The 144,179-nt window shown below is 36.9% G+C and overlaps 3 protein-coding genes across 8 annotated transcripts in view; 2 read left to right on the top strand and 1 right to left on the bottom strand.

The window, feature by feature from the left end:
- LOC306859486 (bone morphogenetic protein 7-like) overlaps positions 1-33,535 on the top strand; it is a 47,289-nt gene extending 13,754 nt beyond the window's left edge. The window contains exons 2-7 of the mRNA XM_079400526.1: positions 18,400-18,592; positions 23,464-23,612; positions 25,723-25,926; positions 29,032-29,108; positions 31,582-31,692; positions 32,375-33,535. Of these exons, the coding sequence (XP_079256652.1) occupies positions 18,400-18,592; positions 23,464-23,612; positions 25,723-25,926; positions 29,032-29,108; positions 31,582-31,692; positions 32,375-32,524 (884 nt within the window). The 3' untranslated portion in view covers positions 32,525-33,535. The remainder of the gene's footprint in view (positions 1-18,399; positions 18,593-23,463; positions 23,613-25,722; positions 25,927-29,031; positions 29,109-31,581; positions 31,693-32,374) is intronic.
- A 22,053-nt stretch (positions 33,536-55,588) lies between these two features.
- LOC306859463 (protein phosphatase 1 regulatory subunit 12B-like) lies at positions 55,589-86,682 on the top strand. Of its 6 annotated transcripts, none has more exons than XM_079400493.1 (8): positions 55,662-56,207; positions 75,198-75,214; positions 75,331-75,463; positions 75,754-75,858; positions 76,230-76,280; positions 76,584-76,634; positions 78,638-78,708; positions 85,072-86,682. In XM_079400493.1, exons 1-7 carry the CDS (start codon positions 56,103-56,105, stop codon positions 78,668-78,670), a joined length of 495 nt encoding a protein of 164 aa, XP_079256619.1. In that variant the 5' UTR covers positions 55,662-56,102; the 3' UTR covers positions 78,671-78,708; positions 85,072-86,682. The 6 variants fall into 6 exon arrangements, with proteins under 6 accessions (XP_079256614.1, XP_079256619.1, XP_079256617.1 ...); XM_079400491.1 differs by having other exon boundaries at positions 75,328-75,463; XM_079400490.1 differs by having other exon boundaries at positions 75,328-75,463; positions 78,635-78,708.
- Positions 86,683-91,541: 4,859 nt separating this feature from the next.
- Positions 91,542-126,723, bottom strand: LOC306859462 (synaptotagmin-2-like). The gene is made up of 9 exons (XM_079400487.1): positions 126,473-126,723; positions 108,148-108,369; positions 104,109-104,269; positions 96,060-96,185; positions 95,420-95,587; positions 95,165-95,332; positions 93,872-93,989; positions 92,803-92,936; positions 91,542-92,724 (listed from the first exon to the last, which is right to left on the bottom strand). The coding sequence occupies exons 2-9, from the start codon at positions 108,341-108,343 to the stop codon at positions 92,509-92,511; spliced, it is 1,287 nt and encodes a 428-aa protein (XP_079256613.1). The 5' UTR covers positions 108,344-108,369; positions 126,473-126,723; the 3' UTR covers positions 91,542-92,508.
- Between the last annotated feature and the right edge of the window lie 17,456 nt (positions 126,724-144,179).

The raw sequence follows: 144,179 nt of genomic DNA, 5'->3' as shown, positions 1-144,179 counted from the left end.
GACATGTTGTCTTGTGTAACCGAAGTGTTACTTTTCTACCACTTGGAGATCATAATCGCTGCTTTCTATTTAATGTATTACTTTTTGCTTTTGTTTTATCGCTTTTGTTGCTTTTCCTCTTTTCTTTTGTCTTTGTGAGGAAAATCAAGCACAACCTGCCTGTTTGTTGTCAGTCCGAGTGCAGTTTTTTCTTACCCCTCACACAGCTCCAGAGCATCAACATTGTGTAACATTGTTACAGAGAAGCAGGCCGCATATCTTGCTGTGCTGGGAAATATCAGAAAAAGCACAACAAAAGATTCCTCAGCTGTTTTCTTTTGTCCAGTTGACACAATATAAAAAAGGACAGGAAGAATGTGGAGAACAACCAAAAGGAATATCAGTGCATTGATGGCAGTTTTGCAATTCATTGTTCCCTCACCCCCCTCATGTCATTGCAAAGTTAAAATGATAAAATATAACAGAATACTAGAACAAAAACATACGCTTAAAATAGAAATCAAACAAATAAAACTTTGTCTTGTAACTTTATATATTTATATATTAACACTTTTTGCAATGGCTATTATTTGTATTGAAGCCCATCATGCTTGGATAAATCATGATTTTTTTAATGAATTACTTGATATATTGGGGCTACCAAAAGGCCATTAACACCAAACAAACAAACAAACACATTTTTGGTTAATAACTATGAGATAAAAAGCCAAAATTATGAGATACATAATTGAGATATTTTTTTTTTTTTTTAATTAAGATACCATGTCACAATAATGCAATTAATGTCAAACTTCCTGGCATAAAAATGTTGCAATTTTTGCCATAATTATGATTTTTCTTTATCTCATAACAATTCAACTTTTAATTTTTTTTTATTTCAACTTTGACTTTTTGTTAAAAGTATGGTTTTGATCTTTTAATTGTTACTTGTCATAATTTAGACTTTTCATGTCATAAATATAAGTCATCTCATCAGTCTGACTTGTTATAATTTTGACGTTTTATCTCATAATTGAATTAGCATCACAATACTGACTTTGTACTCTCATCATGACAGCATCCCATAATTAATTTTTTTAACCATACTATTGACTTAACTTCACTATTGTGACTTAGTATCTCATACTTTTTAATTTTTTTTTATCATTTTTATCTCATAATTGTTTAGCTCATAATTTATACCTTTTATTTTAGAATTATTGGCCAAAGCATGATTTTTTTTTTTATTATTATTATATATTTTTTTTAATGTGGTGCAAAATGAGCTTCCATACATTTGGTATCATATAATTCATTTGAATATTTTTTCAAACAGCCCTACTGACTAATACAGGGAAAATATTATTTTATTATATTATATTTTATAATTTGAAATTTGAAAATTATATTTTACAATTCAAAAGTTACCTTAGTAATAAATAACATTGAGATATTTGGCTCAGCCTGACATGGGCTCCTTTAGTTTCCAAACAGACTTGCAGGCTTAAGACTCACTCAACACTGCAGAGAGTCCAGAAGATGGCTAAAACCCATCCAGTGACCCGATAACCGATTACAGGCATTTAAAAACACACACACACACACACACACACACACACACACACACACACACACACACACACACACACACACACACACACACACACACACACACACACACACACACACACATTTAATTTATTTAGATCCAATTAAAAGAAATACTCTACAGGGACATAAATATTACAGATGCAGTTGAATACAAGTACAGAAGAAAATCATGGACCAGTGGCATACAATAGATATTCACAGTATTAAGCATATCACTCAGTTATTATGGATATAAATAACAACGTCTCCACCATATATGACGGCTACCTATGATAACAGACAGAGCACAGTACTTTGCCAACCGTTTAGCCCTCTTTTTGGGCATCCCGAGTTTCTGAAACCCTCTCACAACCAGCCTGTGTGTGTGTCCTATAGCTGCCAAATACAAAAACAAATAATCTACCCCGATAACCTATCTCTGAAATAATATTTAGGAGTGGTTGGTATTTGATGACTTTGGTCATAAAAGCTTCCTCCATGCTAGAGTCAAAAGTGCATGCTACCTCCAAAACAAACACTTTTCTACACTCCTCATTAATCACAACAACATCAGGTGTATTGGCAGATAAAGAAGAAAATATTTCAGAATTATCATTTCACACACACACACACACACACACACACACACACACACACACACACACACACACATTGGTTTTTGTGGTTTATGGGGACTCTCCATAGACGTAATGGTTTTTATACTGAACAAACTGTGTGTGCTATTGCCCTACACCAACCCTACACCTAAACTTAGCCCTCACAGGAGACTTTGTGCATTTTTAGATTTTCAAAAAAACACCATTTAGTATGTTTTTTAAGCCTTTTGAATTACGGGAACATAGGCAGTGTCCTCATAAACCACCTTCATATTGTAATACCTCTGTCATACCCATGTCATTATACAAATTTGTGTCCTCATAAACCACATAAACACACACACACACACACACACACACACCTTTGACTTTTCACAGTTGAGAGGAGCAGAGATGTATTAGTAGCACTGTTTGTGCTCAGATGCCTGCCTCCTTGAACTGATGCCAAACCAAACCATGAGATCTGCACTTCATTTAGAAGAATTAACTTTTTAAAATGAAAAGGCTTCCACAAAGAGAACCTCTGTTATACTATCAGTGCCAAAACACAAGAAAAGATCATTTGTTTGAAAAAACTATAACAAAATGTGTGACATTTTGTGACAGAGCGTGTGTGTATTTGCATGTATTTCTGCATGTGTGTGTGTGTGTGTGTGTAAACAGGATCTTTTTATACACAGAACCCCATAATGCATCACAGGACGTTAGCACATGCTAATGAGCCAAATAAAAGCCCATTACTTTAAGGCCAAGCAATAACTGCAAACCATCGTTTATGAGGACTTGAAACGTGTGTCAAATTACTCTGAAAAAGGAAAATGGCAAATATTACATCAGTTTATTTAGGAAATGCTTAAACTGCAGGCAGCTTGCAGCTAAACGGGATTCTTTCATTAATTCACTTAGAGTTTCTGGATCTAATTAAACTAAATGAACAACAGTGCAACGGTACAATGCAAACAGACTGTGATGTGTGTGATGGGGCCTTTGCTAATGCGGATTGTTGTTTATTTTGCATTTCTGTGCTTATGTTATTCATCTGTACATTTGTGTGCATACTAATGTATCGGCTATTGGTGGTCTCCAGGCGATGTTTTGGTCTCAGAAAAGCACCTGCTGGTTTTTAGCATGTAAGGTGTTTGACTAAAGTGATTTCAGTGGCTGTGGCATGGATATTCTTTATAATATTAATCTTCTCTGTAGATGACATATCTGTCCATCAGTCGGTGTTACCGTACATCTGTTATAATTATTTACAAGCTAATGAGCCAAAATTTGATATCAGTCCATCCCCAGTCTGAAAAACCTCACTGATGAGTTTGAATTTTGAACATAACTGATTAGATGAGATTTGGGATCAACAATGAGTTTAGTGGCAGAGTCTAACATACAGCTCTGCAGGAGGGACAAACAAGAGCAGATGAATGTAACATGGATAGTGTAAAGGACAGAAAAGCTGAGAAAGAAAGAGAGAAGGATGGAGGAGTTTTCAGGTGTCCTGCTGAGAAGAGGAAGAACACCGGTTGGGGCGGGGGGTGTGAAGCGGGTGACAGGCGTGTGCACTAATCTGTTGTGTCACCCGGCCTCTCCTCTCATCCTGCCTCAGAGGTGTTAACCTCCTGAAACGTGTCACACTTTGACAAGGCCCCTTTTTGACCCTCCTACATGGCCCACAATGCTTTGCTACAAATAAACCACTCACTTGTTACACTATTCACTCTCAATGTTTTTGGAACACTCTAATGCTCACAAAGTCTGCATTTATTTGATCAAAAATACAGTAAAATTAAAATAACTGTTTTCTGTTTGAATATATTCTAAAATGCAATTTATTCTTGTGATCTAAGATTAATTTTCAACATCATTAATCCAGTCTTCAGTGTCACACGATCCTCCAGAAATCATTCTAATATGCTGATTTTCTTTATTATCTTTATTATCCATTTTGAAGACAGTTGTGCTATTTTTGTGGAAACTGTGAAGCTTTTTTGATTAATAGAAAGTTAAAAAGAATAGTATTTATTTGAAATAGAAATCTTTTATAACATTATACATATTTTAAGGTTACTTTTGATTCATCCTTGATAAATACAAGTATTCAATTCTTTTAATTTCTTATCAAAAGTGTTATCAAAAATGTGAATGACTTGTGTAAGCACACAATTTGTTTCTTCGTTAGCACAGATTTAGAGAAATGCTCACCAATGGATGCTCTGCAGTGAATGGGTGCCGTCAGAATGAGAGTCCAAACATCTGATAAAAACATCACAATAATCCACACCACTCCGGTCCATCCGTTAACACCTTGAGAAGCAAAAAGCTGCGTGTTTGGAAGAAACAAAATCATCATTAACCGTCGCTTCTGGCCAAAATACGAGTCCATAATCCATAATAATGCTTCATCCAGTGAAAAAGATCATCTCTTGTTGTCCTATTGTCTATTTGTTTAGAAATGTTTTGGACTGTTTTCACTTGTATACAGAGCTTGATCTGTGCATATTTCTCTCCTGGATAACTTTGCCACTGGAGAAAGCAATATCGTGGATAGGGGTCTTGTGTTTTAGCCACTAGAAACAGCTTGAAGTTAAAAAAAAAAAGTCTTGATGAATTTTCTTCTTACAGACAAATTCCAGAGTTCTGGCACAAAACTCTAGATGGCGCAGTCTGATAGGTCTAACTCAATCTGACCTAATGACATCACCATCACATGGCACAGCTAATTGGTTCTTTCCTGTATCAGGAACCAATGAGCTCAATGCTCAACATTCAAATATATGACTAGTGCTTGCTGTAGCAGTTTGCAGCTTGCTTCAGAAACCCTCCACCTTCCTCAGCTCCAATTGTATAGATCTGCTACGAGGTGATTCATGTATGCTATATGGGGGTTATGTCATGCATGTTATATTTGCAGCAGCAGTATTTCTTACATGCTCACAGCAGCATGTTGAGGATGTACTGGCAGTAGCTAGTCTCGGTACTTGCTCTGCCGCAGCAGCAGCAGCAACAGCATAGCAGCTCTTTTCCGCCAAGACCAAATACATTAACATTGTCATGTACATTACCATGCCAGCCCCTATGAGAGCTGTCATGACAGAACAGCTTTTCACTTCTAAAGATGTTAACTGATGGACTGGAGTGGTGTGGATTATTGTGATGTTTTATCAGCTGTTTGGACTCTCATTCTGACGGCACCCATTCACTGCAGAGGATCCATTGGTCAGCAAGTGATGTAATGCTACATTTCTCCAGATCTGTTCTGATGAAGAAACAAACTCATCTACATCTTGGATGGCCTGAGGGCAAGTAATCTTTCAGCAAATTTTCATTTCTGGGTAAACTATTCTTGTAATTCAGCATGCATTATGGCTGAAAATTGTAGTATACAGCAAAATAAAATGTTTGAAAGAGAAAATGTTATAAAATAGCTGAACGATATAAGGACACAGCACAGATGTGACTGCCCCAGAATGCCTTGTTACGAACTGGATTTGAAAAATGGGGTGTTGTCGGGCGATCAGGAGGATGTTGGTGAGCTGTTTGGTGTAGGTTGTAATTGATGAAGAGTGACATCATCTCTGCGGTTATTCTGTGTGTGTGTATCAAGAGCAGCTGCACTCAGTTTAAGTGTGAGAGGTCCGCTCGTAATCCCACAACTAAACAGGGTGTGTGTGTGTGTGTGGAGGAAGTGCTTGGTGAGATGCTCAACAGCTCCAGTGCTTCTTTCCTGTGGCCAACACATGTGAGAGACCGAGAGTGCCTGCCAAATTGAGAGGTTTGAGCATGTGCCCTTTAGAACAGCTTATTATGGCAGAAAAAACACAGACAGGAAATGTACCTCATACTTTATAAAACAAAAACAATGTAGCGACAGTAATTTAATAATAACAATGAGGAGAATGTAAGTCTGTGTATGATAAAGAGACAAAGAGATTTAGAAAGACACGAGGGATAAATAATGCGTGTTTTCATTTGTCTACGTTTGACGGTATGTTTCCAATTAGAGGTCACATTCATCTCATAATGCCTTCACACACACACACACACACACACACACACAGAGTGTGTGTGGTGAATCAGTGGGGTTTGGTCTGGCTGTATTGATGTGGTTCACTGGAGGAAGGAAAGCTTGATTTCTATAGTAATTAAATGCAGCACATTACAGGAAAATGAAATTTGTAACATAAAACAAAAAGAAAATGTTTTCTGTTAGTTACAGATTTTCTCTTAAGTACACTGAAAAAGATTAAAAGTCATTGCATTAGTACTCATCCAGATACTTTTGGTCTTCTGTTTTGTAAAAAAATATGAATTTGGATATACTATGTTTACATCCTGTTTTTTTGCCTTCTGTATAGTTAGTTCCAGTCCTCAAATTTGATTGGCTGAACTGGTTCCAGACGTGCTGTTCATTTATGCATTAGTTGTGGGGATTTTAGGAATTAATTCTGCAGGTTATATACATCGATACACCAGTAGTGGTGACAATAGACTATATAATGAATGAGTCATTGAATCATTCACTCAAATTCATGCCAACATATTGATTCATTCAGTAACGAAGCACCAGTACTGTTTACTCCGAGGTGGATTATTTGATTCTTTTTTGACTTTGTTTCAATCTGTTTTTCTGCAAAGAAAAAGTAGTTAATGAAACTGACAGTGTTGTATCATATTAACTTATTGTATGTTGGACTGTTGTATAAAATCAATTTCACACTCACAGTTATGCTGTTTGTACTGACATGACATATTATAATTGTATTATATTATTGTATTATGTGATATAATATAGTAATATGATTAATAAAAAATATGTAGAAAAGAAGAAAAGGTACTGGTAATTTTATGTGGAAGTTATCTGTTAAAACACCTGTGAAAAATCAGTATGGAAAGTTCCTTCATATTAGCACAGTAAATTAAATAAAGATAAACATATAAAGATATAAATTATAAATAAACAGTTTATTTGTTTTTCCCAAAACAAGGTGTTAAAACACTTTGTGGTTGTCAAACGATAATTTAACAGTTACTGTGTGAACTTGAGGAGAACGGACTTCATACATCTACTAAAAATGAACGAGTTGATTATACATCATCTTGAAATGTGTTGCTGAAGATAAGTTAAGGCTGCTCTGTGCCTGCTCAAACTTTGGTGTAAATACACAATGTCAGATGAAAGCCAGACTAAATTATGCCTGCTCTGATCCACCTCAGCCACTAGTATCAAAGTATACAGTTTTAATTGCTGTGTAAATGCATTCATGCCACCTCTGAGCAGCATTTAACAGTCTGTGTGAAGGTACCTCAATGCCACTTCAGAAGCACTTCTGTGCCACCTTTGCATTGTAAATTTGGCTATAGTTGGGTGAAAAGCTGTAGCATTGTTTATGTAGCACGTTTGTTTTTCTGATACAAGTTTGTTTATTTTTTAATCTATTGCAAATTTACCCTGCAAAGGTGGCACAGAAGCGCTTCTGAAGTGGAATTTAGGTGTCTGTCTACAGTTAACGGTGCTCAGAGGTAGCATGAATGCATTTACACAGCAATTACAACTATATACTAGGGGCTAAAGTGGGTCAGAGCAGGCATAATTCAGTCTGGCTTTAATCCAGCATTGCATCTTAACACTGAATTTTGTGCAGGCACAGATAAGCTAAAGATGCATTTAAAAAATGAACAGTCGTAACAGTAGTCTACTCTTTCTAGTCCAAAGAATATAGACAAATCAAGAAATCACAATTGTTTCATTTGTGACTATCACTGACATTTACGATGACAGAATTATGAAACCATATCCACAACTATTACTTTTACAGAACTACGAAGAACTTTTACAGTGCTCTTTAGGTATGAAACGTATAAATGTTATAGGTAAGGGGCATGTGTGCTCAATCTGCAGAGCTCCAGGTGGGCAACAGGTTCAGCAGGCCTGTGGGGTCACCATCATTACCTTGCATGCAAACACTGCGTATGCTCTGCACGTGTGTGCGCCTGCAGAAGCAGGATTGATGCAGGCCATGAGTGCTAATGGGATTGTTTGTGTGTTTGCGTGTATTGGGATGAAAAGGAAAAGCAGTGGAAACAGGCAGCTGTCTGTGGATTGAGTTTCCCTAGCTGCTGATATAAATGCTGTCTCTCTCTCTCTTTCTCTCTCTCTCAGTAATGTTTATTTAACACAGGTAGGGCGAACATGCCGTTAGCCACTTGTTTCCTCCCAGAGGAAGTCATAAATGTGCCCGCTTGGGTTTAACTGTGCCCAGCCCCACTGCTAATGACTGCCATATATGTGCGGAGGAAGAGAGATAGAGAAAGAGATGGAATGGAGGGATGATAAACATGAAGAGGTGATGTTTTGGAAGCTGCTGCCATCACAGAAAGATGAGGAGATTATTCAAAGGGATTTGTTCTGGTCTTCATCCAGAAACAACATGAGGTTTTAAACCAGTTTCTCATCCAGGCTTTTTACCTTTTCTAGAGGAATTTGAGGAGTTTGCCCTGTTCACAAAAAAAGCATTCAGTTTACCTTAGGCAGAAGAAACATGCTTACTAGATGGAGAAGACGCTTAAGGCCCCTGATATACTTTAACTGAAACTGAATGCGTGACATCATTTTGAACAAAACCTGGCCAGAATGAGGATACTTTTGAGTGTGCGTCGGTGGTTTGAAACTACGGTGGCTAAAAGAGCTCAACGCGCTGCAACTTCAGAAAATGCATGCAAATATAAAAAGCACAAGCAAATTAAGAAAACATATTTAACAGTTTGACAACACATGTGCTGCAAATGCTCACAAGACACAAAACAATAAGAAATGCCCAAGCAGACCACAACAAAATTACTCGAACAAAACGAATATGAACCATGTTTTTGGCATATTGATTTCCATTAGTATAACCATAGGTGTACAAATACTATGGTTAAACTATGGTCAGTGTAGTAAATTAAATTCATTGTTATTTTTTATATAATAAATGTATTTATTAATTAATTTTAATAGTAAAACCATAGGAAATGGTTAATTTTTGTAAGGGAAGTTGTAAAAGTATGTTAGCCAGCTTACATTACCTTTTAATAATTATGTATTTCGTTAGCTTATTTAGGTAATGATATCCAATAAATAAATAAAAACAAGAAATTGTATGAGCAAGATGTTAAAATAAACAAAAATCTTACCTTTCAGAGCAAACATTGATAAATATGTCCCAGCCATGCTTGTGTCAGTCCTCTGTCATGTGTGTCTTGTGTTCCCGCCTCATGTTTCCATATTTGGTTGGTTTCCTGTCCTTGTTTAATGTGATTATTAGTCAATTCTGTTCAGCTGTGTTTGTCTCATTATCTATGATATTCCTGTGTATTTATAGTCCTGTCTGTTCAGTTTGATTTCGTCTGGTCTACTCGTTACTCCCCGGTGTTCCTGTCTGTGTCAGCCTTTCCTTGCCTGGATTTCATTAAAGACTGTTCTTTTGAGTTACATCCTCGTCTGCGTGTTCCTCGTTCATCCCTGCTGTGTGCACTGTGACAGCTTGTCACTTTGTGGTTCCCTTTAACATTTTCCGAGGTGGTCTATGCCTATTTGCAGCACGTTTCTGTTTTTGCAACGTGCTTCTTCATTTGTTTGTGTTGCAGCGTGTGTGTTGTCAAATTGAAGAAGCCGTTTTCTTAATTTGCAGGTGTTTTTTTCATTTGCAGAGGGTTGTGCTCTCTCAGCCACTGTACAAAACAGCATGCAAGTACAAACTTTGTGGAAAGCTCAAGGTAATCTCCAGTTCGTTCCTATGAGATATTCTTTAGCTCTAAATTAGCACCTGTAACCAAAGGGGGCGGAGCTTATCAAAAAGGTAAATTACAATGGATGGATCAATTTGACTGGTTATGCCCAAATTATACTTTGTTTTTTATGTGTACAGTAAAGTATACATACAGTGCATGTGAGGTAATTCCAGAGTACACATATGTGCATTACTTTTGTCACCTGGGCTGGGCTAGCTTATTAGTTTTTTTAAATTACAAAAACCCAAAAGTTATATATTTTTGGCAACTGTAAAGGCCCTTTCACACCAGTAGTTAAATTAATAAGCCTCAGGCAGAAGGAAGTACCTCTGCAACTCACTCCCAATTTCTCTCAACACTGAGAAATTGGCAGAAAAAACAGGAAAGTTGTCAATGAATAAATGGAAAAACAAAGTAACTTGTATTGCTTAAAAAAAGTAACGTCATTGTAAATTTAAAAGTACTAATTACTTGAAAAAACATAATCTGATTACAAAACTGGCGTTACTGTTATTGTTTTCCCCTCAACACTGGGTCTCAGTCCGCTTCCAAATGAACTCTGGTGCAGTTTGACTGATATATGAATGCAGCGCAGACCAAAGACCTTTAAACGAACCAAAAATAAGATGTGATATCACAAGATGCAACCCTAAAGGACAGAATACTAAAGCATACCTGGTTCTTTTGATTATAGGAGTATGTTGCCCATTACAGTTAGTACAGGCATCTGAATCACTGTCTCTTTGCAGCAGATCTCTGTGAGCAACAGAGGAAATCCTGCCACTGCTCCTTTACACATTTTATATGATCAGCTGGTAAAAATAGCACCATTTGAACACTTTTGAGCCATTTGAGCATATTTACATAACTTATTGTATGTTGATCACATAGCATTTTTTTGGATGTTCTGTCACAAAAATATATGTCTTAAAAGCTGTCTGTTAAGGTTGTGACCATATCCTTAAGCCAAGACCAAATCCATTAAGTTTTGTATCTTTAGGTTTGGTGTTAAAAATTAACACTAAGCGAACCAGGACTAAATGTACCATTTTCTCTTTTGGTTCAAACCAAAGGAACTAAGAGAATCTGCAAGGTGTGCACACACCCTTAGTCAATATTTCAGTCTTTAAAAATGATACAAAACAGCATCACAGGACTTCTGTGAAAGAATTGAAGACTGAAGGAGGCTGGAGAGGAGGGTGCTTCACATCTGCTCCACACAGTCCATGAAGTCCTCTTTAATGTGGAAGCCTTGACAGAGAGATTAAGAGCCTGCCGCAGCCCAAGCTCAGGGAGGGTGTGTTTGTCCGCAGTGGGAGTGCACCTGCGCTGGGACACGGGTTTGGGGTACAGCCTGTATTTTGGCTTTTGAGGGCTTTATGGATGGGCGACGCACGCTTACTTGTGTCATCACTTCTGGCTGCTCTGAGCCTGGAGATCTTATTTATTGGTTACAGGGTGGAACAGAACAACTGCTGCAATCATTCACTCTGTGTGTGTGTGTGTGTGTCCACGTTTGCAGATGTTTCTTAGAGTAGATTTGCCATGATGTATCTGTAGCCACGTGCACTGTGTTTGTAGCCATGTGTTGTTTTGAGTGGATGTGTGTGTGTGTGTGTGTGATCCCATTTACTGTTAAGCCTCACATGTGCGCAGACAATGATGCCAAATGAACTAGGGGAAAAATGCGAAGAGGCTCTTATTAAATAGCTCAACTATGACACTCCTCTGGTCTCGCTCTGCTGATGCCATTGATGAACAGGTGGCCGTTTGAATCATTTGTTTTTGGTTCGGTCAAAAGCATTCAGAACACTGTGTAATTTTGAAGAGGCAGCCAAATTGCCGTCACCTAGATTCCAGTTCTCATGGGATCTTCTCTAGAAATGCAAAAACACAATGGATAAAAAAGCATTTGGCCACACTAAAAATGAATAGAATTAGATATGGCATCTGCAAATGATTCTCAGAATTCTCAGATTCTCCAGCTGGTTTTGTTAGAGGATGTATGAAGTCAGTTCTCCACAAGTTCACACAGGTGTCCTAGTAGTTATGTTGCCTTCACATTTGATCAGAATTATTGTAAATAGTTTCCTAGTCAGAAATTGGACACGAACAGCCTCTCAGTTCGTATTTATGACTGGGAAACTCATTTTGAGTTCCAAGAGAACTATTGCTATAGTTTCTGTTAAGTTTTATTCATTTTTAACATTGCTTCCTCTTGCCATTACACTCACAACCCCATGTCACAAGAAACGTAAGCGTATTATTTCGTGAGGTGTTGATTTTGTATGAAATCGTACAATGATGTACAAAAAAGTAATGACTGAGATCATACACATTTTTATGAATTAGTCACCAATTCTGCAAAACTTAAAAAAGTTACAAACTTTCATGAGATTGTGTTAGTCATGTATATTTATGTATACAAATAATCATACTGTAAGCCATAATGCACACAGTATGTATTTTTCAGCGAAAACAGCATTAATTTAACCAAAATTTCAGATGCGATAAATGTATTCAATAGCACAGGTAACATTTATACAAAAATGATTCTATTGTGAATTTCATTTAAAATACATTGGATATTGACTAAATATCTTCTGCATTTAGGTCAACATTTAGGTGAATGTGATAGACTTGTAATTATGACTTCAGAAGTGGGAAGCAGGAAATAACAGAAGGGAGCATTAGTTATAATAACTTTAAACATGTTCCACAACTTTTTGTGTTAGTTTTGAACAATATATTTAGCATTTGATCATTCAGACTTAACAAACATTTTTTACCATTTAAATGTTTTTTTTTTTTTTTTTAAACCCACTTAAAATCATATTTTTAATTGTGGTTTAAGTGTGTTCCAGTGCTTGTTGGGGTGATTGAATTGGTGTACACATGCATGCAGCATGCAGCACTCTATGGGTGTTTTGCTCTGGTCTACATTATCAGGAGTGTGTGTGTGTGTGTTGTTTAAGAACATTCCTGGAGGTATGTTTAAACGGTGTAAGGCTGAAGCAATGGCAGCTTTGTGCACGTCATCCATTAAAATCTACAGAGAAATGGAAAAGCACTTAGAGCAAACTGTTTGATCTTCCCTGACAGAAGTACAGAAAGACTCAGGAAGAGACAGAGAGAGGAAAACAGGAAGTGAGATATGTGTGTGTGTGAGAGAGAGTGAGAATGATAGAGATAGAGTTAAAAAAGTGTTGCTTTGATACACAAATACAATAAAAATTAAATGTTGACTTCAGAAGGAAATAAAGAAAGCAAGAAGAAAGGGAAGAAGAAGAAGCTCTGTAAATGAACTATACTTTTACTTTTGAATGCATAAATCATATTTCCCTGCTCCTCAGTTGGTTAAAGGGATGCTTAAATCTGCATGCACATACTAGATCTGTATAGCCTTATATGAGCAAAGTGAATTCAGATTTAGCTTGCAACATTTTCTGATCCCATTTCTCCCTCTTAAATTGGCCAACATCTGTTGGATCTGTGGCTTAGCAGTAAACATGTATTCCAAAATACATGTTCGTCCATGGTGCTCACATGGGCAAAGTGAGTTTGAATCTAGCAAGCAATCATTTCCTCTCTTTGGGGGCAGTCGTGGCCTTATGGATAGAGAGTCGGACTTGTAACCCGAAGGTCGTGGGTTTGAGTCTCAGGTCCGGAGGGGATTGTAGGTGGGGGGAGTGAATGTCCAGCGCTCTCTCCACCCTCGGTACCACGACTGAGGTGAAACCCTTGAGCAAGGCACTGAACCCCCAACTGCTCCCTGGGCACTGCAGCATTGGCTGCCCTCTGCTCCGGGTATGTGTGTGTGCACTTGGATGGGTTAAATGCAGAGCACAAATTCCGAGTATGGGTCACCATACTTAGCCACATGTCATGTCCTTTCCTTTTTTTATGGGGTAGTTGTGGCCTAGAGTTATGGATAGAAAGTTGGACTTGTAACCCAAAGGTCGTGGGTTTGAGTCTCAGGTCCATACTTGGCCACACGTCACGTCACGTCACTTCGCTTCACTTCTCTCTTCTACAACAATCTAAATGTTTAGACTAGTCAAATGAGCCTACTCTACTGTATGTCACTAGAGCATTCTGAGGCTGGCTTCACAAAAGTCTTCTTATGAAAGATAAATTCTTAGAAGTTTGAAAGAATGTTCATAAGGAGTGAAATTCTTGAAGTTCTTAAATAATTTCTCAAGAAAATCTAAATTCTTCTTCATTCTTAAGAATAAATTTACAGGCTTTGCAGTTATCTGATTGTATGGCAGACCATGCTGAAAATAACCACAGATCATCTTTTTGCTCTGCCTGCAGATTGCCGTAATTATAATGATAAGGTTGCATATATTTTTGTCGCAACTGGCTTGACAAGAGTTTATTACTGTGTCATGATTTTAATTTGCCTTGTCAAGGAAAATAATGGTATGGCATGTTTAATATAAGAGCTCAGATTCAGATGTCTCAAGAGCAGTCTTAAAGTGCCCCTATTATGGATTTTTCAAAATGACCTTTCATGCAGAGTGTTACACAGCTGTAAGTGAATGAAAACATCTTGCAGTTTTAAATCTGAAAGTGCACCGTGTATAAAGTTATTGTCTCTCAAAAAAAGAGTCGACTCTGAATCATTGAAATGAGTCGTTTTTAAAACGAATCTTAAACGTTTCTTGTTGATTTCAAAATGAAACATTAGCATATTGCCCGATCACTTGTTGTTTGGAGTGTTAAAAATAGCAGTTTTCGCGGTAACGCTGTACACAAATCAGCACTGCTCACAATCACAAACACTACCAATCGGACCAATCACCACAGATTAGCTTCACGCAATGGAGGAGCGAGTCTTTTGAGCGAATCGTTTGGGAGTCGTTGAGCAAACACTTGTGGTGTAACCAATGAAATAACTGACCAACAAAACATTTCTTATGCTGTCGGCTATTATTACCAAATAAGAGATTTACAAGTATATTTTAAAAGGCCAGTCGTTTTTGACACTAAATTAGGTAGTAGTTAGTTTTAACAACACAAGGGTTAAATGCTTGAGCTTTGATTGGTCAGTGTCTTTATTATTATAGTTATCACCTTTGGTGTGAATAGGCCATAGACTGATTTATTCAACTTTTTGTAGGTGTGAACTGATGAACTATGGGAAATGTGTAAATCCAATTCCTTGGAATCCATTTCAGCATATATTGAATGATACAGGTTAGAGCAGCTGTCAGATGTGCAATAACTCTATAGGGTTTATTTTTCTTCTGGCTTTGAACCCATAAAGTATTGCATAATAAGAAAGAGCCATCATTGTTTTGGAGCCTTAGAGCTGCTGTAGAGGTCTGTGCGTCTCTGTGAGAGGCATCGCTGTGTGCCAAGCGGGCACAGGTGGCCCTGGTGTTGCGTCTGCCCTGTGAGGGGGCACCCAGGGGGTTCAATGGAAGGGCAGCTCTGAATTAGAACGGTGTGTAAACAATTCCAGTCCTCTGAGAAGTGCGGGACAATGAGACACGGAATGCCCCCTGCTAATCGTCACTGCTGGGTAACCGGATCCATGCGCGCTCTGCCTCGCTCTCTTTCACCTTACTGCACAGTAGGGCCTTTGTGCTGTTTGCTGCCGTTCTAATGGCGCTATGAAAGGAGGATGAGGACAGGTAGTCGTGGACAGAGAGGGCAAAGGATGGGTGGAAAAGATGATGAAAGGATCTGGAGGAGGAGATGAGAGAAAGGGATGGAGGGATAGAAAGTCACTGAGGATAAATGAGGTGAGCAGGGAATAGTGCTACACAACTGGTGGGTGTTCTGTCATAGACATCAGGGAAATAACAATCCAAAATGCAAATAAGCTGCACAAATAAATGAATGAATGCATACATAGGATGGCAAAACAGACTTGTCAGCTGAAAAGGAGGAGAAAACATTTATCATGTTTTGTTTTTGATATCAAAGGCTTTGTGCACTTTTTTTTCTGTCAAAGATGTTTCATTCATTTTTATTATTAGAAATTATATGTAAATAAATGTCAGTGTGTTTAGATTTGATAAATGAGTCAAATCTTTTATTTTAACATTTTTACAAACAACTTTGTAACAAAACTTCTTCATTGCTTCACAAGTTCTTTACAAGTGGTGCAACCAACAAAGTCATGTTCAAAGACAAAGTTGGCCAACATGCAGAAAAATACAGAAACTGGACATTTTATTTTATAAAAAAATATATATGATATAAATAATATGACCACTACAGACCCTCATAACTGTCAAAGTCAATAAATGTCTTGTAATATTACCTTGTTTGGACAAGGCAATGTTAGTTAAGGATGTAAAATGTCATGTGATCAAACTTTAAAATTGTATTAATAGTTCATGATATTTATAAAAAAACATTTCACACATTTCACTCGCACAGGCAGACGCACGCACACTCACACACACACAAACACACACAAACACACACACACACACGTGTGAAATGTTGTCATGATCGCATGACATTTTACATTTTACATGTGTGTTATTACCATTTAACCGTAATATATTCAAATTTAAAATTGCTTTATTGCATGACTGTAAAAAATACAGTATTGCCAAAGAATATAAGTGCAGTTGGAATATAGTGCACAAATATAATAATAACAATGAAAAGATCAAAATAATAGAATAAAGATTATAACTTATGATATATATATATATATATATATATATATATATAATATTTTTTTTGAAAATCAACATTACTGTTTACACACACATATATATTCAAATTACCACATGACATTTTTATGCATTTAATTTTGAACCTCTCTTAAAAATGGTATTAAAAAAAAAATAAAACCATATTATAATAATATGAATACAAAGAACATATTTCTAAGAACTATAAAAGATATATACTTTTAATCATGAACTGTCTTGTATGTCATTGACCCAACTTATTTTGGCACGGTGTTGGGTCGCAATCTTGTGTTGGGTCGCAATCTTGATCCTGAAGCAAAAGCAGTTGAGAACCACCAGAATAGATCCCACTCTGGAACGGTCTAAAGAGAAACATACAGCTTCATTTTCACACAGTGGAGTCTCTTCAGACCATGATTCACGGCTCTCAGTAGAGGTATGAGGATGACAGCTGCTCTCACTGGCTCTGATGCACTGACTGAAGAGTCAACAAGGCTGCTATTGTCTGTCTCTCTCTCTCTCTCTCTCTCTCTCTCTCTCTCTCTCTCTCTGTGTGTGTGTGTGTGTGGCACTCTCACACAGTGATAAAAGACAGAACAAGAGCCAGAGAGACACAGAGAGCTATCTCCAGTCCCTGACAGAGCTTATCAATCACTGAAAAGTGAGAGCTCAACACATTGTATACATAGACAAGTTCTTCATACATCATCTTATCATGTATATGAAATATTACTGTGCACATATACAGTAAACACATTGCACACCAAATACATTAGGCCTGTACAGCATATCAAGCTGTAAAGTTCATTATGTGTAACTAGTAGAATAATAATTACAATAAAAAAACTTGACATTCACTGAAAGGCAGGTTCTTTGGAACCCAAAAATGGTTCTTCTATGGCATCTCTGCAAAACCCCCCCTTTTGAAACTTTTATTTTTAAGTATACAGTGTTGGTAAAAGTGCAGAGTGTAAATCAGTAATGATTCAGTTTTAAATGGAATGGCCACTCAAAAATGAAAATTCTGTCAGTAATTATCATGGTGTTCGAAATGTGGAACTGCACATTTACGGAGGTGAAAAAAAATCTGTGACTAATTAGCCATTAACTGAAAGTTGTATGGAGATTTTTATGAGACTTGACAGGCCTTCTGTTTACTGTAAGCTTGTATATGGAAAACAGCAGGATGAACATTCATCAAAACATCTTCTTTTGTCTTCAACAGAAGAGGGAAGATCATACAGGTTTCTAAACACATGAGGGTGAGTGAATGATGACAGAATTTTCATTTTGGTTTGAATGATCCCTTTAATTCGAGTTCTTTGGCTACCAAAACACTCCAGGCTCAATGTCAGAATCTGCCCTCTTTGCGAAAAACATTCAGTTTTCAAGACGATAAAATGTAAACACAATTTGGTCAAGTTTGAAGTCCCAAGCTCACAAAATGTGAGAGATGCCTTCTGCCTCACAGAGTCCAGATGATGGAGGCAGTAGTGAAAAAGGGCTTGAGAATAAGAGACACATAAAGCTGTCTGTAGGACTATGTCTCAATCAGTGGCTCTGGAGAGTTCAAACATCTGTCTAGAAATGTGCTCTGTGTTTATGCATGAAAAACCAGAAAGGGGCGGCTTGACTTGCTTGCAGGCGGCAATAGTGCAAATGAAGGTGACATTTGAGTTAACGGTGTAAATGTCAAGCTAACCTTTCACTCAACGTTTTGACACTGTTTTGAAGCGCTGATATAAAACAGACGCATCTCTTTCACTGTTTGTTTTATACAGTTGAACATGATAAGGAGTTTTTGCCTGTGAGGCGCCATCACAGAGAATTCCGATTTGACCTGTCCAAGATTCCGGAGGGTGAAGCGGTGACTGCTGCAGAGTTCCGCATCTACAAGGACTTTGTTCCGGAACGCTTTGATAATGAGACTTTCCGCATCAGCATCTACCAGGTGCTGGAAGAACATTCAGACAGGTACATCTACACAATATACCACAAATATTTATTATCAGTTATATTTAAGGCTCTTAGGCAAGCAAACATACAACTGTCAAACACTAGGTGGCGCTATAATAAGGTCCTTTGCATATTCTATTTGAACTCCATGAGGGCCAGAATCTATTTTGTTTAGGAACAAAATCTAAAAATAATGTTCTTGGCAGATTAATTCCCTGCTATAAAAATTGTATGCTATTGTTTGCGATTTAGAGTGTTTTTTTTTTTTTCATTCAGGCTGTTAATCCGATCCTCACCAAATTTAGCATACAACAGCTAGGAACATTGCTGGCAAGAAGATCTCACTCGTTTTTTACAAACTGACCATTATCTCCTGAATGCAATGTCCAACCTTAACAAAATTTTATGAGCATAAACCAGAAGGCATTGAGGACGCACATTACAAGTAAACTTTTCGGCCATTGAGTTTTTTGAAAAGGCAAGGCAAGGCTATTTATTTCTAAAGCACAATTTAAAGCAATAGTACGTTTGTCAGTCCTGTGCCTTGTTTTCCCCTCCTCTCGTGTCTATATCTGACCTTCCTCTTTCCCTGTCATTATGAGTTGATTAGTCCCGAGCCATGTTTAATTACTCCGCACCTGTTTTTGTTCTTCCCCTTTGATTTCCTAGTGTTTATAAGCCCTGTGTTTCCCAGCCCCTGTGTCCGGTCTGAACGTCATACATGTTCGTCTCTCCCCAAGCTCCTCGTTCCTCGTCTTTTGATGTCAATAAAGTGTTACATTTGAATCTCCACGTCTCCTCGATCCTTGTGCCCTGAGAGGGAACTGACAACGTTGACCAATGTGCTGTACAGATTCTAAAACATAAATAAACATACAATACACACACATCTGTTATACAACACATACATAAAAAATATCAGACAAAAACAACAGGTTCTAACAACAAGCCACCAAACTGCATTCTGCAAAAAAGCCTGGGAAAAAACATGAGTCTTTAAAAGAGACTTAAATGACACCAATGTAGAGGCAGTTCTTGCATCACTGCAAAAGCATGGCCCCCCACAGTTACTATATGTCTCACCCTAGGAACAATCAGGAGTTTCTGGTCAGAGGACCTGAGTGATCTTGATGGTGAGTAAGGTTGTAACAAATCAGAAAGATAAGATGGTACAAGGCCATTTAAATATAAAAAAAACAAACAGCAAAATTTTAAAATCAATTCTATAACAGGCCGGTAACCAATGTAAATATGACAAAATGGGTGTGATATGGTCCTGGTTCCAACAACCTGTCAACAATCTAGCAGTGATATTCTGGACAATCTGTAATCGTGACTGCATAGACTGACTAATCCCTAAATACAGGGTATTACTGTAGTCCAGGACACAAGACACAAGCATGCATCACCCTTTCAAAATCACAAAAGGATAAAAATGGCTTGACCTTTGCTTAAAAAAAAAACTGATCTGACAACACCATTAATCTGGTTGTCAAATTTCAAGCCATCAAAAATTACACCTACATTTTTTTTTTTTTTTTTACCATAAATAGATAAAGGGCCTAAATCAATATTAATTAAGTGAAGTGACATTCAGCCAGGTATGGTGACCCATACTAGGAATTCGTGCTCTGCATTTCACCCATCCAACGTGCACACACACACACAGCAGTGAACACACACACACCGTGAACATACACCCGGAGCAGTGGGCAGCCATTTTATGCTGCTGCGCCTGGGGAGCAGTTGGGGGTTTGGTGCCTTGCTCAAGGGCACCTCAGTCATGGTATTGAGGATGGAGAGAGCGCTGGACATTCACTCCCCTCACCTACAATCCCTGCCGCCCCGAGACTCGAACCCGCAACCTTTGGATTACGAGTCCGACTCTCTAACCATTAGGCCACGACTTCCAATGGACCCAGTCTCAGTTTTACATTAATTTAGGTGCAGAACATTCACAGCCAACCATGTTTTCAAGTCCTTTAAGCATCCAAGAAGAGTCCCTAAAGGAGTTGCCTTCGTTCTTTACTGTTACATATATTTGCATATCATTGGCAATGAAACAATTTTCTGTGTTTACTAATATAGACCCATTTGGAAGCATGTACAATAAAAACAAAATGGGTCCCATAATAAATCCTTGAGGGATCCCACATTTAAGAGAGGCCGACTATAAGGTTTCTTGAACCTGTCCTACAGTAGGCCAATGGTCTGATTTGCTCAAAACTTGGAGCGTGTCATTTAGACATGCTCCTGACAAAAATGTATCAAAAGAATTTGGATTCAATTAACTGTTTAGCAGTTATAGACCGGTATGTTTATAGGTCAGGCTCTTAATGACTAATTAGCCTATATCTTGTGATCATATCATCCAAACTTCAGAAAACTTTATATATATATATATATATATATATATATATATATATATATATATATATATATATATATATATATATATATATATATATATATATATATATATATATATATGGACAAAAGAACATTGTGAGGAAACATTCCTGTCAAGTATCTACTTTAAAAGACAAAATGCCAAAAGTCTAGGTCAGTTTTTCTGCTACCTTGTGTAGGTTTGTTCATATTTTATGAGGATGCAGACAAGCCACTCGACAGTTGAATTTGCACTAGAAAAAGTGATTGGACTAACAACCTTTGACGTCAACAACAAAAATATGGAAAATGTCTGCAGTTTTCATGTGGGCCTGGATATACTTTACTATTTTTTATGGTGGGTGTTTCTTGCCTGTGACTTTTTTTTTCCAAGGAAAATCCTTTCCTCTTGAGGGCTGTAATGCTCTCAACCCCTCTGGTCTGTAAATGCTGGACACATTTGATTTGTGTTTCCGTTCCTTCTATTTCTTTTTGCCGCACACACAGTGCTCACTCTATCTAAGCATCCCAATGAAAACTTTACTGTTGCACCACACCATGTTTCCTATTCCCACTCAGCAGCTCTCCTCTCAAAGAATCAGTTGTGCGCCACAGGGCTTCCCTTCACCGCACGTTTGGGACCTTCTAGAATATCGGCGTGACCCGCTCTGTGAATTGGGTTCAAGAACGTCTAGCTCCTCCTACGTGCTGCTCGACCCCTCCTGAAGGCCTCAGTTGCCTCGACAGGTCTGTGGGGAACAACACACCCCATTGTGCTCCCATCAGGTAGAGAAAAGAGACAAAAATGGAGGGATAAATGAGACTGGATTAGGCTGAGGCGGCAGATGTTTAGCAGAACAGGTGTTTGGATCACACACACTGAGAACCTGAACTGCTCTGAGTCTTTGAAACGTCTGAAGTGTGTTCATGTGGTTCAAATCGCTGTGCTTTCTCTCCCTGCAGCGGTTCCCTTGTCTTTTGTTCTATACTGCCTTTCAGTCTTGTTCTTACGTTGTCGTCTTGTCTTGCTCTAAATTCCTCTGTTTGATTTAGTGCAGGGCAGCCACACTGTGCCGTTTATAAAGCCATTATTGTCAATTAAGGAAATGAAGTGCTCCCCAGGGTCTTACCATCTGGAGCAAGAGCTCTGTTTCTCGCTCTCCCATTTCTCCTCTTAATTCACTTTTTCCCTCTGTATCACTTTATCTGCCACCTTTTCCGTCTTTCATTATAAGGGTCATTCCAATCAGTGCCTTGAAAATAATTAAGTTTTTAATTATCAGTGGTTAAATGTACAACAGTTCATGAAAAAGTGGTTAATGTAGTGAGGTGAAGCTTGAAACATTTAATAATTTTTGCAGTTCATCAACATGTACAGTATAATTTGCCTTGACACTTTAATTCATTTCAGTTGTGGTAAGACCTTGTGTTGTTACTGTATGGAAGTCACCAGATGTTTTTCACAGCTATAATATAATATAATAACTAATTATATAATGTGAATTAAATATTATAATATTATTGTCCACTAAAAGCTAAAAATATATTCAGTAAAAATAAATACTAAATATTTTTTATTTCCATATATTTTTTTCTAATTACAATGTGAAAATGTGTTAATGCAGCAAGTTGAAGCTGTATAATATAATAAACAAACTATAAGATGAAGTCATAAAAAGGTAGAAGTGAAAAAATGAGAGTGAAGTTTTAGGTTTTTAATTTATGCAACTGAAAATCATTTCATGCAGAACCTGTGAATATAACTTTTAAATAAAATATGATCTAAATTATAATATTATATTATTACTAATTATATAATGTCAATAAAATATTATCCAGTAAAGGCTAAAAATATATTTAGTGAAAATAAATACATTTTTTTTATAATTTTGATATAAATTGATAATTTGATTTCATTGACAAATACAAAGTTTGGGGGTCAAGTCCTTGGGGAAAGAGCTGGATACAGTTCAGCTGACACAAGCAAGATAGCATCATCTGAATGCCTCTGATTTTTTACCTTTTTGACTTAAAAACAATATTCAAAGCTCCCCTTCCATATACAGCAAGATATTTCTGCTGTAATTATGACAAAGTTTCTTGTTTTAAAACCTTTTTATTGATATGTTGAATTAACTAATGTGCTTATTTTTTTTTAATATATTGAATTATCTATATGATTCATTTTGTGGTATTAGAAGTTACAGTGAATGAATTGATATAATTTTTTGTTTGTTTTTGTAAATGTTTTGGAATTAGATTTTTGCATTTTTGTTTGTAAGTTTTAGTATTTTTTTTAATGGGTTTAGTTTTAGTTTTACAACAGTAATGACTCTATTTCTGACACCGCTAAAACACTGAAACCCCACATCTTCATTTATAAGAAATGAAATAAAACATAAAATATGCTACTTTCTCTTGTGCAAACAGCTGTATATGAGATGTATGATAGGCTGGTGTTTTCAGCAGGATCATATGCCCTCTCTCTCTCTCTCCATCAGGGACTCAGATCTGTTCCTGCTGGACTCGCGGGTGATCTGGGCAGCAGAAGAGGGCTGGCTGGTGTTCGACATCACAGCCACCAGTAACCACTGGGTGCTGAACCCAGGCGGGAATCTGGGCCTGCAGCTCGCTTTGGAAAGTTTGGACGGTAAGTGGATGTGCACATGCCGCAGGTCACAGAGGTCATAATGTGAAATATGAACATTGTGTTGCATCACAAACAGAGACAGCAGAAATGAAACCATTTCTGAGGCCACACTGCAGAGCACTCGTTAAGTTCAATGCAGTTCAGTAAATGTTTACAATGTCTTTGAAGGGCGATTTATTATAATGCATTTACAGGCCATTCAAAGAAAACCCAAAAGTCTGAGACCAGGAGAGAAATGCTTCTATTATTACAACTGTTGTTTAAGACCCAAAGAGCATTAGCTTGTGAAAAAGCAGTGCACTTTAGTATAATTTAAAAAAGAGTTTTTACAGAAATAATGTACTTTTTAAGATTATACTTAGGTGAGAACTTAATGTAATGTATTAAATGCAATTAGCTGAAATTTAGAGTTCTTATCTGAGCCACTTAAATAGGATTTAAGTACATCTTTATATGTAATTACTTCTATTCATAATTACTGTATTTTTCTTGTCTTTGAAATATGGTTAAAGTGAACTGCTGAATGCACTGACAAGCTTTGATGAATTAAAACATCCTTAGTGTCATTTTTATTAGATTTACATTGCAAATATATTTAAATGGCAGCTTAGTACATTTTAAATGTATTTACTTTAAATGTAATACCAAATAACACACAGCAGTTCAAAATATAATCATATACTTTACATGTGCTTTAGTATGTTAGTCAACACATCAAAACAAGTATTCTTTACAGCATGACTAAAGATTGCTAAAACATGATGATTTAAAATGTACTTTAACTCTTAATTTGACATTATCACAAAGTGTACTTTTTAAAAGTGTCTTTAAGTGTGTTAAGAAACAGTCATGATAGTGACATCTCTTTAAGTACACTTAAATGGCCTTTTGTTTCATTCATATTTTACATTGGATTATTGAATGCCAAATTTGGAATTCAATTTGATTCTCAGTGTAGACTCAAACATTTAGAGCCAGCTGTACTGTATATATAATCTTAAAAAGGAAGATCCAGTCAAATGCGCACACATGAACCTTGACAAGCACTAATGGATGATCTGACTTTTCCTTATCTACCCTTGAGAATCAAGAATAATAATACAAGATAATGCGCAGAACTGATCCGTCCTAATTCAGATGTGTTGATTACTAATGCTTTGTCTGGACTTTCAGCAGAAATCACTATTAAAGGTCTAATTTAGTCTAAGATCAGTGCTTGGTCTGGATGTCCTAAATACGTTCTCACTAATGCAGAATTGAACCTACTGTTTTTCATACTTTATTGCCAGCCGCAGTGGGAGTGTGTTTTGTACCATATCTGCGTGAGTAGGACGGTGTGTGTGTACAGGATGTTACAGGTTTTAAGTGTTAGCATGAAAACAGGTGCAGTGTATTATGGGGCTCGCGGAGATCAGTGAGCTTGTCGAGACATGCTTGCGGGACGCCTACCCTGTCGCCGTAGGCAACCGGCAACCCGGCTTTACCTCGGCGTGGAGACAGAGAGAGCATTCCTTCCTTTTTGTAAGAAACACACGCACACACACACATTAAAGCCGGTGTGTAGGTAAAAGGAGTCCAGAATGGCACAGAGACAGGAACAGATGTAAGTGCAGGAATTTTCTGAGTAAACAGCAAACTAAAAGCGCACTTGAGAGCGAGAGAGATTACACAAAATAAACATCAAAAGTTGCATATTCTTGGAGAACACACACACACACACACACTCTCTCTCTCTCTTACACAATTCTCTTGATTTATAAGACCGTGACCGACACAAACTTATTATTATATAATGCATATTACACGATTTATTAGGCCACAGGGCTCTAACAATATAAAAGCTTGCTAAACTGTCCCGTTGAGTGATATGTGGGTCTCTCTTAGGAACCGATTCACAGAAACACAAACGGAAAAATTTCCCTCCTGCTACATAGGTGAAAAATGTCTTTCAAGAGGCCTGTATAACTTCTCTTCTGGGATTTGTACCTGTCAGCATTTCCACTAACAATGTATTTCTTTCCTCTCAGATCTCAGTAATGAGTAATTAATTGTAAATTAATGATACACTGTGTCTCTGTATGCGCTGAAGTCTCTCTGTCTCCACCTGCAGGCCAGAGCGTGAACCCATGGGTGGCGGGGCTGGTGGGTCGCAACGGCCCCCAGAGCAAACAACCCTTCATGGTGGCCTTCTTCAAAGCCACGGAGGTCCACATCCGCAGCATCCGCTCCGCACAGGGCGGCAACAAGCAGCGCAATCCCAACCGCTCCAAAACCGCCAAGGGCCAGGAGGCACTGCGTGTTGCCAATATCGCAGGTGTGTGTTTTTAATATATTGAGCACAGAAGTGTGAAGGCAGGTGAAGAAAGACAAATGCAAGGATAGAAATAATAAATCAGAAAGAAAGGTACTTAAAAGAAAACCATATGTCCACGTTAAACTTATGGGTCCATGTCCAAAAACATGGAAATACCATGATAATTTTTGCTTGATGATTTCATTATTAGAAACTAGAAATCCCTTGTGAAAAAGAAGTGCAATTAATTACATTGAATGTGTACTTTTCAAATCTTTAAAGTATATTATTTAAGAAAACAGCTGTACTTGCAGATAATACAATATAAATTAAATAAAAGGCCACTTAAGTGTACTTAAAGAGAGCACACTCATATCACATTGTAATAATGCCAACTTTTACTTTAAAGTCCATTTTGGGACATTGTTTTTTTTATATTGGTATTTTTTTATTTTAAAGTACACTTATTTTGATGTTTTGATCAACATACTAAAGATCATGTAAAGTACTTGATTAAAATTTCAACTTTAGTGTTAATTTTAATATTAAATTAAGTTTGAATAATTTTAATATTACAATAAACTGCAACCATCATTACTAATGTGTCATTACAAATATTTGCGATAACATGCAATAAAAGTTATTATAGAAATGACATTAAAGTATTTAGTTCATCATAAATGCTTGTCAGTACATTCAGCAGTTCATGTTGACCATATTTCAAAGACAATAGAAGTAATTATAAAATTAAACATTGTATATGTATGTGTATATGTATATATGTGTATATACACTGTATGTATATGTATGATATATGTGTGTGTGTATGTCCTGCTGAAATGCATGTTGTCTGGAGGGGAGCATATGATGCTCTAAAACCTTTAGATAGCTTTCAGCATTCATAGTGCCTTCCAAAACATGCAAGCTGCCATACCGTATACACCTATGTACCCCCATACCATCAGAGATGCTGGCTTTTGAACTGAATGCTGATGACACGCTGGAAGGTCTCCCTCCTCTTTAGCCCAGAGGATATGGTGTCTGTGATTTCCAACAAGAATGTCAAATTTGGACTCATCTGACCATAGAGAACTTTTCCACTTTGAAACAGTCCATTTTATATGAGCCTTGGCCCACAGGACACGATGGCGCTTCTAGATCATGTTCACATATGGCTTCCTTTTTGCATGATAGAGCTTTAGTTGGCATCTGCAGATGGCACAGCGGATTGTGTTTACCGACAGTGGTTTCTGGAAGTATTCCTGGGCCCATTTAGTTATGTCAATGACAGAATCATGCCGATGAGTGATGCAGTGTCGTCTGAGGGCCCGAAGACCACGGGCATCCAACAAACGTCTTCGGCCTTGTCCCTTACGCACAGAGATTTCTGATGATGTTATGCACTTTAAATGATGAGATTTGCAAAGCCTTTACAATGTGACGTTGAGGAACGTTGTTTTTAAAGTATTGCACAGATTGGAGAGCCTCTGCCCATCTTTACTTCTGAGAGACTCTGCCTCTCTCAGACATCCCTTTTATATAATCATGTTACAGACCTGATGTGAATTAACTTAATTAGTTGCTAGATGTTCTCCCAACTGAATCTTTTCAAAATGTCTTGCTTTTTCAGTCCTTTGTTGTTCCTGTGCCAACTTTTTTGAGACCTGTAGCAGGCATCAAATTTGAAATGAGCAGTGGCTAAAAGTGTAAAATTTTTCCATTTAAACATTTGTCAAGTTATCTATGTTCTATTGTGAATACAATATTGGCTCATGTGATTTGAAAGTCTTTTAGTTTTAATTTGATTCAAATTGAAAAAACGTCCCAACATTTCCAGAGTTCGGGTTGTAGATTATCTTATCACTAACCAACACTGTAAGGGCTACTCTGGCATAAAAGTGAGAGTCAGAGTTTTAACAGGATAGTTCACCCAAAAATGTAAATTCTGTAAGTATTTACTTACCCTTATGTCATTCTAAACCTGCATGCTGACACATTTTGTATGCAAATAAAATACAAAATCTCAAATTATTATCACAGCTCAACATCAATTAAAAAGTCCAAAGGAGACAATTAAACAGTCTAAGTGAAATTTAACGGCAAGCAGGCTTGGACCCAACATGATTTGAGTAAACGATGACTGAATTTTCATTTTAAGGTGAACTGTCCCTTTAAGGCAAAGGCAAACCACAGCTAAAATGTATGTGCGTCAGTGTGTGTGTTCATGTGGTTCCTATTACTGTGTAATTCTCTGCAGGTCATTTTGCACAGTAATAGCATTACAGTGTTAAATTGATATTAAATGAATCTGGGTCGATGTTCTGCTTAGGTATGAGGGTTATAATGATTCCAGGCGACTTCAGTGACCTATTCCTCATTTTTCTCCATGTCACTCACAGTTTAGCATTAGCTTCAACACCCCTTCACACATTTTAAAAGTCAGACAGTGCCCATATTTGAAATACTGTTTGAGCAGAAAATGTCTGTGTAAAACATTCTTCAAACAGCAACGACAGCATGCGGACTATACATCCCATAAAATATCAAATAGCCTTTAGTTTATGTCACAGCCATGAGCCATGATTTGCAACTTGCTATTGCCAGTTGGTGACAGGTGGTATTAGGAGAAGGAGACGTTCTCATTTTAGATAATATTTATTAAAAAACAATCAAAATATTTAATTCTAAATGAATATTATAATATTAAAAAGTATTATGTTATAATATTAATATTTAAAGTAATATATTATAATATTACAAAGTATTTGATCACAAATAATCATAATAATAATTTATTCTAATAATTTTATATACACTCCTCTGGACAAGATGACTTATTAATACGTAACCCTAGTTAATTTTAAATGCGCATATCTGCTAAACGTATATTTTGTCAACATTCAACAGTAGGGAGACACTAGCATAGTGTTTTTTTTTTCTCTTTACATTTTTTATTCAAATTATTATTGTTGGAAGATCACTGCACTTGCATATGACCTTAAAATTAACAGACATAGATCTAATCATGCAAACTTTTGATTTCATTGCATTTTAAACACAATCATAAGGGATTATCATTTCTGTAAAAGGTTTCTCTACAGCAATTCTTTCTCTTTTTGTTTTTAGAGAACAGCAGTGCGGATCAGAAGCAGGCCTGTAAGAAACATGAGCTGTACGTTAGTTTTCGAGACCTTGGATGGCAGGTGTGTTATTCTTCACCCCTTCATCTCTCTCTTCTCTCTTCTCTCATCTCTCTTTTTTGTTAGTTATCTCTCCCATTCTTATTTTCTGCTTTTTAAAATATAATTTCCCCTCCTGTATACGAAGCTCTGTCATGAAACTCTAGATGGCACTGGCCAATATTTTCTAACATCATCATTCACACAGCGCAGCTGCTTGATTTCTTTCACATCAGTAGCCAGTGATCTTGCTGTTCAACATTCAAATACTCAGCTAGTGCTTGCTGCAGCAGTTGCAGTGCGCTTTAGAAACCCTCCACCTCCCCAGCTCCACCTGTATAGATCTGCTATGGGGTAATTTCATGAATGCTATATATGGGAGTTATATCATATGCAGTGTTGAGTAAGTTACTTTCAAAAAGTAATTAATTACAGTTACTAATTACTTCATCAATATTGTATTTAAATTACTTTACTAATTACTCTATCTGAAAAGTAACTTAGTTACTCAATAAGTAACTTAATTATTCAAATCGCTAATTAGGCTACATCTTAAAATCCCTATAAACCTTAATATAAATTAAACTCTATATTCTTTCAATTCGAGTCAAACATAGAATAGTTTAGCCTTTTAGCTTTAAAACAACTGTAATACTTAAAAAAAATTATGAAAAAAATTTAACCACCTTTGGTTAACAAATAGAAATACTCTGCAAAATATCTGAATAACAAAAAGGCTTAAAAGTTAAACAATACATTTCAGTTTGGCAAGAGGTTCAGGAAAAGCCCAACTAGTAAAATCTGTACAGGTTTATGTCAAAATAACACGTTAACTAATGTAGGAAAGAATAAATTACAGAAATGATCTTCTCTGCTGAATAATGTCAGATCGCGCTGTTCTTATGAGGTAAATTTCTCATAGCAGGTCTTCTTTCAAAAATTTTTTTTTCAAGAATTTTTTTTTTCTTAATATTTTACATTTTTTTTGTATCTAGGTGAGGGCATATGCACGCAGGTGACTGCATATAATGAGCTCAGACACGGGAAAGACTGTACCTTGCTTTAGTTTCATACGGATTGCATAATCAGAAACATTAGTTTTTAATTTGAATTCGTTCAAGTGTCAAGTAGACACTTCAAGATTTTTAGATTCTATTGATTTTAGTCTTATATGTATCTGAGTCAGAGCCGGCGCCAGGGCACCTCCATCAGAGGGGCATTTGAATTTCTGGGGGGGGGGGGGCACAAATCACGTTTTGTGTGTGTGGTGGTGGGGGGGGGGGTCGGGGTGGGATGGGAAGCGTGCAATCTGTGATTGCGTGCAGTTTCTGACGCTCGCTAAAGCGTGCAATCGCTTTCTTATGTGCGCTGTTTTACCGGTTTCACTTTCGCTTTCGAAACGATCACGTTCAGCATGAAGGGGAGAGGATGGAAAGTGGGGGGCACCGTAACTCTGCCCGCGAATGCCCCCTCTTGGTGCCGGCCCTGATTTGAGTATTTAAGGTTTCTCTGTGAATCAGGAAAATCTGAAAGTGAACGCACCCGCACGCGGAGGGTTAAAGCCGTTGCATTCAATATCTTTAGACGGTAAATTTAGATTTCAAATTCAATATTGCTTTTAGAACTGTTGAAATTATTTACTGTATGTAACGCAAGTACTTTATAAGTAACTGTAATTAAATTACCGAAAAATGAACAGTAATCCCTTACTTTACTTTTTCAGTGGATAAGTAATTTAATTATAGTAACGCGTTACTTAGTAACGCGTTACACCCAACACTGATCATATGTTATATGTGTAGCAGCACATGCTTACAGCAGCATGTTGTGGATGTATTGGCAGTAGCAAGTTCAGTCAATCTGCTTAGGACGAATAAACCACTAGCCCAGAAACAATAACAAACCAGCTGAAATATTCCAAAAACCAGCTTAATCAGGCTTAACCTAATTTGTTTTCCATTAGGTTTCCTCTCTCAGCTCTGTTCCTTCTCTTTCTCACTCGACATTCCACTTTATCTCTCACTGTGCTTATGGTTCAAACCGTTTTATGAGTCTGTGTAGCTCAAGTCAGTCTCTCCATTAGGCTGCATTACCTCAAGAGTACGAGCACCAGCAGTCAAGCAGAGATAGGAGAGCCTCGTTTCTGTTTACACACCCATAGTCTTGCCACCTGTAGCATATCTGTCTCTCCTACTGGATCATAGCACATAAACACTCACTCGAACCAGCTGGCGAGGACACTGAGACCCTGGCTCTAGCATGTGGGTTTATATTACCCTCAAATTCCCTTTTGAATCATAACATTTTACACATACTTTAACATGAGGGCAGAATACGATTACGCTTTATTGTGATCTTTTTGTTCACTATCGGAGTGATTTGACGTGCAGAATGCATTATGAAATTGAAGACCATCTGTTTGGGAAAGATCTAGCTCAAGCTTTATGACTGAAGGTGGATGTCGTGTTAACAGATTTGTGCTCTGTCCATCTTTCAGGACTGGATTATAGCTCCTGAAGGATACGCTGCATATTACTGTATGGGAGAATGTGCCTTTCCTCTCAATTCTTACATGAACGCCACAAACCATGCCATTGTACAGACTTTGGTAAGTCTGGTACTTTTACCACAGCTGTCAATAACAAATATTTCTAAACCTGCATCTTGCATTATTTTATTTTATACTTTTATTAAGCAACGTGCATTAAATTAATCAAAAGTGACAGTGAAGGCATTCATAATGTTACAAACGATTTTTATTTCAAATGTATTAATGTTTCTTGAGCATATCAACATACTAGAATTAGATTTCTGAGATCATGCTGAAAATTCAGCGTTGCTTCACAGGAATAAATTACATTTTAACATATATTCAAAAAGCAATCAGTTCTTTAAAATTGTAATAATATTTCACAATATTATTGTTTTTAGTGTATTTTTGATCAAATAAATGCAGCCTTTGTGAACAAATCTTTCAAAAACAAACAAAAAAATCTTGCGTACCCTAAATTTTGAGTGGTAGTGTATATAGCTACTGTGTGTGTGTGTGTATAAATATATATATTCATAAGAATAAAAATATTTTTAAGATATTTGTTTAAATAAGAAGGTACACGTTAAGACGGATTTTAAAATTTCTATTTGAATCAAGCACTTCACAAAGGTTAGATTGTCATTCTTACAATTTGACTAAAACCATGTAATATTGTCATTCATAAAACTAACATCTACTGTAAGTAAAGTACTTTTGTTTAGACCTTCAACTTTGACCTTTGTGTTTTTTTTCTCAGGTTCACTTCATCAACCCTGAAACAGTTCCAAAACCATGCTGTGCCCCTACACAACTCCACGCCATCTCCGTCCTGTATTTCGATGACAGCTCCAATGTCATCCTGAAGAAATACCGCAACATGGTGGTCAGAGCGTGTGGCTGCCACTAGAATCCTATCACACACAAACACAAACACACACAAACACACACACATATCTGACTGCTCCTCATTTGCTTATAATAAGGAGCACCAACAAGTTCCCAGCAAAACCATATGAAGATCTCAGGCCAATTCCAGGATTTCATTTACCAAGCACAATATGCCAAACTGTCTTATATGTACAAAAATGTATGATTAATGTTTAAATATGGCAAAAAAGTGAAAGGAAATTTCCACAAGTAACATCTCTCTTATACAAACACCAGCATATGTATGCACACATATACACGCTCACATGTACACACTTCTATATGATACTTGTGCTTTCTACTGTGTAAATAGTTTTTCAATGAAAGAAACAAAAGTGTATTTATTTTCCTGTTCTTCCAACATGGAGTCGAAAACATCCTTGTCGTCTGGTGTGTTTTTTAATGTGTCCGCACTGTTTTAAAAAAGACATTGTCCAAAACATTTTTGAAAATTAAATCGTTCCATGATATAACATTACAAAATTACCGGCTGCCAAATGAAAAATCTGTCATTTATTCACCCTCATATTGTTCCAAATTTCTTCTGTTGAAAGATGCTTTGAAGAATGTTGGTAACCAAACAGTTGCCGGTAGCCATTGACTTCCATATTATTTTTCTCCATACTATGGAAGTCAATGGCTACCGTCAACTGTTTGGTTACCAACAATTCTTCAAAGTATCTTTGTGCTCAACCGAAGAAAGAAATTCATGCAGATTTGGAACAACTTGAGGGTGAGTAAATGATGACAGAATTTTCATTCATGGGTGAACTATCCCTTTAAGAAAATGTACTGGCTATAAATACTTCTTTATAATAAGAAGATGAGATTGATTTCCTGCCATTTCATTCGCTTGCCTTAAGTTAAGGCAGAGTACATTCCCTTCTTCTTATTTCCACAGAGGGTCATTTATTAGGAGCATGTGAGGTAAGGATATCATTCCAGACTCTGATAGTGTTTTACTGCAGGCTTAGCCCAATAAATAAGTTTGAATAAACACAGACTGTTCTCTCAGTACAGCAAGCACCTCATAGCCCAGCGGTGACCTGAGACCTGCGGCCGCCACATGTGTGTGTATTAGCGAGGACACGCACACAGAACATCTCTCAGTTTATACTGCCCACTTTTCCCTTGACATAAAATCCTAAAGGTATGCAAATGGCATTTCTATCCATATATAATTTGCAACTAACTCTTATAGGATCAAACCAGAATCCTCTAATAGTATCTTAGAAGCAAATAAGATACTTTTGGATAAATTGAAACAAGGAAATTCGGTTTATTCAGGATGATCTTTTTTCTGTATTGTATTTCTGTATTTCTTCTTGCTCTCTTCTTGGGCAAAAGGTGGTGTACAAACACTAAAGAAATTTGAAACAAACATGTAGGCTACTACTAATAATGGTAACATAACTTAAGGGGAAAGTGAGAACTCAAGTGTGCCATTTGCATGCAACATGGTTTCTGTGCTAATCACAAATGCATGTTTGTGGAGCATCAGGAGAACTGGCTAATCCGGCCTTGTCACCGTAAGCTTGCTCCAGCAGTGCTTTAGTGTGGCTTTAGCAGTAGTGCCGACAGCAGATTGCGCACATGTGTGCAGTCTGTGCATTCATAAGAAAGCTAACTACTGCTAAACATGTGACTGGGGAAAAGTTTGTCATTTCAACTGAAAAAAGTAAGACGGCTACAGTAGCTGTACAAACTGCATTAACTGTATTGTTAACCGTATTAACTGTACCAGTTGATTAGTTAATTGGTTACAGTTAACGACAACATGTTAATTGGTTTATTTGTAGGGGAATTCTATACCATACTGTATTTAACAAGACAATATATGAACATTCAAAGTAAAATATTTTGAATACTATTTTTAAAAAGTACTCACTTTTGCTTGTGTGTGTGTGAGAGAGTATAAAATATAAGAAATAGTCACCTGTTAATTCAAATTGTTAAACAAAGTCACGTTATGAGAAATAGTCAGAATAATGAAAAATAAAGTTGCAAGAAATGAAGTCACAATTTTGAGAATTATTTGAAATTTTGAGAAATGGTCACATCATGTGCAATATAAAACTCATAATTGTGTGAATGAAGTGAAGAGTTGCAATCGTGAGAAAAATATTGCAAAAAATACAGTTTGTGAGAAATAGTTGCAACAAATTGTAATTGCGGAATATAATTATAATTGAATATTATAAGATATAGTCACACTGTAACATATAAAGTCGCATTTATGATAAATAAGAGAATCAGAATCAGAATCAGAAAGAGCTTTATTGCCAAGTGTGTTTGCACACACAAGGAATTTGTCTTGGTGTTAGGAGCTTCCAGTACAGAAAGTACAACATAGTGCAGACAACATATAATTAAGGTGATAAAGAACACTAATGAAGAGAATATACAATAATTAAGGATAACAATAGTAATAAAAATAAAAATATACAGAAAAGAGACTTGGCCATAGACAGAACTGTGAATGTGCATGTGTCCTATGTACAGATGAAGGTTTGATGGGTTATTTATAGATGTACAGTACCGGGGTGTGTTATGTGTTGTTCAGGTGGGATACGGCCTGGGGGAAAAAACTGTTCTTGTGTCTGGCTGTTCTGGTGCTCAGTGATCTGTAGCGCCGGCCAGAGGGCAACTGTACAAAGAGAGAGTGAGCTGGGTGTGAGGGGTCCAGAGTGACTTTCTTAGCCCTTTTCCTCACTCTGGAGGTGTAAAGTTCTTGGAGGCTGGGCAGAGGGGCACCGATAATTCTCTCAGCAGTCCTAACTGTCCGTTGTAGTCTTCTGATGTCTGTTTTGGTAGCTGAACCAAACCAAACAGTTATAGAAGAACATAGGACAGACTCGATGATTGCAGAGTAGAACTGTTTCAGCAGCTCCTGAGGCAGGTTGAACTTCCTTAGCTGGCGGAGGAAATACAGCCTCTGCTGGGCCTTTTTCGCAATAGAGTCAATGTGATTGTCCCACTTCAGGTCCTGAGAGATGGTGGTTCCCAGGAATCTGAATGACTCTACTGAAGTCACAGTGCTGTTCATGATGGTGAGTGGGGGGAGAGCAGGGGGGTTTCTCCTGAAGTCCACTATCATCTCCACAGTTTTGAGCGTGTTCAGCTCCAGGTTGTTAAGACTGCACCAGACAGCCAGCTGCTCAACTTCCTGTCTGTAAGCAGACTCGTCACCGTCCTTGATGAGGCCTATGACTGTAGTGTCGTCCGCAAACTTCAGGAGCTTGACAGAGGGGTCCTTTGATGTGCAGTCATTCGTGTAGAGAGAGAAGAGCAGTGGGGAGAGAACGCAACCCTGAGGGGCGCCAGTGCTGATGGTGAGAGTCCTGGATGTGAGTTTGCCCAGCCTCACTAGCTGCTGCCTGTCTGTCAGGAAGCTGGTGATCCACTGACAGATGGAGGAGGGCACAGAGAGCTGTCTCAGTTTGTCTGAGAGAAGGTCAGGTATGATGGTATTGAAGGCCGAGCTGAAGTCCACAAATAAGATCCTTGCATAATTCCCAGGTTTGTCGAGGTGTTGCAGGATGTAATGCAGTCCCATATTGACAGCGTCATCCACAGACCTGTTTGCTCTATAGGCAAACTGAAGAGGATCCAGCAAGGGTCTAGTGATGTCCTTCAGGTAGGCCAGGACCAGTCTCTCAAGTGACTTCATGACCACAGACGTGAGTGCGACAGGTCTGTAGTCATTAAGTCCAGTGATTTTGGGCTTTTTGGGGACGGGAATGATGGTGGAGCGTTTGAAGCAGCAGGGAACTTCACACAGCTCCAGAGATCTGTTGAAGATTTGTGTAAAGATGGGGGCCAATTGGTCAGCACAGACTTTTAGACAGGCAGGTGAAATACCGTCTGGTCCTGAAGCTTTCCTAGATTTCTGTTTTCTGAAGACCCGGTTCACATCCTCTACACAGACTTTAAACGCAGGTAGAATGGTGGGGGAGGGAGTAAGGGGGGTTGCAGGGGGGGAAGGTGAATGTGTGAAGTGCAGATCAGAGCGGGTGCTGGGTGTCAGTCTGGCCTTTTCAAATCTGCAGTAGAACACATTGAGATCGTCAGCCAGTTGTTGATTCTCCACAGACTGTGGGGGTGGTGTCTTGTACATGGTGATGTTCCTCAGACCAGTCCATACCGACGCCGGATCGTTGGCTGAAAGTTCTTTTTTCAACTTCTCAGAGTAGTTCTTTTTAGCCACTCTGATCTCCTTTGTTAGTCTGTTCCTGGCCTGGTTATACAAGATTTTATCCCCACTTCTGTAAGCGTCCTCTTTGGCCTGACGAAGTTGTTTGAGTTTCCCAGTAAACCACGGTTTATCATTATTGAATAATAAGAATGTCCTGGTGGGGATGCATATATCCTCACAGAAACTGATATATGATGTTACAGTCTCTGCGAGTTCATCCAGATCGGTGGCAGCGGCTTCAAAAACACTCCAATCAGTGAGGTCAAAACAAGCTTTTAAATCTTGCTCTGCTTCATTAGTCCATCTCTTAACAGTTCTTAATACAGGCTTAGAAGATCTGAGTTTTTGCCTATAGGTCGGTATGAGATGAACCAAACAGTGATCAGAGAGCCCCAGAGCTGCCCGTGGGACAGAGTGATATGCATCTTTAATTATTGTGTAACAATGATCCAATATATTACTGTCTCTGGTGGGACATGTAACGTGCTGTCTGTATTTTGGCAGTTCGCGGGAGAGATTTGCTTTATTAAAATCTCCAAGAATGATTAAAAAAGAGTCCGGGTACCTTTGCTCTGTTTCAGATATTTGTTCAGCCAGCTGCTGCATCGCGGCGCTCACGCACGCGTCAGGAGGCACGTACACATTCACGAGAATGAAGGATGAAAACTCGCGGGGTGAATAGAACGGCTTACAGTTTATGAAGAAGGCCTCCAAATTAGGAGAACACATCTTCTTCAGAGTTGTTACATCTGAACACCAACCTTCATTTATGTAGAAACATAGTCCACCACCTCTCGTTTTCCCCGTTAGCTCCGTGATGCGGTCTGATCTGAACAGCTGATATCCAGGCAAATGAAGCATGTTATCCGGGATGTTTTCACTCAGCCAGGTTTCAGTGAAGCACAATGCAGCAGAGTTTGTAAAGTCCTTATTTGTGTGGGTGAGGAGAAGTAGTTCATCCATTTTGTTAGGAAGGGATCGGAGATTCGCTAGATGAATGCTTGGGAGCGCAGTTCGGAAGCCGCGTTCGCGGAGTTTAACCAGCGCGCCGGCGCGCTTCCCTCTTTTCCGTCTGAGCGCGCGTTTGACTAGGACCGCTGCCCCTCCGACCAAAACATCCAACAAAGCGTCTGAATAATCAAAAACCGGAAAAAAATTGTCCGGTGTGTGTTGCCTTATGTCCAGTAGTTCGTCTCTGGTAAAACTGACAGTAGGAGAATGACTAAACACAGAACAAACAAACAAAAACAACAAAAGTACGGGAGCGTTCCACACCACAGGCCGCACTTTTTTAAATTGCAATTTACTGAAATTAAGTTGCAATTGTGAGATATATTTACAATTATGAGAAATAAATTTGCACTTGCAAAAAACACAAAGTTGCAATTAAAGTTACAATTGTATAAAGTCGCATTGTGAGAAAAAGTTGCAATAATAAAAAATAAAGTTGCAATAATGGTAAAATGTCGCAATTACAAAAATCTAAATGTTGCAATTGTGAGATAATGTCACATTATGAAAAACGGGCCCGGCCTCATGAAAATGCGTATAGTACACCAAATAAAAACAAAAACTTGTATTGATACACAAAAATGGACTTTGGCGTACACATGATACGAACGTGTTTGGCGTGCATATAATACGCAGTTTTCAAGTGCATATGATATGAAATTTGTTGGCATGCATATGATACGCAGTTTTCGCGTACATACGATACACATAATCCTACCCATCGCGTAGCATATAGACGCCAACGTCCATTTTTGCGTATCAATACCACGAGTTTTCATTTTTATTTGGCATGCTATTTATACGCACTTTCATGAGATCGGATTGGAGCTAGCTACATAAACACTGTGGCATAACATTTGTAATTTTGAGAAAAATTCAGAATTGTGAGATACAACATATTCACACTTTGAATTATAAAGTCACAGTTATCAGAAATAATGCTAAAATTAATTGCAATTACAAAAAAAGTGACAATATGCAATTGTCAGAAATAGTTGCAATTATGAGATATAAATAAAGCTGAATTAATATGTAAGTAAATAAGTAAGTTTAAGTAAATAAAGTTCAAATTATGGGAAAAAAAGTTGTGAGACTTCAGATCAAACTGACACCCTTATCAAGACAAGCTCTTCCTCCTGCTCACCTTCTTTCCTCTTTCTCTCTCTCCCTCTCTCTCTCATCCACTCTCTGACATCCTGTTTATAGCGGAGGCTGTTTCAGATCAGCGCTCGCTCCGTGCCACCCGCAGACATTCAAATGTAGACCATGTGTGTGCGCGTGAGGTCACGGGCCACACTCCCACTTTCTCTTTCTGAGGCTAGGGGCACATTCTGCCCGAGAGGCCTCCTCTTCCTCCTCTCATCCCCCTCGCTCTGCCCTCCGCTGAACGCCTGCTCCCTCCTCTGCTCTCGGCAACACGGGGTCAGAGGTTAATGGGGTGGTAATGTGGGACTAAGAGGGAAAATCTCTACGTTGCCCCCCCCCACCCCTCACCAACCCCTAGAAACCATTAACATCGCAGTCTCACAAATACTGTCATCTTTCAGCACGCCTAACGTGGACTTCCTCTCGTGTCATGTTGTTTTATGACCTCCTCTTCTGCAAACCCATGGGTCTCCTGCTCGCTCCCAAAACTGATGAGGAGAATGAGAAATGGTGGGTATTTATTTCCACCTCAAGCGCTGATCCTTGACCTCTACACACACACACACACACACACACATGTTGGTTTTTGTGGTTTATGGGGACTCTCCATAGGCGTAATGGTTTTTATACTGAACAAACTGTGTGTGCTATTGTCCTACACCAACCCTACACCTAAACTTAGCCCTCACAGGAGACTTTGTGCATTTTTAGATTTTCAAAAAAACACCATTTAGTATGTTTTTTAAGCCTTTTGAATTACGGGGACATAGGCAGTGTCCTCATAAACCACCTTCATATTGTAATACCTCTGTCATACCCATGACATTATACAAATCTGTGTCCTCATAAACCACATAAACACGCACACACACACACACACACACACACACACACACACACACACAAACACACACACACACACACACACACACACAAACATGTGGTCATACCTGGCTCAGAAACACAACATTTTTTATGCATCGATTATTAATCTCTATTTAATTTACAAAAAAATTTGAGAACTATTACCTGCCAATAAAATCATAAAAGTGTTTGATCTTTGTGTTTCTTAAGGTGCTGCTATGCTGTGGCTAACATGGATAAGTTATGGATGGTTGCTTAGTGGCGCAAGTCAAAAGATTCTTATTATCCAAGTTAAAATTGTGTTTATTAGCAAGTATACGCTAATTACTTACAAAAAGTAATTTTATCCGAGAAAGAATATAAATGCACACAGTAAAACCTGGCACTTGTTTTATCCAAGGTAAACGGAATATAAAACTAGTATATTTAAAGTACTGTTAAAAACTGTTCAAGGGTGGTCAAATTTAATATTTTAGAAATCTCTTAAGCTCAACAAGGCTGCATTTATTTGATTAAAATGCAGTAAAAATAGTACAATTGTGATATATTATAATTTAAAATAACTGTTTTCTATTTGAATATATTTTAAAATGTAATTTATTCCTGTGACGCAAAGCTGAATTTTCAGCATCATTACTCCAGTCTTCAGTCAGTGTCACCTTGAAGGTGATCCTTCAAAAATGCTTAATATACTGTATATTAATCGTAATGATACCAATTGTAAGTCGCTTTGGATAAAAGCGTCTGCCAAATGACTAAATGTAAATATAATATTTTTGTATTTCACACACACACACACACACACACACACACACACACACACACACACACACACACACACACACACACACACACACACACACAATGAATCAATGAATACAGAACAGCATTTTTTTTAAATCATAGATGTTTTTTCTGTCACTTTTGACCAATTTCATTCATATTTGTACATTTCTCATAAACATTTGTACATTTCCAGGTAGTAGAAACTAAAGTAGCCAGCCAAATCTTTTCACAAGGCCATGTTACCAACAATTTGTGTGTGGAGGGAATAATGCTGACCTCTACTGGCAATTATGTGTCATTACATGAACTCTAGCATCATGTTCTTGTGCTTCACTTAACAAGATACAAAAGTATCCGCAGACTGTCTTTCTTTTTTCTATCTACAGCAGTTTACAAGTTCAGTGTCAAAGAAAAATCAGTAACAAATAAGGATGTATCAGAATGCAAAAATATGGAAAGTCATTTCTGTCACAATAAGGAAAAGAAGTAAATTATAATTGACGTAATTACAATTATGAGATAAACAGTCAAAATTATGAGATAAAAATCTTTAACTGATGACATTTAACTCATCATTTCTTTTTGTTAGTTTCGAATTTATGACCGTCATAATTTAGACTTTCTAATTTCATAATTATGACATGGTATGTCACGTTTTTTTTCTCTATTCGTTATAAATTAGATTTTTTATTTCATTTTTAAGCTTAAATACTAGAAAACATTTTTGAAAATAATGATTGCATTTTAATTAGTAATTCAGCAAAATATGGCATTACTTTGTACTTTATGCTTACATAAATTGTGTCATTCAAAGAAAATTTAAGTTAGTTTTGTTTTTGTTTTTTTAAATAGCAATAAAAAAAATTATATACTTATACCAAAAATGTCAAGAAATTGAAACCATGAGACAGAAACTGAAATGACAAACATTCAAGCCATTGTGAATTGCATTGTTAATGTATTTTTGAATTGCGTAAATCCGGATACAATGAGCATCCTGTGACTAGTCTCTATGCTTGTATCTCTCTGTCAGATACAGTCTGTTCTGTCCTACTGCTATTTAATCTCCTCCCTTGAAAGTCATTGTATCCTGTGTCCTGTCTCTCTCTCCCTCCCACTCCATCCATCCATCTCTTTCCCTCTCCTCATCACCGCTGCAGTCGCTCTCCTCCGCTGGCATCGGCACGAGTCGTGTAGTATCAGGCTGGACGATGCAGGACTGTCTGCTCAGGTACAGTATTCATCTGCTTTATCTCCCTCAAACAGCTGCATGCTGCTCCTTTATCATCGCTGACACACTGTAAGAGCGCTGTGCTGCTGCTGTTCACTCTGCTGTGTCTGTGGCCTTGAGGAACTAATGATGTCTTCAATACTGTGCTTTTACCAGGAGCTAAGACACTTTGCTTTAGCAGCATGTTTGAGATTAGCATGGTCTGAGACTAGGTTTTATAGGACAGATGAAGTCTCTTGTAACTTTTTGAAGAATTGTGGAGCTCAGAGGGAATTGGCATTCATAATAATAAAAATATGCCATAATTAATACATAATGTTTCGTTCTCTTTGCATGTGAGCAGTTTGAACGGTTAGTATAACATGAATGTTAATCAGACTACTTATTTATTTATTATTATAAGTGTGAATGTTATTATAAGAAGCACAACACATTGGTGACCATATAATCATCAATAATGGACTATTATTAGTATTATTATTATCACTGTTATTAGTCTGATTAGGGTGATATTAGAAGCAGATGATAATTTTTGCAATGTTTGCTACTGTATATTATAATGCCATTGTATATTAAAATTGTAGATTAGAAGTCCAATACATATATTGTGTACTGGACAATACACACACACACACACACACACACACACACACACACACACACACAATATATATATATATGTATTGTATATTGTGATTTATATATATATATATATATATATATACTTATACAATATTGGTATTATTATTATTATTTATATACTAGGTACTAAAATCTGACAAATTGGAAATTGTTTTTAGTGCATTCAGAGAGATGTACTAAAATTAAAGTGTGTTTTCAGAAACACATTTTTATTTTATTTCTATAAAATGTATAATTAGATGCAGGTTCTAATTGTCAACACATGCAGTTGGAGAATGAGCAGATGGTAGGTAGGGCTAAATAGTTTTAATGAAATCGAATGTAAATGAATCATCACATCAGTAATGCTCTGATGTGGTTCTGGAGGCTCATGGCCACATGTCGAACAATAACTCTGCTGGATAGGAAGGGTGGAGGACATGCGGAGTGCTAAGTGGTCTGATTTGGCCATTAGTCAGAATGCTTACTCATCTCTTTGTTCTCATCTGAGTGGGACAGTGTGTCGTCTGGCCTCTAGTGCTTTCAGTGGGGAAATTCAACACTTATAGATATTGATCTTCTTGTGCAGCATGAAACAATCTGTTGAGAGCACAGACATCACTGGATGAATCTCACAAATCCTGTCAAGAACATGTCCAGATCATATTTCTGCCCCAAAATAAATTGGGTAGGGTTAAGGGATCTAGAATACGGTCATGCAGAATAAGGCATTGCATGTGCATTATAAGTAGTAATAAGCAGCCAATAAGCTAGTAATATGCATGCTAATAAGCAACTATAGTGAATTTTCCCTAAAGTGTTACCATATGTCTGTGCATGTGTATGTATGTGTTGTATGTACAGAGCATAAGGATGGTGTCAGTAACATTTTATGTTTTTGAAGAAGTCTCTTCTGCTCACCAAGGCTGCATTTATCTAAAAAAATACAGCATATATAAAACACAGTAGTGATATTGTGAAATATTATTACAAATATAATTCTTTTCCATTTGAATATATCTAAAATGTAATTTCTTTGATGTAAAGCTGAATTTTCAGCATCATTACTCCAGTCTTCAGTGTCACATGACCCTTCAGAAATCATTCTAATATGAAAAAAAAAAAAATTTTTTTATTATCAATTATGAAAACAGTTAAGCTGCTTCGTATTATTGTGGAAATATTTGATGAATAGAATGTTTTAAAAAACAGCATTTATTTGAAATAGAAATCTTTTGAAACATTATAAAAGTCTTAACTGTTGCTTTTGATCAATTTATGCATCCCTGCTGAAAAAAGGCATTTATTTAGCATTTATTTAAAAAAGAAAAAAATCGAATTGACTTGTATGTTCGATATTAGAGTTTATCCCTGCACCATGCACATCTTATTTTTGATGAAATTGAGTTTTATAACTACTATTTTGAAATTACAAATGGTGAAGAATAGAAATTTCAACTGCGGTTAATTCTAAAACAAATGATCCATTGATACTTAATCAGGGGCAGAAATAAGTAAACATTCTATAATTGGGTATATTCTTATCCTTTTTTTTACTGTGAAGATGTATTCTCAGTGTGTTTAGATTCATCAGTTCTTCCTGTATCCTGTCTCAGGACACGCATGATCCCAGTGAGGGATGAGGAGGCAGAGTCTCAGAGGAAGGCCAAATCACGGCAGGCCAGACAGACTCGACGAGCTACACAGGTATGATGTACATAGGCTCAGTCAAAATCACAAAACACACAGGAAAGGAAGAATATGACTCTTCTGTATGCTCTGATTAGACTGGATTATGTATACTCTAAAATAAGGGTTAATGTGTAGTCAGCTGGTAATTATCATAAAAGCAAAGCTTAAAGGGATAGATCACCCAAAAATGAAAATTTGATGTTTATCTGCTTACCCCCAGGGCATACAATGTAGGTGACAAAGATTTTTAACTCTTAAGACGTTGCAGTCTGTCAGTCAATAATGGCAGTCAATGGGACCCACGGCTTTGAGAGAAAAAAAACATACACAGACAAAACCAAATTAAACCCTGCGGCTCGGCGATACATTTAGGTCTAAAGACACGAAACGATCGGTCTGTGCAAGAAATTGAACAGTATTTATATAGTTTTTTTTTACCTCTGATCCACCGCCATGTCTAACCGTCCTGAGTGCATCCACAACAGCCCTATAATTGCAGACTTATAATTGCATTACCGCCACCTATCTCTCAAATGGACCATTGACACTATATCTACAATCTCAATTAGGAGTGTAATGCACTTATCAGTCTAATGCAAGAAGAAGAAGACGCCTCAGGTGCCGGCTGTTGTGGACGAGCTCAGGAAAGTTAGACATGGCGGTGGATCAGAGGTAAAAAACTACATAAATAATGTTCAGTTTCTTGCACAGAACGATCGTTAAGACCTCAATGTATCTTCATGAGCCGCAAGGTTTAATTTGGTTTTGTCTGTGTATGTTTTTTTTTCTCTCAAAGCCGTGAGATCCATTAACTGCAATTATATGACTGACAGACCAGAACGGTTTGAGTTAAAAATCTTAGTTTGTGTTCTGCTGAAGAAACAAAGTCACATACATCTTGGATGCCCTGGGGGTAAGCAGATAAACATAAATTTTTCATTTTTGGGTGAACTATCCTTACAAATATCAGTAAGAAAATCATTGGATCAAGACAAATGCTGCAACAATAACATTGTTAATATAATTTAAATTAGCATTTTTTTTTTAAATCTCAAATTCAACAAGTCTTCTTTTATTCATGCCTTATGCTCAATAGAAAATGAAAAGTCAATCCTTTGAAGCCATTTTAGCAAGTCAGTAGCTATTATGGATGGCAAGATGGAGCCAATTTGCTAGTTTAACTAGCAAACACTGGAAAGTTGCTCAGGATGCTGTCAACATGGAATATGTGATGGCTTAGTGCTGCATTTGATCATTCAGAATTATAGTGTACACCTGTTTTAGATATTGTCACGCTCCCTCTGGGAGCAGGGAAAGGCAGAGGCGAGCAACTTCTCTTCAACACAGACTTTAATTAAGCAAACTTCGGAATCACAGGAACCGTGGAGACAGCAACTGAAGAGAGGGGTTTGACGGTCAGACTGGACACAGAGGCAGGGAAACACAGGGTTTAAGAACACTGGGAAATTAACGAGGAACAGGTGTGGGGGACTAATTAAACTAATCAAACACAGGGCTAGGGACTAATTAAACAATGATGACAAACGAGGACAGGAACAGGAAGGCCAAATATGGGCACGAGAGGAGGGGAAACACAAGACAAGGACTGACAGATATACACTGCCCTCCAAAAGTTTGGAAACACCCCTGGCAAAGTGTGGTTTTGGACGATATCAGCATAAATCCTTATCATTTTTTGGTGCAAATACATTAAAGTAACTTGACATTATCATTGAAGACCAGCAATAAAACACAATAATGGCAATATATACATGTCAAAGTCAGACATGCCCCTTTGCCAGCTGTGATGGCTGGTTACTGGTTTAAACTTGGCCCAGGTTTTTAAAAGATTTTTGGGTCAGCACACCTTTATACTGATTGCCAATTCAAAGTCAATGTTTGAATAAACTGACAGCTCGGATGCCCAGATTATGCAGAGCTGTAATAGCTGCTAATGGTGGATATTTTGATGAATCCAAAATTAAAATTTTTCTATGTATAAACGGTTTATGTAATCAAATATGTTTTCATAGTTTGTGTTGCCCCTTATCAGTGCAAAATTATCACTAATTAAACAGGATTCATGCCAATATTGTCCAAAACTTTTCCAAACTTTTGGAGGGCAGTGTATCTTCTTATTTTTAATTGTCTTATTGTTAGGGAGTTACCCTCTCAGAGTTGTTGGAGGCAAAGAGATCCTTCAGTCCATCAAAGCTGGAGATGCATGCAAGCGAGGCGTGTAGATCCGCAGAAGGACTGTGTCTCCAGAGAAGAGTCCCAGAGGAAGCAGCAGAAACCAGCCTGTCTCTGAGGGAGGAACAGCTGTCTGACAAACACCTGGATGAGGTGACAGCACAACCATTTGCAATTTACTCGTGTAAAACAGTGACAGGTGTAAATAATCAGCACTATCAAATCTATTCCAAAGTCTAAAACCATATGTAGTGACCCCAAAATTATTAGACACGTAAATCACACTTTAAAATGCTTTTTACTGTAAGAAGCATCATTGCATAATTTACTCAACCTATTAGACATTTTGAAAAAGAAATGCGGTAAATTGTATTGAATGTACACTTGTCACCTGTAGTGTACCACTTCAAACCTATGTTAGCAGATACTATAATAACACCTAAATATAGGCCACTTTTATTTCTGTACTTAAAGAGAGTTCAGTTTTATCACACTGAAATACACTTGTAAACATTTTTGAAAAGCTTTACATTTTAAATTCAAATGGTTTAATAATATATTGTCATTTGTAGTACACTTAGTTTGATGTGTTGACTAACATACTAAAGTACATAACATGTAAAGTATTCAATTATAATTTGAACTATAGTGTGTTATTTTATATTACATTTAAGTTAATATATTTTAAATGTACTAACCTGCAGCTTCATTACAAATGCACAATTACTGATATATTTAAATACATGGCATACAAAGAGTAAATAATATTAAAATATATTTAAATTGATCATAAATATTATGTTTCAAAAGACAATTTAAGAAATTATGAAATTACACATTTACATTTAAACTAAAGTATATTTTATTTTAATTTCTGTATAAACATTCAGCTGAAATTCATCTGAAAAACACAACATTATATTCACACTTAACTGTATTTACATGGATATTTCCCTAATATTTACTTTTAAGTGTTTATACAAGTATGCTTTTCTCATGTGTTACTTGGAGATTTTCATTGCTCGAACAAAAATGGTAGTTACTGGCAATATTACAGTATGTTCAGTGTAAGTTATTCATGATTAACTTTATTAAATGCCTGTATAAAAGCAGTATCACACCTGTAATCTGCCGTTGACTGAAAGCTTTGACACTAAAGTGTGACTTATAGATTTTTTTTATTGTGGTTTTTGATTCATTCCAAGCTAGGAAACTGGAAAAGAAGACCAAGAAGCAAACCTGAAAGGTCATCTTTTTGCCTCTCATCAGTTAAAGGAGCGTGTGGTTTCACCCCGAGTCTGAATAGTCACAGCACCTCCATTGGTATTTCTGCACCTTAAGCTCTGACAACGTGTGCACTGATTTATATAAGCATCATCATCATACTGATGTATGTCTTGTCTAATGATTACAGAGTCTGAGTGGACAGATGAAAATGACAACATCCTTTACGGTTCCTCGGAAGCGTCTCTGACACAGCAGCTGACTGAAGTCCTTGATCTCAGCACTGAGGTACCACTAGTGTGTTTCCTTCATTGCTGTTTCAAACGTATATTTTTATATTTCATACATTGCTATTCTTGTGCTTCCCACTTGAGCAATGTCAATAACCCGATAACTAATTTATCACTTACTGCAGTGAATTTGAAGGCAACAATTTGACATTTTACTCTTTTCATTTAAAGCACTTGTTTTGGTTTTTACGAATCTTTCTTCTTTTTACCCATTTTACTGCATGCGCGAATTGGAGGCTGAATTTTTACAGCCACTTGTAATTTTAAAGGGATAGTTCACCCAAAAATGAAAATTCTGTCATTAATTACTCACCTTCATGTCGTTCCAAATCCGTTAGACCTTCGTTCTTCGGATGCAATGTAATTAACACGATCGAAGTCCAGAAATGTAGCAAGGGCATCTGTAAAATAGTCCATGTGACATCAGGGGTTCAACCGCAATTTTACGAAGCTACGAGAATACTTTTTGTGCGCATAGAAAATAAAAAAACAATGACTTTATTCAACAATTCGTCTCCTCCGCTTCACTCTAGCGGCGTTTTGGAGAATATCACATACGTAAACGTGTCTTTGTGCACAAAAAGTATTCTCGTAGCTTCTGCAAATTATGGTTGGACCCCTGATGTCACATGGATTATTTTACCGATATCCTTGCTACGTTTCTGGACCTTGATCGTGGTGATATCATTGCTGTCTATGGAGGGTCAGAGAGCTCTCAGAATTCATCAAAAATATCTTAATTTGTGTTCAAAAGATGAATGAAGGTCTTGCAGGTTTGGAACGACATGAGGGTGAGTAATTAATGACAGAATTTTCATTTTTGTGTGAACTAACCCTTTAATTTTCCTGTTATGTAAATTGTATTTGGAATTTATCACTACAACACAGTCTGTCACCTAAAGTGACAGGTTTTAGTTACACAGTTGCTGAAAACTGATCAACCTGAGTTGAATGTGAACAGTCAAAAAATTATTATTATTATTATTTCTTTTATTTTTTTTAAGTGTAACACTGTCAGGTTTTGGATCAGGATATTGGTTTCAATTTAAAAACATTGTGTCCTATAGAGACAATATTAATAAATATATTAAATATAGTTTGGGGTTAGTAAGATATTATCGTTTGTAAAAGAAGTGTCTTAATAGAAAGTTCAAAAGAACAGCATAAGTTTGAAATAGAATATCTAAAATATCTTTTGTAATATTATGAATGTCTACGCTTTTGATCAATTTAATACATTCTTGCAGAATAAAAGTATTAATTTCTTTAAAAAAATCTTACTGACCACAAATGTTTAAAAGGTAACATTCTCCAAGACTATTTTTGCTACTTTGAAACACTTTTGACATGTACCTTTCACTCTCTTAGGCAAAACTAAATGTGGATACGTTTGTACTTTCACTCAGATATATTTTTAAAGTGTAAATTAATCATGACTCATTGTGAATAGAGAATTTCTACATTCACTTAACTTATATTTTTTGATTATTATTTACTTAATAATTTTAAGGCAACGGGTTCCCTCGTTTTTTTTTAAGTTAAGTCAACTTATCACTTTTTACAGTGTTTGTCTCTCTTCAATATGACAAAAAATAAAATAAAAAATGAGACATACGTAATGAGACCATCTTCTCAGTATTTCCCAAGAAGGTCAATAATAACCTTGACCATTTGGTATTTCCTTTCTCAATCAATCAATCAATCAATCAATCAATCAATCAATCAATCAATCAATCAATCAATCAATCAATCAATCAATCAATCAAAAAATGGTTATTGTGCTTTCACACCACTAGATGGCGCTGCTGCATAGTTCTTTGTAGTCTATATAGTATGAAATCTTTGTCCCAGTAGAAGATCTGTTTTAAACAAATCTAATATCCTATATATTAGGATATTATATCCCCATTATACAATTTTATCAGGCTAAAAACAGGTTTTCCTCTGTTTATGTATACAGATGGTAAGGCTCAGACTTGAGTTTGGTGAAGCGATCTTGCTATCCGCCCTTAATGAACCCCTGAAGAGTGTGAGAGGTATCCTGACATTCCATACCATGTAGGGCAAAACGAGCCGTCTACAGCCTCTCTTCCCACTCCTATTCTATTTCCCCAAGCCTTCAGCACTATAAGCTTAATACATCACATAAAGTGAGGGAAACGAACGAAAATGAAAAAGCCTGCACTGCATAAGAGACGTGTAGGAGAGAGAGAACAAGGACTAAACCTAGATGTGGCAGTGGAAAGGTACAGTGAATCCCTGTCTCAATCCGTCAGCTGGCTCTCGTCTGATTCGAAGCACTGAATGACTCTGGGGAAGCAAGTGTGTAATAGGAGAAGGCTTCTGTGCAGCTGCGGCCTATATCGGTCACTGATAATTAACACTGATGCTCATCAGGACAGAGCCTGCTTCAGCATGCCGCATGAATGTAAACTGAGTCATATTACTGTTACTGATGAGGGAAATGTATGTGTGTGTGTGTTTAGTGCATCTGTTTTTTATGGGCAGCAACGCTCATTGCCAGCTTGATGGAAGATGTATCGCTGTAACACTATCAAAGTGTGTGCCAACATCAAGCTGATTCAATTCATTTTCATTATTAAATCTTAAATCATGCATTCAACATTCATACCAACAAAAGAGAAGCTTTAGGGCTACTTGTGGTTTTCCATAAAAAAAAAAATAAATAAATAAAAAATAAATAAATATATATATATATATATATATATATATATATATATATATATATATTCTTTTTTTTGTGTGGTTTAATGTTTGAAAATAAAGTAATTAAGATGTATTATGTGATAAATATTAGTTTTTCAATTTTACAGTAATGCAAAAAATATTTTATTTGTATTATTTCTTTATTTATTCTTATTACACTTGATTTTAAAAAATTTACAGTGAAATACTACAATAGTAATTTTTTGTTTTTATTTATTAATTTGTATATTTAGTAGTAGTAATAGTAATAGTAATGATAATAAGTATTATTATTATTATTATTATTAACATTAGTAATAAAACTGATGACCATGACGATGACAATGAGATGATTATTATTACTATTATTTTATAGCCATATTTATATATAATCACAAAAATTTGACCAAATTGTGCAGCCCTGAAAACAAGCACAGTAGGCCTGGATTTCACATTTTGTGTAAAATCACAAAATTTAAATTTTACTTATTTTTAATCACATTTTCTTTGTATTCAAAATTTTTATTAACATTTTTAAATGTAAAAATTGGGTTTTTATTTTTTATTTTTTGATATTTTAATCCGAAAACAGGCCTTCAAGAAACTTATTATTATATTATATTATATGATATTATACTACAGACAGGTATTTATTGTCCATATACTGTACTGTGTGGCTTAATAGTCCATATACTGTAATTAAAATGAATGAAGTCATATGTAGTCATATGGAAAATGCAAAGATTAACTTCAAGTTGAACTTAAATCTTAAATGTCATATAAAATCATAATGTGACTGTAAAAATAACTGATTCCAGTCGAACTTTTTCTCATTTTACACAATAGAGTTTTTGCTCCTTAGTGAGACATGGCCACATTTATGACTATATTGTTTATTATTGTGTAAAGACACAAGCTGAAAGGGAAGACTATACTAGGTGCTGTAGGTTTGAGATGGAGTATTATTATGATATGTAAACTGAGATCTTGGGAATGAGCCAGAAAGCTACAAATCAGGGATGCTGTGGTTAGCCAAAACTCTGCCTCTTCTCATTAAAGAGCTAAATGATCTGACAGTGTGTGTGTGTGGACTGTAGTATCTCAGTATGCATGAGAATGTTTGTTTTATGCAGAAGCAACCGAGTTTGTTTGTATTTATTATAATCTGTTGTGATGGTGTATGTCTATATTTGGTTATTGTGTGTTTATTGTGCTATAATGGATCTGTGTGTGTGATTCTAGGAATAGATTGCACAAAGTGTGTGTGAGTGCTGATGTGTGTGTGTTCATGGTGGAAACGGCCTCTTTTTGACCCCAGCAGAGAGCAATGGAAGTTTACTTTCTGCTAGAAGCATTTCCATCCTTGTGTCTCTTTTTTTCCACACAGCCCTGAAAACTCCTGCTGTATCGTAAAACATACATCTCTCCTCTGTTTTACATTGTAATTGTTGTGTTTCTTTTTTGAACCTTCATGGAGCCATGACATGTTGTTTAAGCTGGCGATAACATGCCACACCACCCATTCTATATAGTGTTGAAATACAGAAGACATCAGCCTTCATAAAACTATGTGTTTTCATTAAAACTATATGTTTTACACACAATATAGTGTTCTTTTTGTGAGAATGTGAGGGCTAGCTGTCACACAGAGAATTCTTGAGTGGTAATCCAAATGAATCACTGAGTTGGAGTTTAAATGGACTGTTGAACTGATTCACAGAAATGAATCAAATCTCAAAGATTAGTTTGTGTCCTGGGTCGAGAGGACAAGTAGAGGACACGCACTGAACCCGAGCGCTCGCGGATATGAATGTTCCATTTGGAAAGTCATAAAAAGAAGACTAGGTCAAGTCTGCTTAACCCGAAACGCAGATGCAGCTATTGAAACTTTGGCTTCCAGACTGAAATCCACTGTCTTAAACAAGTCTCCCAAGACCAGTTTCCACTGGCTTACTCCGTCCAGGCCAGTGGAAAAGGAAAGCGATTGTGGCCGATGTGATGAGGTGCACTTTATGGCTTAGGTTCACCTCTGCAGATGGCTTTGAGTTCTCTTGCATTATTAGCCAGAAACAGAAAGGAAGAAAGCATGGGAACTGCTTTTAGAGAGCGGACCAGCTCCAAAACGTATGCGCTTGAAAAGGATTTGGAGAAACTCTTAATATTAAATACATTAATATTAAACTTCAGTACATAATTCATTCTGCAACGTTTATGCTGCAGACATGAACAACAGGGAACAATCTTGAAAAACTGTACAACTACAGATTTAAAGCAAAATATTTCCAAAAAGTAATTTGTCAGGTTTTAAAAGATAAAACAATAGATATACTGCTCAAAATTAAAGGAATAGCTCACCCAAAAATGAACATTTGCTGACAATTTACTCACCCACAGGCCATCCAAAATGACTTTTTTGAGAAATGTATTTTGGAAAGAGATTTGGAGAAATGCAGCATTCCATCACTTGCTCCCCAATGGATCCTCTGCAGTGAATGGGTGCCGTCAGAATGAGAGTCCAAACAGCTGATAAAAACATCACAATAATCCACAAGTAATCCACACCACTCCAGTCCATCAATTAATGTCTTGTGAAGTCAAAAGATGCACATTTGTAAGTAACAAATCCATCATTAAGATGTTTTTAACTTTAAACCTTCGCTTATAACCAAAATACGAGACCATAATCCATAATAATGTTTCCTTCAGTGAAAAATTCCCTGTTGTCCCCTCATTTCAAAATCTACCAATGTATTTGTTTAGAACAGTTTTTTTTTTTTGTTTGCAAACAGCGCTTAATCAGTGCATATATCTCTCCTGATTCAGACTAGATGACTTTTTCCCTGAAGAAAGCAATATTATGGATAGAGGAAGCAACAGTTTGAATGATTTTTTAATGATGGATTTGTGGGATGCGCTGCTTCCCACAAAATCTGTTTTCTGCACAACAATTTAATGTACAGAATGTGTGTATATATATATATATATATATATATTTTTTTTTTTGCACAATTCCATGTACAAATATGTCTTTTGTACAGTATTTCATGTACAGTATTTATGTAAAGTTCTTGTACAGTCTCAGTTTGTGTATGTGTAGTCAACTAGGTATAGTCAGGTATAGTATTTATAGTATATGTATAGTCAGATGGTTAACTGTTGCATAGCTCTATTGTTTTTCCTATACTTGCATTGTTGTATGTTTATCTTATGTCTAACTAGTATGTAGCACCGTGGTCCTGCGAGACACGACAATTCGTTCCACTATATGTCCACACATGTAGCAGAAGGACAATAAAGCTCGACTTGACTTGACTTACAGACACAGTTTTTGCTTCACAAGACATTAACTGATGGACTGGAGTGGTGTGGATTATTGTGATGTTTGTATCAGCTGTTTGGACTCTCATTCTGACGGCACCCATTCACTTCAGAGGATCCATTGGTGAGCAAGTGATGGAATGATACATTTCTCCAAATCTGTTCTTTACTTTTACTTTTATTCATTTAGCAGACGCTTTTATCCAAAGCGACTTACAAATAAGAAAAAGTAACTAAAACTAAAAGTTAACACTCTGTAAATAATCTATACACACCCATTTAAGAAAATACAGAAATTAAATAAAATTGACAAATGCAAACAACAACAACATTTCAATAGTAAACATAAAAAGGGGAAAAAAAAATAAAAAGCGATACTTATATCCTTTGCCGGTGTCCTAGCCCGGTGGAGTCGCACGGTAGAGTCGATGGTCTTTACACTCTTTACTTTACTGTTCTGATGAAGAAACAAACTCATCTACGTCTTGGATGGCCTGAGTACATTTTCAGCAAATTTTCATTTTTAGATGAACTATTCCTTTAAAACAAAATGAATTTGCTTTCATTTTTCGCTTGCCTTGCTTCAGTGTCAGTAATCTGTCATATTTAGTTCGGCACAAATGCTAAAGTTGAATGGAGGGAGTGCGGTACACGTGATATGAACTGAGCTTCACTGACAGAGCATTAACTCACATAAGCTCTGACAGTTAGCCTCTTCATTCAAATGTCATTTCAGACCAACTCTGTGACATATACGGCACGACTGGAAAATGCTTGTGGGCAGATGGGGGGAGGAATGCTGTAGGCAATTTTTAGGTTCGGTACAAAATTTTCATCATGGATTCATCATTGTTTCCAGTATGTGTCAGTCATATACTGTTCAGTTTTCATATAGTGAAACACTGTCAAAAATGCTTGTTTGGCACCTGTTTATTTTACATTTCATAACTGCATATACTGTATAATGTTAAAATTACAGACTACTGTACTTGAAAAGCATTGATCTGTGCTTAACTTTTAGATATACTGATAAACACCAGTAACATTAACCAAATAAAATAAAATGTCAGAGAGGAAACCCTGATAATAAAACATAACAATTTAAATAAAATATAATCTGAGAGCTTTCATTTAAAAAAAATACGTAAATTAAAAAAGTTTGAAATTTAACCAACAAAAATAATTAAATCAATCTTTTACTGTAACAGTACATGCATTGTTTGCTAAAATATAGATTTTCACTGTACATTATAAGGTAATACTTTATTCTTCCACATTTATTTTAAAGCCTATAAAAAATATTTTAACAATATTAGGCTACTGTACAATGAAGGGGGGCTGAGAATTCAAGCTGGTACTTCATATTACACATGCACTATATTTCAAATTCTCTGCAGTCAATATACAGTATAGCAAAAAAGTTTTAGCATCCTTTTAAAGCGTGAACTCTCCCATATTAATTGTAACTGCGTGGAAAAGAGTGACCAGTACTTTTTTCAAAATCTCTCCTTTTGTAATTTACAGAAAACAGATTTTAGAACAATATGAATGTGAGCATATGATTACAGAATACAATTTTTGGTGAACTATCCTTTCAACCAATGAGCAAGTTTTTTTTACAGTCCGTTTCTGTTTAAAGTACTCAAATATAATATATATAATAGTGATCTAAACCACCTGGCACTGAGCCAGAGTAAGTGCAGAAGGAGTATGAGAGAACAAATAAGTGAAAGGACTGAGATTTATGAAGAGAGAAACTGTGTGTGTGTGTGTGTGTGTGAGAGAGAGAGAAAGAGAGACAGAGCCGAGTGGGTCCGAGTGAAAACAGTTTTGTTCTTTCAGTGTTTGTGTGGAGTGATTGTAAGTAGACAGAACAGTGAGGGAGGCTTTCAGCCATCTGTAAAGTTAACAAAGCAAAGTCCTCTCCTTATTTAGCTCTCATTATGCATCCGTATGAATGAGTGAGTGTCAAAGAGAGAACGACTGTTGTTTCTGTGTTTGTGAGTGAGGGAGTGGGACGGAAATAGAGATAGATAGAGGGAGTGGAGATAGCAAAGCGGAGAGGTGCTTCTAATTGTTTTCATTTTTCTGTAATGATCGAGGAGGAACAGGAACACAGATCGGCTGTCAGTCTCAGCGCACACCGACTCCTCTGAACGCACGCGCGCGCGTTTGCACCTGTTGAGCGTATCTATTCACGTCCAGCAGTCATGGCCGTCTCCATAGCTGTGTGAGAGGGTACTCGTGTCTATCAGGGGTCTTCCTATCTTACAGGAGAGAGATGTCATCGCTCTATTCGCGCAGCAAGGACCTTTCCTCTCGCTCCAGAAAGTCCCTGTCGGACTCGCCGCCCTCCTCCCCGTCCCCCAGCACCAAAACCTTCAGAGTAAGAGCCAGCTGTGTTTGCTTTGTGTTTGTCACAATAACACTGACGTTTCAATAGGCAGTATTGTGTTTGTTGCAATGTAACTTTGTCATTTGTCACTGGAGGATGCAGATGTTCACGTATTCCAATGTTTTAGGCTATATTTGAAGGTTTTTGATCTTCATCATTAGTCAGAAGCAACCTAACTTTTTGTTTTCAAGTGCTTATTTGTTCATTTTGGTGATTATACAGTGGAGTCCAAAAGTCCACGTTGAAAATCTGGGATTTAGTTTTTCATTCAAACCTGGAAATAAACAGTGTTTCTGAGCACTTTTAAGCAAAGAAATGCATCTTAAATTTCAGATTTTGCAGTATTTCTAGGTCACTAATCAAATTAAATTTGTGACAATGATCATGTGACGGTTTTTGAAGACTGTTGAGAATGTGATCATCAGGTTTCATACAAACTTATGGAGTTCATGCAGCTTGAGTGCTGCCCTCATTAACCCTCATAAAACAAAATCTATATACATTTTAAATAGGACAGTTTATTGAAGCTTTATGCAAAATATAAAATATAAAAGTCTAAAATATATATATTTTTTTTATGTATCATATTTGATACATCAAGCTTACTGTATATGACTCATATAATATAGTGATAATATGAAGCTCATACTCCAGGAGGAAAAACATTTCATTATGCAATATGGTGCAGTTTCTGATATTTATATGCACAAAAAGTAAAATTAATTTCTGATCTTAAATTACCTTAAATTACATCTTTATAACAGGATAGCACATTAAATGCAATATATGCATATAATCAGTTGTCACTCAATATAATGTTTTAATAAGATGATATTTAAGTGCATAGTTTTATGATCAAAACTTTGTGCTGGTCAAAACATATAATGCAAAGCAATACAATGATGATGAACAGTAAACATTCCTTAAAAGCCTTATGGATCATATTTGATTTTATAACATGATTTTTCAGTAACACTTTATTTGAGGGTCTTTTAACTAGTTGCTTATTAGTATGCATATTACTAGAATAGTAGCCATTTATTAGTAGTAATTAAGCACACATTAATGCCTTATTCTACATGACCTTATTCTACATACGTAATCCTACCCAATACCTAAACTTAACAACTACCTTACTAACTATTAATTAGGAATTTACTGAGGGAAAAGTCATAGTTAATAGTGAAGAAGTGTTCCCTATTCTAAAGTGTTACCGATTTTTCTAAAAAGTGATGTATAGATAATCAAATAAATTTAAGCTGTTTCAGTCCAGTAAGTGTTATATTACTAAACATACAAAAGTTATTCTTCAGTTTATTTTTCACAGCAAAAAGACACAACTGTACTTGCTAAAAAAATATGAATCATCAATCATTCGACAGAAGGAATGTGGTATATTGTGTACAACAGGTTTCTCAGCAACGCTTTGTTCATGTTGGTTATTTAGAAACCGACCGTATATATATGTGACATGATACAGTTGGTTTTATAGGGTTAAGGCAAGCAAAAGCTAATTTTATTGGTAAATCAGTACACAGTATGAACAAAGTTGCATGAAGTAGTCCTTAACTTACAGCAAACAAATCAATAATCATGTTGTAAAGGAAGTCGTGGTGCTTGTATGACAGCAGAGTGTCTCTGAGCTCATGAGATGGTGTTGTGGGCTGTGATTCAGGGCTGACATCAGCGACTGAACAGAGCTTCAGTGTCCCTCATGTAAACACTGATTCAGGATGTAGTGGGAGTCAGTCCCAGCCATCACGGTTAACTCAGTTTTTAAATGACTCTGGCCGCATCCCCCAGTGATTTGCTAATAAGTACTGCAGAGCATAAACACTTTGCAGCACTGCCAGAAGAAGAGGCAAAAGACTTAAGAAAATTATTTTCAAATGCTTAGTATATGGTACAGTATTCAGACGATGGAATAAAGTTGACAAATGATGTGAAGATTTTTAGGAAGTTCTTGTCAGGTTTTCTAGAAGATGTTTGTTTATTCATGATGCTAGAGTTTTGTGGATGCTGCCAGTGATTGCGTTGTGGTTGCGTGAACATTTCTTGGTGCTCTGGGTGTTTCTTTTCATCATCCACCAGACAGAAATCATAAGACTGGTTTAGGTATGCGGTAGAAGTAACAGCACATCTCTTCTAAACAAACCAATGATTTGAGGAATCATTCAGCATAAACAATTAAGTTTAATATCTGTTCAGATCCTTAATCAATGTGTAGATACTGAGGCTTGTCTTAGCAAACACTACTAAATATGAATAAATATGTGTAAGGAAAAGTGTATATTTTTGCTCAAATAATTGTGTATAGGAAAAGCCTACTGTAAAAAAGTGGTAACCTGCAATTGTTACCTTAAATATATTTCTACCTGGTCGAAATTGGTCTAAATAATGTATATAGGCTGATTCATTGATGATAAATAGTATTTTAGACTTGAATAAAACCAGTAAATTTCTTGGGCCTACTTGGCTCATATTCTGAGAAATATAGTGTGATAATTGATATCACATCACTCACAATTCATTCAGAAACTTTTCTCAGTTGGTGTACTGTAGTTTGTGTTTCGATCTACACACTGTAAAAAATTACTGTGAATTTAATGGTAAAAGACTGTAAAAATGTTAAAAACCTGTTAAATGGTTAACGGTAAATTCCCCTACTATATATGGTGAAAAACTGTATTGGACATTACATTTCACTGTAGTATTTTTGGAAGTGAAAAAGAATGTATAATTTACAGTGAATAACCGTAAATTGACATTCCCAGAATTCCCTGTTACATTTCAAATTTGAGGATTTTTTGTTGAAATAACTATGTTTCTTCTGAGTTTTTTTCTTATCAGTTTTGAACATTAGGGTTGTATGTTACACCTAATGTTGTTAAATTAATATTTCTTGCATTGTTTCAGTTTCATGTGTGTTGTTTAGTGTTTGTGTGAACGACACTGTGCACCTTCTATATATGTTATTATTTAAAAACAACTTGTGATGGGCTTTGGGTCATCGTGTGTTGCTACCGCAATTTTTACGGTAAAATTCCGGCAACCATAGCTGCCATTCTTTTATCTTAAATTATACTGATTTTTTTTACAGTGTAAAAAAATAAAAAATAAAATAAAAAAATAAACCAAGATGGCGCCGCTGATGGCAGCTATTGTGCGTTGCTCACCAGTGTTTATACTGTTTTTATTTATTTTTCCTGTTTTTTGTTTTTCAAATACGATCAGTTTTACCAGGGATGACCTGCTGAACATACGGCAGAACACACCACAAAATTTTTTACCGGATTTAGATTTTTCGGACGTTTTGCTGTACATTGTAGTTGCCGGAGCCGTAGCTCTGGTCAAACGCTACAGGAGGCGTAGGCGGGGGAAGTGAGCCGGAGCGCTTGTGAAGCTTCGTCAGCGCGGATTTCGAATGGTGTTGCCTAGCATCCATCTGGCGAATCTCCGCTCTCTACCCAACAAAATGGACAAACTCCTTCTGCTCTCCCGGACAAACAAGGATTTTTCTAACTCTGCTGCCCACGGAAACCTGGCTAAAGGACGACATACTGGACAGCGCGATTCTGCCTAATTACCAGCCGATCAGATGCTGAATCAACGGGGAAATTGCACGGCGGGACGTGCTTTTACATCAATGAGAGGTGGTGTACAGATGTAACTGTGTTAAAGAACATGTGCTGTTTAGATCTAGAAACACTCTTCATTAACTGCAAGCCGTTCTACTCACCGCGGGAGTTCTGCTTGTTCATTCTCGTGTGTGTCTACATTCCACCGCAAGCGCACGTGAGCACAGCTTTACAGAAACTCGCTGATCTGATCACAGAGAGTGAGCAACAACACCCAGACTCTGTTTTAATCATTCTCGGGGACTTTAATAAAGCAAATCTCTCCCGTGAACTGCCAAAATACAGACAGCACATCACATGTCCCACCAGAGACAGTAATATACTGGATCACTGTTACACAACAATAAAGGACGCATATCACTCGGTTCCACGAGCAGCTTTAGGACTCTCTGATCACTGTTTGGTTCATCTTATTCCGACCTACAGGCAGAAACTTAAATCTGCAAAGCCTGTATTAAGATCTGTTAAAAGATGGACTAATGAAACAGAGCGGGATCTACAAGCCTGTTTCTCTCTCACTGATTGGACTGTTTTTGAAGCTGCTGCCACCGATCTGGACGAGCTCACAGAGACTGTAACATCATATATCAGTTTCTGTGAGGACATGTGCATTCCTAACAGGTCTCATCTAATCTACAACAATGACAAACCATGGTTCACTGCAAAACTCAGACAGCTCCGTCAGGCCAAAGAGGATGCTTACAGGAAAGTGGATAAAGTCTTGTACAAACAGGCCAAATACACGCTGGAAAAGGAGATCAGAGTGGCAAAGAGGAATTATCCTGACAAGCTAAGGAACAAATTCTCTTCCAGTGATTCTGCTTCAGTGTGGAATGGAATGAAGCATATCACCAGTTACAAGACACCATCCCCCAGTACTGTGGAGAATCAACACCTGACAGACGACTTGAACGAGTTTTATTGTCGTTTTGAAAAATCACCCCACACCCGCCCTGAACACCTCTCCACACAACCATTCACACCTCCAGCAACCCCTCTCTCCCCCACATCTACGATTCAAATCAGCGAAGAAGATGTGTGCCAGGTCTTCAGGAAGAACAAAAGAAGGAAAGCACCAGGCCCAGACGGTGTGTCACCAGCCTGTCTGAAAATCTGTGCTGACCAGCTGACCCCCATCTTCATACAGATCTTCAACAGATCACTGGAGCTGTGTGAAGTCCCCTCATGCTTCAAACGCAAAATTACTGGACTTAATGACTACAGACCTGTGGCCCTAACGTCTGTAGCCATAAAATCATTTGAAAGACTGGTTTGGCTTATGTGAAGGACATCACTGGTCCCCTACTGGACCCCCTGCAGTTTGCCTACAGAGCAAACAGGTCTGTGGATGAAGCAATCAACATGGGACTGCACTTCATCCTGAAGCATCTGGACAGAACAGGGACTTATGTGATGATCCTGTTTGTGGACTTCAGCTCCGCTTTTAACACCATCATCACGGAAACCCTTCAGAATAAACTAACCCAGCTCTCCGTCCCCACCTCAACAGCTTCCTGACAGACAGACACCAGTTAGTAAAGCTTGGTAAATTCACATCCAGCACTCGTACCATCAGCACTGGAGCTCCTCAGGGCTGCGTACTCTCCCCACTGCTCTTCTCCCTCTACACCAACAACTGCACCTCTAAAGACCCCTCTGTCAAGCTCCTGAAGTTTGCAGACGACACCACACTGATCGGCCTCATTCAGGTCGGTGACAAGTCTTCTTACAGAAGGAGGTTAAGGAGCTGGCGGTCTGGTGCAGTCTTAACAACCTGGAGCTTAACACGCTCAAAACTGTGGAGATGATTGTGGACTTCAGGAGAAACCCCCCTGCTTTTCCCCCACTCACCATCATGAACAGCACTGTGACTGCAGTGGAGTCATTCAGATTCCTGGGCACCACCATCTCTCAGGACCTGAAGTGGGAGATTCACATAGACTCCATTGTCAGAAAGGCCCAGCAGAGGTTGTACTTTCTTCGCCAACTGTCTGGTTCAGCTCAGCTACCAAATCTGACCTCAGGAGACTTCAGATGGTAGTCCGGACTGCTGAGCGAATCATTGGTACAACCCTTCCCACTCTCCAAGAACTGTACTTATCCAGAGTGAGCAAAAGGATTGATAAAATCACTCTGGACCCCTCCCATCCAGCACAATCTCTCTTTGAACTGTTACCGTCTGGTCGACATTACAGAGCTCTGAGCACCAGAACGACCAGACACAGAAACAGTTTCTTCCCTCAGGCAATCCATCTCATGAACACTCAACAATAAATGTGGAACACACAACTATAAAACATTATCCATTCACCACACTCACTTATTTTCTTTTTCTTTTCTCATTTCTAATGTGCACATACTTGACCTGTACATACATAGTTGTCTATATTATATATTGTGTTTTTGCTGCTTTGTACATTGACTATTTGGATATTATTCTTTTATTATCTGTGTCCTGTCCTGTTACTGTGTTTCTTTTGCACTGTGGAGCTTCTGTCACTACAACAAATTCCTTGTATGTGTAAACATACTTGGCCAATAAAGCTCATTCTGATTCTAATTCTGAAAGACATTGCTGTCACTGGTTATTTCATGTCAACATGCATTGGCCATTTCTGAATGTCTTTTAAATGCATGAAGTTATGGCGTTGTGGGGCAGGTTTTGATCCAATTTGAGTCATTATGTGTGTGTTTGCGAACAGGGTTTGTCCTGTATTATTATGAGCTGATCTCACATATAAGCCAACAATGCACCCAGATAATCCAGTATTTCCCCTTAATATATTTAAACACCTTTTCTGGATAATACATAACCATTAATGTGAATAAAATTAAACTGAAAACCTCACCATTTTTTTCAGCAGGAAAAACCTGTCAGTTTCTCTGTCAGATTATGATGTGAGAAACCAGTATCTGTGTGTAAGGGAAACACTGTGAGTTCCCTTTTACACAGTCATTGAGTTGTAACTACAAGTGCATAACCGGTTCCACGTGGCTTGCAAAGGCTGGGTTTGAGAAGTGCTCCCATAATGCATTTCATAAGACTCAGTTTTTAAATCTCACCGGACCAATCCAGGATATACTGTTTCATAATCAGACAGCATTTGTTGAAACACTCGCTGTTTCAGTTTTTCTTTTGGCTGTTGTATTGCCACTTTAAAACCCCATAAACAAATTCAAAGTCTGTGAGTGAGCGAGACCAATAAATGCCATGTTGACGTGTGGAGACTGTGTTTACTTCAGTGAAAAAAATGCCTGTAAAATCAGCAGGTGCTGCAGCTGTTCTGTCTTTAGGAAGGTAATGCAAGCACTGAATGAATAAGAAACAGATTGCCATTAGTCCAATGCTTTTGCAAACCTTCAGTTTAGTGTGACAGTCCAATTTTAACATAAAACTACTGCTTCATGTATGACATCACTAGTCCCACATCTCTGTAGTTTGTCAAGCTAGAAGTTATTCATAACTTCAAGTAGCCTAGGGCTGTTTATACAGAACACATTTTTGCATAGCAATATTTATTTAAATCAATTAATTTACACAAACAACTGAAACAATTCACTAAAATGAATCAGACTTTCCAATGCTAGATAGAAGACTGTTTTGGACGAAACAACCAGAATGAACTGAAATGGGATGGGCTAGACTATTTATTGTATTTTTACACCAAGTGTTATAGCAAGTAAAAGTAAATGTTGCCATTTAACAATATATTTAAAAGTGATCATTTGCTAAATTGAATCTAGCTTGCAGATGATCAGATTGAACCTTGTTTATCATTTATCAACAACAATTGCAAACTATAATCAAACATATAACTCCCTTTAATAGTGATGCATGGGAAAAAAGTGATTTTTTTCTGATAAAATTAGCAATTTGCACTGGAAAACCGAATAGTGAAATGAATGAAATGAAATGAGTTAATTTCACTCAAATAATAATGAAAGTTACTTGGACTTAATTGAAACAAGTTCTGTAAACTCAAAATGTGGTTGTAGTAAGCTGAACTTAAAATGATTGTGTTTTCTAGTACCCAGCATGCTTTGCATCAGACAACAAGGAAAATAAATTTTGAAATTAAGTGTTATTTTGTGTGTTTTGCACAAGATTAACATAGGACAACATAACTACATTACGAGATAACAACATTACACTAAGGCATATTGTGATTTTTTTTTTGCTGAATTATGCAGCGCTACCTTTAATGTTTTTAATGAACTGAAATAAATTTCTAACACACAAACCCATTATCACAAATTAGAATAAGCAAAACAATAGTCTCTACTACCTGTAAAAGTACTTATTCAGTCCAGTGTGAGCAAACAGTGTGAAATGAAAACAGCGATGTAGCATTTGGTCATGCTATTGTTGGGAGGAAAAAAAGCTTGTTACTGGAAAAGCAACACCTTATTTAAAGCAGCTGAACGACTGTCACATTACTGCAAAGTTTACCAGCTACGTTTACATAGTTACTCCCCAGCACTGGTCTGCACACTGTTACAGAGGTTTAATGTTTAGTGATGGTAACGGCAGGCTCGCCACATAATAGAACAAGATTAGCTGAAGAAAACGCTCATGACGTTTTATGTTTCCTCTAATCATAACATGCTTTTTTTCCCATCAACAAAGCTGCACATGTGGGCTTGAAGTTTCCATGACGAGTGGAGGCAGAGCGTGTGAGGTCTCCTTGGGAGCGAAAGTTAAAGAGAGCGAAAGAATAAACACATGTGTTTTGTTTTTAGTGGTCTTCTAATCCATGTTTATGAAGGACTTTTTATCCCAAACAACAGAACACAGGGTAACAAACAGACAAACACATCTGACTGGGCGTATGAAAACAACTATTTTTAAAGGGGTCGTTAACATAAAAATAATGTTAAGTCTGTCATCACTTGCTAACACTCATGTCAATCCACAACTGTATGACGACTTCTTACATGCAACAAAAATGTGATTTTCTTTTTTTTAAGTCTTGTCCACTTTGTCATTATAATTAAAGTGAACGAGGACTGGAGGTGCTCCAGAAACTCCCAATATGACCAAAAATCAACAAAAGTAACATAAAATTGGTTTATGGAACTATACCTTACACTGTAATATATTTATATATATACATTCAAATATGTGAATAAAAAAACTAAAATAAATAAAAGAATAAATAAAAAAATAAAAGTGCTTAAAAGCCTTTTTCAGTCTTTGCACTTCAGTATTTCAAATTTTATTCAATGTGATGCTTTCTTTTTCTGAGTGTAAATTGTTTCAAAGTAAATCCTACACAGTATTAAGTCATATGGTCATTTGAATATGAAATCATAAGATTAATTGACTGAAATGGTCATTGTTCACTGAAAATCTACCCTTGTTCTTTTCTGTCCATTTATGAGAGTCCATAAACAAAATGAGAGTTCATGAAAATTCATAAGTCCGATCTGAATTGGGTGATTCAGTTCATGAAATCATTCTGAATAAATCATGAATCATTTGTATCCTTTTTTGAAGTTTGAAAGTTTCTGTTCATTGTAATTACATGGAAAAGAGCAACCGGCACAGAAAGAAAGAAACTCGTGTGGGTTTGAAAGTACACGAGTAAATGATTCAGAATTTTCTTTTCTATTTTTGACGAACTGTTCCTCGAACAGAGCAGATCAGAAGAAACCAGCCCTTATAAAGTAATCAAACAAATGAAAACAAACGACTTGATTTGTTTTCTCTTAATATATCTGGCTTATCACGCAAAGAGCGGTGGGAGCGGCGAAGAGAAAGATCTGCAAGGCAGAAAAGTCTTTTTTTGGACTTGTGTGTTGTAATACTCCTTTTGAGTACGGTGATGCTCACATTTTCCATTTTGCATGCTGGCAGCCGGACTAGCTGGCTCTCGAAGGGGGGGATGAAGCGATGAGGTGAAAGAGAGGATTAAAGAGGTTGCGTATAAATACTTCAGCATGACTCAGATCCTGTAAATGTTACAGTTTGTGGCGTTATGGGATCAGGGTGAAGCCCACAGCTGTGTGAAGCAGTCTCAGTCTGTTACTTCATAGTGTATATGAGTTATAGAGCTCATATGTGCTAAACGCGTGGAGAATTTAACAGCCCTGTGGTGTTCATGCTGTGACCCGGCACAGTTCACATGCCTCTGATGTGCAGTGAAGGTACAGTTGTCCTGCTGTACTGATCCAGCTTTACCCAAATCCTCATTCATCCACTGTAAGAGAATTGACATAATTGCTCACAGATCTTTAATAGTGAAAGGACGAGCTCTGCCAGCTCTGCTAGTCAGGGTGTGAATTCCAGGGGGGTTTGGCCCCCAATTAAGGCTTGAACCCCCTAAAGGAAGCCAATATAAAAGGGCCTTAAAATATACTAAGAATAAACCAAAGCATGCACATATATACAGTGCCTATAAAAAGTCTTCACACGCCTTCAATTTTTTTTTCACGTTTTGTTATGTTGCAGCCTTATGTTAAACTGCTTTGAATTACTTTTTTCCACATTAATCTACACTCCATACATCATAATGACAAATCAAAAACAGAATTGTCACAACTTCGTAAGTTAATAAAAAAAAAAGAAATAAGAAATAGTAAAGAAATAAGTACATTGCATAAGTCTTCATACCCTTAACTCAGTACTTAGCTGAAGCACCTTTACAGCCTCAAGTCTTTTTTGGGTTTGATACAACAAGCTTTGCACATTAGAATTTGGCAATTATCTGCCATTCTTCTCCTCATCTCTTCACCTCTCAAGCTCTGTTAGGTTGGATGGGGACAGATGCACATTTTCAGGTTTCTCCAGAAATATTTGATTGGGTTCAAGCTCAAGTTGTGGCTGGGCCACTTAAGGACATTCACAGCGTTGTGTATAAGCCACTCTTGCTGTGTGATTAGGGGTCATTATCCTGTTGGAAGGTGAACCTTCTGCCCAGTCTGAGGTTCTGAATGCTCTGGACTGGGTTTTCATCAAGGCTATTTCAATATTTTGGTGCATTGAGCTTTTCTTCTACTCTGACGGGTCCCTCAGTCCCTGCCACTGAAAAACAGCCCCCGAGCATGAGGCAGCTACCAGCAGGAATTGAGGTTCATCAGACCAGAGAATCTCGTTTCTCACAGTCTGAGGGTCCTTTAGGTGCTTTTCTGCAAATTCCAAAATGTTTGTCCTTCTGTGGGTTTCTGATTGAAAACAATAAAATAATTCTGTTTTACAAAAGAAATGTTAAATGACCGACAATTATATTCAGTGAACCAAACTAATCATAATATTTTGTCTCAAATATGCCCATTTTGAGAGAGAGAGAGAGAGAGAGATGAAATGTGCGTGTGTTAATTATCTGCATCTGTTTGTCTGTGTCTAACTGTGCATTCACACCAGACACTATTCACGCATAGTTGGGCGCTTGAACATTTTGAGTTTACTCGCTTCATTCACCCGTGAAATTCATTTCACAACGGACGCGAATTCGCGTCATGGGAGGAGTTTTTGCTATAATCATCCAAGCACCTGATTCCTAGCCATTTCTAATATAAATTTGATATGACTAAATATTATTAAATTGTAAAGAAATTCCAGGATCAGTTCCTTCTTCACGTAGGCCTATTTTCATCGGGTCAGTCATTTATATACAATATAAATTATATGAATATAAATATATACATGTAAATATTTTCAGAATATATACTGCATGTGTGTGTGTGTGTGTGTGTGTATATATGTATGTATATATAAGTACTGTAGCAGCATTTCAGTAATCATAAAAGTTTACAATTTACAATTTAGTCATTGTTCACCTGAAAGGCGTGACAGTAAGTGCTTTCCATTAGTGTCAGTATCAAATGATAAACAGACATGTGTTATTACGCTGCCATTATTTGTCACTTTATTATGTAATTGTGGGTGTTTGATGATGATCACAATGAAACCGTGGGTTAGTGTCTCTTCTCTTCTGCTTGCTTCTACTCCCATTAATCTGATTCAGTGTTATTTTTAATAGCAGGATGGAATGTGTGCAGCAGCATCAGCACTGCCTTACATGGTTTACTGTGGTGAAAGTGTGCTCTCTAGTTCTCCTCCTCTCTTTCTCTCTGTAGACAGTGAGCTCAGGGCCAGCAGGTGCCTATGGGTAATGATGCCCCCCGAGGGCTTTAAAACTTCCGAACGGCAACAGCACAAGTCTGTGCCATGATTTACCCAAAGTAGAACTTGTTCTTGGATCAACACTCATATTAACCGATAGGATTTGGAGGATAAGTATAGTGTTAAGGGAATAGTTCACCCAAAAAAATGCAAATTAGCTGGAAATTTATTCAACCTCCAGCCATCCAAGATGTAAAAAGTTTGTTTCTTTATGGGAACAGATTTGGAGAAATGTAGCATTATATCATTTGCTCACCAATGGATGCTCTGCAGTGAATGGGTGCCGTCAGAATGAGAGTCCAAACAGCTGATAAAAACATCACAATAACCCACAAGTAATCCACACCACTCCAGTCCACCAATTAATGTCTTGTGAAGCAAAAAGTTGTATTTATAAGAAACAAATCCATCATGAAGGCATTTTAAACTTCAAACCTTTGCTTGCAGCTAAAATATGAGTGTTTTATACATGATATTGCTTTCGCATTTCAAAAAAATGAATCCATAATCTGCTTTCTCCAGTTAAAAAGTCCATCCCCTGTTGTCCTCTCACATCAGAATCCATGACATATTTATTTTTAACTGTTTTGGACTGTTTTCACCTGAACAGTGCTTGATCTGTATATATTTATCTCCTTATTCAGATGAGATGACTTTATCTCTGGCGAAAGCAATATCATGTATAAAACACTCATATTTTAGCTGGAAGCAAAGTTTTGAAGTTTAAAATGCCTTCATGATGGATTTGTTTCTTATAAATACAACTTTTCACTTCACAAGATGTTAAGTGATGGACTGGAGTGGTGTGGATTATTTGTGGATTATTGTGATGTTTTTATCAGCTGTTTAGACTCTCATTCTGACGGCACCCATTCACTGCAGAGCATCCATTGGTGAGCAAGTGATGTAATACAAAATTTATCCAAATCTGTTCAAATGAAGGAACAAACTCATCTACATCTTGGATGGCCTGAGGCTACTTTTTTTTTTTTTTTTTTTTTTAGCAAATTTGCATTTTTGGGTGAACTATTACTTTCACTTATTGTAAGTTAAGGTGGTTTATGGTTGTTTGATAGGAATGTTCTTCCTGAATCAACAATAGATGCCAAACCAAGAAAATCACGATAACCTCAGATCCCAGAATGACCCAACATGAGAACAAGACCACCAGAACAAATATCCACTAAATACTGACTTCATCTACCCCACACGATGTGACCACAGAACTAAACAAGACCACCAGCACACATTTCAGGAACTTTTTTGTTGTTGTTGTGGCTACATGTAAACACTTGAATAAGACATCTTGCCTCACATTGAGAAATCATAATGATTGCCAGTAAAACACAGAGCAGCCACGGATGTTACAGCAGTTATTATAAGTCAGTGCTGCAGGTCAAGCTCTGTTTCTCCTCCAGTGCTGCTGTGTTGTGGTCAGAGAGCGGGTTCCTGGGGACACTCTGTATTACCACATGAGGAGAGACGTCTCTGAAATACTGTGTAAACATTCAGATGGACCCATCTCTAGAGGCCAGGGACCACGCTCTCATCCCTCTGTTTATTTCCATGTAAAAGCCCCACAGAATCACGCCAGAATATAGCAGATGCAGTTACGATCAGTAAAATACTCTCACTGTCACATATATGCTTGTATATTCTATGTGTTCTACAACTACCGGCCCTTTTAGTTTGATTTAAAACATATGCTAAAATCTACCAAAAAGATCACCTATATTAAATGTTTTCTGTCTATACTATAGTAGTAGTAGCCCTTTATTGTCACTAGTCACAAGTACCAGCGAAATTACTTTACTTACTTTACTTACTTTTGTCATTTAGCAGACGCTTTTGTCCAAAGCGACTTACAAATAAGAAAAAGTAACTAAAACTAAAAAGTTACAACTCTATAAATACTATCTACCCACATATTTAAGAAAATAAAGAAATTAAATAAAATTAACACATGCATATAACAACAACATTTCAATAATAAACATATCAATGAAAAAATTTAATAAAAAGCTACTACTATCCCTTGCCGGTGTCCCTGCCCGGTGGAGTCGCACGGTAGAGTCGATGGTCTTTACACTCTTTGGTCTTCACACTAAGAGGGCTTCACACGACGACTGCCGCGGTATAATAACCTTTATTATACCAAACCAACAAATGATCATTTCAATTCAGCTGGACCCACTTTCCTGTTTATCAACTACAAATGGCCAAGCAAGTGCACACACTGACAAGATACACGATACAGTACGAGACCAAACGCGATTTCAGCAACTCTCATCCTAGTAAACAAAATAAGCGTTTCCTAGCAACGGCAAATGCGCTAAACACTGAGACAAGTAAATACACTTACGAGCTGATTTTAAACTTCCGCTGATAGACTGCTTCTCTTAAAGACCACTTCATTACACTGCCTTCTGCTGGCGCTTGAACCCACTTTCCTGTTTATCAACTACAAATGGCCAAGCAAGTGCACACACTGACAAGATACACGATACAGTACGAGACCAAACGCGTCTAAAAATTAGCCATCAACCTGTCCATACATACACAAACATACATACAATATGACAAGGGGGTAGACAGGACAGGAAGACAGGGAATTTTGGAAGATAATACAGCATAAACATGAGGAAGGGAGAGGAGAAAAAATATAACCCCCAGACTATGCTCCTGCGGGAGTACAGTGTGAGAACAGGAAAAAAAACACCTCAGCAACAGAAGCACATAATCATAACATAGACACATGACTAGCAACGGGGGAGAGTTGATCCAGCTCTGGCAAGCAGCCATCCGGTCCTGCAGGCTAAGGCGCCGGTCACAGACCCGCTTGTCAGGTGGCGGTGCGAAGCGGCGAAGGCGTTGGATTAGGGTGGGAGGTGAATGCATATCAGTATATGAGTGGAGTTCGTGTGTTCGTTGGCCTGGTGAGTCGTCACGCTGGAATTCAAAACAAGTTGCCTCAGTCCGCAGATTGTAATAGCGACACAGCAGGTTGCCACGGAAACAGCCTTGGTCAGGACCCCGACAGAGTCAACGACATCAGGTGTCTGGAAGGGGGGAGGAACGCAAGAGAGCATCTTCACTGCAGTGCTCTTCCGGGGTTGTTTACACCAGCAGTGACCTTGCCGAGCCAGCTGGTTTAGGGGAGCCGAAAGAAGATAAGATTGCGATTGTTTGGTCTTGGATCGAGTAGCCGCATTCCAATTTCACGGCTACTCTCTTAGTCCTTTCTGGTCTCCAAATCCATCAATTTTCAATCATGACGGGCAGCCTTGTGAGGCTTTGGACAGCTGTTTCCGTCTCCTGAATTCTTCGATATCCCAAATCAAAGCCTAATCCAATCAGCAGAAAACCCGTTATCGTGGTTCCGAATAGGTAGATGTCAATGTCCTCCATGGAAAGAGCCGCCAGACACACGACCCCGATCAGGTTCCCCGATCCCAGGCTTCTCGTCGAGAAGATGGTGTCAATTTCGTTGCGAGACCAGTTGATCAAATCCATGATTTTTCAGTTTTTCAGAGCAGTGCAGAAGGAATCTCTCAAGTACAAGACGAGACGAAGAGCAAGCAGGGAAGATAAGGGGAGGACAGTTCTATGCCTTAATCATTTATTTTATCTACTTTTCATATCGTTCAGATTTGGTTGTTTTACACTTGTGCCAGCATTTCAGTCTTATTAAAGTATTCATAAAATAGCCTTCATAAAGTATATAATATTGCATTTTTAAAGTTTGATCACCTAAGCAAAGAGTAAACTAAAGAATATACTTAAGTGTGAATTGAATGTAACATTGTCAGACACTAAATAGCATGTTAATTGCAATTCAGTGAAAATATACTATAGCTTATATATTTAGACTTAAGAGTGCTTTTCCTCTCACTTAAGTAGGACTTATTGTCATACTGTGTGTTTGTGTTATTTCATAAATGTCTTATACTTTAGTAAAAATATCCTTTTTTTTTTTTTTACTAAATATACTTTATTAAAACATATGCTGTCTATTTAAACATATTTTTTTTTAATATAATGATATATAATTAATATATTATTAAAATATTTTACATTAAAATGTATTATTGAATAACACACCACAGTTAAAATTATAATCAAGTACTTTACACGTGCTTTAGTCAATACCTCAGATTAAGTGCGCTTTAAAGCATGACAATAAATGATTAAAGCGTAATGATTAAAAATGTACGTTAAAGTTAAACTTTAATTTGACCTCAAATAAATTACAATTTAATTACAAAGTGCACTTTTTGTAAAAATGTACTTAAAAACTTAATCATAAAAGTGAACTATCTTTAAGTACACTTGAGTGGCCTTTTATTTCAGTAATATTACAGATTTTACAGGTCACATTTAACACAATTAAGCACACTCACAAGGGAATGAGCATAACTGTCAGGTAAAATAAATAAATATGCACGCATATATTTGGACACTGTTAGTTAACCAATTAAACTAATGAGAGTGTAAAAAGTGATTAAAGCACCTGTAGTTATGGCAAGATTTAATTGAACAGATCTCATTTGCTGTAATTAGTTTTATGAGCTCACGAAAAACTCTTCTTTTTCTCTGCCAAACTTTGTCCGGCTGTAGTGACTGATTCTGCATGACCTTTTTTTGCGTTGTTCAGACGTCCCCCTCAGACAGTGGACTGTTATTCCTATCTGATGCCTAATCGAGTGTGCTGACGAGTGTCCAAACAGGATGTGCTGTCTTTAGCAGAGGAACAGAGGGGATTCTTTCTCTGCCTTTCCTTCTCTCTTTTTCTCTCTGGACTGAACGGCCTTAAATCTGAAGCAATGAGAACATATTACCAGACCCGTGTGGAATCTGCACCCACCGAGTAGCTTGACTGTAGTTTAACTACTTGAAATTACGAGACGGCTTGTAGCTTGCCATCTTTGTTATGGATGTTTCTGCTTGGACTGTCAGACCTTTACACGAGTCATTTACCATCTATGCACATCCTCTGGATAAAAGGTCATCCAGACAGTGATGGTGGACAGTGATGTTTACAATATGTGACTATGTACAACATGTACCTAAAATGGAAATTAAATGTTCTTTTCGAAGATTTACTGTCTGCAAGATACGCTCCCATAAAAACAACCTGATTTATGTGCTTGTACAAGGAAAATGTAGGAATGTAATTGCTGGTGGACAAAAATGAGCAACAATTTATTATAAAAGAACAAAAAGCACAAATCCTCTTGAAATGAGCTGTTTTGCTGTCATTGCTAAATGGAATTGGTGTGATTTCAAATGTGACAGGAAGTGGGTGTACTAAAAACACTTCAAGACATTTTTATGTAGACACACATATGCACAAGTTTCCAACAACATATCATACTCTTCCTCCAGGCATTTTTATGGCAGACTTCCATTGACAGATTGAGAGGTCTAGAAGACTCAGTCTGACCTGCTGTTCCAGCTCACTTATGTCAAGTTCAGTCACACTTAAAAACTCTACTGTCTGCACTATAAGGTCATTTAAACATGCTTACATTACGATGCAATCCCTATGATCTGATCGAGAAGATCGAAAAATCACCCAATCGGATGATTGTCCACATCCAATTAGTGATCAGGTGGATGCAAACCTTCCCATGATAAGAAGTGTGCTTAATTGTATTGAATGTGCACTTAAAAATCTTAAAAGTGTATATTATATATAGTGCTGTCAAACAATTAATCGCGATTAATCGCATCCAAAATAAAAGTTTTTATTTACATAGTAAATATACACAGTACACACAGATATATTATGTATATATAAATGCACACACATACAGCATATATTTTGAAATTATTTACATGTTTATACACATGCATATGAAGAGTTTGGTTCCAAAACGCTATAAATCCATTTTGATTAATTTGAGTAAAAATGTGTTTTCTTTACCAAGAAAAGACTAGATGAAAACCACTATTTTCTGTTTCATCTCTCCCAAAATGAAACGGGTCATCTTGTTAATGCTATAAATTAATTACAGCAAATTTAATCATGAACGAGAACATGAACAACATCACATTAGACCACAGAAATTCCAAAATGACATTTCCTTTACATTCAGTTTCCAAAAGTGCATTCATCTTTGCCATGTAACATTCATTTAGTTGACTAGTGCGATTCATCTGCAATTATGAATGCTATATTTCGTAGCTTGTCAGTGATCTACGGCTCTGTGTATTAAATGCCACTCCATCTGAAAGCATGTGATGGAGATTTACTACTAATCCCAAAACCGGATTTACTGACGAGATGCACATAACAATCACATGCGATTTATTGTGCAGCCCTAATTTTTTGGTTTGTTTGCTGATCACAAAATATAAAATAGATGAGGAAAACTATGACTATGAGTTTAAAACTAAGCATCGCCATTATTGTTTACAAAACGTGGAATGGTGCGCTTTGAGCGGATGTATCACATTCTACAGAGAAGGAAGACTGGCGTTTGTCGCAGTTTGGAAAGATTGGGAGAAAACATGAAAGAATAACACAGCGGATATCACATTTTGAGTAAAATTAAAAATGGACTATTCAATACAAATTAAACTCAATAAAAAAATCAAACTCCAAACTTTGGTTTTGGAACGAAACTCTTCATATGTTTTACTGCTGTCAAACGATTAATCGCGATTAATCGCATCCAAAATAAAAGTTTTTGTCTACATAATATATGTGTGTGTACTGTGTATATTTATTATGTATATATAAATACATTCACATACAGTATATATTTTGAAAATATTTCAAAATTAGCTAATTTTTCTTAAATATATACATGGATGTGTTTGTATTTACATATACATAATAAATAAACATAGCACAAATACATATATTATGTAAACAAAAACTTTTATTATGGATGCGATTAATCGCGATTAATCGTTTCACAGCACTAATAAATATTTAATTTTAAAGTATGTTATTTCTGGAAGTACTCTTTTTGTGTATTTTTCTTTCACAAGGGTGCATTCGCAAGAAAAAAAGATAAATCCTTCAAGTTGGAAATGTGCGGCTATGAGTAGCATATTCATGTGCTTGTATGGTTTATCATACATATGGTACATGTATTTAAAAAGTGGTACTTTGTATTTTGTGAATGTAACGTGGTTATCACCTTTATATGTTAAACGACAACTTAAGCATATTTGATCTAATTTCTTTTTTTTTTCTTTTTTTTCTAGCAAGACCGGGTGTCAAGGTAAGCTGCTCTATTCCTTGTCTAAAAACATTATTTATTAATATACTTCTGTTTACTGAAAGATAAATTCATAAAAACTGGTATGATCCACACTTGATGATTGATGTTAAAAGCAGGCCAGACTCTAGTGGTGTGGAGTCTCCGTCGGACAGACTGTCAGCCCGGACCAGCACATACACACGCAGAGAGAACAGACTCACCTCTCTGAGCAAAACAGAGGACGACTCGGCCAGCAAGGACTATAAGAAGGTCAGGATAACTTTGATTAATAAAATACTTACTGTGTGTTCATTACATTAGATATTCTCCCTCAAATACTATCCCCAGAGACAAGGGTACAATGCATATATATATATATATATATACAGTACAAATCTAGTAAAATAAAAAATACAGTAGTACAGATATCTAATTGCCAATGTGTTTATCCAGTGCAGACCATTAGCGGTCTTCTGTTGACTAGCGACAGGAAAGCAGCTCCCAGTGGAGATGCTAAATTAGTCAGATGAACTCGACCCCTGTTTGTTTCACTTTATCAGCTGTATGAGGATGCACTGACCGAGAATGAGAAGCTGAAGTCTCGACTGAAGGACAGCAAACAGGAGCTGACCAAAATCCGCTCACAGCTTGAGAGAGTCACACAGGTGAGAAAACAATCCCAGCAGATGAGGAGAGAGATTTTCTGTGGCCTGAATCATCTGTATGACCATCATCCGCCAAGAGGAGAGACCTGTGTTAAAAAATAACAGCACAAACCAGCTCTCTGAAAACAAATAGGCTCCCAAAGGTCTGGCTTTTACTGTAGCTCACAGCATCTGTAAGGAATTACAGTCTGTGAAAAGCCAATAATATATCTAGATACTGGTCCAGCAGTAATTGCTTATTAAAACATTCAGCTTTTGTACATATTTTGCTTTGAATATGAATTTACAGTGTTATTTTATCCCTTTACGGTTTTGTTTCTATGTGTTCTTATTCTCTTTTGCTCATTAATCTTTCCATGAATGTTTTTCAGAAGCAGGACAGAATATCAGAGAGGTCCTCTGTATTTGAATCAGAGAAAAGGGTATATATGTTATCATTATTGACACTTTCTGAGAAATGTTGATGTGTTTCTCTTCAATGTCTTCAAGATCTTGAACTGATATTCTTCCTCCAATGCTGTTCTCATAGTAATTTGTTTCCAAACTGTTTTAATTTTTTATTATTATCTTGATTTCAGTCATTTAAAAATTTTATTTAATTTAATTGCTACACTTGGATAAATATATAAAAATAAATATAAATTTTAAATAAAAAATATAAATATAAAAATGTATTATGTAAAAAAAATCGTAATATTATCCCCCCCCCCCCCATGCTTGTGTAGGAAAAAGAAGCTTTGGAGAAGAGGGTTTCAGACATGGAAGAAGAATTGAAGGTAAAAGGAAGGCATCTATTAAATGTGGTTTTTCTGTGTTATTATGAGTTGGGGTGACTTATGAAAGCATGTTCAAAGATGCTAACTTCAAAATTTACTTGGGCAGTTCGTTTGAACTGACGGTTAAAATGGTTAGATCACAAGATTTTAACAGCTAGTGTAACTACCATGCCTGTTTTGACCCATGTTAGTCAATCTCAGACACCACAATGCTTGCTACTGGCCCACACCAAAGTCATGGCCACTGCTATCGGCTCTGTAGCGTCTCACAGCTGCAGGAGTACATGGTGACCTAGTTCCAGCTACGCCAGGGTCGGACTGAATCCAGCACAGAGACACGGCCCGGCTTTTGTTCAGCATTCCAGCAGTAATTGCACATAGCTGGCATTTTGAGGGGCCAAGAAGAGCATGGTGTCAAATATATGAAAGGCCAAATCAATGTGAGGGAGATGAGATATCTGCGGCTGCTGTAGTCTGCCAGGCTCAGTTGGATAATTGATCCATGTTGCAATTGAGGTAACATGGACTCTGGGGTGTTTTGGTTCAAATTAGTTCAAAGTTGATTAGATTAGAGCCAAGATATGCAGATGACATTGTCATTTATATTGCAAATATCCAAACAGCTTTAGCTTCAGAATACCATGGAGGGAATAAAATGCACTTTCAAAAAATAAAGGTTCCAATAAGGGGTTTTCACAATGATCTCAATTGAGAAACCATTTTGGTTTCTCAAATAATTTTTCAGTGGACGGTTCTTTAAGGGATAGGTCACCCACATATGCAAATTTGATGTTAATTTATCTACTCTCAGGCCATCCAAGATGTAGGTGACTTTTTTTTGTCAGTAGAAAAATAATGAAGAATTTTAGCTGAAACTGCGGTCCTTGGTGATTCATAAGTTAGCGGCTACCGTCACTTTGACAGTCAAAAAAAGCATATCAGGCAACACAAAATTAACATGTGGCTCCTGATGATATATTGAGATGTTATGAAGCGAAGCAATCAGTCTGTGCAAGAAACTGAACATTGGTTGCAACATTATGTAATCCACAGCCTCAGACAAACAGCTCTGCATAATCTGGGCATCCGAGCTGTCAGTTTATTCAAACATTGACTTTGAATTGGCAATCAATTGTTGAAGCATTACAGTATTAAGGTGTGCTGACCCAAAAATCTTTTAAAAACCTGGGCTAAGTTTAAACCAGTAACCAGCCATCACAGCTGGCAAAGGGGCATGTCTGACTTTGACATGTATATATTGCTATTATTGTGTTTTATTGCTGGTCTTCAATGATAATGTCAAGTTACTTTAATGTATTTGCACCAAAAAATGATAAGGATTTATGCTGATATCATCCAAAACCACACTTTGCCAGGGGTGTTTCCAAACTTTTGGAGGGCAGTGTAGTATATACACGAGTAACAGGACTGTACAATAAAGTGCTACTGACTCTTTAGAGATATGAAGGATGCAGCACTATACACTCAAGATTAGGTGAGATTGGGCTAATCTGTATGTCCCCTTTAATATATCATCAAGAGCCATGGGTATTCATTTTGTGTTGCGTGATATGCTTATGCGTGACGGTAGCCATTGACTTGCATTTTATGAATTACTAAGGACCATGGTTCTAAAAATCTTTACTGCTCTACTCAAGAAAAAAAGTCACGTCTTGGACAGCCTGAGGGTACGTAAATGAGCTGCAAATTTTCATTTTTGGGTGAACTATCCCATCACTAAGAACCACTAGTGTGAAGAGCCTATAAAGAAGCTCTGTCCACTGTAAATAACCTTTTTTTTCAATGGAACGGTTCCATAAATGTTAAAGATTTTGATGGAACCATTAATACCATTAAAGTATTTTTAATAGCATATATTTATGCAGCTTTTCAAACACTAATTTGTAGGTCCAACAGACTCTCACTTCATCAAGCTCATAAACATAAGAAAATGATAAGCATTTGTGTTTGTTTGATCAGTGATGTCACTGTTGCCCCAGCAGACGCCCTCAGTGAGGTTTCGCTACCAGCCCTGAGTTCATCCTCAGCTGGACTGGGTGAAAGGGGGCAGATGGTGAGTGGTTTTGCCCCACGTGTGGTTGCCTGTTCACACACACAAAGACACGTAGGGTCACGTAGATCACTATTAGTCACAGAATTGTATCCATACTTTTTTTTCTGCTCTCAAAATAACTTACTGTAATTCCTCAACAGCAGGCTTACTGAAGACAACAGTGAGCACAGTATGAAAAACCACTACTCATTGTGACCAAATAATAAAATGACAATCACAGAAGGCATTGGCTGAGTCAAGCGTAACGTTGATTATAAATGCTGTGTTAATGCCATGACGCAATTACTAGACAATAACCCATGATGTCCTGCTCTGAGTCAATGGGTTTTTGATTACATGCCTGAAATAAGGTCTGTGATTCACACAAGCTCTAGATATTTTCACAATTTATTCTGCGACACAAAATATATCAGTAATACCTTAAAAATGTGGTTGCTAACAAGTGGCTAAATGAGATTAAATAGCCTATGTTTAGCTTTTGAATTCTGGTTATTGTATTTCAAAATTCATTATTATTATTAAGAAAGTTTTGTTCATTTATGAATATTATCATGGTAAATGAAACAGGTAAGAGTCACAAGCTTATGTTGGTCACAGAGCTAATTTTCTGCAAAAATCCAAAAGCCAATTGGAAAATCTTATTGGGTTTTATTGAGTAAATCACGGTGATTCAAACTTTTTGGTTCACCGAAAAATATGCCATCACAACAGCACTCAATACACTCTAATGCCTTATTAATAAACATATAGTTTGTTTGGAGGGACATTAGAAGCAACATGCTAATGGAAGTTAAGTCTGTCTGCATAAATCGTGATGAATTAAATACTGTTTTCGCGTCTAAGCCTCCATTGCAACTGAGAATACTATCTCAACAGCAGTTTTGTGCACAAATTATTTATAGCACATTATTAAGAACTCACAGTATCAGTTTCTGTGCAAGGTTTTAACAATTCATAAAAGATTAATCACTTTCTGGCCAACTATGATTTCAGTGTGAAGACAATGGTTGGGATTATAATTTTTTCCAGTATATTATAGCACACCATGAATGTATATTAGCACCATTTGCTGTTTGCTTTTGAGATCTGAAGGAGCTCTTGGATCTGGAAATAATAGGAATAACTTAACAAGCGGATTGGGATCAGTTGTTAGTGAGTCATGTCTTGTTGCCTATGTAGAGTGTTTTACATGTCTGTTTTTGAAGGATGTTGCTTTAGGTTAGATAGCAAGTTATGCAGCATAGGCTACTGAGTAAGAAATGGCTCAGCAGAAAGAGACAAGAGCCTCAGCATCATCTAGAAGACATGTTGTGACAAATTGAGTCATGACTTGAAGCACAACATCACTTGTACTGGTAATCTGTGCTGGCCGTTATGACATGCCAAGCAGTGCGTCATTTCATAGAGTTAACCATTTAAATATGACTACAGATGCTCTTTGTAGAGACAAAACTATGAATCATGAAAGAGCTCTGAACAGATGCCGGATGCCTCGCAGTTCTCTGTTGGTTTTTCATGCATTGGAGAAACTCAATGGCCTGGTCCCAAATCCATAAGCTGTGAAACCATGTTTGGAAACGGTGTCAAACCTCAGAGTTTCTCCACATGCTGGTTCAGGAAGTTTCTGAGGTTGACCACAGATGCCTCACACCGCTCATTAATCTCCTCACTGCACAGTGTGGCTTTTATGAAAGAAAATAGTGGTGCATACTACTTTTTAAAAGTACTCCAATAAAAAGCTTGATTTTAAGTAAATGGTCATGAAGATGTTTGCAAGCCTGTCCTCCTTATCCTTTTTGTGAATGACTACAGTTGCACGTGCTGTGTGTCAGTGAGTTCATCCAACACAAATTTCTGTTCTTCTCACCTGATCGTCATTGCATGCTTATATTTCCTTTTTAAAGTCAACATGAAATTAGTTTTTTTTTGTAATGTGACATTTAAGAGTGAAACATGATTTACATTCTAATGCATTTAACATAGTATTTGTTTCATATTCAAATGTCCTTAAGAAAGATATAGGACCAGACTTGATTTTATTCATCGTAATTGATTGATTGACCAAAAGTTGCCTCTATATGAGAGGTGGTTGGAAGGTGGAGAAATAAGAGGGTGGTGCAAGAATTTCAAGGAAATATATTACAGTTAAATGTGGCTATATGGAGTTTTATCAGGGTTGTAAACCATTCAGAATTAACCTGATAAAGTTTGGGCTAATAGTTAAAGTGGTAGTACATAAAAGAGCCCATAAAAATTGGTGTCAAATTTGTATTTCGTTAATCAACTACCCCTAGTATGAAGTGTTTATGAAAAAGATTGATTCAGTAAAAATGGTTTAATATTTAGATTTAACTAAGGCATTTTCACTAGTATGAAGCACTTTAACTGTTAACTTTAACATGCTCTCTATTGTGATTGAGAAACGGCACCACAAAATGGGCTGATGGTGCAATAGGATGCCTGTATTGTCCCATATGGGAAGTTGAAGTGATTGTAAAAACAAGATTTGGCACAGTAAAAGTGTTCAAAACTGGTAAATGCAAGATGCCAGTATGTTAGATTTACTGCACAATTTAAGAGGACTGACTTAAATTGACTGACTCATTCAAAAGTAGTATTATTATATAGCTACATTATTATATGCAAAATTCAAGTGTACATTAAAAAAAGATTGGAACAACCTGTCCTTAGACCACTGGACCCTTTTATTAAACCACTTTGTCAGATTTAATGCATCCCTTACAGGTGGCAGAGAAATTCTGGCATATTCAACTTTAACAGAGTTTAATTCAAGCAGAATTAAAGATATGGATAATAAAAGGAATCATTGCATTATATAAATGGGAGGTTCTTGCATTGATGAGCAACTAACAAATAAGTAGCTGGATTATCGTTAGTTTAAGGGATAGTTCACCCAAAAATAAAAATGACCCCATGATTTACTCACCCTCAAGCCATCCTAGGTGTATATGACTTTCTTCTTTCAGACGAATACGATCAGAGTTATATTAAAAAATGACCTTGCTTCTGAAGTGAAACAATGTGTTTGTGTAAGAAAAATATATTTTTTTAAAACCGCAATCTCTTGCTTTCGCTAACTGTCATACACAGGTTCACGAGAGAGCGAGAATATGCTAGTCTCATTAGAACCAAGTTTTATTTAAAGAAAAGAAAAACCAGTCTCCTCTTGACTTATATCAAAATCCTCTGACATTTTTCTTTACAAATCCTCATTTTGTACTTCTAATTCCTGGTGTTTTCTTTTGCTTACGCTACGCCTACGTCCTACATCATCCGCTGGACGCCACTCTTTTGTGAACGCGAGTATGACAGTTAGCGGAAACTGGAGATTACGGTTTATAAAGTTTGAAATACACATGCATCGATTTGCCTTTATTAACCCCCGGAGCTGTGTGGAGAACTTTTTATGATGGATGGATGCACGGTTTTGGGCTTCAAAATCTCAACCACCATTCACTGCCATTTTAAAGCTTGGAAGAGCCAGGACATTTTTGTATGTAATTCCGACTGTATTCGTCTGAAAGAAAAAAATCATAATACTGTACACCAAAGGATGGCTTCAGGGTGAGTAAATCATGGGGTAATTTTCATTTTTGGTTAGCTATTCCTTTAATGGCAATCAAACAGTTTCAGTTCCCATTTACTTCTATTGTATTTCTTTTTCTTCAATGGGAACCTGAACTGTTTGGTTACCAACATTCTTCAAAATATGTATATAAAACACCTTTCTCATGAATAATGTGCAATGATGAATTAGAAACACCATAAGACCAGGAATGTGTAATAATTTCATGTTGACTTTGTTTAAGTAACTCAGACACACTAATGCTGTTCATTTTTGTTCGCAAACCCTCTCTGATGTTCTCTCACACGCGCTCTCATGATTCGGGCCTCTCTGTATCTCCAGATCTTTCCTGCTTTGGCTCGGCTACAGGCTCTCCGCAGGGGGAACGCGCGCCTCCTACTGGAGAACAAAGCCATGCTGCGCTCCCTCGCTCGCCTCTCTCAGACAGCCTCTCTCCCCGAGACGGATGATCTCTAGTCCTCCTCTCTGTCTCTCTCTGTCCCTTCCTCCTTCCTGTTCTCCGCTGCACCCTGTAGTCCTCCTCCTCTGTCCCGCTGCTGCTCACCTCTCAGGCAGGTCTCTCTGTTTCATTCCTTTGTTTTGCATTGGTAAGGCTTTTTTGCCCCTTTTTTCTTTCTCCCTGTTTCTCTCCTGGGTCTGGGGAAGGGCAACCCCTCACATTCCTGCTGCAGGCGGTGGCGTTGAAGATATTTATAGATCATCCAAATGCATGACCAAACGTCTCTATGCTCCAGCAGTGTCCAAATCAAATCACAGCCACTGTAGCATCACATTCTAGTCTCTGTCAACACATCTGCTCACTGGTTATTAATTACTTCATGAACTATTGGATGCCTATATCACACACAGATAGCTATAAAAAGTCAACACAAAAATATATATTTTTTATTAAATTAAAATGAATAAAATTCATACATTTACAAAAATAGAATAATGATAGAATATGTAACTCAATGATCATTAATAGCAATGCAGATTATTGTATGCCTAAATTACAAACAGAATATGTAAGAATATGAATGTGTGTAGAGAACATTGAATATGCAACTCTGGTTAGAAATGACATTATAGAATATTGGATGTTTATATTATTCACAGATAGCAATACAAGTAAACATTTTTTTTTTTTTTTTTTAAGTTGAAACTAAAAATGAATTAAAAAATATAACTCGCTGGTTATAAATTATGCTATAGACTATTGGATGCCTATATTTCACATGGATAGCCATACAAATAATTGTAAAAATGAAACTAATATAGAATAATATAATATACTCACTGGTTATAGATGACATTACAGACTATTGGATGCCTATATTACAAACAGATAATAATAAATAATTAAGCATAAAAATAATTTAAAAATGAAACTAAAAATATTAAAATTACAAAAATATGTAATTCACTGATTATAAATGACATTACAGACTAATGATAGCCTATATTACAAATAGACTAAAAATAAGCATTAAAAAATTCAAAACTGAAACTAAAATAGCTAAAATTACAAAAATAGAATAATAATACAATATGTAACTCACTGGTTATAAATGACATACATATGCCTATATTACACATGGATAGCTATAAAAAAATAAACCAAAAATATTTGTAAAAATGAAACTAAAACAGAATAATGATATAATATGTAACTCACTGGTTACATATTATATCATAAATGACAGACTATTGGATGTCTATATTAAAAACAGATCATAAAAAAATACAGAAAAAACTGAAACTATAATAAAAAATACAAAATGTACAAAATATGGATTAATTATTATTGAAAATATTATGTTATATTTTTGATAAAATATGGATAGTATTTTCACAAGTAATGTAATGCAGTTCAGCAGCTGATTTTACAAATACCGATTTTAATTGTTGGATTAAGTTGAGAGTATCGACACCACTGACAGGCCAGAATCTTTTATGCAATTTACATGCTATATGTAAATCTTATGTTAAATAATGATTTATCATACATATTTAATAATTCTCTTTCTAAAGAACATGGAATTTGTGCCTTTATGGCTTAAAAGCAGGAGGACACCAATTTGTATCCTATTCATATTCAGAATGCCAGAACTACCCACAGTCCTGCGAGTCTCTGTGTGTGTGCTGGTTATTTCTTAAAGGGAGGACAAAAAAGCTTTGTTGTTGTATCCGATGGTTGGAAGGATGTGATATGAAGTCAGGAGTGGCTGGGTTTGCTCTCCTGTTAAAGCTTTAGTAATTCTGGCAATGCTTTTTTACTCACTGGAGTAGGAGGAGGTGAACCTCTCTATGCATGAGCTCACATTCACATGGCACTGCCAACTGCCATTCCTTTACAAAGCAATCATAATTGAAAATCATATTCTGTGGTGTTATGATACAGCAATGTTTGCATGCTTTATTATGAAGTACTGTCACATGAGATTAAGATAATATTGGTCTAGAACAGGGGTGTCAAACTCAGTTCCTGGAGGGCCACAGCCCTGCTCCAAAACACAAACCATGTAGTTTTCAAATAAGCCTGAAGGACTTGATTAGCTGGATCAGTTGTGTTTAATTAGGGTTGCATCTGGGCTCTGGCCCTCCAGGAACTGAGTTTGACACCTCTGGTCTAGAAGAACCATTTTAACATTATGGCGTATTGCCATCTGATGGGCACTGCTATTTTGATGTCACATGACCAAACACATGACCACTAAATTATTAGGTAAATGAATGCATTCTTCTCACTCATTCTCATCTTTAATCAATCTCAGGTTTTGACAGAACTCAAGTCTGATAACCAGCGGCTGAAAGATGAGAATGGAGCCTTAATCAGAGTCATCAGCAAACTTTCCAAGTGAGGACGACTGGTTAAAGAGGAGGAGAAATACTGAACGGAAAGAGACCAAATCTGAGAACTTCACACTGACTTCACATTGACGTGCTCTTGGTGCAGCATCTCCAGGGTTAAAGGGCTTGGCTCACCAAAAAATTCACATTCTGTCATAATTTACTCATGTCGTTACAAACCGGTATGGCTTTCTTTCTTCTCTGGAACACAAAAGAAGATATTTTGAGAAATGTCTCAGTCTTTTTTGTTCATACAATGAAAGTCATCACCAAAACTGCTGGTTACCAATATGCCTCAATATATTTTCTTTTGTGTTCCAGAGAAGAAAACAAGTATACACTTTCTTACAAAATAAGGTGGTAGCCGGATTTAGATAATTTCTGGTTCAGGTGGTTGACTGACAGGACAACCAGCTAGTGGAGCTGAGGTCAACCATCATAACAGACTTGGTTAGAGCTGTGCATCCATTTTTGCTGGTGAAGGCCTGGCTGAGTTAACATAACCTGAATTAGTTAACTGGTTTTACCACCATAAGTTAGGTTGACTTATTGTTTGCAGTAGGGTACTCCAATCACACTGTAAGAACAGTGTTAGTTTCTCCCGCAGAAATGTCCAATCATTTGGCTTCTCAATGTCTAAACTCTAAATGTTTCAGGATCAGTATAGATGATGTTATAATCCCTGCTGAAAAAAAAACAAACAAAAAAACAAAAACTGGTTCAGGCTGATTTAAAAGTCCTAAAAATAAAGGTTCTTTATTGACATGAGTGGTTCCACAAAGAACCTCTAACATCCTTGGAACCTTTAGATTTCACAAAGAGTTCTTTATAGTAGGCTCTTCAGAATATTATTACACTTTTAAAAATAATAGTGTTTTTTGGCATTGATGGTTCCATGAAGAACCTTCAAAATCCATGGACATGTTCCATTACACAAAAGGTTATTTATAGTGAAAAAAGTTCTTAAAATGTTCTTCACACTAAGAAAAAAAATGTTTTAAGAACTGCTCACTTAAAGGTTCTTTGGGGAACCCAAAATGGTTATTCTTTGGTGGGAAAACCCCTTTTTGGAACCAGATTGCCATATTGTCTCCCAGTGGAACCAGCACAAACATTCACTTAACCAGTAAAATTTTGTTTGTGAGGCTGGTCAAGGTTTCTGTTGAAGAAGCCTTGTGGGAACACCAGCACATTAAGGAGCCAAACCACAACACTGGTCACCAACTGTTCTGGTCTTTTCAGCAAACTGCCATTCGTTTAAACAGTATTTGATCATCAATCAAATCAAATTATCCTGAAGCGGTCAGTTGGTCCAGTATGATCTTCAGAAGCTCTGCCAGAACATTCTAAAAGGAATGTTCCCACTGAGAGATGATGTCATGCTCCTCATTTTTGTAGTGTTTATATATGACCTGATGGGCTGAAGAATGCATATACGTCGAACCAATCGAATGTGTTTTATATTTATTTGTGCCTTTTGTTTGTAATTAAGAATATCTATATGGATAAAACAGAAACACATGACACATATGCCATTTCTGATGCTTTGTTTTTCATTGTCCACAGTTTTTAACCTGTAATCTTGAACCAATGCTCACAGCACTTTGTTTATGATTGATTGTTGTTTGCCTAAGTATTAAAAACACACTGTAAAACACAAAACATGTAGTTAAGTGGCTTTTTAGGTGCAGTACTGCCCTCTGCCTGCCTGTATGATCATCACAGCCACAATACAGGTTCCACCTTTACCATTTTACATTTCACTGAAATCTATTTCTTGTTTTTAGTGTTCTTATGTGTTTCTAAACTAGGCTACATACTTGAAATGTATGTGTAATGCCAGATATGCTTTTAAATTTCAGTTTCAAGTAGCCATTTCTCAACAGACCTATAAAGGCTTCAATTTAAGTAAAGTTCAAATATATTTTTCCAGTTTCACAAACGGGGCTTAAGTCTAGTCCTAGACTAAAATGTAAGTATGAGCTCTTTCAACTGAAAGAAACTTGCACTGACTGATCTTAAAATACATCAGTGCCTTTGTTTTGTCTTTAGATGCACACCATTAATGATTTTTTCTAAGGCACATTTATAAAAACTACTTAAATGTCCTAATTAAACTATGGCCTAATCCTGGTTTAGTCTAGGCCCTGTCTGTGAAACCGGCCCCTAATGTAGTAAATATACTAGTAGTATACTTGTACTATTTCAATATTTTTTGGGACTAAATTTTGGTGTAACAGTAGTACAGTGTACACAATTAGTTTAACTAGTTTAGTCTAGATTAAAAACTACATTAAATTAGATTGAAACAACACTTAAAAGTGAACTTGTTGTATACTGTTAGTTTACTAGTTATATATTGCGAACTCTCTGACACCAACAGAGCTGTAATTGTAGGTCAAAATGAAATAAAGCAAACATATCAACACCACATCCAGAGTTAAGTGTAATTAAAAGGCCTTTATTTTCTCATTTGTTTCAGTACAGAGCTGGTAACACACATGGTAAATCTGTAGAGCTATTTGGTTCCCTTGACGTCTTTACAAGGATTGCTGATGCTCATGTACTGTCCACTAGGGGGTTGTGGGAAGAGTCTGTGAGCAACGTTTTCTCAAAGTGTCCCATCAAGGGCTAAAGCATGCGATTGATCCACACTAGGCACGACAATACGGACATGAACACACGCACACACACGAGAACACCGAAACAGGTACAAACATAGCCTGAGGGACAAACCCTCACAATCTCCCACCGACTAAATAAAAGAAACTGATCACAAATAGATACAAATAGAAAAAAAGAGCATTTTACAACTCTAGATAAGCAGAATGAAAAGTGCAAGAGAAGAATCAAATTAAAGAGACACAATGGCAGGCTTTGGATTCTTTTATCCCCAGAACTTTGCTATGTGATTACGCCAAAGCAGACATAAAGGCATCAGCTAGAAAAAAAATGAAAACATCTCTGTTATGGGCGTTAGAGCAGTCTCTCATTGATTTGTATGACATACAACAGTCACAGAGAGTTACAAAGACAACTGAGTTGGTTTTGTAAGCGGATTTATACATGGAGAGCAACTTATAGAAGGAATCCATGAGCAGTTTTTAAACTGCCCCAAAAACCTTTGCTTGCAAGTAATAACTCTGTGGTTTACGATCAGGAATGTTTCAAATAAATGTTCATTGTGCACGCTGCCATATAGGCAGAATGGCAGTGCTTGAGTAACTCACAACAAATGATTATTCCTTATTAAAGGGCCTATGCATTATTATTAAAATCACACGCATTCACACTCAAACCTCAAGCAATGCTGATTGAAATGACCTGGATAAGCCGAATTTCTGCACAGTTCTGTTCAATTTTCTTGTCCGAATGTCCAGATTATATACTTTTTAAGTATCCCATATTAAATTAGTGTATTATTATTAAAATGGTAAACTCAACTTCTCATAGTTAAACGGTTTTAATTGCCCTTTGCCCAAAAATGCATGTGTGTACATACATAGTGGAATGGCAACAACTAAGTCCACATGTATAAGTTCATACAGACGTCCCTAGCACACCTTGTGTTAAATCAAGGCATTTACAAAACCCAGTATACACTGAAATCATCATAAACTCAATAAAAAACCATTGAAAAGACATATTATTAACAGAAAGACTGACTATTTCAAGTTGAACTGCCAATAATGCTTAACTTAGCACATTTTAGGAAACAGTGTGGGCCCGTAGCTTCACAGACTATGTGGAATGTTGAGGAGGTTCATCGGCCTATGAAAGGAATAGACGTTTAAGGATCATCTTAAGTACATCTATATAGCTGAGCTCCAAAGATTTAGCTCACGTCTTATGGCTTTATCTTATTCACACTCGCACACACAAACTTATGGTTTATTGGCTAGTTAAACGCTGTTCTTATGTAAAAGATTCATAAATAAAAGCTTTTTAGAAAACAATGGGGACTCCAAGTTTTCTATAACATGATTGATAGTATTGTGCTCCGGCAACTTTGTTGCCAAGGTAGAAATCAGTTGGTCCGAAAAAATCACGTAAGAATGACGTAAAGTCAGCTAAAATGGCAGTAAACGTGACTTCTCTCATTGGCACTGACAGCAAAAAGACAAAAAATGATAATAAAGTGTTACTTTTTTTTTCATAATGATTCTGTATGATCCAACAGAGATACTCTGCTGATTACAGGATCCTACAAAATGGGGGAAAATATCCACTTGGAGCCCCCCGCTGGAAGTTTTGACTTCCCGCGAACTTATTCTGACAAAGACACATACAAAAAGTACTCTGAAAAATAAATATAACTAATTTCAAATAAATAAATAAACAAATACATAATCATTTTGTTCCTTAACAATATTAGTAGACGGCAAGCATGCGGCTACGTTTTCATTCTATATTAGTTCACACAAAGCACTTAACATACAGTATTTGCTCTTGATGTCCAGGCATGGATTGAATCTGAAAATGACGATTAGTCTAGTCTAGTCTTCATATTCTCTCCAGTACCCACTCACAGAAAATAAATACATATTTGATTTGATTAGAAAATATACACAGTAGTTATCCCCCTCCGTTTTGTTATTAAAATGACAAAGAACACCTACTTAGGTACACAATATATTTTTTTTGCTTCATCTCTGAAACATGCACATCTTTTTGTACTGTAACATGCAGTATCATAAAGTAGGAACTATGCATATATAGATCAAACTACACGCCTATGGGTTTGGGGAGGGGGTGTTAGTTGCGAGTTGTCATTTTTTTGTGAAAGTTCTTCGAAATAAGGGACATCTGTGTAAGAGATTGCACCAGAACAAATGAGGCTTCGATACGATACTAGAGGGGAAAAAAAGCATGATCCCACATAAACAAATGATAAATAACCACACATTCATTAGACCTGCAAAAAGACATGAAAATGTCTAATTGCACTGTGAATGTGGATGGAAATACCTGCTATTTCACAATCGAACAATAGAGTTATTGCGACTGAACACAGCCTGTCAGAAGAGCAGCTTCTGTTTTATTCAGGGGAATCTCATACGGGAACGTCACTGAAGCGACTTTTAAATGAAGATTTTTATGTTTGCATGACATACAATGGCTTCAACTGTCAATATTTAAAACTTAAATGGAATGTTTATCCAAAATGGAAAATTCCGTTATTGTTTACTTGTATGACTTTCCTTCTTCTGCAGAACACAAAAGAAGAAATTTGTTTCTCATACGATGAAAGTCTTGGTTTGGAGCTTACTGACTTTAACTGAATGGGCGAATACAAAACAGTCTTTAAAATATCATCTTCTGTGTTACACAGAAGGGAAAAACATCATACAGGTTTGGAATGAGATGAGGGTGAGTAAATGATGACAGAATTTTCACTTTTGGGTGATCTATGTAAATTTCTGTTCCTCACACAAAGCTATTATGGGATTTCTAAAGACTTTGAATATAAAGCATGAGTAGAGTTACTTTTATTGTGCGTTAGACAGAAATTCATACAAGTTTAAAATTTTACAATGACAGACTTTTCATTTTAACCCTAAAAGTAACTGGATAAATGACGATACAGTGTGGCAGTAGAGTAATGTTGCGGTGATGAGATAGTGGAGCAGGATAAAAGCTGCTAAAGAGACGTTTCCTTATGAAAATGTTAGTTGTTTTTAATGGGTTACAGCATGTACATAACAAAGTCTCTCTTAAATCCATTCTTGGCTCTCTACATGTAGTTTTTGGCCTGGTTTAAAAGTCTCTACTCAATAAATGATGCTCCAAAAAAGTCTTGATCCAATCCAGGCTTGCTTAATTTCCCAACTACTTAATAATTGAACAAATATCACAAGGTATCATCATTGCCAAAAGAGTTTCACTCTTCACTGAGATTCACATCCTCACACAATGACCCGTACTGTAAGCCCTAAAGCAGCTTTCAAATGATAACAGCTCCCTTTTTAAACAAATGCAAACTCTGACAACTTGTCTCAAGAATGCGCCATCTCAAAAGCATGTATTGAGATTGATAGAGCAATATGTACAGAATGCAGTTCCAGTAGTGCAAATAAGTTCAGCGGTTTGGTAAGATGTGCAGTTAAATACACACGTAACAGTGCCTTCTATCAGCTCCTCTGGTGAAACCATAACTTCTGGTTTAAACCATGAATAAAACATGAAAACAAAAAGAGATGGAAGTTCTCGAAAGGAATAGTTCACTCATGTTTTTCGAAACCCGTATGACATTCCTTCTTTCTTCCGTAGAAGACAAAAGGAGAAATTTTGAAGAATGTTCACACTGCTCTTTTCCAAGTCAAGCAAGATTTTTGTAAAATTTTAGTCTGTCAGATCATATGAAGTCGGAAGCCTTTTTTAAAAGATTTTTTTTAGCTTGGTCCCCATTCACATCCATTGTATGGAAGAGAGCAGCATAAACATTCTTTGAAACACCTCCTACTTACTCAAAAAAGTGAGTAAATGATGATTTAATTTTCATTTTTTGGTGAACTATTCCTTTAATGAGAGGATTCAGAACATCAAAAACTGCAGGTAACAATAAAAGCGTTGACTGGAACAAAAACACACCTTCATTTAAAGTGCTCAGGCAGAATACATTTACTACAAGAAATCAAAGCAAAGAAACAAATACACCGATGCTCCCTGGCAGCTAAGAATTGCTTATTTCATGATGATTCAAGGCTTGTCTCCTTTTTGTCAGGGTTTGTTAGGATGTTGGGCAGTGGAAGAAGCCAGCTGACAGCTGGAACTGAAGCATGGAAGAAGAGGTTGTTTTGCAGGCAGTGTAATCGACACCTGAAAGATTCCTTCTGGCTGGGCAGGAGCATCTAGTCCAACTATCTCTCCAGTTCCCACTTTATTATTATTATTATTATTATTATTATTCACAATGATAAACAATTCTTCACTGTCCTTTCAGACGCAACAAAAGTAACAACTGATTTCATCTAGATGACCAGAGAATCTAGAAGGAATGTGTTAAATCAGGCAGTGGAAGAGGCAGTGTTTTCTATCCCTGGTCTCTGATGGAAAACTTTGGAATGCTGTTGGATATTTGGGTGTGAATGTGAGCTTACATCTCTTCTGTGAATAAACCTCGAGGATATACACACCTATGAGCTCGGCCTGTCTTCAGGAACATCTGTGGAAAGAGTCTCTCTCATTAGACTCTGATCCACTATCTCATTTGAGCTGGTCTTCTTTAATACCTCTAGTCTGGTGGCCCATGGCTGTAATTCAGTGCTGATTGGGTAAGATGATGTGTTGTGCATGTTGAAAAGTGAAAAAAAGGAATGGGGGAGGGAAAGGAGAGAGGGAGGGAAGGAAGAAGAACAGGATTACTTCTTGGCAGTGAGGGCTGCTAACGTGGCATCCACCTCCTCCTCGGGTTTGAGTGGATGCCACTGAGCGACGGGCCTCCGTGGGTTTGCCAGCATGTCGGACCAGTGCCGGAGCTCAGTGCCCTGCGCTTTGCTGCCCACCCAGATCTTCCCGATGGCGTCGTTCTTGCCGATCTTATCGTAGTCGAGCACCGTGACCACAGCTTGTATTTTCTGGGAGAAAAAATGGCGCTTAAAGTTTGAAAGAGCGTGGAAATGTAAAACTCTTGTGTTGAGCTGTATAAAGCGTACCTGCATCTGGTCCTGTGGGATCTCAAAGCTGAAGGACTCGTTGTAGTACGGGTTCAGTGTGTTCTTCTTCACAGTCGTCTTCTTCTTCTTCAGCCGCTTGCCGTTTTGCAGAAGATGAATCTTCACGTAGGGATCTGCAGAGGTATACCAGAAAGTTTACAGGAAGTCATGCTTTTATATACTGTAGATGATTTTTTGGATATAGGTATGCGTGTGTGTGGCTAGGAATATAAATCATACACATCTATCTATCTATCTAATACAGTAATGCTACTAAAATAAGACTGTAACCCACTGCACGCTAGTAAGCAGGCTAACCAGTTCTGTTGCTAGTGAATATTTCTCACATTGCAAAGTCACAGATTCATATGAATACACAATACATAAGATAAAGGGATTGAATACAGTAATTATTCAGGTCTTGATTTTCACAGTAATAGGATTATATATATATATAAACATTTATTACAGAGAAAACCCTCCTGAAGGAATAGCGCAAGCTCATGGATCACCTTTGCAGACTTCAAACGTACACCCAACCCAATGCTTACACTATTAGTCCACCAACACCAGGTCTGTCCTATAATCACCTCCAATTTTACTGAAGATTGGAAGGTTAAGACTTGTTTTGGCTCTTTTATGCTGGTGCAGCATGTTGTTCTCAGAGCCGCCAGCAGGTTGCAGCAGTGAGGATTGACTGTAGGGGACTCACGCGTGCGCTGGCAGGCAGGACTGCAGAGTCAGCACGTGAGCACTATCTGTTCTGCATGGCTACCACTAACACTAAAGCAGCACAGGCATGACACAAATGCACTGCTGCGGCAGAGAGGCCTGCTGTGCATGTCTGATAGAAACATGATGAATTAATTTCAAACTGAAACAAAGAATGTGCAATGTATGCACATAAATAACATATAAGTGCAAACAGAAAAGAGAAAACAGAAATCAAAACATATTTTTGGTTATAGCATGTGCAGGAACATCCAGTCTTCTGCACGAGTTTATCTCCACCCACTCTATGGAGGAGAGAGAGAAGAGAAAAGGCAGTGCAGTGTATGTGTGTGTGTACCTGAGAGTCCTCCAACATCCATCTTTTTCAGGTTCTTAGCCTCAAGGATACAGATGGTGAGTTTTCCAGCTGTAGGTACATAGCGCAGAGAGATGCAGATATCTCCAAGCTTTTCAGGCTGTGTTGGGAAAAATGAAACAGGGAGCCTTAAAGCAACAGTTCACCCAAAAATGAAAAATAATTTAAAAATGAAAGTTCAATTATGAAATTATAAGAAGAAAACATGGCATCCGTGTACGTCTGAACACATGCACACTTTGGTTAGAGCAGTAATAATGCTATTAAGATGTTTAGATGTGATTAAATAGGTGTATGCCACATAGTTGAATGGTTATGATTAAAGAGCTTAATTGCATTAGTTTGATCAAAGTATTGTGTTATATGAGGTAAAGTTTAATCACAATATTGCCTAAATCCCATTATGATATGAGGGTCCAATAATGGCCAATGTTAGGTGTCCAGTCATGAGTCGTGACATGCCCAATTGGATACTTAAATCTTACATATTACTTTTATTCAGCAAGGATGAATTAAATTGTCAAAAGTGACAGTAAAGACATTCCTATTGTTATAAAACATTTCTAATGTTACAGAAGATCATTGCAGTTTCTATTCATCAAAAAATCCTGAAAAATTGTATCAATGTATCTAATACTAAAATATTATCCAAACGCTGTTTTTAGCATAGGCCTGTATAATAATAACCATTAATAATAATTGAGCACCAATAATAACTGATAGTAACTGAGCAGCAAATCAGCATCTCAGAATGATTTCTGAAGGATCATGTGACACTGAAGACTGGAGTAATGCTGAAAATACAGCTTTGATCACAGCAATATATAACATTTTACAATATATTCACATAAAACTGTTATTTTAATAATATTTCACAATATTTTTTGTGCTTTTACTGTATTTTTAAAAAAAAATGATAATAATAATAATAATTTAAAATGTTCTTAATTATTCCAAACATTTGACTGGTCGTAGTTTTATGCACTTTCATGTTTTTTCACTTTAATTGTATGAAAAAGAGCAGCTTGAACATTCTGCTAAACATCTTTGGTTTGGAACAACATGAGGGTAAATGAAGACTGAATAATACACCAACAGTGTCTCATCAAACAGTCGTTTTAATGGAAATGTGTTAAGGTAGAAAATAATAGCATTATGTGACATTATGGGCATAAAAGCATGTTTAGAGGTGCTGGTTCATTAACTCTCATTATTATTAGCGGACGACAGCTGCTAGTTAATGTGAAGCGGTAGAGAGATGAAGGATAGTTGTACCTCCTCTTTCTCTGCGCTATCCAGGTCTCTCCATTGCTCGATAGGTTGTGCCAGGTCCAGGGTGTTCATGGCGATCTTCACCTCACCGATCACATCATGCTTCGAGAAACGGTCAAAGTCGTACACAGACATGACCAGAGTTTTTCCTCCCATTTCAGCGAATGGAATCTAGAAATCAACATTGGCTCATGAGTGCTTTGACAGGCACACTTGATAATGACATAAATTGGAACTGTACTGTAATAGATGCTGTACCTTAAAGTGGAAAGTCTCGTTGAAGACAGGGTTGAGGGTTTTCTTGTGCACCTTGGTGTCATACTTCTTCTTCTTGTCTGGGAGAATGAAAACTTTGACATACGGGTCTGAGGTGCCACCACTGTCCATGGAGAGAAGATCTGCGGCTTGCAGGATGCCCACTGTCAGCTACAGGATAAGAGTGACAGTCTTCACAGTGTATTCAAGGTGCAAGCTAAATCTGTTATATAACTTTATAATGCCACAAGAGTACTATGAAACCAGTATGATGGTGGTCTGACACAAAAGGTGTGAAAAGGTTAAAAGATTGGATAAAATGTCATGTGGTATCCAATTGATGCCAGCACTTCTAGGTATTTAGTTTCTGTATAGAGATATGTTTCACTCAGCTTGCTGTACATTAAATATATTTTTCCATGAAAATATGCACTTGATGTATACTTCAAATACAAAAAACTCATTTGAAGTATACAAGCATAGTATGTTCATACAAACGATAAAAATGGTATGTGTATGCAGGACAAATCTGGGAAATTCTGGGCATTAATGTCAACTGATATTAAGCAATATATTAAGACATAATTCACTTAGATATTCAAACTGATGTTTAAACATACTGTAAAGCATAAAGTGGACTTGCCTTGTTGTCAGAGAAGTCGTAGTCTAGGGAGAACTGCAGTTTGCCGAGCTTCTCCTTCTCTTTCGGTTCCTCCTCTTTTTCTTCAGCTATTCCCATGTCTATATCTTCTTCATCGTCATCCTCTTCCTGTTTCTGGAGAGACAAAAGCACAGATGGACGTTAGAGGAGAAACTAGAGCAAAGGCAAAGGAAGGTAAATGATGTTCCCCAAACATGGTTTGTTGGGCAATTTCTCAGCTTACCTGAAGTTTGCCAGGTGTCAAACCACCCGGGTGTTACTGTATGTAACTGTGTTAGCGATGACCTTCATAGCAACATGACTTGATTTCACTTTTCCTTTCATGACACCATTTGCAATCATCTACATTACTTTTGTGGAGGGAAAGACAGACAGAAGGCTTCTAGTCTTTCTGAAGCAGTCTGCCCATAAATTGATTCTGAGTCTGCAGGGTATAATAAAACCCTGAGAGATGATGACTGACGCTAAAGGACTCGCTTTTGCACAGGAAGAAAGATTTAGAAGATACAAAAGCGAAGTGTTGGTGCTTTAAAGCCAATATGCATATCAGCCCATATATACAATGTAAAATGATGGACAATTTGGAAGAAACGTTTGGCAGACAGATACTAAAGATCACAGTGCAAGAGCCGAATAAGTGTTATTTTACACATCATCATTTCTCACGGTCCTGCTGCTCTTTAAAATCACAATGGAAAAAAGCTGAAATGAATCTTAATGAACTCATATTGTCATTTAATTTAATTTAATGATTCTGTTGTAATTAATACTTTTGTGCCCTGTGCTCTAATTGAATATTACTTGACAAGGCTGTCTATTGTGTGCTACATACTGCAAAATATACTATAACATGACTTTTTAGATTAAATTAAACATAATAGTCATAGTGTAATCATAAAAGAAGAAACATGAGAGAAAGAAACATACTGGAAGTTCTTAGGAATGAAATTAGGAATTTTTGGGTGAACTATACCTTTAAGATTTTCCAATCCCTACAGGATTTAATTTTTTCCCTTTCTAGATTGGCAGACTTGGTCCAGAATAATACCGTGTCCCAACCAGATGTGACGTGATGAAAACATCTTTCAGTGTTTTTGTCCTAACCAGCTGCAGTGATGAGCGACTCTATATAAGCAACAATTCTATTAACAGTTTCTATTTCTGTGACTTCACGGCTGGAACAACAGCATACATACTATAAAGCTAGAAATGTGTAACGTGAGTTTGAATATCCTTTTGAGTGACCTTTTAGCCATACTAAAAGTGATGATAATTTATCTCAGATCTTAAAGGTAGGGTAGGCAATTTCAGAGAGGCTAGCGATAGCAAGCTAGCTTTGAAAGCATAAGATTCCACCCTCCTTGCATAATCACTCTCCAAAGCCACGTCTCCTCCAAAACACATGAACGTGCACAGGCAGACCAGAGGCTAACCAGCGACATGATCAGAGATTGCGTTGGTGGAGGGTTGAATACATTTCTGTCAGATTCCCTCATGTCTCATTCATCGGTGAGAAATCATTACAGTACAAAGCACATAATAGTACAATAATAATGCCTTCCATTCTCACTCGGTTTGCAGTAATGTAATAAAATGCATCGATGACTTATGTATGCACTTAACTAATGGTGTGTGCACACCAAACGTGAAGCGAATAGTTGCATCACCTTTCTCGCTCTAGTTTACTCGCGGGATGTTTTTTTGCATCACTCGCATCAATAAAAACAATTTTGACAACAATTTGTTTGATATAACAGGATGTGCCAAACTGGACATGTCAATAAGCTTTTCGCGGCAACGCATCATGCAAATTTTCCACTCGAGTTTAAAATGTTTGTGTGAAAACTTGTGTGCAAGATGCAATTAAGGTGTATATGCAAGGTGCATTTGCAGCAATCACATCATCCAATTTGCGTGATCCGTGTCATCCGGCGTGAACTCGCATCCATTCACGTCTTTAAATTGACTTTGTATGTAATCTACTGGCACAAATAAGTAAATTAGTTCTGTCAAACGATTAATGGCATTCAAAATAAAAGTTTTTATTTACATGATATATGTGTGTATACTATGTCTCTGTATTATGTATATATAAATACATGCATGTATATATTTAAGAAAAATATGTTGTTTATATATTAAATATATTTATAATATAAATTATATGAATATAAATATATACATGTACATATTTTCAAACTATATGCTGTATGTGTGTGCATTTATTTATACATAATAAAAATACACAGTACACACAGATATATCAGGTAAACAAAACGTTAATTTTGGATGCAATTAATCGTTTGACAGAACTAATTTAAATTCACTTTTGGTGTGAACACACCGTTAGTGATTGCTATAGGGATGTGAAAAGACTTTCAACCAGCATAAAAATTTTTTTTTTCAACCAAATCACCTACAGTACCCTGCTTTGAAATAAATTAAAAGAAACATAAACTGAACTCAGTGTGAACAAACAAGTGTATCCATACCAAAGATTGCATCAGTCTCTCAGTGTGTATTTTTAATAATGTTAAAATGGTTTAACATTTAATATGTACTCATCCAAATATGTTTAATATGTACTCATCCAAATCGTTATAAGCATAGTGCACTTACGTAGAGACTCCGCCCACACACTGTTCTGATTAGCTGAGATTTTTGATTGATTTTTCACGTCACATAACCATGTCGCTTCTTTTGAGAACAGGCAAATGGCTTGTCGCTGAAATCTTATCGCATCACGGTGGTTAGGACACGGTGTAAGCAGTAAAGTAGACCAGACATTATGTTGTTAACTGAAAGCTTCTCTCGGCTAGCCTAACATTTGTGTCCTCTGAAAGAGAAGGAGTTAACACAGTACATAACCCTGTTACATGACTAACACTGCTTTGGGGGTAGTATAGTGACCCCAGCAAGCTCATCCACGTTGGAACGTCCAACAGCATTACTGGATCCCCGCTGTGACCGTTCATCAGATCAAGCATTTCTGAGATTTGTTATGCATTTTGAAGAATTTATGCAGCCTCAAATGCAATGCTAGTGAAACAGCAAATATTAGCTTACATAGAGGGAGATGTCTGCTTCAGCTTTGGGGAAAACAAGAAAAGAAAAGAAATACAAGAATACAAGATGAACGAAAAGAGTTGAATCAGAATGTCTCTAAATAGAACAAAAAATGCTTGGGGTGAGGATTCGTCCTTCCTGACCACTCACCCCAAAATATACAAACACACGCAAACTCAGAAACACACACTCTCTCACACACACGCACATAAAGAAAACACCATCTCTTATATCTTAACTGACAGGATAGAATGCATTCATGCATGCCAAGCCACAAAATGCAAAGTCTGAAAATATTCCTCATTGATTGCATAATTGTTCAAGACATAGTGAATAAAACGATGCTGGCATTAAATCTGGAGGATGATTAATGATGTAACAGACTAATGCGGTATTGCTAATATGAAGTGTGCAGTGGTTCTCTTACGTAACTTCAGGAGACTTGCATTGAGCATTCAGAGGCAGTCATGCTAAGTTACAGCACATTCATCTTAGTAAAGGTGGCAGATGGAATAAGAAACGGTGAAGGAGGAATCAATCACTCACAATAAACAATTATTTGCACCAACAGCCCTGTAATCAAATCAGCGTGACTAACCATGTTTATTGCATTATGATTTAAGTTCATAATTTAAACCTGTTCAGCCTGGCCTTTTTTAGGTGCTATTCACTGCCCCAAGAAAAATAATACTAGCCTGTTATGTGTCCAAAATTTATGATCTGCTTTATTTGTGAGAAACCAGTAAAATGTATGCCCATTAAGTGGAACTATTAAAAATGAAGACAATTTAAACATGATAAATTAAACCTCTCTTCGGATCTATGAGCAGTGAGCTATCAAAGACGAAGTGTGCAATTTCTGCATCACTAGCTTTGTGGAAATGCAAAGATTATGATTGTTTTCAAAGAGGTTTCCCATGTCATCTGTCATTGGTTGCCCCAAACACACACCTCTGGTTGAGCCCAAGAGCCCAATGTGTGCATAGTTCTAACACTGCCCTGTTTGCTTAATATTAACTACATCATCATAGGGACAAACACTATGTGTTATTGATGGCTATTTAAAAGTAGACGTGCTCTTACAATTTTGCTTTTGAAAGCACAACATAAACTGCAAATATTTAAATAATTCATAAATGCTTTACCAGTTTTATTTTTTAAATTAAATTAAATTATTATTAGTATTATTATTTTTTTTGCATTTTCATTTGCATATTCAACACGGATGCATTTAATTTCTCAAAAGTCACAGAAAATATTTTTATTTTAAAAAATGCTGTTTTTTTGAACAGTCTCACTATGGCAACACTGATAATAACACAAAATGTTTCTTGAGCAGCAAATCAGCATATCAGAATGATTTCTGAAGGCTCATATGACACTGAAGACTGGAGTAATGATGCTGAAAATTCAGCTTTGATCACAGAAATAAATCAAATTTTACAATATATTTACAAAGAAAATGTTTGTTTTTAATTGTAATAATATTTACAATTGATTGAATTAAAACAATTAATTAAACTTATTTTCAAATAAATGCATCCTTGGTGAGTATTAAATATTTTCAGAAGAAAAAAAAAGCTTGTAAAATGGGATATCTTTTTTTTTCATTCAGACAATCAGTTGTCAGCACATCAGGATCCCATTTTTTTGTGGATCTGGACTGATACCACACATTTATACTCAGGTTACTGCCTTAACATATTTCTCAAATTTCAGGATAATTTACATTAAGAGTTCAAACACTGATAATATTACACACACACACACACACACACACACACGCACGCGCGCGCACACACACACACACACACACACACACACACACACACACACGCACGCGCACACACACACACACACACACACACACAAAAGCAATAGCACAAACTAAACCATAATAACAGGTCTCCTGGTGAACGGCTGTTTCCCACACCACCTACTTTATCCCCCGACTCATCTCATTTCAGGAAGAAAGTAAAAGCTTCTTTGCTTCTTTGCACACAATGGGTCGTCCAGGAAAGTTACTCTCAAGTCAAGTCATGGTCATTCACTGGTGCTTGTATGAAGGGCATGCATTGGGCTTTGTCTCAAATGCTGCTTCACCTCATCTGGACATTTCTTTGATTTCTTTTGCTGCCAACTAACTGCTTTAAGAAAGCAATATATAAAGATACATCTATGTTGCATAACTTAAGTTAGAGATCATTTAAGGGACAGGTTTGAGATAGGTGGAGCAACGTTTAGAGGACAAATCACCAACGGTACCCTTTCAACATGCATGTTAGTGAGGATTGGTGTGTTGGTGTCTCTCGGTAAGCTAGGATGAAGTTTAAGTTCATAACCAAAATGCACATCCAATTCTAAAGGGCCATTCCTTCTACTTGTTTGGCGGTACTCCCCATCCCGCCGGTGTTCATGTGGCATGTCAAACTGGTGGAATGCGAGCCCTCCCCAAACCAACCCCAAACTAGCTCCTCAAGCAACCTAAGCACCCCTGCAGCTTGCAAGACTCAAGAAGAAGCCAAAGAGTTCATTCCCAGCCAGTTTTTATAGCCCAGTTCCCCCACCTTGGTCTGAGCTTACACCAGGCGGTCAGATTGGGGCACTGCAAGCCATGTCACACCTACCGTAAGAAGACGGGTCCAGCACAGTCAAGATACACGGAGCACATATCAGACACAAAGCGGGAAGGATAGAGAGATGAAGAAATGGAGAGAGGGGGAGAGATTGAACTTACAGAAGACAGAATCAAGTAGAGGAAATCAAGTAACACTTAATGGACATGTATCAAAAATGACACTTTTTGGTTTAAATAAACACGTCATGTTATTGGCTAATACAAACATCAAATTTAACCAAAGAAATATGAAAAGCAAATAACATAGAAGCACATTTGAAGCACTTTTATTGTACAGTAAGGGAGACTGAGGGCTACTGTATAACACATTAAATGTCTTAAATTATACATTAATTATTTTTGAAATATAATTTTATCATGACATCATCAGTTAACAATAGTTGTTATAATTATTATAAAATTATATTTTTATATATTATCATATAATATATATATATATATATATATATATATATATATATATATATATATATATATATATATATATATAAAGCTAATATATAACGAAAACTAATAACAACAATAATAAAATTGTATAATTGAACAAAAAATAATATTTAACATTTTTAGCATGGCATCTAAATATTTTATTTTAATAATTTTGTTGTGATTTTGTCATTTGTATTAGGTATTGTCAAAATATGCCTATATAAGTTTTATTTTTATTGAATTACTTATTTTTACTTCAGTTTTACTTTTATTATTATCTTTTAGTTAAACTATGAACATGGGAAATGTCTTTGGCAACTAGCTAAAATTAATAATTGTTTTTATAGTTAGTGTGTATTCTATTTCAAGTAACACTTTTTTTTTAGCTTTAGTTAACTATGTATAAGCCTGATTTGAGATGGTATAGCTATATTTAGATTTATAATTAATAGTGAGCAGTTACCAATTTTTTACTTTGTCAATATTAATAATCAGGTAAAACACTGTACTTTTTAAATTGTTGACATATTTAAATCTTTTTGTACCAAATGAAGTGCTTTAGGCATTTTTTTACGATTATTTTGTATATTTGTATTTATATTAACAGTGATATAAATATTGAATTCAATATAAAATCTAGTCATTCTCATTATAAGTCTATTAAAGAGTTACTTTTGCCACATATACAGTAAATGGCACTTATACTGTACAAAAATCTAGCAGATAAATATGCAGTACACATTAGGTTATGAACGGGGGGGGGGGATTACAATAACCCCTGGTCTCCCATAAATAATAAGCCTGCCTTGATGGTTCTTATGCACAACTAACTTTTTCTGATATATTTTTTATATAGAAAATGATATATTAGGATATGACAAGCAGAACTTTAATGATTCCCAAAGGGAAATTAGCTTGTCACAATAGCAAACATACAGCACACAGCGGGATCTGACACAACACGGCAAATACAGCAAAACTCTTCAGCTATTCAGCTATTATATTTCCAGCACAGATAAAAAAGATTTAGTGCTGCTGCGCATTTGCTGGAAAATGTGTCATTTTTAACACAAAAGCACAAGAGATTAACAGCACATAGATTCTTTTGGAAACCAAATTATACGGCAAATGAAATGACGTGGCGGGAAATATTTCATGTAGCTTTCCTGCTTTACAGGCAGCAAATGACGTACAACACTGAATATTTTATATTCCATGAATATTAAATGGCTAAAAAATCTTTCTAGAATACCAACCATCCATTTGCTTGACCTAGAAGCTATATTAAGGATATGTGAGGTAGTAACACAGCCGTTTTTAAAACAGACAAGCTTTGCTGAGTCTTTCAAATATATTGCATCGTTAAAGGTATTAAACAAGTGAAAGATTCAGATTAGATATGTATCGAACTCTATTAAACTCATTAGCAACAGACGGAAATTAGCAAGTGGAAAAACATTAATCTTTCTGTCTCTTCATTCGGTTTTAAAGGAATAGTTCACCCAAAATTTTAATTTAGACATCATTTATTAACTCTCAAGTCATTCTGTTGTGAGACATAAAAGGAGATGTTTAGCAGAATGTTCATACAATCAAAGCGAATGGTCATTTCTACTGCTTAGCTCCATAAAGACAAATAAGCATCAGGTTGGTGTGATTAACAAACAGAAATGTATGACATTATTATCTGAATTTTTCTATCATTTTGGAGCTTGCCATCTACTTTCATTGTATCTAAAAGAACAGCTTTTACGTTTTGACGTAACATCTAATTTTGTGTAATGAAAGAAAGAGATACAGGGCCAAAAAATCAGCATGAGTAAGTATGATATAAATATTTAATTTTGATGTGAACTATCCCTTTAAGGGTGAAGAGCACTGGTGTCTGGTGGTCATACCTCTCCTCCCTTCATGTTTTTCATTCCCATTTCTCCCTTGCCTTTCTTTCCCTTCTTGCCTTTTTTCTTCTTAAGGCAGGTCTTTTTAACGATGCAGAAGCAGCACGTGAGAATGAGGACCACGGCTACGATCGCGATGGCGATGATGGCCCAGGGAGGCACTAAATAGTGAGAGAAAGACAGAGAAAGATGGAGGAACAGAGGCTGGAAATACAAATCCAGATTTATCAGGGTCATTAAGAGAGCCAGGCTTGTTTTCACCATCGCCTTCATCAATACAGAACAGGAACTAAAGCTTAAATTTCACTGCTTGTATGAGCGTATGCAACTGCGAAGCCATAGCTTCAGGCATATTCTAGACAATGAAAGTTTGTCAAGACTAGGGCTGCACCCCTAACAGTTGACTAAATGCTGGATGACGACAAGAGGCTTAGTGGACCAAAATTTTATTAGTCTGTTAGTCACAGAAAAAACAAAAACTGATTGTTAATGGCTGGTCCTTGAGGTAATTACCAGGGGAGATTCTAGGATTTCCATATGGGGGGCTCAATCCACAATGACAGTATGATTTAAAAAAAAAATAACATACTGTTTAACAATACATACAATAGGTTCTATACTTATCAAGTCAGCTCCTGAATATTGATATGATTTCAAAAAATTTATTTCATTTATATTTATTTAGAATGGACAACCCTTATATTACTGTGATTGTCTAGTTAGGCAGTATGTTCAATCTGCCCTATATTAAATGGGTCATGAACTGAGAATTGAAAATTTCCTTGATCTTTTGATAAATAAGACGTAATTTTGCTATAAAAACATCCTGTAAGTTTCAGAACTCAAAACTTTCTCATTAGTCTAAAAACAGCTTTTACTGAAGGCAGTCTGCCAAAATGACAGCTTGTGGAATGTGCGACTCTATGATGTAATAGTGTGGATTAGCACCGCCTCCACAGAAGAAGATCAACACCTGCTTCTACATCGCTGCCTGTTTAGCCCCGCCCACCAATTAGCACATGTAGTGGGTAAATGACAAGCGCGGCAAACACATGTCTATGCATAAACAAAAGGATAAAAATTATTTGATGAACTTTATTTTTTTTAAGTGCCAAACTGCATCAGTAAGAACTTGGTCCTTTGTTCATTTCATTTTACTTTGGATTCCTTTTCTAAAAAGATGCAATTCGACACAGGATTTTCAGAAAGATTGTAACTAAGAGACGATGCTGCGCCGACTATATTAGATTCTATATCGCAGCACACAAGTGTATTTGTGTAAACTGTATTTATTACGTGATCACTATTGCTTTGTCTGTTAAACAGATTGTTTGATATGAGTATTTATGCGTTTTTGACCTAAATCACAGCAGTCTCCATCTGTGAAGGACGTAGGCTGTCAAACATGTACACAACTATTAGCCAATCATAGCAGTGGGCGTTTACTTCCAAGTCTAAAATCTGTCACGCCCATTCAAACAGAGTGTTTAGATGAGGGGGGTTAAAAACAGGACAGAAAATATTACCTCTAAATTATGTTTTTTGATGTAAAAATCTTGATAACATTACAAGTGGACCTCAGAGAACAGTACAAAACAAAACAAAGGCAGTTTATGACCCCTTTAAACCATTCCTTTTGATTTTAAAAATAAATAAGTAAAATAACACATGGATCTATCAGTTTGCCACTCCTATAATTAAAAATGACATCAAAAACCACAAATCAATTTACTCTTAGGCTATAAATGTCAAAATCAGCTGCTGGGTCATTGCTTAGCAGAACGAAATAACTCCACACGATGTATCTCTGCCTCTGTCATTCGCTATGATAAGCAGTTTAAATGAAAGCATTGACTCAATACTGTCTGTCACCACACTTTTTGTAATTTTTCACAAATCTTAATCTTTTGTCAAATCAGCTTAGATTCACAAATTTTGTTCAGATAACATGATATTTAGAGTTTCGGTTGAATAATCTAATCTCTTTGTCTCAACTCAATTCTTTAGTTTAAATGAACTCAACATCTTCAATGTTTGATTGAAAAATCTGTTTTGTATTGCTCCCGCATCACATTATGTAAACTTAATTTGACAAAGAACTGCCCAGATGCAAATATCATAACAATCTATCGATAAATGCATACACCTTATCCTCTACTTCTGACACTATCACTGTGCCACGAACACGCTGAATACTGCTGGCTAAAAGATGAGAAGAAGCCGCAGCTGAAGCCCCACTAAAAAGGGCCTAACAACACTCCTGGTAATTAGCCCACAGCATATCATTCACTGACCTCATATATGGCTTATCATTTGAAATTGAAACATTTAAGTAGTAGCAACTTTACATGGCTGCTCATTCTTATGTTAACCTAGATAAATGTGCATTATTAGGCACATATCTGAGTGATTGTGTGAAGTGTGGAAGCTGTTAGCTGCAGGACATGGAAGCACCGACACGATCACTTGCGTTTTGGAAACAAGTGGAAACAACCTAAAATACGCCGTCATTTTTGCTCATGTAGCTACGAGTAATGCATCATTTGAAACTGTAACGGGTCAACTTTTATTTGTGTACACTGACAATAACAACAAAACATAAAATAAAAAAACAAAAAGTATGCACTTTTTGCTGTTTCGGTCTCTGTGAATTGAAGCATATCACACAAATGAAACTAAACTCACTGTATAGGCTACGTATGGAATCCCGTTTCCACCACTGAATAAAAAATGAGACTTTTTATCTCCCAATTCTCACTTTTTCTCGCAATGGCGAGTTCACGCGTCACCATTCTGACTTTTTTTCTCAGAATTGCATGATTGCAAGTTATAGGGCCAGATTTACTAAACAGGCGAATTAGCATTCAAGCACAATTCCACAAAAGCGCTGATGGGAGGGGAAAATTCATGTGATTTACAGACAAGGTGCACATTAATGAACAAAGACGCAGCATCTCATTTCCATAACGACCAGTGCAATCTACCAAGAGCAGTGCAAATTACCGCCTATTTTCAGACGTGCTTTTTTTGGGCATTAAATAATGGCGCAAATACCAGTGAATTGACGAGTGCACATTTTAGTAAATCGTATTGCGTGATTCATTTAAATACTCTCCTCCCATAAATTTACCGATCGAAAGGGAAACTCCTACAAATGCATATTCAATAAGGTGAGTCGCAAAAATAACTGTGTCCACGTCTTTTCAGCGCTAATTTCCCACTGTGTGTCTTTAGTAAATCATGACAGTAGTTTTTTAATGCCAAATGAGGGTTTGGTGATAGTAAATCTGGCCCATAAAGTCCAATTCCATATAAAAAAAGACTTTTGAAAGTATGAATTGTGAGAAAATAAGTCGTAAGTTTCTTATTTTATTTTAAATTCAGAAAATGGCAGAAAAGGGCTTCCATAGCTACTTGCCTCACAGATATTAGAAATATATCTATAGAAAGCTTGAAATGTCTACTTTTAAACAAACCAATTTAAATTGAAAACAAAAACTCTGATTACGTTATCCGTATTAAAGTTGCATTTCTCTGTAAAGGCACATCTGTGGAGATTTGCAGTCAGAATCATCAACTTCATTTTTGCAACCGATACGGACTCAGAAAACACTAGTTTATTAATAAATAGTTAAAATATCTCCAGCTACTTTTTTCGACACATTCATAGTCATATTCTTGTCAGTATATATTTAAGAAATTAGATTAATATAGACATACAATTAGTAATGGCTTAAATGAATGACTACTAGTCGACTAGAAAAATCTTAGAATATACGTAGATAGATAGATAGAATATAGATATAGAAAATCGGGGGCAGCTCTATTCAAGACAGACTTTTATGTTGGCTAGGGCGTTGTTAGGGTGTTTCTAGACAGTATAGTAGCCTGACATGCTCCAATCAGTTAGAAAAGATGCAACACACTAAACAGCAGAGTCTGACGATCTGAGCTGAGTTTGGAGCTTGAGTTACATTAGAAATGTTGGTCTCTGGTTAGAGATTATTAAATATCGCACAACAAATAGTCAAATACTCACGTGGAAGCTTGTCCATCTCATTTAGGAACTTGTTTTTGATGTCACCAAAGACGTCATTCTTACTGACTGGGCCCTGCTGCTCGGTGGAGTTGTCTGCAGGTGTGGAAACAGCAGGGGCCATGGTCAGGACACTGGCACCTGTGGGCTCGGGACCCACCATGGCTGCAGGCTTCTTCTTGAACAAATTCCACTTCATGCTTGATGGCTACACCAACAGAAACCCTGATAGGCAAAAAGAGAGGCAAGATGACATGAGTGTGATGAGACGCTCATGAGTCTCTGAATCTAATTCTCTTTGATGGGAACTGAATGAAACGACGTACTTGCTCCATCAAAATTGCAAATGCTGCTGACATAGACAGTTATAGTGGGTATGTGATCGTCAACATAAAGTGGCATACTGTCTGATCTCTTGATTATTAAAATGTGGCCTATAATATGAAAGGTGATGTGCTACTTGTGAGTAAGTGAGATTTCATCAGTAATAGGGTACGGCAGGATTGAATAAATGAAGATAAAACTAATTGAAAATAAATTATAAAAAGGAATAAATAAATTATAAAAATATTAGTAAGTTATTTAAATTAAATTATAAATTAATCTTACATTAAAGAAAATTTAATTAAACTTAAATTAAATAATTAAAAATGAAATTATTATAGGAAGTAAAAACTCCCTTATTTTTAAACATGAAAATGTTATATTTTATTCCCCCCAAAATGCCAATTCAGAGATCTTACATTTTAAGGAAATATGTAAAGTAATGAAATATTCTTAACAGTTCATAGAGATACATGGCAGGCTAGCTTTAACATCTTACTAAAAATGTCTAAGAATTGATTTTTTCTTTCTTTCTGTACAGTCATATTACAATGTAAAAATAACATTTTTTTCAGTTATTGCCCAATAATGAATCAGTAAGTATTGACTTACTAACATATAATCATTTTTTTACATTTGTAAATCTAAATGAAAACATATGACACTCAGATCATTCCACACACAAGCAGAAGTTAATTTGTTTCTCCACAGATTCTCAGTAACATGACAGAAATGTGCAAACAGTTGCAGAATAAAAAAAGAAAATCTAAATATGCTACATTATTTACATGACATATATATATATATATATATATATATATAGATTTATAAGATTTTTTTTTTGCCATTTATTGCCAAATGATGAAACAGTAACTGTTGACTTACTAACATGTAAACTGACAGATGGAGGTCTGGGTTTTAGGCATAAATTATTATAAATATAAAACTCTCGCTTCAAAGTTCCAGACTGAAGCTGGTCCACTTGTGCTGCAAAGAATGGTAAACATAATGAAAAGAGACTTAGCCCTCTGATTTCATTAAAAACACAGCAATATAGGCAAACAAAAAGGATTTCTCATTTCTCAAGCATCAATTCTCTGCTCCAGTGGCGGAGAGCCTGTCTGTACCCATTGCATTGCGTGAATAATTTAATGAAGCTGACAATTTACGGGATAAGCCGTTTTGTTATTCAAGGTCCCATTCCTGCACTGGAAATATATGGCAAAATGCGCTATGCTGCAGTTATGCAATCTGACATTGCATAAGTCAAGTGGCCCACAGACAGACTACAGGAGGAGCTAACAAAAGAAAAGATGCAAAGGAGGATAGAAAACGCCAGTGTGAGTCAGACCCTCAGCCCGACAGTCTCTCGAGAACAGAACACCGGTTTGATTAATGACACTTCAGCACCTGCAAATCACAATGACAACATCTGACTTTTTCACACACAAGCAGTTAATTTGTTCCCCTAAAGATTCTCAATGAGGAAAATCCTCTTTAAAATGTTATCATAAAAAATAAAAAAACATGCTACAGCTTGAGTATAAAGAGTTATAGAATACAAATACCATTTTAAGATGAATTATGCAATTACACTCCTCATTTTGTTAGATTTATGCTTAAAACTAGAAAAATCTATTTTGGAACTGGGTAAGAAAAAATATTTATTATCAGAAAACAACTCAAACTCTTATGGATTTCTATTTTTCATGTTCATTCATATTCATTCATTTTTGTAACTAGAAAACAAGACAAAAATATTTATTATGAAAATTATTCTATAATGCGTTCTATCTATCTATCTATCTATCTATCTATCTATCTATCTGTCTGTCTGTCTGTCTGTCTGTCTGTCTGTCTGTCTGTCTGTCTGTCTGTCTGTCTGTCTGTCTGTCTGTCTGTCTGTCTGTCTGTCTGTCTGTCTGTCTGTCTGTCTGTCTGTCTGTCTGTCTGTCTATCTATCTATCTATCTATGTCCGTCACTATCCTATCAGAATAACACATTTTTGTCATAGTTTACAGCTTTTGATTTGCTTGAGTGCAGAATATCATCACAATAGAACTGTCCCTGAACTGATTCAAAAACACTATGCAATGTGATTCAGTTTCATTAGATACATCTGACATATTTACAGAGTGAATCAGAGTCTGGATCATTTTCAAGATTTAACAAATACTGACAAATAATGCACTTGTTTGAACAGCTTGCAACCAGCCAACGCCTGTCCAATTATATGATATTACTAATTCATGGTGGAAAAAAATGAGACCTGTGATCTAAGGAAATTGGCTGACTAAACGATCCCAAGGTAATTTCAACTGGCTTACCGTTGAATGAATGTAGTGAAACGATGGAGACGCTCCAAATGGACAACGATTGTAGCTAATTCTCCAAAAAACGGAAAGTTAATAAAGTACTGTAGCTAGAGCTTGAGAGAAACATGTATGATTCAGTATCTTAGCTGATATTATTCTGGTCAAGCGTTGATTTCTGAGAGACGCACAGAGGAAGATACATTACTCTCATTCACTTCAAAAGTTTATGTATAATTTTAGAGGTTAATGCATGAGATTGTGCTTTCTTTTGACAGACCAAACACGAGGAGTGACTGTGTCTGACAAATATTTTATCTATTGCTCAGTAGTATTCCATTTTGAAGCCTTTATCTGTGCCTCTCCATATAAGGTGTTTAGCTTCGGGTACATCTCTACTGAGGACGTGCTCATGCAAGTTATTTTGATAATTACAGATAGTATCAGGCCATATTAACACACTCATTGTCTAAACCAGACCCTAATGAAAACGTGATGCAATGTTTGCTGTATCCTCCCCTCGTCTTTTCTTCTTGTGTGCCTTTATCATTCTGATACGATCACTGGACTCACTGAGCTTGAGTCTGATCCCTCTGTTTGCATTGAGGGAGATAGAGATGTGCGGCAGTGAATGAGAAGTTGTGTCCACGTCTTTGCTCTGGGGTGACCGCATACCGCTTAGAGGACAAGAGACACTTTGCTCTTTAAGGGACACATTATCTCCACTGCACTCACACTGATTTTACAGCTCTCCGAGATACTCCTGCTGTTTTATCTGTGCGACTGCCAGAGCACATATTGTAAATAGAACAGAACAAATAAACAGATACAAATACAATAGAAGTCTGGCTCAGATAAAGCAGTCCGTGAATGTGATGTCTAGGAATAATCAGATGTATTCGGCAGAATGGATGTCTGTTTTGTCTTGCCAACAAACTCACTGGCTATAATGACACATTTGACTTAGACAAAGTTTTAGCGAGCGCAAATAAACAGGATCGGACGAGTGATCTAGGAACAGAAGGAGCAGAAATGGACTTGCTCCAAAGGACGCTTTTGGCAGACCAAATCAAACCTTTGGAGATGCATCTAGATATGAATGCTGAATTCCATAATGATAATTGCTTCAGGGGATCTGCCAAACTTCTCTTGTTCAGTGTGGGAGGAAATTCTCTATGCAATCCACACATCAACAAAGTGTTATTGCTTCTCAGAACGCTAATTGTCCACAATGATCAATTGTATGACATTCAAGTTTACATATCGCCTACATAATGTCTTTGGGAGAAACTCACAAAACCACCAAGGACATGTCCAGGTTATATTTCATCCCAGAAGGAAAATAATGAAATGATACTCTGCAAATGAAGTCCATTAAGATTTCTTTATTGCACTGAGATTTTAATTTTTCGATAATTAAACCCATTCTCTCACCATTCTCATTATAGTATTGCAAAAAACTCATTCTCATTATAAAACAAAAGCAATACGCAGAAATGTCAAATTGTAAAGTTGTACAGCTTTTGCAAATTAAGTGTGAAAAGTCATGAAATGACAGTATGCTGTATATATCAATCACAAAACAACATCTGGAAATATATTATGATAAATTCACCCTTAGCAATTTATCCAGATGTGTATAAAAAAACACATTGTGTGAATGCCACAGTCCTCAAATTTATTTTTGTTTTTTCTTGAGGTAAAAGACAAGTTTTTTTTGTAACGTTGTAAACAGCAAATTTCAATCATGATATAACTAATACAAATAAATCAAATGGTCATTATATTCCCACTATTATGTAAATGGTATCACTCAAACTGAGGTAAACTTATTCGTGATTGCAAGCAACACAAAATACAAAAGCTGTAGGTCTTGCCAAACGTTTGGCTGAACAGAAACTAGGTATCCGGAGAGAGTGGGTGGTCTCTACAGATTCACAGCTCACCGTTAGTGCATGGTGCACAATATTGCTCAAAACAACAAATTAATATTAACAAGAAGCACTGTTTTGTGCTCTTAAAAAAATTTAATCAATCTGACAACGTGTCTTGTATTAGACATTGATTTGATTCTAGTACATCCAAAATGAGTCAGTGTTACAGCCATTTTAATTGCATCTTCAATCTTGCAATTATGTTTGAATTATAGTTCTTGTATTAGCGCCAGTGTGCCATCATTAAATATTAGCCAAGCTCAATCTTCACATACTGACAGGATCAGTTACCAGGAAAAAGATGGCTTCTCTTCCAAAATAAAAAAAAAGTTTCATCATTATCAACAATCCAGTATTACACTCCATCTGTATTCAGAAGAGCACCCATCAAAGATCGATGACATTCCTTACAACACTGAGCAAATTAAGTGTCCCGCTCCTTCATATATATATATATATATATATATATATTTTAGTTTTACGTGATTTTTTTTTACAACAGGATCTGCATTTTCACGGGTTTCATTTAAAGATTTTTGTCATAAGAGACAATAAAACTACTTTCTGCCTAAAAAATTTCGAAAGTCAACAAATTTGCAGCAGCTGAATGTAACGTTTGACAAATAAACATGTCACATTTTGAGGAACGTAATTTATTTAAGCCACGACATAAACTTCATTCCATAAAATAAGTATTATTAGCTATGCAAAAAGCTTAAATTCTCGTTTTATTATACCCAACAATCAAACATAGTTCACCCCTTATGCATGTTATCACATCCGTCAAAAACTTAAGCTGGAATATTAGAACTAAAAACATCACTTCACTACTTGCCGGCTAAGAAATAAATATTTATTACCTTACGATCCATCTGTTTTCAATCCACATCATTTGAATATCACAATATCGATGTCTGTCAAAAAATAACATGCACAATACACAATAGTATTTATGAGAAGCCTGCACTACTAGATGTTTTGACTACGCCACCTCTTGTCAAAGACGATAACATGCATATACATAACATGTTTTTAAACTGAACCTAATAAGTGATGATAATGAGTTCTTTAATTGTTTGTACCTGATAACTCTGAAGCTGCTACCTCAGCCGATTCTGGCTCATAACCTTAGGTGTGTATCGTTGACAAACTGCAGCTGTTCAACAAGTCCTCAGATGACAGATACTTTAAAACGTCACAGCCAGACAACCAATGCCTGCTGTCCTCTCTAGCCTTCACAACTATAGCCTCCAATTCCCTTTACAAAGTTGTTTGCTAGGACTTTATCCCAGACGTGAGAAAACTACACAAATATGCTCACCCCATCTCAGGCCCTCCGCTACAACACAACTGAACACAATAATACAGTTATGGTGTGGTACTTTTCTGCTTTATGGCGGGATTAATTCAAGGTGATGCTTCTGTAACGAGCGTACGGACTCGCTGAGGTGAGAAATGAAAGACACTGACCAGTGACGCTGCGGCTCAGCGGGATAAATCCGCTGGAATGGTTGGGTCAGCTCGTAACGCTTGACTGAGAACCAGCCATGAATTTAGCCTTTTTATTGCTGTCTAAGAGAGGGATGACTTTGTCTGATATGACGACAGCATTTTCTAAAATGGAATTGCAGATTAAACTCTCTGTCTGTAATTCATTTTGTTGGGGTTTGCTTGCATGACTTTGGAGGGCAGGGTTTTGGACAGCGTGAGGGTTTGGTTGAAGAACATGATGAAGTAGACCCGACAAACACTAACAGAAGGACTGGGGCTTTTAAACATAGGATAATTGGGGAAGACGGGCGAGACACACCTGGAATCAAATGAACACAATCAACATGAGGGAAAAACTGGGTCACAGGGAACACATGGGGAGCAAAACACACACACACAGTCCACAATCCTGACAAATATAATATAAATTTAATTTAATTATTAATAATACACAGTATATAAAAACACATTTGCCATTTTAATGCAGTTTCAATGCGGAATAAAATGGCTTTAGGTGAGTTAACCATAAAACTGCTTAATAATATAATATAATATTATTATATTATATATTATATAATATAATATAATATTATAATATAATAATACAATGCATAAACACTTTTATAAACCCTGTGTTATGATGTCAGACTGAGATACATGAAATTAATATGAATATGTATGAATACGAATATAACATGAGTAGATTTGCAATCGTCATAATCCTAAATTTAAAATCGTACTCTGAAGACAAGCGACACTCTTATTTCGACGACTAAAAACCTCTTCCAGAACACTTATCACAGTTGCGCAGTTCTTGCATCACACACAGGATTACGAGGTGCAGAGATCTTGAATGAGGATGAAGATTGTGCTGGGGTGTGTGTGTATGTGTGTGTGTGTGTGTGTGTGATTCAGAGAAGTGGAATCAGTGCACACGTCTGACCTGCGGCTCTTCACAGACTCTGCCGCACCATCCGCCTCCTCTCGCCCAAAGAGCAGTCTCTCATCCTAATTAAATTGTTTTAAATAAATTAACAAGCATCGCAAGCCAGACTCCGGCTGACCAACTTCAACCTTTGTTCAACTCATAATAAATCACTCAAACGATTGCATAGGTTGCCGATAGGACAGATATAATCAAGGTTCATAATGTCATGTTTGATTGTATGAAATCATCAAATATCCTGATTCTGTGCAGAAGAGTGTTTGGGATGTGAAGTGCTGACAGTGATTCAGTTAATCTCATGTTGTGTCCACTGGAAGACTTTTTCATGCAGCTGCTCGAGTGTTGCTACAATGCTCTGGTTTCTAGGTGGTTACATAATTACAAAAGAGTCCATCTTAAAGACAGTCTGGTCTCCACATATGCTTCATTTTACTCCTTCAGTGTGAAAAAAGAAGTGCTTAATTGTACTAAATGTGCGGTGCACTTTAACCATATTTCAATACTAAGACAATAGTAGTAATTATTACATTTAAATTTCATAATAATTGCATATAAACTATAATACATGTAAATTGAATTTAAGTTATTTTTGAATTTTTCACATTTTGCCTAACAACCCTTTTCAGCCGTGACTTATTCACAATATAGACCTTATTGCTCTCGTACCATATTGCATATTATTTTTTATAACAAGTAGTCTTTTTAAAAGTATGCTAAAGTGTACTTATTTTTTTCATAGTGGATGTCTATGGAAATCAAATTGCTTATATAAAACACCTCTCTTCAACAGGCTGAATGATTTGACGTATCATTAATCCAGTTATGCACTTGAGTTTAATACAGTACATAGACTTTAAATCAGTGACGGTATGAGTAATAGTAATTGTGATGCTTGCCTTGGCAAACACCAGCAATTATGTACCAAGAAGGACAGGCAGTGCTGAATGTGCATTATTCACTGAATATAAGTCAGTACCCTGTTTGAATGAGCAGTATGCTTAGTATAAAGAGAAGTTTAGTTTTTGGACTGAACTCTGATGCAAACCAATTATTTGCTCATTAAATACTCAAAAAAACATTGTACACAGTAACACCATCACACCTTGAGTGTTTTTCTCACTAATCTAAAAAGGCTTTTAGTTTTCTGAGCACAGTGTTTATTGATACTAATCATTGGGAGCAACAGATTTTTTTTTTAGCTATCTGTATTTTTCTCATGATTTCCAGTAAAAATATTTAAAAGGCATTTTTGTTCATCAGTTCTTACAGACAGAATAAGTCAAGTACTCCCAGCACACAGTTGTCATGCTATCACTGACTGATTACTACCGTCTACGTTCTGACACAAATTACTGTCTGACGAATTAGCAGACATGACACCATAACCAATAACAAACTGAAAAATGAGTTGGCATATTTGTGGTTAGTTGTTAGTTTTGTCATAGATACTTTGGTTAAAATTTATCAATGGTAGTGTAAAAGACACCTTTTTAAACCTGTCAAAATCAGCTCTGTTTTTAGCAAGCAATTCTAGTCCATGTTGCTTTAAATGCTAATGAGCTCTGCTGACCCTGTCCCTCTCTTCCGTGGGGTGACGAGGTGTACTGTTTACTTTAGCCGTGAAACTGACTAACTAGTACATTATTAGGAAAGGCGATTTGCAAAGATTCATAAAAAAAACCCTTATACTCACTTCTTCTGTAGGTGAGGCTGGATCACAAATGATTCGCGCAAACATAGATGCATTTAGGCAGATCGGGATCGCCGCATTCGCTTCAAAATGAAAGTAACGTTAATCCTCTGCATCTTCAGCAGCTCAGATGTCAGGAGTAAATGACGACTGCTATATTCATTATTACATCCAACAACAACACACCTCAATCGCTTAATCAGAGACATTCTTGTTTTCCCCTGCACTGGAGTCGACACAATGGCGGTCGGACAGTTTACAGCTCACTCAGGGTGGATCTAAGGTAAGACGGCCTTGTCAATCAACTATCGTCGGAGCAGCCTGTACAGAACTACGTCATTCTGACAGGGCTCTCAGAACAGCCTGATTTGAGAAAGGGGATTTTAATAAAAACTTGATTAAAAAAAAACAAAACAAAAAAACAAAACACTGGGTGGATTTTTATCATTATAAGATGGATGTGTACACACACTTCCAACACACATTTATGTTCAAACAACTTGAAAAGTGAATTTTGCATCTGATGACCCCTTTAATATAACTTTGACAACCTAGGATGCTTTAAGGGTGAGTAAAACACAGGCTAGTTTTCATTTTTCATCACAGGCTAACCTTTTAACTTCTCATGCAATTTTATTTCAAATAAATGTATTTTGTTTTAGTGATATTTACATATTCTTCCTAGAGAACAAGACAAACGTACTTATTACAAAACAGATTTTTTTTTCTGTGCAGCTGTAAGTGCAGATTATATTTCTGCAGTCACAGTTACAAACAGCAATAACAGCAAGCAAATATGACAGAAACAGAAAGCTGAACACACTGACTATCAGCAGAAACACAAAGTAAAATGCTGCTGCTCAATCAATGGAAACTAGAACCATTATGTACCATTACTGTCAAATGCAGGAAGAATGAGAAGAATGTAAACTATAAGTCCCAAAGACACAGAGGAGCTTACTATCCAGATCCTGCAGCACACCATATATTACAGGAACAGAACGTTCTGCTGTAAAAAACAAGGCCATGTGAGACAGTGAACACTTACTAGACAGACAGGCGACCTCACACGCGGACTGACTGAACACTCCCTGTTCTCCACCAAGGGTGACTACATAGACACCGTGTGATATATCTGTAGCTGTTTGCCTGTTACTGCTGGTCAGTGTTTAAGAGTATTCATTATGACTGTCAAACGATAAATGAATTAATTTACAAAATACAAACTTTAACTGAATTAATTACATGATGTGCAGATTATATAACTATTTGCAATTAGTCACATATATCAAATTTGTTGTGAAAAGCGCCCAAGTCACAGCAATTTAATAACATTAAATTAGTATGTCTGATTAAATATTTGTCATTTAACACTAGAAATCCCAGAGTTTTTTACCCCTCCTTTAGCCAAGTGGATGCTAACTGGCTAGTCTTTTGGCTATCATTAGCATCAATTCATGTGTAAATGTGGTCATTACCTGAGCAATCTGCAGGGGGGTTGGGGGTGTGTGTGTGAATGGTTGCTGGTGGCTTGTTTGTATGTGTGGGGGAGGGAGGGCTGCTAAAAGCAGAGAACTTCATTGACCATGTCTCACATTGGCATAGCCAAGTCAGCAGTCTTCTCCATTATTGTTGTTTCAGCGAAGAGATACCCAGAATTTATACTGTAGGGATGGTCATTATTTGAAACTCAAATGTAAATATTCTAATATTTTGAGATACTGATTTTTGACTTTCATCAGCTGTAAGCTATAATCAAACAAAAAACAAAAAAAAAACTTTTGAAATGTTTTACTTTACATGCAATGAATCTAAAACATATGAAAGTTTAACTTTTTGAAATAACTTACAAGAAAAAATGAACTTTTTCACAACATTCTAATTTATTGAGATGCACCTGTATATTTAACCGTGGTAATATTTTAATCCCGGTTTGTACTAAACTCATCTGGTGGGTTTGCTGCCAAAAAGCTCTTTTTTCAGTTTCTTCTGACCATAGAAGCCAGTGCCATTTGAAGTTCCAATCGTGTCTGACAACTGAATTTGTTGGAGTTTGTTTTTGGATGAGTGAGGAGAATTTTCCTTGAAACCCTCCCGAACATGTAGGTGATGTAGGGGATGTTTAAATGTTGTTTTTAGGTTTCTGACCCAAAGACTCAACTAATCTTTACAATTTTACAGCTGTGTCCTCTTCCAGGCAGATTTTTAACATCTTTAGTTGATTGGAAAGAATTTTTCAATGCTTTAACTAATTTCTTATTCTGCACATCAGAATTATATTCTTAGGTTTTACTCCTTGTGATGGATGATTAAGGGAATTTGGCCTTTGTGTTCCTCATATTTATAATCCTGTGGAACAGGAAGTCATGGCTGGACAATATCATACTCTTAGTCACCCTGGTGTGCTAAAAAATATAAATATGAATGGGAATATATGCACATACACGTACATATATAGCTACATATACGCGTGTGTGTGTTATATTACACAATTCAAGATAAGGGGGCAGGGAGGGCTGCTAAAAGCAGAGAACTTGATTGACCATGTCTCACATCGCTGTCACTTGCGCATAAACTCCTTAGCCGGAAAACCACCATCCTCGGCACAGTCAACAAGATTCGCCGGGAAATCCCTCAATCCGCTAGACACACAGATCGCAATGAATTCACCACTCAGGTATGTTGCAGGTCTTTTGTGGTTCTATGTTTATGTGTTTCTAATTTTTAGAATCAACACCGCCAAGTGTGTCATTGTGTGTAAAAGTGCTATGAAAATAATAATTTATCTTATTTATTAGGTGTTTTCAACCACTGCTGCTACGCTGACGGCGTATGCGCCCAAACGGAAGAAGACCGTCTACATTCTTAGCAGCATGCACAGCGTGATTCAGACTGATAATACCACCAAAAGGAAGCCAAACACTGTCACCCTTTACAACACCACAAAGTGCGGCGTGTACTCACTCACTTTTTAATATCATTTGTAAATGTGTACAAATGGTTGGTTTCTTTTTTATTTTATTTTGTACTGTTTTTATCAATAAATCTCAGCAACAAAGGAAAAAAAAAACATGTGTGTTGATTTCTCCCTAAGATGGCAAAGTGAAACACCAGTTTCCTTGAAGTGGCTCAGCATGGCCCCACATTGTTTACATAACAAAAGCAACTGTTCACAGCCAATTAAGGATATTAGCCTAAAGCCTTCCAGCCCATCGGCTGTCCTGCGGGTTTTATAGGTAGAAAAGCCAAATGGCTGCTCTCTGGGACTTCTAGTGTTAAAAGCGCCATTTACGTCTGGAGAAATCTAGTGTGTGTGTAGCATATATATATTACATATACACACACAAATATACAGGTATAGATATATACAGGTATAGTTAACTAAAACCATAAAATAAACTTTAAAATAAAATAAAAAAAAATATATAAAAAATATGTTTTAGCAACTTGCCAAAGCAACATTTCTCATTTTCATTTGGTTTAAAGTGATACTTCACCCAAAAATGAACATTCTGTCATTAATTACTCACCTTCATGTCTTTCCAAACCCATAAGACTTTCGTTCATCTTCGGAACACAAATTAGGATATGTTTGATGAAATCCGAGAGCTTTCTGGCCCTGCATAGACAGCAGCACAACTGAAATGTTCCCGGGCCCAGAAACGTAGCAATAAAATTGGTAAAATAATCCATGTGACATCAGGGGTCAACCGTAAATTTATGAACCTACGAGTATACTTTTTGTGCGCAAAGAAAACAAAAATAATGACTTTATTCAACAATTCTTCTCCTCCAATTTTTATCGTCCTCTGAAATGAAAATGACTAAAAATTATATGAACATAATAAATTAATACATTCATAAATAAACAAACTAGACAAAAACACACAACTAAATTAACAAAAATTTTACTAGAATTAAAAAGAAAACCGAAAAGATAAAAATAAAAAATTAATTCAAAATTATAAAAACTATAAGAATGCATTATAAAAATTACAAAATATATGCATTATATATTGTTTCTTTTGATAAGAAACAAAGTCTCATCTGTCAAATTATGTCCTTTTTTCAGGAATTTCAAGCAATAAAGGCCGTTTTGACACTCTTTGATGTGGCGTGAAAGATCCCTGTATAAACGCATCAGTTCAAACGGCGGTGCAGAGAGCGAGTGAGCGCAATCATCCCTTTCTCTTTACTACTAGTTCTAACGTGAAATAAACATGAATGAACATCTCATGCCTCATGTAATCACTCAACCAGTGTTTCAACCACAGAAAAACGTCAAAAAAAAAAAAAAGTCACATAGCATTTCATTTACCTCAGGCAAGTGTCCACAGCTCATTCTCTAGAGAAATGAAGTCTAGAGAAGAGCATTTAGTGAAATATTAGACTATATACTCATATTTTACTTAAACTGTTAAATATATCTGTTATTATATCTGTTATTATCGGTGTTTAAATATATCTGTTATGAAACAAGTTATGACAGCCAGAAATTTCAAACTGCATTATGTGCATTTTAAATGTTTGCATACATTTTTGTATGCAAGTTTTTTTAAGAGTTTTGATTATTATATTTAAAAATAAATAGTAATTAAATTGAAGTTTGGGCTCTGTTGTTAATATAACCTTATATAGAAAAAGGGCTCACTATAGTTTAGAGCATACGCTGAAGTAGATTTTTATACCTAAGAAAAATTTTATTATGATTGAATTTATTTAAAGAAAGAGCAATTGGTTCAGTAAACCACTGTTATGTTTAGTTTTATCCCCCCTGCTGTACCGAAACCTTTCTGAAACGTGATGTCAAAACCGAGGTACATACCAAACCATCATGTTTGTGTACCATTACACCCCTACTATATACTAGTTAATATTATAGTAGATAATAGGTTAATGATATAGTAAAAAAAAAATCATACATAATCATCGATTTAATGTGAAAAACAGACATAAACCACTTTTAGTTTACAAATGAAAACATGCATCATATGACATATTCGACATTTCATTTCGGCATGAAATTGCTAAAAATATTAGTCTATGGTAAGGGATGTCCCTTGCATTTGTGCTCAAATGTACACCTATATCAGAAACAGATCGTGTCTTTGGCATTTCATTACTGATGGTTGAACATTTTCACTGGAATGCCATCTGATTGAGCTCAGTGAGATGAAAATGAGTGTTCCCCGCACATCCCGGCGGCTCCAACCCGCTTGGTTTGCCACTTAATGAGGGTTTGTGTGGCCCTTGGGCCGATCTGGACACACAAACAAATGCGAGGGTGGAAACTATTCAAAGACTCTTGAGCAACTGCTCACATCACATATACTAAATCAGCTCTCAGATTAGTAAATTACAACTGAAATGTCACAAATAATGAACTTAAATCAGCGTGTAACTTATACTGAAACAAATCCGTAACAATGTTGTACAACAAACATCTTCACAAATCACCCTGGATGGACTCTTTAAACATGTTTCACAGGCTTGTTTTAGACTCAGAGCTTTATCCTCGGGGTAAAGCTGCTCTTCCTCATTAATTACGAATCGTATCTTTTGGTTTATTGACACCCCTATGGCTCTTCAATTAAGCATCTGTTTTTACAGAGGGTAATAAGTCTTCACTGCACCATGACGAACAGGGACACAACCACACCCTCTTTTCAGAGCTACATGTCAGTTTCACACTGGCTTCCTCTAGTCGTGGATGGACGTCCTTCATGCAGATTTGGCCACATCTGAGGTACCACTTCTGAGTATGACCTGATGCTGGTTTATTCTGGTTTGGTGCTGGTGTAATTACTAGTGGAGTATGGTTTTACCAACAGCAAGGTCATGGGTTTGATTCCCAGGTTACGTGTATACAAAAATGCTTTGGATAAAGAGTTTCCCAAATATAAATTTTGACTTGAAGTTGATTAAATCAATAAATATTCGGTTATCATTTACTCACCGGGTCTTATGTCATGGCAAATTGATAGTTTTTTTCTTCTGTGAAACACAAATAACATATTTTGAAGAATCTTTCAGCAGTTTTTGTTAGTAGAATAAAAGCCAATGTGGGTCCAAAAAATGTAAGCTCATTGATTCACATCATGATGTTATATTTATCTGTTCATCAAGTGACTCTATTGCATCAGAATACTTAGATTTTACCATTGATTAAACCAATGGACTACTTTTAAGTCTCCTTTATGTATTTTTGGAGCTTTGGACCCCATCGACTATTAATGTATGGACAAAAACAGCTGGAAGATTTTTTAAAAGTTCTTCTTCTGTGTTCTTCAGCAAACAGAAAGTCATACAGGTTTGGAACAACACTAGGATGAGCAGCCAATGTCAGCATTTAGATTTATGGGTGAATTAAACCTGGTCGGGATGCCAGCATGCAAAGCACAACATTTGATGGTCTTTTCAGCAGGTCTAATAAATGTCAAGATGTTCAATGAATAATGGTTTGTTCTTCATGTAAACCTATTATATGGCTTCTGAAGACATGTAATAGTGCATGACTGCCTAATTTTACTTCTATTGTAGTTTTTGTCCTTTATGCCACTTCACAACATCTGGTCACTATCTAAAGGAAAGAGCAGCCTGGACATTCTGCTAAAAATCTGTTCTTGTGATCTACAGATTTAGAGTCTTACAGGTGATTGAGTCAATGAGGGCAAGTATGATGACAGGGTTTTTATTTTTTAAGTGAACTATTAACTGTGAACTTTGTGAGAAAACTCATTTCTTGATGGAGTTTGAAACAGAACACTGTCACTACAGTGAGGGTTTCCAAACTAATGAGCTAAATTCTGAAAGAATTTTCCATTTCTCCTCATAAACAAGGGAATTCCACAATGATATTGTACTTTTTTCTGTCTATATTGACCTCTCTAACATAAACCCTGTGGGACAGGTTTTAAATAATGTTCTCCTGCCAATAAAAGCTATGATCCATTGTAGTACTGACTGTCACTTGTGTCTTATCGAGTGTAATTCATAACGCAAAACTGTGATGCGAGACCAGATGGGAACGAGTGTCCATGATGATAAATGACACTAGCTGTTTTATGGTTTCTCTCAGATTTATCATTGGTGGGCTGCTTACTGGGCAGATGCTATTTTCGCTATAATTATTTATTCTAAATTATGAAACAAGTTACTTTAAATAGATTAGTTAAGAATAACTGGGCTGCTGACAGAAACCTTGAAATATAGATGAAGGGGGAAATATTACTTTTCCAGTGAGCCTGCATTGATCATTTTACATCTAAAAATGTATAATAATAATTTGTGATGTGAATTTTTCTCTAATTAAAAAAACAAAACAAAAAAACACTTTAAATACACTTTAGGAAAAAGACATCACGAATGAGAAATAATGAAATTAATATATCTTTTTTCACACAATAAAGTTAAATAGGGAATAAATGGAGATAAAGACGAGAAATGGACCCCATTGTTGCATATGTCTTCTCCGGCAGATCCCAGCTATATCTGCTAAAAAAATTTGAAATCTCAATGTGTACTCAAATATTTATCTTCAAATTCATCAAAGACCAAATTTTCTGAGGTAGTCTGTTCACATTACATGTAGGCTATATCTCAAGTTGAACTGAACATCAATAATTATGTTCAGTTCAACTTGAGATATAGCCTACATGTAACAACAATGTACATGTAACAATTTCATTCCATCTTATTGCTCCTAAGAAATTTTGATAGAAACATCTACAGTATAAGTGAAACAAAGCCTAATGTTCCTCTAGTTTGTCTTGCTCAGTCAGAAACATGGCAATTGGTCATGTAGATATCTTAGGTGGTGGGTAAGGTGTTAAAACACCAATCCTTCATATTACATGTCTCAAACACATGACCATGGACCACAAAACCAGTCATAAGGGTACATTTTTTGAAATTGAGATTTATACATAATCTCAAAACTGAATAAATAAGCTTTCATTTGGACAATATTTGGCTGAGATACAACTATTTGAAAATCTGGAATCTGGAGGGTGCAAAAAAATCTGGAGGGTGCAAAAAAAACTAAATACTGAGAAAATTGCCTTTAAAGTAGTCCAAATGAAGTTCTTAGCAATGCATATTACTAATAAAAAATTAAGTTTTAATATTTTTACGGTAGGAAATTTACAAAATATCTTCATGGAACATGACTTAATATCCTAATGATTTTTGGCATAAAAGAAAAATTGATCATTTTGACCCATACAATGTATTTTTGGCTATTGCTACAAATATACCCCAGCGACCTAAGACTGGTTTTGTGGTCCAGGGTCACATATTAACATTAACACTCAACAAAAACATTCTGAAAAGAGCAAAAACAACCCAACAGCTTTAACATCTGAAACCAGAGAGACAAGCTATAAAGAACAAATATCGTTACCGCATTTTCAAATTTTCCTCTATAAATCTGAGCTCAATGTCACACTGTACTGTACTCTGGTTCAAATCTAATGCCTTGATGACACAGCATTTGTCCTTGAGAACGTCCCTTCCTTGTGATCCCCAGTCCTCTGCAGGAGAATCCCAAGAGAGCGAGAAAAATCCTTGTCGGAGAGAAAGAGAGCGAGAGCTGCCCAGCATCTAAGGAAGTTCCCTTTTCATTCCAGTGTGTCGAATTGACACTACTAGCGTCCAATATAAGCACTATCTCAAGCCTCTAACAGAAACACAACACATTTACAACAACCACTGTGACAGACAACACCAAACCAGATCTATCTGAGAGCATTTAATGGAAAACAATTGGTAAATTGTTATACATGTCCACAATGGAAATATCTCAATATCTAAAGAGTATGTTGATGTATTCATGGGAACAGTATTGATTATCAAGTTTTGTCTAAAGTGTTCAACACAAGGTGGAAATCAACGACAATATACATTGAATGAAAGTGGACAGCAGGTATCCAGTTCCCCCCTCTCTTTGCTGTACCGCAGAGCTCTTTTAATGCACTCCATTGTCTGTGGTCTCTCCCTGTGATCTGCTCTAACGGCAGCTGTACCAGCGATCCGCAGCATATTGTCTTGCCGCTGTTTGTCGATGGGGAGGAGGGTGTCGTTCCCATTCCCCCTCTGGGGGAAATGTGACAGCTGTCAGCGGGACCGACCTCTGGAAACTCTCCAGGAAGCAACCGGCAACCATGCACGGACAGAGTAAACACCCACCCGCCCTCCGAGAGCTCACTTTACCCTTGTGCACTGTTCCGGGACCAGCTTCCCGTGATGGGTCCCTGACTCCAACCTCTGTGAGGTGTGACAGAAAGCTGACCTGAGATCAGCAATTAACGCAAGTTGAACTAAACTAACCGATATAAGACAACTGGGACAAACGCTTTGAGCTCGGGACACTGCAGCAATTCTCAGTCAGTTAAACATCACTTCAGACTAAACACAAACAAGAGTTATCCAAGACTGACAAGCGTATGAATCACACTGCAGTACTCTAGTAGCGGGCTTCCCTCTCCGCTGCAAGATTAAGTAATAAGCATCTATTGCCCTGGACAGTCTTTCCAGCATCCAGCACGGCATATCTCACCTTCCCATATCCGGATCCCCCCTCCCAATTTTGCAGCACCTTTGAGGAAATAAACACGTTGAAAGGTTACACACCTGACTGCAGTGATCTGCTCGGTCCTAATCCTCAATGAGCGTCTGGGCCATACACCAGCGAGGCACTTAGGGGTTAACGTTCAGCGGCGTGCAAACGTCTCCTGCTCGCGCTCTTCCATCAGCCTGAGAAACTGCAGTCATCCCCCCTCTCCACTCGTTACTGCAGCACTACACACACACACACTCCAGTGAACACACACGTACACCCCTCCCCTCCTTCTGTGCGCTCTCTCTGCCACTTTCTCTCTCCCACAGAGAAATCCCCCCTTCCAAATACACACACACCCATTCCCTCTCTCTCCATTTTTCCTTCCCCCACCCTTCCCATTCCATCCTCTTCCTAAGCTGCCTGATTGGAGATGCTGCTCACACAGCTCTGCATACATCCCTGTTTCTTTTTTTCTCGTGTCTCCGTCTCTCGCGCTATGGGATAATCAGCACGGGTCAATATGAAACACTTCCTCTGCCGTCCCCATCAAACTCTGTGTCCTCAAAATACCCTGTTGTTTTTTCTGAAATGCAGCCTGTGTGATGGTAAAATTCAATATTGAATACAATACAATACAGCTCTGTGGACAGAAGAGGGAAAATGGAGCGGTTGACTGAATTTTTAAAGAGAGGGGCTGCAGAGGTTCTGCTGCTCGCAATATGTTGGAGCAGAGAGAATGAAAGACAAAGAGGAAAACCTTGGCAGGAGTATAGTTGTTGACTGATATGTAAGGGATAATGTACAGTCAGCCAGTCATTATGGCTAAATAAACTGTACATTATTACACTTAATACAAGCTATGCAGAAAATCGGTTGTCTGGGACAGCGGTCAGCTTTCTACAGGTTAGTATCATTATACAAACCTATCTGACTAAAGAATGCCATGATTGACCAATCAGAACCAAGCATTCCAGGGAGCTGTGTATTAAGTCGACCAATTAGAGATCAACCGATATATCGGCTATACCAATTAATCAGCAACGATAGATGTTATTGTTTAAAATTTAGTCGATTTTTCTTTCTAGATATATTTTCTCGCTCCTTTTCATTATTTATATTTATTCCATATTTATCAAAAAATAAAAATAGCAACATCATCAGTGTGTCTGTAGTGAAAAGCATGGCTATTTTTATTTAAATTCATTTGATAAGTACAAATCATTCTTATAGTTAATTTATTAAACTGAATTTTCGGCACTGTTTTACATTAACTGAAATGTTTTTAAATCATACTACTGCTGATAAAAAAAAAAAAAAAAACATTGGCCTGTTATTGGCTATTAGTTATCAGCTAGATTTTCCAAATTGCAGTTATCTGTATTTCAAAACTGACACGAGGTAAAATGAGCATTTCTATTTAAGCCACAGTACAAACACTGTGCTAGCCGATGTTCGTACTTATTAAGCTATGATTGTTTTAAAACTGTAGGCTAAGTGAGTTCCATAAGAAAACAAGAGTTAATTTGCAAAAACCGATAAACACCACTTTAAAAAAAAATGATTGCCATGTATTATTCTCCACATATAGTGCAGTCTGAACCCTAAACTCGTTGTGTCAAAAAAGCCGGTATTTTCCACTTTCAAGGCATTGCGAGTTTACGTTTTACTGCAGAAGCCGACAGGTGCCCTTTTTGTTCTTGAACAGAAGCCAATAAGTCAATTTTAGCGAATCAGCGCGCTGTATTCAGGTCAGGTGACCAGGCTACTTTCAATTTGAAAAGACGTCAAAGCTGACTAATGATCACAACAACAACGTTTGTCAGGAGACTACATTGTCATCTGAGGAGATTGCAAAGGAGTGTTTTTTTTTAAACTCTAAAACATGAAATGTGGAGGTATCTGCTTATGCTATAAAACAAACTTAAAAAAAAAAAAATACTTTCAATGAACTTTAATTTTGTGAATTACCTGTATAGGTATAAGTTATTAATTCATCAAAACAACCCAACTGCAGGTTGTTTGATATTACTTGTAATACGCAATAAAAATATATTTCTGAAAAGAATAAAAATAAAAATGGAGTTATCGGTTTTTGTAAATGAACTCTTCAATTACAATTGGAAACATGATTAAAATATAAACATACTCTGCTGTAAAAACTGGCTTATAGGTGGCTTATAATGCGGTATGATTGTTTGTCATTTGATCAGATATTAAATGGACCAGCTGGTCTAGCAGATGGTGGAGATGTGGTTCAGCTGGTAGAAAATTTGATCAAGCTGGTTAGAACTGGTACATAATCTTCAACCACCGGCCACCATGTTTCAAACCTAATATGTCTACCTTAAGGTGGTATGACCTGTGTTTTCAAGCAGAGCCCATGCATGAAAAAAATAGTCTGGGTCAATCAGGTCCACACTTGATGGTTAACACCTAATCCAGCTAGGATCAGCTACAACCTAACACCAGTTCCAAAAACAACAACCATATTAAGTTGCTTTTAGCTTGAATGTATTGCAGTCAAATAATGCATTTTTCACTAGTAAAGCTAGTGAAATAAAATTCTTAAGGATGCACTCAACCTGTAATTCAACATAAGGATCATGTATAATTTCTTCCAGCATCTTGCTGCATCAAAAGTTTCGTCAACCTCAAATTCAGTTCAATTCAATTCAATTCAAGTTTATTTGTATAGCGCTTTTTACGATACAAATCGTTGCAAAGCAGCTTTACAGGAATTTAAGTTTCCACAATATATTGTGAGCCTTGTGATGCAAAAGCATTTTTTTCTGCAGCTAATGGAAGCACTGAAGTGCTCAAACCCCCCTCATTATTTGGGACCGAAAATAAAACGATAGCCGTGAGGTAAATGTAATGAGTGAAAGATGTACTCTAGACGATTCCAGCGTTTAACCAGTGTTTCCCAGTATTCAGTGAATGATGTGAGAGTTAATGCACACCAGAGTAATGCAGCAGCGGTGGGATAGTGCTCATACGGCGTATTCACGGTTTGATCGGCCTGTACTCTGTGTTGGTCTACTGTGATTTCATTCTCAGGCCCCCCGGAGACAGACAGCTGTAGACTCACAAGGCTTTTATTACGTGTCACAAAAAATTACCCATCTCCTTTAAGTGTGGCTGCCTCCTTCAGAGCTGATGAAAATGGAATCAATAACGCCTCAATCACTCTAAGCGGGAGAGAAAGGAATGGCCTTTTCCATTCCTCCACCTAGTCCTCAATGAGAGCCGGATTGTTCGGCCCTTACAGACTGTCAATATTTGCTGCAAACACTAGCTACATGATTAGTACGAGATTGCTCACATTAATGGGAAGAACTGGATTCTTTTGGATGGAAAATCTTGGAATGGTTTCAAAAATAAATCATTGTGTTTAGAAAAAAAGAAGCAGACACTTACATGGTCTCAACAGTGTCTAAACATGGGCTGTGAAAACTGCCACACTGAAGCGTCTCAAAATTGAAAGACTACTTCAGAATATACAGACATAAGTTAGCAATTGAGCACTACATGTTCTTTTTGCCTGAAAAAAACTTTGAATGGCACAGATTTTTATATTGCAGCTCAATATGCTTTTAACTATTATTATTTCAAGCATGTCCTGTCACACTAGATAATCAAAAATGAAACTAAAATTTTATTAATCACACAGTCCTATTCATTAAATAATCTTTGAGAGCAAGGACGCCCCATGGTGGTTTGGAGGGCATATGCAATTTGAATGCTTTGCATATAGAGACGACCTGTACTGTCTGAGGGGACTGGCTAACAAAACAATTTGGGAACCAAAATAAAACACACACTGCACAGCTAGATGTTCAACATCACCCTCCCTGGCTTCTGAAAGCTTACGTTAAAGGATTCACGATGAATGTCCTTCATATATAAGCAGATACAGTCATTGGAATGGTTAAAATTTAAAATAAGCAAGAAAAATGTTCTGCTCTAGATGTTTTTGCTCAAACCAGGAGGCAATTAAATACATTTCATGAGAATCGTAGTTACAGATCTCTAATCTAATAAATTTTAATAGCGCCACTGTATTTGCAGTTTAATGCGGCCATAGCCAGAGGCCCGTGTGACTCATAACCTACTAAAACTGCTGTGGAGAATCAAAAAACATTACATAAGCATTCTGCTATATCACTAGTACGAATCAGAAACCCAACGGTAGTAACCTAAAAACAACCCTCCCTCATCTTGCTTAGTAAAACGCATTCGTAAGTGTTTCCCCAGTCACTCTTGTCTGTGTCTGCCCTCTTCAGTGTGGTGTAGTGTTTCATCTCTGGAGCTGGTGTGAGTGCTGAGGGAATACCTCCAGATCCTGCATCCTGCAAACAGCTTGTAGCGGGAGCGGGGAGGGGCGGCTCTGGCACGGGCAGGACGTTCTTGGCCGCTATAAAACAGGCCCTCTCACTGGGCTTGTCTTGTTTATAATAAACAGACTGAGATATTATGCTAACTGACGTGCATTTTAAAGATGATGAGTGTCATTTCATTGTTATAAGAACTCCTTATAATACAGATTTATATGAGACAACTCAAATATCATTCAGAATATAACTCAAATATCATTTTTTTAAAGAAAAATTAAATTGCATTAAGTTGATCAAAAGTGATAGTAAAGACGTTTATAATGTTACAAAGTTTTGTTACAAAATAAAACACAGTTAGTTTAAATTTGTAATAATATTTGACAATATTACAGTTTTTACTGTATTTTTGATTAAATAAATGTAACCTTGGTGAGCATAAGAGACTTCTTACAAAATATTAAAATATTTTACCAAACTCAAATGTTTGAATGGAAGTGTACACATTCTGTGTTGCATTAAAGTAAAAAAAAAAATAAATAAAATATAATACAATTACGTATTTGAATAGGTTTGAGTGTGATTACATTTATTTCCTCACAAAATGTAAAATAATAAAACAAAAAGCAAGCAAGCCATATATTTTCTTTATGCTTTTTGACCACATGAAGGTAGAATGAAGCTTGATTGTCTTACACCAGAAAACAGCTACAGTGAATGTTCCAAAAGCCAGAAAATGCCTTGGTTTAGATCAATCGTAAACCAAGGCCAATTTTAAATATAGCTTTTAAAAAAAATAGATTTTTTTGGGGGGGGGGGGGGGGGGGGGGGGGGGGTCAAATCATCATTCAGAGCGGGAAAATCAAGAACGGCACAATTTCAATGGATGTGAAAAACAACTGGTTCAGAACGAACTCAGGAAGAACAGATGTCAAAATGAAAATGAACGCAGCATGGATAAAAACATTCAGTTCTAATCCAGGAGCAATTCAGATTTGTACAATGCTGATCTGGATAAACGAATCCAAATAGCACAACATTAAACACAATTTTATAAAATTGCACCACATGGGATTCAAACCCATACTCGAACCCACAATCTCCAGGTCATGCACCTAATGCCGGTCTCGTTGCACCAATCGGGAGACAGGTGTTCACACAGATGTTGAAGTTCAGAAGTTCAACTGAGAATCAATTCAAACAAACTCAGGGACAGTCAACTTCCAAGAGGTATTTCTCAGGAATGGAAGCGAATATCAAAAATCTGTTCAGTCTTTTCTGTGCAGCTCGGTCCAAAGATCATCTGATCATATTTTGGACAAAATTATGCAAAATTTGTAGAAGGAGTAGCGAAAAAGCTGTTTTTCATTTACTTCAATATTGCGGACAGACACACTTCTGGAAAATGACAAATGAGATACCGCCAGAATCGACATAACCCAAGGAATGAAAGGACACAAAAATAACAAAATTTGGACAATGTTTTCAAAAGTTGTAAGTGTTTTTTGCAAGAATCCTTATATCTCTAGAACACTAGGTGGCGCTGTCTTCAAACTTCTCAGGTACCTCCGGTACGTGGTGTTGATGATCCTTACCAATTTTTGTGGCGATATGTCAAATGGTTTAAAATACATTGCAATTTATGACAAATTTAAAAATGGCGGACACATGGTTAAGCCTATCCTGGCAAAATTGTTAACCATAGATTCAGCATGACCCAAGGAATCCATAGACATATCATGGTTTTCTGACTAACTGTTCAAACGTTATAAGCCAAAAGAGCAATTTTTCATATCTGACGATCCATTGGTGGTGCCTTTCCCACCTTTGGCACGGACCCTCATATTGTGGTGTTGATGAAGTGTATCAAGTTTCATTTTGATTGATCAATATTTGGCCGAGATACAGCCTCTTAACCAATTTCGGGTCGACTTCGGTTAAGTTCACAACATCATAATATTTTTTTAACCTGTAGTTCAAACAATTCTGTTCAGTCATTTCTATGCGGCTCAGTCCAAAGATTATCTCTGCCAAGTTTCGTAAAAAAATTGGACAACATTTGAAGGAGGAGTAGCGAAAAATGAAAAACTGTACTTTTCTAAATGGCCACTACTGTAATGGGTGGAGACTTAATGTAAGATATTCAATGTGATCAGCATGAGCAGAGTAATGAAGTGTACTACGTTTCATTTGTCTAGAATTAGGGGTTCAAGAGTTATTACCATTTCAATGTTGAATTTTTGAACCGATGGTGGCGCTATAGTTGGTCTTAGAGACCCCAAAGTTGGTCAGATCATGATTCGTGACCATCACTACAAGTGTGCCACATTTCATCATTTTGCATCAACGAGCACCAAAAAGTCTCCTGAACTTAGAAACTTGAGCTGGCATCCACAGGACCTCAGAGAGACCTCAAATGACCAGCACTGTAGGCACTGATGCCAATATCCCAGTGGCTGAGCACAAGCATGTGAGAGTAAGTAGGGGGTAATCAATAGCTTTTATGACAGAGATTGAGACAGCACTCTAAGTAGGGAGTAATCAATAGCTTTTATGACAGAGATTGAGACAGCACTCAAATAGAGCCTATAATAATCCGGGTTGAGCGCTGCAAATTTGCGTCGTTTGAAATGCACTAGGTGTGATGACAATGACATCACACCTGATATCTGTAAAATAGATACGGAATCGTTTTAAAACATAATTGTTAATCCATACTTCATTATGAGTGACCTCACAGGAACAGTGTATTGTGTAAACCCATATAAATTCAAAATCAATAGTCTCAAGCAAGTCAATGAAAATGTAGCGTTTCGTTTTACTGGTCTTGGTCAACACACATTATTAGTCTTTTTCAACCCCTCTCTTAGAGTTTCCAGGCAACTATCAATTAGGGAAATGACTCATTTGAATTGTTGGGGGTGGGCTTTCAAAAGAACACGTTTCGTAACACATAAAGGATATCCCATAAATCACAGTCCTCCCCTGCAGCTCTTGAATTATCACACTTCAGCACACCCATCATGGCGCCGTCTGGCTGAACAAATCTCCATCGCAAAACTGCATTGTTTTATCATGACAAGGATTGGATTTCCATTTGTGAAAAAAATCTCACGTTTAAGTGAAGCTGTGAGGCTGAGAGATTTTGTTCCAAACAATCTAATCTCAAACTCCAGTATGTGTTCAGTAAACAAAACTTCATTACCTGTATCAGATGTGTTGTGTTGTTTTGCATTGTATTGCTTTTGAACAAGTCTGGTTGGCATAAATGGGTGCAGGAACCTGAATATAAAGAGTAGAGCAGTACATAATTCTCAACTTTTTTTTTTACACAAAGGATTGCCATATTGTCCAACACACAAATGCCCAACCTTAAGGGCTATTGATGTAATGTTATGCAATTATTGCAAATCTGCTTGTTTTCAAAAAACAGAAACTGAGAGTCTTGATATATTAAATTAACCACAATCCGTTTTGTGATTCAAGAACTGCATGTTCATGAATAAAAATCCAATAGCTTCAAATACTCCTGTGAAATTTTGGAAACAAGCTGACATAAAACTCAGAACAATATTGTATTATACAAGGTTGCACAAAATGATCTAAAGTAAAACATTTTAAACTGTCTCTGTTCTGATAAGAGTGGTGGGGAAAAACAACACTAAATGCAAATAGAAAAAAATACTGCATAATTTTGGAACCTCTATTTTTAAGCGTGTAGTAAGAAAAGCAAAAAGTGAATAGACTTCCAAAATTAATCATTTGTTGACATTATAAGCTCTGAGCTTATAATGTTGTAGACACATTGTAGACATCACAAGCCATGAGTCCATTGGAACCCTACAGATTTTGACACAAACTCATAAATCTTTGTAGAAGTTTAATTGTAAATACATTTGTGTGTAGTTTTGTACACAAAATCAATTTTGGAACCGTGTTGGCTCGCCACTAATGCAAAATCACTGTTATATAAAAATAAGCATTCGGTTAACAGCCACATCGCTGTATGAGTAATAGACATTGCAGCTTCTCTAAGGGAAAAGGAGAAGACATTTAGAGGTTGTTGAAGTGCAGCTCTGCTGCTCAATGTCTCTGGGACAGTCCCAATCCCCATAATAACCAGGACTACGATCTCCAGATGCGGAAAAAGTCTGAGATAAACTGGTTTAATCTCTCTCTCTCTCCGCAAGATTTCCTTCTCTCCATGTACACACACATATTTTCCTCGCCTCTCAACAGCGCTTTTCAGACTCCCGCTATTTCTTGAAATTAGTGCTAATGTGAGAGCACATTAAAAGATTTGCTCGTCCATGACTAGCTCATCCCCTGAGAAACTATGCAAATCTTTCATTTCATTACTTCATTTCTACTTCCTCACCCTTTCGAACTGCTCCTAAACAATTGTGGCCAGCCACACACATATGAAAAATGGTACTATTCTGACACAGCCAAATCCATAACCAAATTACACCTACGCTGTCTTGTTAGCTCTTCCTGTTGGATACACAGACAGACAGAAGTTACCAGGAAGCATCATTTGGCATTGACCTTCTAAGAGAAATCCGAAAGACAACTATTGCAAATAAAAACACACAGACCCAAACAAAAACGCTCTGAGGCAGAAGCGCGAAGCCCCTTGATGATATTACGGTTGTTAGCCCTCCCAAACCATGAAAAAAAACAAACCTAATGTGGCAGACCTGAGACAATCACTTTAAGGAGAACTGCCTCTCCTCTTGAAGGAGGTAATTGGATCTTTCTCCTACTTGTTTGTTTCCCAAGAGGACAAAATGGCAAACAGGAAGACAAAGCAGCCCCCAATGGTTGTGAATCTCTGGTTAATTGTTTTATTCGTGTCCAGGCTGAAAGCACTAAACACTTCTGTCCACTCTGATGATTCAATTCCAGGAATGAGAACACATAAAAGACGAGAGGACAAAATTACATGCTGCTTCCTTTGTGGCTTAAAGTGCAAAATCGTTCTTAAAAGCAAGAGTCAAAGCACTCTTACAAGGAACAAAGCAGAGAAATCTTGCTATAAATGTGGTGTATCTCTATAAAGAAAATGTGCTCTTTTCCATGAGTATTTGATTAGCTAAAGATACAAAATCAGCTCAATTCTACAGGAGGGGTGTCTGGTCCTGCTCCTGGAGGACCAACGTCCTACAGAGTTAAGCTCCAATCTGTCCCAACGCACCTGCCTAAAAGTTTCTAGTAATCCTGAAGACCTTGATTAGCTGGTTCAGGTGTGTTTAAGTAGGAATGGACATACAACTCAGCAGGATAGCGTCCCTCCAAAAGACACCACTGGTTTACAGGGTTTGTAATATGTTTGAGCAAGTCATGTGACACAAAATATCAACCAAGGGCTGTAAATAACTACATATACACTTTCAGAGGGAAACAAATGGTACAAAAGCTGTCAATGGGGTAGCACCTTTTCAAAAAGAACACCTTTGTGGTGCTAATAGCCTTGTGAGCAGCATGCTGACATAGATTTAGTTCACACCGCAGGCTAAAGTGGCCCAAATCTGACTTTGTTGCTCAAATGTTACCCATATCTGATTGGTGTTTTAAAATCTGTTCAAATTTTAAAAGTTGAGTAGAGTTTTCCAGACTTGAAATGACTCAAGCATTTTGTTCAATGAAGAGTTTGGAATGATATGATGGTGAGTAAATGAAGACCCTGTCTCCAAGACGGCCATCGGGACAAGACCACATGAACCAGATGAGTCCTTTGCACAATCTGACTCTGCTTTAGCCTAGATTTAAACTGATGATTTTGTCTGGCCAGAGGAGAATGACACTATTTCGACACACTATTTCCCCGTCTAAATACTGTAAAGCTGATATAAAGCCACCCAGCTTTATATCAAGCTGATGTAAAGCTGCTTTGACACAATTTGCATTGTTAAAAGCGCTATACAAATAATAGTGACTTGACCTGACAAAATTTTGAGTGAAAGATCTTTTAAGATCTTTTTAAGCAGGGGTGGCCAACAATGTTGCATCGTATTGGCGTTTTGTCCAGATGGATCCGGTGTTTTGGGAGCGTGAAACCGCAATTTTTTGAAACCGGGTCCCATAGTGGATAAATCTGAAAACGACACCTTTGCGTTTTCGTGTGTGCAGCCAATCTGTATATTTTGTGAAACGCTGATGTCATCACCCCTCGTCTCATCTAGTCTGACACCGCTACGTCACATGACAGCAAAAACAACACGAACAAACACTGAACGATTGTCTTTTTATTAACTAACGTTAACACAGATTAATAAATGCATTGTTCCATGTTTGTTTGTACACAGTGCGCAAGGTTTATGTGCATGGTTCAAGTCTTCTTCTCCATTTTTAGTCTATCTCTGTGGCAGAATTACAGCACCACATGCTGGTCTGGCATGTATACTACATCGTTTTGTGTCAGTTTCGTGGTCTCGTGTGTATGCAGATATCTTTTGAGATAAGGACAAAAAGGAGGGAAAGCTCTGGCTTCGTGTGGATGTGGCCTAAGGGTCACTAGAAAGCTACAGGCAGGTGGGTTTTTATCAAGGTTGGAGCAAAACTCTGCAGGACTAAAGCTCTCCAGGACCTAAGTTAGCCACTCCTGTTTTTAAGGATTTTTGTTAGATTGCATTAACTGGTGCGTCCACTAGGTGGAAACACTCACAGCTGTACTCTTGATTTTAAGAACTAATTGAAAATGAAGATTGAACATGCCAATAAAAACAGCATTACATATGAAAGTAAAAACAAATACAATGAATGTGCGAGAAAGTCAGATGGTCAGAACTAAAGGCATGCATCTGACCAACTCTCATTCGAAAAAGTGTATAGCTAACAACTTGTTGTCGTCAAACGTACCAATATAGTCTCACGGTTAACGGAGTACAATAGAGATGTAACGCTACCAGAAAGACAAGCATTTCCTCACAGCATGTCCATGCAACCGAGAATATGACTCTGACTCACAATTACATTATTCCTGTTGTAAGCCTGGTCTCAGTTCAGCCTCTAACAGCACACAAGGACCTCGAGACCCTCAAGCAAACCCCTCCTTTTACAACAGCTTTCCACACATTGTGCAGAAAAGCCCCGTGGAAGGAGATTGGGAGTTAGGCTTTCATTTACTCACAGAGCCAACACCAAAGCAGCCCTCTGGAGACAGACACACAATCACAGAGAGCAGGTGTGACCAGCTCAACATATCTCAGCTTGTAATAGTAACCAAACTTAAGTATAAAGGTGCAAAAATTCTCGAAAACAGCTGGAAATGCAGAGCACAGGGCGTCTTAGAGGTTGACTTTGAGGTTTCCAGCTATAAGAAAACCAGCACTCTTTGAAAATGGATGTATGTCATGCTACTCGGTGTACACTGTGCTATAACAAATATTAGTAAACACAGCAACATTAAGCTTTCAAATGGTCACACAGATCCGTACACGAAGTCCGCTAAATAGAGAAAAGCCCTGCTTTTCTTCATTGAGTAAATGCGGCACAAGATGTCAGAGTTTTGTGTGCCACGGCAGATTGCTGACAGTTGGGTGTCTGTCACAGTCAGCATAGAGGTTATGTAATGAGTTTGGCTTTTGTCTCTAAACTGCTGATACTGCATGTGGAGCTGTGCTCGGTTAAAAAGAGCTGCCTTTTTGCATTCGATACGTTCAAAGTAGTGCAGAATGCCTAAGAGAACAGTTGGCAGATATCAGAGAGCGTTTTCATACAGCAACTAGGACTTATTCTCTTCTGCTGGCCTATTTTTATTTTCTCTCTCACGACTCACAGTAACATGCAGTCTTGTATAACACCACAGTAAAATATATTTATTTTAAACTTTTTTTTTCCTTTTCATTAAAAATATTTCAATGCACTAAACACATTTCTGTGAACAGTGAAAACCTTCTGAAACTTTTTCATATTACGTCTATGTTTGTAGACATATTTATATAAAAATATAAAGCAGCACAAATGTTTTCAGCATTGATAATAATAAGACATTTTCCTGAGCAGCAAATCAGTATATTAGAATGATTTCTGAAGGATCATGTGACACTGAAGACTGGAGTAATGATTCTGAAAATTCAGCTTTGATCACAGGAATAAATTACATTTTAAAATATATTCAAAGAGAAAAAAGTTATTATAAATTACAATAATATTTTACAGTATTACTGTTTTCACTGTATTTTAGATCAAATAAATGCAGCCTTGGTGAACATAGGAAACATCTTTCAAAAACATCCACAAATGTCACTGATCACAAATTTGTGAACCGTATAAATAATACATATTATATAATATATATATTAGATGTTCTTTTGGTTTAGATTTGTAAAGTGTGTTAGTTGTCACAGTTGTTGTTCCTGCTTTTTGTAAACCAAATTAAGATGACAGTGACAGACGGCAGCAAGATAGAGCGGACACTATGCAACAGTTGGAAAGCCATTGACTTGAGGAGAATGTATCCCTCCTGACACAATGCCATGGCAAAAAAATATAATAAGAAGCAGCTAAGGTCACAAGTATCAGCCACTCCAATCACAAAAATATCAGTCTAGGAGACTTTCAGCATTTCCTGTAGCTGGAGAGGACATTCAGCAGTGAGTGAAAGTACAGCGTGAAATGAACAGAAAACCTCAGTCATCACCTTCAGCTGAACTCACAAACAGTATCAGAGAAGAACAAACTATATATGTTTCACCAGCATCATATCTCTTCACCTGCATAACTGTGAAACCTCCAGTTCATCCGCAGGCCTTTATAAATATTCATCAAGTGTTATGGCTAAATCACCAAGAAAGAGCTGTTGGAGAAGGGAGACAGGAGCTAATCGACATGCACTGTCAGAATGCCTAGATGCAATCTACAAAGACAAGTTATGGGCCTGGATGGGGTGAAGTGGTGTGATAAAAGTGACAAATATGCAAACTACACAACTCTCATGTAACTACCCTGCAGTCTCAGATTGAGACTGACCCACCAAAGTTCATATTTTTACATGATATTAAAGGCTGAACAAATGTCTCTGAGCTACTTCTTTTTAGAGAATAAATGGGGAATCAATTAACGGAAAACGGATCTGAGTTGGCTGTCTTATTGAATCAAAAGCGTAGACCGATTTACGATCAACAATTCTGAACTTGTTCTTTTTAATCAATCCAAATTTAGCTTATTAATTAATTATAGCTGCCAGCCTATAGCCAGGTTCAAGCAAATAATAATAACATAATGCCATAACACATACTTTTTTATTTCTTCTGATCGTTCATTTATATAAATGTAGGCTATTTTAAAAGCAATCATGATAAGTTGCTGTTTTATGTAATGTAACTGAACACTATCTACTCACAGCAGAGTAGATATAAATTGTGGATGCAGCCTCCCTTAAATTGCATGAGGCCAACCAATCAGATTTGAGCATGCTGTTTTGTCAGAGCTCTTACCATATTTGTGTGCAATTTGCATCAGATGGTCTGTGAACAGTACATGGGCGGTGTGTAAGGGTGCAGAGACTATTGCACAGGTATCTGACCTGAAGGCCTGAAATGTTCCAGATTCATAAATCTTATGGTTTTCTTCTCTTCTGTTTTGGATTTGATTCTCTATTTCTATGACGAAAAGTGTGTTTTTGCTAAAGAGTGTGGTGATAAATGTATTGGCCAGTGACTGGCTCTCCCCCAGCTGTTCTCTTGGACAGCACAAGGACTGCTGCTTGTGTGGAGAACCAGAGTCATCCATCACCAGCTCCCTTTACAGCTCCAAACAATCACGCCTGAAAATAATGTTCACTCAGCTGCTGATTAATTACAGCTCTCTGTGACTCAATATGAATGGACTGCAAATACTATACTGTGCTCTGACATGCTGTTTGAAATTACACACAAAACTTCTGATATGTACAGTATATAAGAATACCAGCTTTAGATATTCATTGAAGAATGGTATAGAGACCAAATTTGTGTATTTTACATACATATATACAAATGTATAAATACAGTTTACAAAGCAAATTTGTCATTTAAAAAGTTTGATTATAAAAAAAAAGAAAATTCTGTCATAATTTATTTACCCTTATTTTGTTTCAACCCTGTATGACTGATTTTCTTCTGCAGAACACAAAAGAAGATATTCTGAAGAATGTTTCATCTGTTTTTGCCTATACAATAAAAGTCAGTAAGGTCCAACAGCACAACAACACTGGACCCTTTTGACTTTCATTGTATGGACAAATAAACACTGAAACACTTTCCAAAATATCTTCTTTTGTGTGAAAGAAAGAGAGTCCTATACAGATTTGAATGTAGTTAAGTTTCTCTGGATGATTCATCTTTGAACACTGGGATCATTGTAAGGGTACCATGACACTTAATAATCTAAAATAGATCCAGTTTCCATCATGTGCATAAGCACGTGCTTTGTCTTTTCTTACTTAAATGCAAATTATTATAATCTTTCCCAGAGGCAAACAGTGAAAGTAATGCAGTATGACTAACTGACAGTGAGTATTAACCTTTAGCCCCTCGGGCTTTTGAATATGTGACAGGATCCTTTTTTGTAGGATGTTTTGTTTAAATATATAATTGAGAATGATTTACTAAATAAAATAGACTATATGTCATTATGTTTAATGTGCATTCAGTATTTTGTATATGTTCTGAAAATGAGAAGCTTTCAGCTGGTCATGTAACTTTAACGTATTTGCCCCATGAAATGACCCGGTTAATGTAAATTTAAACGGCTTTCATCAGACAACCGGATGACAGGAGTCTTCATCTCATGTGAGTGAGCATCATTTACATACAGCTGTGTTCAGTTCTGTTGCTTTGTATTTCTGAAAGCTGTTATAAATGACTGCTATGTTCTATTTTTCACAGCAGAAAAAGGACATGACAGCTTTAATCAAATGTGTTTTCTTTAAACATATTACAGTATGACATTTATATCAGCTGGTCTTTACTGTTGTTCTGCCAACTGCTTGGATTATTTTCTAGTGTCGTGGTCATGACTAGTTGTGGTCTAGGAATGTACAAATATACCTTAATATCTTCATTGTAAATAAAATAGGCCACATTATTTACAATGCAGATATTAAGGAATATCTGTTTTGTTTAAACAAAATTTGTATTCATCCTAGCCTCAAGTAATCTTGGATTAGAGCTTGTATTATGAGTTTATCTTAAAGCCTTAGGCAAACTAAAGTTATTGTTTCACATAATTCTGCTAGTCTAAACAATATTGCCAAATAAATATTTAATTCAGTTGTAGTTTTATACTTTTTATTTTTCATTTTGTATTCCCCAGTCTCTCCAAGCCGCAAATAAAATATACAAATATTTTGTCAGTTAATTTAACATATGCATTCAGTTAAAGGTGGGGTAAGTGATTTCTGGTAGCCAATGTTAACATTTGAAATCACAAAAACAAACTAATTTAAAGAATAGCAGAGAACATCACACTAATCCACACCACTACAAGTGACATTTCTAACCTAAAACTGTCACTTCTTGCATATTTCTCTCCTGATTCAGATGAGATAATGTTTTTCACTGGAGAGAAATAATATGGATTGAGGACTCGTATTTCAGCCGAAAGTGACAGTCTAAAGGCCTGTTCACACCGGGACGAATTTCGCGCACGATATTCGGCGACGTTTAACGCCTCGTGACTAAACAAAGGGCGCCAATGTGAGTGTGCACACCAACGCAAAAAACGCCACGCGTAAAAGCGTCATTTTTTTAAAAAACGCCTTGGATTTGTTTTTTCGGTTTTGCGCCACGTCAAAAACTATCCGACCAATGAGATTGGCGCTTTTGCTCATGTGTCTGGAGCTGCTGAAGTTACAGTAAAACACAACTTGGGGGCGCTCAAACAAAAAACGGTCTTGCCGAGCACACATACGTAACGACGAAGAAGATATACGCCAAGTAGCGTCTACACTGCCGGGAAGAAATAAGAAGACGAATAAGATGCAAGGCAAGATGAAAGTAGAGCTGCTGGTCTCGTTGTTGTCTGAACACAAAGAACTTTATGACAAACGCGACAGCGACTACAAAAAGCTACTGGTGCTTGAAATATCCATGTTTTCTTTGTATGATTTTGACAAGCGTGTAAATACCTGCTCTCTTCTTCTGAGTGACAAGCGAGTGTCAGAAGCGTAAAGTTGCGCAGCGCCACCTTGTGTACCGGGGTATTTCTGTTTTACATTAAGCGCCATCTATTGTCAGGGAATGAATTTGCATGTTCACTCGGCTCATCGTCAGCGAAAATCGCTTGGGTGTGAACACAAAAAACGCGTTGAAAAACGCTGGCGAATAACGCGCGCCGATATTCGTCCCGGTGTGTACGGGCCTTAAAGTTAAAAACACCTAATGATGAATTTGTTTCTTACAAACACATAGCTTTTCACTTCACCAGATGTTAATTGATGGACTGGAGTGGTGTGGATGATTTGTGGATTATTGGGATGTTTTTATCATTTGTTTGGACTCTCATTCTGATGGCACCCATTCACTGCAGATGATCCATTGGTGAGCAAGTGATGTAATGTTTCTCCAAATCTGTTCTCCCAAGAAGAAACAAAGCCAAGTAAAAATAATAGTAATAATGATTTAAAATGACCAAAACAACTGAAATAAAGGTCATATTGATTAAAATAATTTTCAAGATTGATTAAAAAAGAAGAAGAAGCTGCTTAAAGTTCAGTTTTCACTTTGTACACTGTATGCAGGTGCACAATCACACAAATAACCCACCACACACACACCTGCAGTCATTGCCAAGGTGTGAATGTTTATCACCAAATTACACATGGCTCTGTAATCTTGGCGTTGAATCAACAATCAATCAAGGCCAGGAAAGGAGAGGACAGGACAAATCGATTCTCAGTTAGCAGCCATGTGGTAATTGTGGTGGTATCAGCCTCCCGAGGTGAACTGCTGTGAGCTTTAAAGCCAAATGACTCAAGCCCCTCAGGGAGAATGTGGATAGCGTCTCAATTCGGCAAATACACAAATCACATACATTGTTTAGTGTCGCTCGTCTTAAATGAGTGATTTTCCAGTTAGACTAGTAGTTTGTGATATCACCCATATAGGACAGTAGTTAACTGCTTGTAAGGAGACTTAAATTATTCTATAACATCTCCATGGTTATGTTTATTGGCATATTAAGTGGAGCCAGTGATTTCTGTGACATTTATTTATATTGTACCCGCTAAAAGAATCGTACACTTCACTGGCGTGTTTCTATTTAATATGACTTATGAGATAATTCAGCTGATGGCAGTGTAAAAACAGCTTTTCGAGGGGAAATTATTTTTTCCAATAACTTCTCGATTTATTATTTCTCTGCTGAAAGAACACGTTCTCTGTCTATTAGTCATATAAGCAAAGGACGGCAGACAATGTGCTGAAGTCTTTCCATATTCAATTTGTCAATTCAGTGCCTTTCC

The sequence above is a fragment of the Barbus barbus genome (genome assembly GCF_936440315.1).
Source record: "Barbus barbus genome assembly, chromosome: 40".
NCBI classification, from domain to species: Eukaryota; Metazoa; Chordata; class Actinopteri; order Cypriniformes; family Cyprinidae; genus Barbus; species Barbus barbus.
This window is presented reverse-complemented; position numbering and strand designations above follow the sequence as displayed.

Bases quoted from the DNA above. Each gene is read 5' to 3' on its own strand.
- LOC306859463 (XM_079400488.1), top strand. From the start codon at position 56,103: ATGTCATCGCTCTATTCGCGCAGCAAGGACCTTTCCTCTCGCTCCAGA. The intron at 75,859-76,229 runs GTGAGAAAACAA...AATGTTTTTCAG, and splicing joins AGCTTGAGAGAGTCACACAG to AAGCAGGACAGAATATCAGA. The intron at 76,281-76,583 runs GTATATATGTTA...ATGCTTGTGTAG, and splicing joins TATTTGAATCAGAGAAAAGG to GAAAAAGAAGCTTTGGAGAA.
- LOC306859462 (XM_079400487.1), bottom strand. From the start codon at position 108,343: ATGAAGTGGAATTTGTTCAAGAAGAAGCCTGCAGCCATGGTGGGTCCC. The intron at 104,270-108,147 runs GTGAGTATTTGA...CTCACTATTTAG, and splicing joins TGAGATGGACAAGCTTCCAC to TGCCTCCCTGGGCCATCATC. The intron at 96,186-104,108 runs GTATGACCACCA...CTCCAGAAACAG, and splicing joins AAAACATGAAGGGAGGAGAG to GAAGAGGATGACGATGAAGA.